This window comes from Salmo salar, chromosome ssa23, assembly GCF_905237065.1.
Source record: "Salmo salar chromosome ssa23, Ssal_v3.1, whole genome shotgun sequence".
NCBI lineage: Eukaryota > Metazoa > Chordata > Actinopteri > Salmoniformes > Salmonidae > Salmo > Salmo salar.
This window is the reverse complement of record NC_059464.1, coordinates 47086014-47230192: the sequence shown is the minus strand read 5'-3', so window position 1 is coordinate 47230192 and position 144179 is coordinate 47086014. Positions and strand designations below refer to the sequence as shown.

At 42.9% G+C, this 144179-nt stretch overlaps 4 protein-coding genes across 15 annotated transcripts in view; 2 read left to right on the top strand and 2 right to left on the bottom strand.

Annotated features, from left to right (window-relative positions):
- LOC106584800 (epidermal growth factor receptor kinase substrate 8-like protein 2) overlaps positions 1–49534 on the top strand; it is a 97595-nt gene extending 48061 nt beyond the window's left edge. For 2 of the 3 annotated variants that reach the window (XM_045706542.1, XM_045706541.1), the window contains 18 exons: positions 1899–1963; positions 10426–10587; positions 16784–16933; positions 17726–17805; positions 17906–18018; positions 19882–19958; positions 29327–29453; positions 30317–30405; positions 31726–31800; positions 33990–34138; positions 35323–35491; positions 35774–35808; positions 35999–36107; positions 40139–40270; positions 40821–40902; positions 41755–41941; positions 43708–43840; positions 47256–49534. In XM_045706542.1, coding sequence (XP_045562498.1) covers positions 1899–1963; positions 10426–10587; positions 16784–16933; positions 17726–17805; positions 17906–18018; positions 19882–19958; positions 29327–29453; positions 30317–30405; positions 31726–31800; positions 33990–34138; positions 35323–35491; positions 35774–35808; positions 35999–36107; positions 40139–40270; positions 40821–40902; positions 41755–41941; positions 43708–43840; positions 47256–47330 — 2009 coding nt within the window. In that variant the 3' untranslated portion in view covers positions 47331–49534. Of the gene's footprint in view, positions 1–1584; positions 1739–1898; positions 1964–10425; positions 10588–16783; positions 16934–17725; positions 17806–17905; positions 18019–19881; positions 19959–29326; positions 29454–30316; positions 30406–31725; positions 31801–33989; positions 34139–35322; positions 35492–35773; positions 35809–35998; positions 36108–40138; positions 40271–40820; positions 40903–41754; positions 41942–43707; positions 43841–47255 lie in introns of those variants that run through there. The other variant, XM_045706543.1, reaches the window with a different exon arrangement.
- A 275-nt stretch (positions 49535–49809) lies between these two features.
- Positions 49810–60364, bottom strand: d6fadc (delta-6 fatty acyl desaturase-like). The gene is given in 12 exon segments (NM_001171780.1): positions 49810–51254; positions 51385–51510; positions 51921–52000; positions 52235–52331; positions 53623–53720; positions 53927–54003; positions 54132–54192; positions 55458–55583; positions 55926–56027; positions 57720–57917; positions 58905–59015; positions 60119–60364. Coding segments are annotated over 12 exon segments (1374 nt in total). The 3' UTR covers positions 49810–51202.
- Positions 60365–81525: 21161 nt separating this feature from the next.
- fadsd5 (delta-5 fatty acyl desaturase) lies at positions 81526–105815 on the top strand. 5 transcript variants are annotated; one of them, NM_001123542.2, is given in 14 exon segments: positions 81743–81760; positions 82293–82395; positions 82751–83062; positions 83336–83446; positions 92472–92669; positions 94817–94918; positions 95259–95384; positions 95639–95699; positions 95828–95904; positions 103262–103359; positions 103521–103617; positions 103855–103934; positions 104345–104470; positions 104600–105725. In NM_001123542.2, coding segments are annotated over 12 exon segments (1365 nt in total). In that variant the 5' UTR covers positions 81743–81760; positions 82293–82395; positions 82751–82825; the 3' UTR covers positions 104652–105725.
- A 13079-nt stretch (positions 105816–118894) lies between these two features.
- On the bottom strand, positions 118895–136468 carry LOC106584797 (acyl-CoA Delta-6 desaturase). Of its 6 annotated transcripts, XM_045705980.1 has the most exons (15): positions 136226–136455; positions 135591–135693; positions 135322–135416; positions 134912–135232; positions 133844–133954; positions 129264–129461; positions 128959–129060; positions 128681–128806; positions 125404–125464; positions 125199–125275; positions 121851–121948; positions 121596–121692; positions 121279–121358; positions 119310–119435; positions 118895–119177 (listed from the first exon to the last, which is right to left on the bottom strand). In XM_045705980.1, the coding sequence occupies exons 4-15, from the start codon at positions 135155–135157 to the stop codon at positions 119126–119128; spliced, it is 1374 nt and encodes a 457-aa protein (XP_045561936.1). In that variant the 5' UTR covers positions 135158–135232; positions 135322–135416; positions 135591–135693; positions 136226–136455; the 3' UTR covers positions 118895–119125. The 6 variants fall into 6 exon arrangements, with proteins under 6 accessions (XP_045561936.1, XP_045561934.1, XP_045561937.1 ...); XM_045705978.1 differs by lacking the exon at positions 135322–135416 and having other exon boundaries at positions 136226–136454; XM_045705981.1 differs by lacking the exon at positions 135591–135693 and having other exon boundaries at positions 136226–136395.
- Between the last annotated feature and the right edge of the window lie 7711 nt (positions 136469–144179).

The following is a 144179-nucleotide window of genomic DNA, read 5'->3' as shown; positions in this document are numbered from 1 at the left end:
ATGATGTCGCTCTTGCTGCTGGTGAGTCTCTGATCCACCTCTACGCAGACGACACCATTCTGTATACTTCTGGCCCTTCTTTGGACACTGTGTTAACTACCCTCCAGACGAGCTTCAATGCCATACAACTCTCCTTCCATGGCCTCCAACTGCTCTTAAATACAAGTAAAACTAAATGCATGCTCTTCAACCAGAGATATGAAATGTAAACCGATCGCTGCCCGCACCTGCCTTCCCGTCCAGCATCACTACTCTGGACGGTTCTGACTTAGAATAAGTGGACAAATACCTAGGTGTCTGGTTAGACTGTAAACTCTCCTTCCAGACTCACATCAAACATTTCCAATCCAAAGTTAAATCTAGAATTTGCTTCCTATTTCGCATCAAAGCATCTTTCACTCATGCTGCCAAACATACCCTCGTAAAACTGACCATTCTACCGATCCTCGACTTCGGCGATGTCATTTACAAAATAGCCTCCAATACCCTACTCAATAAATTGGATGCCGTCTATCACAGTGCCATACGTTTTGTCACCAAAGCCCCATATACTACCCACCACTGCGACCTGTACGCTCTCGTTGGCTGGCCCTCGCTTCATACTCGTTGCCAATCCCACTGGCTCCAGGTCATCTACAAGACCCTGCTAGCTAAAGTTCCCCCTTATCTCAGCTTGCTGGTCACCATAGCAGCACCCACCTGTAGCACGCGCTCCAGCAGGTATATCTCTCTGGTCACCCCCAAAGCCAATTCCTCCTTCGGCCGCCTCTCCTTCCAGTTCTCTGCTGCCAATGACTGGAACGAACTACAAAAATCTCTAAAACTGGAAACACTTATCTCCCTCACTAGCATTAAGCACCAGCTGTCAGAGCAGCTCACAGATCACTGCACCTGTACATAGCCCATCTATAATTTAGCCCAAACAACTACCTCTTCCCCTACTGTATTTATTTATTTATTTATTTTGCTCCTTTGCACCCCATTATTTCTATTTCTACTTTGCACTTTCTTCCACTGCAAATCTACCATTCCAGTGTTTTACTTGCTATACTGTATTTACTTTGCCACCATGGCCTTTTTTGCCTTTACCTCCCTTATCTCACCTCATTTGCTCACATTGTATATAGACTTATTTTTCTACTATATTATTGACTGTATGTTTGTTTTACTCCATGTTTAACTCTGTGTTGTTGTATGTGTCGAACTGCTTTGCTTTATCTTGGCCAGGTCGCAGTTGTGAATGAGAACTTGTTCTCAACTAGCCTACCTGGTTAAATAAAGGACTTGTTCTCAACTAGCCTACCTGGTTAAATAAAGGACTTGTTCTCAACTAGCCTACCTGGTTAAATAAAGGACTTGTTCTCAACTAGCCTACCTGGTTAAATAAAGGACTTGTTCTCAACTAGCCTACCTGGTTAAATAAAGAACTTGTTCTCAACTAGCCTACCTGGTGAAATAAAATAAAAAGTGTGTGTGCCATTGCACACACCTTACATTAGTAATGGCCTTTCACCTCCTTATTGCTGGCAGTTCCACTAGATTTACCGCCTCTATTCTCTCTCTCTCTCTCTCTCTCTCTCTCTCTCTCTCTCTCTCTCTCTCTCTCTCTCTCACTCACACACACTACTCTGTTATCTTTCCTTTCCTCTCTGTCCCTCCATATCGTATCTCTGTCTTCTCTACCAGTACACCTGTAAAGTAGACCTGGGCTCAGAGCAACAGAACATGTGGTCCCGAGGTCAGTGAATAATCAGGGCAGGCTTCTTACAGTCGCTATGGATATAACCTTTCCACTGTGGATACGGTGTAACCGTGGATAGGATACGACAGCGGGTGTGTCTGGTTTGTATTTAACAGACCTACTATTCATAAACCTAAAATGTGTTTTTACTTTACAGAGCAACGGAAGAAATACTCCAACTCCAATGTCATCATGCACGAGACGTCTCAGTACCACGTGGAGGTAAAACTTTATTCCTCTCTTCTACTATGTGTCTCCATGTTTATTGACTGTAGATAATCACAATGATGTATTGTCACTGTCTGTTGGTCTTTCGCTCGTATGGGGGCTGTCCTAGAAGCTGAAATCTGCTCTGATTCCCATGTTGATTGATGATAGTATCACTAGTTTCCTTCTTTCCCTTGAATGTGGGCATTTATAAATCCACTGAAATGAACTATAGTGTGTTTTGTCTCCCTTCCCTGTAACACAAAGGTCAGTTGGCACATACATGGGTTAATATTTGATGGTGTGCCATTTAAGGGCAAAGGGTTGTAATAAAGCAATCAGGCCAGTGATTACCTCACCGACCGATCCGCAACGTTTATCTAACGTGAGTAGATTATGTGGGGTGATTCAGAGAGGGGAATTAAAGGCACAGACTTTAATTCTCACGTCAGCCCCGCGACTTGGTTTGCTTTAAAGTTGAGGGATGATGATAAGGAAATGTAATCACTCTCAAATGAATAGCTGGAGCTATGGAGTACTGACAGTCCCTGAGATCAGTGGTGGAAAAAGTACCCAGTTGTCATACTTGAATAAAAGTAAAGATACTTTCATGGAAAATTACTCAAGTGAAAGTCACCCAGTAAAATACTACTTGAGTAAAAGTCTAAAAGTATTTGGTTTTAAATATACTGAAGTATATAAATGTAACTGCAAAAATATACTTAAGTATCAATAGTAAAACTATAAATCATTTCAAATTCCTTATATTAAGCAAACCAGACGGCACCATTTTCTTGTTTTTTTTAATTTACAGATAGCCAGGGGCACACTCCAACACTGAGACATCATTTACAGATAGCCAGGGGAACACTCCAACACTCAGACATCATTTACAGATATCCAGGGGAACACTCCAACACTGAGACATCATTTACAGATAGCCAGGGGAACACTCCAACACTCAGACATCATTTACAGATAGCCAGGGGCACACTACAACACTCAGACATCATTTACAGATAGCCAGGGGCACACTCCAACACTCAGACATCATTTACAGATAGCCAGGGGAACACTACAACACTCAGACATCATTTACAGATAGCCAGGGGAACACTACAACACTCAGACATCATTTACAGATAGCCAGGGGAACACTCCAACACTCAGACATCATTTACAGATAGCCAGGGGAACACTCCAACACTCTGGCATCATTTACAGATAGCCAGGGGAACACTCCAACACTGAGACATCATTTACACGTAGCCAGGGGAACACTGAGACATCATTTACAGATAGCCAGGGGAACACTCCAACACTGAGACATCATTTACAGATAGCCAGGGGAACACTCCAACACTCAGATATCATTTACAGATAGCCAGGGGAACACTCCAACACTCAGACATCATTTACAGATAGCCAGGGGAACACTCCAACACTCAGACATCATTTACAGATAGCCAGGGGAACACTACAACACTCAGACATCATTTACAGATAGCCAGGGGAACACTACAACACTCAGACATCATTTACAGATAGCCAGGGGAACACTCCAACACTCTGGCATCATTTACAGATAGCCAGGGGAACACTCCAACACTGAGACATCATTTACACGTAGCCAGGGGAACACTGAGACATCATTTACAGATAGCCAGGGGAACACTCCAACACTCAGACATCATTTACAGATAGCCAGGGGAACACTCCAACACTCTGGCATCATTTACAGATAGCCAGGGGAACACTCCAACACTGAGACATCATTTACACGTAGCCAGGGGAACACTGAGACATCATTTACAGATAGCCAGGGGAACACTCCAACACTGAGACATCATTTACAGATAGCCAGGGGAACACTCCAACACTCAGACATCATTTACAGATAGCCAGGGGAACACTCCAACACTCTGGCATCATTTACAGATAGCCAGGGGAACACTCCAACACTGAGACATCATTTACACGTAGCCAGGGGAACACTGAGACATCATTTACAGATCGCCAGGGGAACACTACAACACTCAGACATCATTTACAGATAGCCAGGGGAACACTCCAACACTCAGACATCATTTACAGATAGCCAGGGGAACACTCCAACACTCAGACATCATTTACAGATAGCCAGGGGAACACTCAGACATCATTTACAGATAGCCAGGGGAACACTCCAACACTCAGACATCATTTACAGATAGCCAGGGGAACACTCCAACACTCCGACATCATTTACAGATAGCCAGGGGAACACTCAGACATCATTTACAGATAGCAAGGGGAACACTCCAACACTCAGACATCATTTACAGATAGCCAGGGGAACACTCAGACATCATTTACAGATAGCCAGGGGAACACTCATACATCATTTACAGATAGCCAGGGGAACACTCCAACACTCAGACATCATTTACAGGTAGCCAGGGGAACACTCCAACACTCAGACATCATTTACAGATAGCCAGGGGAACACTCCAACACTCAGACATCATTTACAGATAGCCAGGGGTACACTCCAACACTCAGACATCATTTACAGATAGCCAGGGGAACACTCCAACACTCAAACATCATTTACAGATAGCCAGGGGAACACTCAGACATCATTTACAGATATCCAGGGGAACACTCCAACACTGAGACATCATTTACACGTAGCCAGGGGAACACTGAGACATTATTTACAGATCGCCAGGGGAACACTACAACACTCAGACATCATTTACAGATAGCCAGGGGAACACTCCAACACTCAGACATCATTTACAGATAGCCAGGGGAACACTCCAACACTCAGACATCATTTACAGATAGCCAGGGGAACACTCAGACATCATTTACAGATAGCCAGGGGAACACTCCAACACTCAGACATCATTTACAGATAGCCAGGGGAACACTCCAACACTCCGACATCATTTACAGATAGCCAGGGGAACACTCAAACATCATTTACAGATAGCAAGGGGAACACTCCAACACTCAGACATCATTTACAGATAGCCAGGGGAACACTCAGACATCATTTACAGATAGCCAGGGGAACACTCATACATCATTTACAGATAGCCAGGGGAACACTCCAACACTCAGACATCATTTACAGATAGCCAGGGGAACACTCCAACACTCAGACATCATTTACAGGTAGCCAGGGGAACACTCCAACACTCAGACATCATTTACAGATAGCCAGGGGAACACTCCAACACTCAGACATCATTTACAGATAGCCAGGGGTACACTCCAACACTCAGACATCATTTACAGATAGCCAGGGGAACACTCCAACACTCAGACATTATTTACAGATAGCCAGGGGAACACTCCAACACTCAGACATCATTTACAGATAGCCAGGGGTACACTCCAACACTCAGACATCATTTACAGATAGCCAGGGGAACACTCCAACACTCAGACATTATTTACAGATAGCCAGGGGAACACTCCAACACTCTGGCATCATTTACAGATAGCCAGGGGAACACTCCAACACTCAGACATCATTTACACATATCCAGAGGAACACTCCAACACTGTGTACCAACTGGCAAGTGCTCTTCACTGACATTTTCAACCTCTCCCTGACCGAGTCTGTAATACCAACATGTTTCAAGCAGACCATCATAGTCCCTGTACCCATGGTAGCAAAGGTAACCTGCCTAAATAATTACCGCCCCGTAGCACTCAAGTCTGTAGCCATGACGTGCTTTGAAAGGCTGTCCATGACTCATATCATCCCGGAAACCCTAGACCCACTCCAATTTGCATACCGCCCCAACAGTTCCCTTTAAACTGGTAGCAAGTTGGTGTTTGAACTATGAACCATGTGTGTCCAGTCCATTCCACAGGTTGGATATAAACTTACTTAATATTATAACCTTCCTGTTATCAGACTCCAGGGAAATCACAGATAACGCACTCTCTCTACACACACCTCTCTCTACACACACCTCTCTCTACACACACCTCTCTCTACACACACCTCTCTCTACACACACCTCTCTCTCTACACACACCTCTCTCTCTACACACACCTCTCTCTACACACACCTCTCTCTCTACACACACCTCTCTCTCTACACACACAGCTGGAGCGTACTGTTAGGATAAACATACACCTCTCTCTACACACACCTCTCTCTACACACACCTCTCTCTCTACACACACAGCTGGAGCGTACTGTTAGGATAAACACACCTCTCTCTCTACACACATCTCTCTCTACACACACCTCTCTCTACACACACCTCTCTCTACACACACCTCTCTCTACACACACCTCTCTCTACACACACCTCTCTCTCTACACACACAGCTGGAGCGTACTGTTAGGATAAACACACACCTCTCTCTACACACACCTCTCTCTACACACACCTCTCTCTACACACACCTCTCTCTACACACACCTCTCTTTACACACAACTCTCTCTACACACACCTCTCTTTACACACACCTCTCTTTACACACACCTCTCTCTCTACACACACCTCTCTCTACACACAACTCTCTTTACACACACCTCTCTCTACACACACCTCTCTCTACACACATCTCTCTCTACACACACCCCTCTCTACACACACCCCTCTCTTTACACACACCTCTCTCTACACACACCTCTCTCTACACACACCTCTCTCTACACACACCTCTCTCTACACACACCTCTCTCTACACACCTCTCTTTACACACACCTCTCTCTACACACACCTCTCTTTACACACACCTCTCTCTACACACACCTCTCTCTACACACACCTCTCTCTACACACACCTCTCTTTACACACACCTCTCTCTACACACACCTCTCTTTACACACACCTCTCTCTACACACACCTCTCTTTACACACACCTCTCTCTCTACACACACAGCTGGAGCTTACTGTTAGGATAAACATACACCTCTCTCTACACACACCTCTCTCTACACACACCTCTCTCTACACACACCTCTCTCTACACACACCTCTCTCTCTACACACACCTCTCTCTCTACACACACCTCTCTCTCTACACACACCTCTCTCTTTACACACACCTCTCTCTACACACACCTCTCTTTACACACACACCTCTCTCTACACACACCTCTATCTACACACACCTCTCTCTCTCTCTCTCTCTACACACACACCTCCCTGTCTCTCTACAAACACCTCTCCCTGTCTCTCTACACACACCGCTCCCTCTCTCTACACACACCGCTCCCTCTCTCTACACACACCTCTCCCTCTCTCTACACACACCTCTCCCTGTCTCTCTACACACACCTCTCCCTGTCTCTCTACACACACCTCTCCCTGTCTCTCTACACACACCTCTCCCTGTCTCTCTACACACACCGCTCTCTCTCTCTGCACACACCGCTCTCTCTCTCTGCACACACCTCTCCCTGTCTCTCTACACACACCTCTCCCTGTCTCTCTACACACACCGCTCTCTCTCTCTCAATTCAATTCAAGGGGCTTTATTGGCATGGGAATCGTGTTTACATTGCCAAAGCAAGTGAAGTAGATAATATACTAAAGTGAAATAAACAATAAAAATGAACAGTAAACATTACACTCACAGAAGTTTCAAAAGAATAAAGACATTACAAATGTCATATTATGTATATATACAGTGTTGTAACAATGTACAAATGGTTAAAGTACACAAGGGAAAATAAATAAGCATAAATATGGGTTGTATTTACAATGGTGTTTGTTCTTCACTGGTTGCCCTTTTCTTGTGGCAACAGGTCACAAATCTTGCTGTGATGGCACACTATGGTATTTCATCCAGTAGATATGGGAGTTTATCAAAATTGGGTTTGTTTTTTGAATTCTTTGTGGGTCTGTGTAATCTGAGGGAAATATGTGCATCTCATACATTGGGCAGGAGGTTAGGAAGTGCAGCTCAGTTTCCACCTCATTTTGTGGGCAGTGTGCACATAGCCTGTCTTCTCTTGAGAGCCAAGTCTGTCTACGGCGGCCTTTCTCAATAGCAAGGCTATGCTCATTGAGTCTGTACATAGTCAAAGCTTTTCTTAATTTTGGGTGAGTCACAGAGTCTGTTTTTTGGTTGATTCTTTCCAGTGTGACAAATAGTTATCTTTTTGCTTACTCATAATTTGGTTGGGTCTGTTTTTGTTTGTGAACAGAGCCCCAGAACCGGCTCTCTCTGTGGTGGAATGTGTGGGCATTGTTTCCTTTTAGGTGATTGAAGAATTGAACAGCTCTCTTCTGGATTTCGTTATCTAGTGGGTATAGTCTTATTTCTGCTCTGCATGCATTATTTGGGGGTTTGAGTTGTATATTTTAGCAGAATTCTGCATACAGAGTCTCAATTGGGTGTTTGTCCCATTTTAAGAATTATTGGTTGGTGAGTGGACCCCCCAAACCTCACAACCATAGAGGGCAATGGATTCTTTAACTGATTTGGAGTATTTTTAGCCAAATCTTAATTGGGATGTCGAGTTTAATGTTCCTTTTGATATCGTAGAAGGCCGTTCTTGCCTTCTCTCTTAGATCATTCACAGCTTTGTGGAAGTTACCTGTTGGTTAGGTCGAGGTTGGTATAGTTTCCAGGGCAACGGTGTCTAGATGGAATTAGTATTAGTGGTTATGGAAACTGGACTTGTTTTTTTTTGGAACACTATTATTTACTGTCAGGGCCCAGGTCTCTATAGATACAGTTGAAGTCGGAAGTTTACATACACTTAGGTTGGAGTCATTAAAACTCATTTTTCAACCACTGCACAAATTTCTTGTTAACAAACTATAGTTTTGGCAAGTCGGTTAGGACATCTACTTTGTGCATGACACAAGTCATTTTTCCAACAAATGTTTACAGACAGATTATTTCACTTATAATTCACTGTATCACAATTCCAGTGGGTCAGAAGTTTACATACACTAAGTTGACTGTGCCTTTAAACAGCTTGGAAAATTCCAGAAAATTATGTTATGGCTTTAGAAGCTTCTGATAGGCTAATTGACATAATTTCAGTCAATTGGAGCTGTACCTGTGGATGTATTTCATGGCCTACCTTCAAACCCAGTGCCTCTTTGCTTGACATCATGGGAAAATCAAATCAGCAAAGACCTCAGAAAAAAAATTGTAGACCTTCACAAGTCTGGTTCATCCTTGGGAGCAATTCTCAAATGCCTGAAGGTACCACGTTCATCTGTACAAACAATAGTACGCAAGTATAAACACCATGGGACCACGCAGCCGTCATACCGCTCAGGAAGGAGACGCGTTCTGTCTCCTAGACATGAACGTACTTTGGTGCAAAAAGTGCAAATCAATCACAGAACAACAGCAAATGATCTTGTGAAGATGCTGGAGGAAACAGGTACAAAAGTATCTATATCCACAGTAAAACAAGTCCTATATCGACATAACCTGAAAGGCCTCTCAGCAAGGAAGAAGCCACTGCTCCAAAACCGCCATAAAAAAGCCAGACTACGGTTTGCAACTGCACATGCGGACAAATATCGTACTTTTTGGAGAAATGTCCTCTGGTCTGATGAAACAAAAATAGAACTGTTTGGCCATAATGACCATTGTTATGTTTGGAGGAAAAAGGGGGAGGCTTGCAAGCCGAAGAACACCATCCCAACCATGAAGCACGGGGGTGGCAGCATCATGTTGTCGGGGTGCTTTGCTGCAGGAGGAACTGGTGCACTTCACAAAATAGATGGCATCATGAGGAATGAAAATTATGTGGAAATATTGAAGGAACATCTCAAGACATCAGTCAGGAAGTTAAAGCTTGGTCGCAAATGGGTCTTCCAAATGGACAATGACCCCAAGCACACTTCCAAAGTTGTGGCAAAATGGCTTAAGGACAATAAAGTCAAGGTATTGGGGTGGCCATCACAAAGCCCTGACCTCAATCCTATAGAACATTTGAGGGCAGAACTGAGAAAGCATGTGCGAGCAAGGTGGCCTACAAACCTGACTCAGTTACACCAGCTCTGTTAGGAGGAATGGACCAAGATTCACCCAACTTATTGTGGGAAGCTCGTGGAAGGCTACCCGAAACGTTTGACCCAAGTTTTTTAATTGTTTAAGGCAATGCTACCAAATACTATTTGAGTGTAAACTTCTGACCCACTGGGAATGTGATGAAAGCTGAAATAAATAATTCTCTGCTATTATTCTGACATTTCACATTCTTAAAATAAAGTGGTGATCTGACCTAAGACAGAGAATTACTTTACTAGGATTAAATGTCAGGAATTGTGAAAAACGGAGTATAAATGTATTTGGCTAAACTTCAGACTTCAACTGTGTATATGTATATACTGAACAAAAATATAAATCAACATGCAACATTTTCAAAGATTTTACTGAGTTACAGTTCATATATGGAAATCAGTCAATTTAAATAAATTCATTAGGCCCTACTCTATGAATTTTTTGTTATCTAACCATCTCTTCCCCCCCCCCACCACACAGCACCTGTCCACCTTCATGATGGACAAGACAGAGTCCATTGCTACAGTGGATGATGCCATTAAGAAGCTGGTGCTGCTGGACTCTAAAGAGAAGATCTGGACCCAGGAGATGCTGCTGCAGGTCAGCGACAAGGCTGTACGTCTCCTGGATGTTGATACACAGGTAAGACTTACACACACACACACACACACACACACACACACACAGACACACACACACACACACACACACAGACACACACAGACACACACACACACACACACACACACACACACACACACACACACACACACACACACACACAGGTAAGACTGTGAAGCAAGCGTGAGGGATATGTACCTAATGTAGGAAAACAGTTGCTGGGCAACAACATATCCTGTAGATAAAGAAAGTTGGAAGTTCCATTCCAGCTATACAGCATAGCTGCAACTAGCAACTGGAACGAGCTGCAACAAACCCTCAACTTAGGCCTCACTCCCCCCCTATCTGAGATATCTACTGCAGACCTCATCCTCCACATACAACACCCGTTCTGCCAGTCACATTCTGTCAAAGGAACCCAAAGCACACACATCTCTGGGTCGCTTGTCTTTTCAGTTCGATGCAGCTAGCGACTGGAACGAGCTGCAGCAAACACTCAAACTGGACAGTTTTATCTCAATCTCTTCTTTCAAAGACTCAATCATGGACACTCTTACTGACAGTTGTGGCTGCTTTGTGTGATGTATTGTTATCTCTACCTTCTTGCCCTTTGTGCTGTTGTCTGCGCCCAATAATGTCTGTACCATGTTTTGTGTTTCTACCATGTTGTTGTCATGTTGTGTTGCTACCATGTTGTGTTTCTACCATGTTGTTGTCATGTTGTGTTTGCTACCATGTTGTTGTCATGTTGTGCTGCTACCATGTTGTTGTCATGTTGTGCTGCTACCATGTTGTGTTGCTACCATGTTGTTGTGTTGCTACCATGTTGTTGTCATGTTGTGTTGCTACCATGTTGTTGTCATGTTGTGCTGCTACCATGTTGTTGTCATGTTGTGTTGCTACCATGCTGTGTTGTCATGTGTTGCTGCCATGTTGTGTTGCTACCAGGTTGTTGTCATGTTGTGTTGCTACCATGTTGTTGTCATGTTGTGCTGCTACCATGTTGTTGTCATGTTGTGTTGCTACCATTGTCACATCCTGGCCAGTATAAGGGTTAATTGTTATTGTAGTTTGGTCAGGACGTGGCAGAGGGTATTTGTTTTATGTGGTTCGGGGTGGTGTTTTGGTAAAAGGGTGTTTAGTATTTCCGGGTTTTTGGGTTATGATCTATGTTTATGTAATTCTATGTTTAGTCTAGGTAGTCTGTTTCTATGTAGAGTTAATTGGGGTGGACTTCCAATTGAAGGCAGCTGTGTGGTGTTGCCTTTATTGGAAGTCCTATATTAGTTGGGTGTGTTGGTCTGTGTGTTTGTGGGAGATTGTTCTGTGTTTAGCCTTGTGCCTTGCCAGACTGTCTGTATATCGGTCGTTCACTTGTTTTGTTATTTTGGTGTTCATTTTGGGAAGTTAATAAACGTCAAGATGAGCTTACACATACCTGCTGCGTTTTGGTCCTCCATTACCGACGATAACCGTGACAGAATCTCCCACCAAACCAGGACCAAGCAGCAGAGGAAGGAGCAGTGGGATTTTGAGTTGGACTATGGTGAGAGATGGACTTGGGAGGAGATCTTGGGGGGAGAAGGCTCCTACACTTGGGAGGAGATCCAATCAGGAAAAGATCGCCTTCCATGGGGACAGGTGGTAAGAGAGAGAGAGGAAAGGCGAAAGGCTGGTATGGACCGGGAACGTTTCCGAGGAACACGACTGGCGTTGAAGCACGAGAGGCACCCCCAAGAATTTTTTTGGGGGGGCACACGGGTAGTTTGGCTAGGCATAGGAAGAGCCGGAAGCCAGCTACCCGTGGTTATATGGAGGAGCGTATGAGGTGGAGAGCGCCATGTTTCGCTGAGGAGCGCACTATCTCACCCATACGCACGCACAGTCCGGTGCGCGTTATTCCAGCCCCTCGCAGGTGCCGTGCTAGAGCGGGCATCCAGCCTGGTAGGAGGATGCCTGCGCAGCGCATCTGGTCGCCGGTACGCCTCCGAGGACCAGGCTACCCAACTCCCGCTCTACGCACGGCTACCATCAGGCCCCTGCACAGCCCAGTCTGCCCTGTACAAGCACCCCGCTCGTACAGGGCTACTAGTTCCATCCAGCCAAGACGGGTTGTGCAGGAGGTAAGATCAAGACCGACTGTGCGCCTCCATAGCCCTAGGTTTCCAGCTCCTGTCTCTCGTGCGGACCCGGAAGTACGTCAGCCCAGTCCGACTCGTCCTGTTCCCGCTCCCCGCACTAGCCTGGAGGTGCGTGTTCCCAGTCTGGTACTTCCAGCACCACGCACCAGGCTTCAAGTGCGTCATCCCAGTCCGACGTCGCCCGAACTGCCCGTCAGTCAAGAGTCGCCCGAACTGCCCGTCAGTCAAGAGTCGCCAGAACTGCCCGTCAGTCAAGAGTCGCCAGAACTGCCCGTCAGTCAAGAGTCGCCAGAACTGCCCGTCAGTCAAGAGTCGCCAGAACTGCCCGTCAGTCAAGAGTCGCCAGAACTGCCCGTCAGTCAAGAGTCGCCAGAACTGCCCGTCAGTCAAGAGTCGCCAGAACTGCCCGTCAGTCAAGAGTCGCCAGAACTGCCCGTCAGTCAAGAGTCGCCAGAACTGCCCGTCAGTCAAGAGTCGCCAGAGCCACCCACTAGTCAGGAGCTGCCAGAGTGGCCAGACTGCCCGGAGATGCCAGAGTGGCCAGGCTGCCCGGAGATGCCAGAGTGGCCAGGCTGCCCGGAGATGCCAGAGTGGCCAGGCTGCCCGGAGCTGCCAGAGTGGCCAGGCTGCCCGGAGCTGCCAGAGTGGCCAGGCTGCCCGGAGCTGCCAGAGTGGCCAGGCTGCCCGGAGCTGCCAGAGTGGCCAGGCTGCCCGGAGATGCCAGAGTGGCCAGGCTGCCCGGAGCTGCCAGAGTGGCCAGGCTGCCCCGAGCTGCCAGAGTGGCCCGACTGCCTGGAACGGCCAGAACCGGAGCCACCTCCAGATATAGGTGGGTTGGGGAGGGGGGGTGTCGCACAGTGCCGTCGTTGACGGCAGCCACCCTCCCTTCCCTCCCTTTAGTTTAGGGGGATTTTGGTTTTGTTGTTTGGGGTTGTTTTTTTGGTTTTTTTGGGGTGCTTCCGGGGTTGGCACCTTTAAGGGGGGGGGGGTACTGTCACGTCCTGGCCAGTATAAGGGTTAATTGTTATTGTAGTTTGGCCAGGACGTGGCAGAGGGTATTTGTTTTATGTGGTTCGGGGTGGTGTGTTTGTTAAAAGGGTGTTTGATTTAGTATTTCCAGGTTTTTGGGTTATGATCTATGTTTATGTAATTCTATGTTTAGTCTAGGTAGTCTGTTTCTATGTAGAGTTAATTGGGGTGGACTTCCAATTGAAGGCAGCTGTGTGGTGTTGCCTTTGATTGGAAGTCCTATATTAGTTGGGTGTGTTGGTCTGTGTGTTTGTGGGAGATTGTTCTGTGTTTAGCCTTGTGCCTTGCCAGACTGTCTGTATATCGTTCGTTCACTTGTTTTGTTATTTTGGTGTTCATTTTGGGAAGTTAATAAACGTCAAGTTGAGCTTACACATACCTGCTGCGTTTTGGTCCTCCATTAATGACGATAACCGTGACAACCATGCTGTGTTGTCATGTGTTGCTGCCTTGCTATGTTGTCATCTTAGGTCTCTCTTTATGTAGTGTTGTGTCTCTCTTGTTGTGATGTGTGTTTTGTCCTATATTTATATTGTATTTATTTATTTATTTTTAATCCAAGGCCCCCATCCCCGCAGGAGGCCTTTTTCCTTTTGGTAGGCCGTCATTGTAAATAAGAATTTGTTGCGTAGTTATATAAAAGTAAAAAAAATGTTTTTAAAAGGCAGTGGTTTTCATACCAACTATTAAAGACCTGTGCTGTTATAGTTTTTATCCTGACCTGTAGTTGGTCATATTTTCATATATGTATAGTATAATCAGTGGTGACCTGTCATTCAGGGCTAAATAGAATATAATATTGAGTTAATAAAGCCACATACAAACATGGTCTCTCTTATGTTTTCTTGAGTAAGGCAGCTCCGAAATGTAGGTGTTTCAGCCTAGTTCAGTGCTTTCTGTGGTGGTGGTGGGGCAGCCAGCGGAAAATACAGATCGTAGAGGTTGGTCATGTTCTCTAGTTACGCTGTGATTGGCTCAGTCTTCTGTCACTCATGGGGGACACTACGTCACCGCAAATTCTATAAGGAGAGCATGGCAGTTCATGCCCCTTGGGTGCTGCCCGTGATTTACATTAGAAGTGCCCATCCAAGAAGGCTCAAGGTCATTGGCCACAGATAAAATGACATCACATCATGTTTTATCTACCGTAGCTTTGATTGGGCTGATCATGTAAACGTCATACTTTGCCTGCCTACTTTGGTGCTCAAGGATACATAATGTTGTTGGAGAGGGTGTTGGAGAGGGTGTGTGGTCCAAGTCTGGGTTTAATATGGGTCTCTATTCCAAGCTTAAAAGGACAAACATTCACATGCATCACCATGGGCCAGAAAAGGTTGAGTACATTGGCCATGCTGTCAAGCCAGCATGACTTGTGCCCTGTTAAAAACAACTGGAAACTCTGAACTGGGAAATCTCAGACTTCAGTGAGTTCAAGACAACTGGGAACTCGGAGGAAAACGAGTTCTGACTGGGAAATTACGCTTTGAATGGTCATGCAACTCAGAATTCCAAGTCGGGAACTCCGGCCTCCTTCTAGAGCTTTGACTTGAAGATAATGTCCTACATAGGGCTGTAATTGTGATAATGTCCTACATAGGGCTGTAATTGCGACAATGACCTACATAGGGCTGTAATTGTGATAATGTCCTACATAGGGCTGTAATTGCGACAATGACCTACATAGGGCTGTAATTGTGATAATGTCCTACATAGGGCTGTAACTGTGATAATGTCATACATAGTGCTGTAATTTTGATAATGTCATACATAGTGCTGTAATTGTGATAATGTCCTACATAGGGCTGTAATTATGCCAGTCCAAGTCTACAGTCTTTCTCATTATTTGATGACACCAACATCTGAGGCCATATTCCTGTGTTATGTAGGCATGTCATTTCTGAGCCAACCCACAGATCTGTAGACCTTTAGACCTTTATAACTGATGACCTGACACCTTTGATATGGAATAATCTCTCTCTCCTTCTCTCCACCTCCCTCTCCTTCTCTATACCCCTCTCTCTCTCTCTCTCCTTCTCTATACCTCTCTCTCTCTCCCTCTCTTCTCTATACGTCTCTCTCCCTCTCTCTCTCGCCTTCACTATGCCTCTCTCTCTCTCTCTACCTCTCTCTATACCTCTCTCTATACCTCTCTCTATACCTCTCTCTATACCTCTCTCTCTATACCTCTCTCTCTCTCTTTCTCTATACCTCTCTCTCTCCTTCTCTATACCTCTCTCTCCTTCTCTATACCTCTCTCTCTATACCTTTCTCTATCTCTATACCTCTCTCTCTCCTTCTCTATACCTCTCTCTCTCTATACCCCTCTCTCTCTCTCCTTCTCTATACCTCTCTCTCTCCCTCCCTCCCTCCCTCCCTCCCTCCCTCCCTCCCTCCCTCCCTCCCTCCCACCCACCCACCCTCCATCCCACCCTCCTCCCCACCCTCCCTCCTCCCCCACCCTCCATCCCTCCCCCCCTCCCCTATACCTCTCTCTCTCTCTCTCTCTCTCTCCCTCCTTCTCTATACCTCTCTCTCTCTCTTTCCCTCTCTCTCCTTCTCCCTCTCCTTCTCTATACCTCTCTCCTTCTCTCCCTCTCCTTCTCTATACCTCTCTCTCTCCTTCCTTCCCTCCCTCTCTCTCTTTCCCTCTCTCCTTCTCTCTCTTTCCCTCTCTCTCCTTCCCTTCCTCTCTCTCCCTTTCCCTCTCTCTCCTTCCCTCCCTCTCTCTCCCTTTCCCTCTCTCCCTCCCTCCCACCCACCCTCCCTCCCTCCCTCCTCGCCTCCCTCCCTCCCTCCTCGCCTCCCTCCCTCCCTCCTCGCCACCCTCCCTCCCTCCTCGCCACCCTCCCTCCTCGCCACCCTCCCTCCTTGCCACCCTCCCTCCCTCCTCGCCACTCTCCCTCCCTCCCTCCTCGCCACCCTCCCTCCTCGCCACCCTCCCTCCCTCCTCGCCACTCTCCCTCCCTCCCTCCTCGCCACCCTCCCTCCCTCCCTCCTCGCCACCCTCCCTCCTCGCCACCCTCCCTCCCTCCTCGCCACCCTTATAGGAAGAGTTGGAAAACTTCCCTCTGCCTACGATCCACCACTGCCAGACAGTGTTGAATCAGACCAGGTATCCATCTGTCCTACTGCTGGTGTGTCAAGACACTGAACAGCACAGACCTGACATACACTTCTTCCAGTGTGACGAGGTGGAGGTGGGTCACCATTATCTCTATGCAGTTGTTACGGATACAGGTATCCTGTGTGTGTGTGTGTGTGTGTGTGTGTGTGTGTGTGTGTGTGTGTGTGTGTGTGTGTGTGTGTGTGTGTGTGTGTGTGTGTGTGTGTGTGTGTGTGTGTGTGTGTGTGTGTGTGCGTGCGTGCGTGCGTGCGTGCGTGCGTGCGTGCGTGCGTGCGTGCGTGCGTGCGTGCGTGCGTGCGTGCGTGCGTGCGTGCGTGCGTCGCGTGCGTGCGTCGCGTGCGTGCGTGCGTGCGTGCGTGCGTGCGCGTGCGTGCGTGCGTGCGTGCGTGCGTGCGTCGCGTGCGTGCGTGCGTGCGCGTGCGTGCGTCGCGTGCGTGCGTGCGTGCGTGCGTGCGTCGCGTGCGCGTGCGCGTCGCGTGCGTGCGTGCGTGCGTGCGTCGCGTCGCGTGCGCGTCGCGTCGCGTCGCGTCGCGTGCGTGCGTGCGTCGCGTGTTCTCTCCTTCTGCCCTAGTCACAGGTGCCAGTCATCAGTCGCCAATCAGAAGACACACCTGCTCCTTTTCCCTTACCCAATCACATCCCCTTTCCCTTGGTTTAAAACCCAGTCAGTTGTTTACCCAAACAGACATTATCCAGGCTCGCGACGCAGGAAGCACAAGTCTGTAGAAAACAGAGCTAAAGTTGGAGCTTTTTTTTTAATGTACAGATAATTAATATATCTAACAATACATCCTCCAAGTCTTCTTTCTCCAAGACAAGTTTTATTTAGATAATATTCTCTGTCTTTTGTCTCTGTCCCCTACAGTCAGAGATGGTCCATGCAGACATCGACAGTGCCCTGGGGGACAGCAAACATGGGAAGAAGATGCGACCACAGACCTTGAAGTAAAAACCCTTACCTCTTAAAGAGGCCTGACGTGGGGGGGGGGGGGCCTGATTTATAATGGGGGTGCCCAGCTCCCCTTAACTCCTCTCTTCCTCTCAGGGTCAACCAGGAGAAGATGAAGCACCACAGAGAGTCCATCATCCCCCCCTCCTCGGCCCCCAAGGGCTCGGCCCCCGCAGTCAAGGGCCGTGTGGCTGCCATGAACATGCAGGGTAAGAGTACACACACTGATACACACGCACACACACACTGATACACACACAGTGATACACACACACACACATACTGATACACACACACACACCCTCACTGTAACACACACACACATTGTCTCTGGTCCAACCCATTGGTTTCTGGGACCAATCAGATGGCTTGAATGTGTTCACATTCGGTGAAGGGTCTGGGTGTATGGTTATATCAGGGTGGTTATATCAGGGTGGTTATATCAGGGTGGTTATATCAGGGTGGTTATATCAGGGTGGTTATATCAGGATGGTTATATCAGGGTGGTTATATCAGGGTGGTTATATCAGGATGGTTATATCAGGGTGGTTATATCAGGGTGGTTATATCAGGGTGGTTATATCAGGGTGGTTATATCAGGGTGGTTATATCAGGATGGTTATATCAGGGTGGTTATATCAGGGTGGTTATATCAGGGTGGTTATATCAGGATGGTTATATCAGGATGGTTATATCAGGATGGTTATATCAGGGTGGTTATATCAGGATGGTTATATCAGGGTGGTTATATCAGGGTGGTTATATCAGGGTGGTTATATCAGGATGGTTATATCTGGATTGTTATATCAGGGTGGTTATATCAGGGTGGTTATATCAGGATGGTTATATCTGGATTGTTATATCAGGATGGTTATATCATGTTAGTCATATCAGGATGGTTATATCAGGGTGGTTATATCAGGATGGTTATATCAGGGTGGTTATATCAGGGTGGTTATATCAGGGTGGTTATATCAGGGTGGTTATATCAGGATGGTTATATCTGGATTGTTATATCAGGGTGGTTATATCAGGATGGTTATATCAGGATGGTTATATCTGGATTGTTATATCAGGATGGTTATATCAGGGTGGTTATATCAGGATTGTTATATCAGGATGGTCATATCATGTTAGTCATATCAGGATTGTTATATCTGGATTGTTATATCAGGATTGTTATATCTGGATTGTTATATCAGGATGGTTATATCATGTTAGTCATATCAGGGTGGTTATATCAGGGTGGTTATATCAGGATGGTTATATCATGTTAGTCATATCAGGATGGTTATATCAGGATGGTTATATCAGGATGGTCATATCTGGATGGTTATATCAGGGTGGTTATATCAGGATGGTCATATCATGTTAGTCATATCAGGATGGTTATATCAGGATGGTCATATCATGTTAGTCATATCAGGATGGTTATATCAGGATGGTCATATCTGGATGGTTATATCAGGGTGGTTATATCAGGGTGGTTAGATCAGGATGGTTATATCAGGGTGGTTATATCAGGATGGTCATATCTGGATGGTTATATCAGGGTGGTTATATCAGGGTGGTTATATCAGGGTGGTTATATCAGGGTGGTTATATCAGGATTGTTATATCAGGGTGGTTATATCTGGATGGTTATATCATGTTAGTCATATCAGGATGGTTATATCTGGATTGTTATATCAGGATGGTTATATCAGGGTGGTTATATCAGGGTGGTTATATCAGGGTGGTTATATCAGGGTGGTTATATCAGGGTGGTTATATCAGGGTGGTTATATCAGGATGGTTATATCAGGGTGGTTATATCAGGATGGTTATATCAGGGTGGTTATATCAGGGTGGTTATATCATGTTAGTCATATCAGGATGGTTATATCTGGATTGTTATATCAGGATGGTCATATCCTTGCGGAGAAAGACTAACGTCCGTGGGCAGCCAGGCAAACAGACACACACACACTGTAATACACACACACACTGATACACACACACACTGATACACACACACACTGATACACACACACACAAAACAACAACAACAATAACTGTTATCATTATTTCAGATGTGGAGAGGCGAGGTTCGGCCCAGCAGGACCCAGAGTCCCATGAGAAGCTGGCCCAGCGCATTGAGAAGGACGTGGTGAGTTACACTATTATTTATTCAATACTAATGTAATACTATTATTAATATTATTAATTGATTGGATTTATAAAGCTTTTTCATGATGCTCAAAGCGCTTTACAAGATGTAAAACAAGATGGTCGCCCTGTTTCTAGCTCCTAGCCAACTTTGCAGGATTTTTTTTGTTTTGTTTATTTTTGTTATTTCTTACATTATTTGCACAGAATGCTTCTTGTATTACTACCTACATCCGAAAATAATTTTTGGACATTAGATCGGATGTCAGTCACCAAAAATTCAACCAGAAATTAATCTTTCCTGACCTGGATCCTTTGTTTGGACACTCTGATGCAGACCCATTCATCCCTGGTGCTACACCAACATGTAGACACCGGAGAAGAGGGAGGAGAAGTGGGATCCTTGTCAGACTCAGGAGGCGAGCAAACCATCCACCGCTTCCGAGTTTATTACACGTTAACGTTCAGTCGCTGGACTGAGTAGGTGAGCTCAGGGCGAGGATCTCCTTCCAGGGAGACGTCAGGGGACTGTAACATACTCTGTTTCAAGGAATCATGGCTCTCACCGGATATATTGTCCCTGTCCATACAGCCAGCGGGGTTCTCCAGGAAAAACCCAAGATGGAGGAGTATGTCTCATGATTGTGGCAGGAACTCAAGTCATTTTTTTGTCTCCCGATCTGGAATACTTCACCATCAAATGCTGACCGCATTACCTCCCCAGAGAATTTTCCTCAGTTATTTTCAGTGCCATGTATATTCCTCCCAAAGCCGACACCACGACGGCTCTCAAGGAACTACACTGTAAAACGCTGGGAAAGTTAATAAAGGAAATCTGAGGAAAACGCTATCCAAATTCTAACACCATCTCCTGTGCTACACGCAAGGAGAACACGCTTGACCATTGTTACTCTCCCTTCAGGGACAGCAACAAGGCCCTGCCCCATCCTCCTGTTGGGAAATCAGACCACACCTCCATCTATAGGCAGAAACTTAAGCAAGAAGCACCCATGGTAAGGACTGAAAAACGTTGGTCTGACACATCGGAATCCATGCTTAAAGACTGTTTTGATCACGCGGACTGGTAAATGTTCGGGTTCGCCTCTGGGAATAGTATCAACATACACTGACTCGGTGACTGAGTTCATCAGGAAGTGTATAGAGGATGTTGTTCCCTACTGTGATGATTAAAACTTATCCAAACCAAAATCCGTGGAAAAGCGGCAACAACCACATTTAACCATGGCATGGTGGGAACCCGGACGTGTACAAACAGACAAGCTATGACCTCGGTAAGGCAATCAAAGATGCAAAAACGACAGTACAGGGACAAAGTGGAGTTGCAATTCAACGGCTCAGACATGACACACAGGTTGGCATTTATTGTCATGAATCTTGCCCTGGAGGTCACTAGCTACCACAGCCACAAAGTCATAAACTCTGATTTTAAACTTAACCTTAACCATACTGCTAACCCTAATGCCTAACCCTGACCTTAACCATACTGCTAACCCTAACGCCTAACCCTGACCTTAACCATACTGCTAACCCTAATGCCTAACCCTGACCTTAACCATTCTGCTAACCCTAATGCCTAACCCTGACCTTAACCATACTGCTAACCCTAATGCCTAACCCTGACCTTAACCATACTGCTAACCCTAATGCCTAACCCTGACCTTAACCACACTGCTAACCCTAATGCCTAACCCTGACCTTAACCATACTGCTAACCCTATTGCCTAACCTTAACCATACTGCTAACCCTAATGCCTAACCCTGACCTTAACCATACTGCTAACCCTAATGCCTAACCTTAACCATACTGCTAACCCTAATGCCTAACCTTAACCATACTGCTAACCCTAATGCCTAATCTTAACCATACTGCTAACCCTAATGCCTAACCTTAACCTTAGATTAGGAGCAAAAAAGCACATTTTTACGATATAGCTAATTATGACTTTGCAGCTAGCCCATCTAGTGGAAATCGCTCAGTTCTGCCTCCAGGACAAGACTCATGACAATAAACATTAACCTGCACATGAGACGCATGTGGCAGGGACTCCAGACACTCACAGTTATAAAGGGAAAGCCAGCCACGTCAGAGACAACTATGCCTCGGTCCCGGACATTGAGCCGCCGACGTGGACCCACGCAGACCAGCTGGCTGGAGTGTTTACGGATATATTAAATCTCTCCCTATCCCAGTCTGCTGTCCACACTTGCTTCAAGATGTCCACCATTGTTCCTGTAGCCAAGGTAGCAGAGGTAGCTAAGGTAACTGAACTTAATGACTATCGCCCCGTAGCACTCACTTCTGTCATCATTAAGTGCTTTGAGAGACTAGTCAAGGATCATATCACCTCCACTCTACCTGACACCCTAGACCCACTCCAATTTGCTTACCGCCCCAACATATCCACGGACGACGCAATTGCCATTGCACTGCACGCTGCCCTATCCCATCTGGACAAGAGGAATTCCTATGTAAGAATGCTGTTCATCGACTACAGCTCAGCCTTCAACACCTTAGTGCACTCCAAGCTCATCACTAAGCTAAGGGCCCTGCGTCTGAACCGCTCCCTGTGCACCTGGTTCCTGAACTTCCTGACGGGCGGTGAAGGTGAATTGGTGAATGTAGGCAACAACACCTCCGTCACACTGATCACCTCCGTCACACTGAACACCGGGGCCCCACAAGAGTGCGTGCTCAGCCCCCTCCTGTACTCCCTGTTCACCCATGACTGCGTGGCCACGCACGTCTCCAACTCAATCCAATAAATAAAAGTTTACTGACGCCACAACACTGGCAGGCCTGATTTACTCCAACGACGACAAAACAGCCTAGACTGAGGAGGTTAGAACCCTGGCTCCAAGGAAAATAACCTCTCCACTCAACGTCAACAAAACTAAGGAGTTGATCGTGGACTACAGCAGACCGTAGAGAGAGCACACCCCCATCAACGTCAACAGGGTTGCAGTAGAGGGTCCAACACTTTAATAATGTGTACTGTTTTACCCACTTCATATGTATATACTGTATTCTAGTCATGGTTCATCCTATATAACTACTGCTGTCCACTTCATATGTATCTACTGTATTCTAGTCATGGTTCATCCTATATAACTACTGCTGTCCACTTCATATGTATCTACTGTATTCTAGTCATGGTTCATCCAATATAACTACTGCTGTCCACACTTTTTCTATTCATATACTGTCTATACACACCATCCTATATAACTACTGTCTATACACACCATCCTATATAACTACTGTCTATACTGTCTATACACACCATCCTATATAACTACTGTCTATACTGTCTATACACACCATCCTATATAACTACTGTCTATACACACCATCCTATATAACTACTGTCTATACACACCATCCTATATAATTAGTGTCTATACACACCATCCTGTATAACTACTGTCTATACTGTCTATACACACCATCCTATATAACTACTGTCTATACTGTCTATACACACCATCCTATATAACTACTGTCTATACTGTCTATACACACCATCCTATATAACTACTGTCTATACTGTCTATACACACCATCCTATATAACTACTGTCTATACACACCATCCTGTATAACTACTGTCTATACACACCATCCTATTATAACTACTGTCTATACACACCATCCTATATAACTACTGTCTATACACACCATCCTATATAACTACTGTCTATACACACCATCCTATTATAACTACTGTCTATACACACCATCCTATATAACTACTGTCTATACTGTCTATACACACCATCCTATATAACTACTGTCTATACACACCATCCTATTATAACTACTGTCTATACACACCATCCTATATAACTACTGTCCATACACACCATCCTATATAACTACTGTCTATACTGTCTATACACACCATCCTATATAACTACTGTCCATACTGTCTATACACACCATCCTATATAACTACTGTCTATACACACCATCCTTTATAACTACTGTCTATACACACCATCCTATATAGCTACTGTCTATACACACCATCCTATATAGCTACTGTCTATACACACCATCCTATATAACTACTGTCTATACACACCATCCTATATAGCTACTGTCTATACACACCATCCTATATAACTACTGTCTATACACACCATCCTATATAGCTACTGTCTATACTGTCTATACACACCATCCTATATAACTACTGTCTATACACACCATCCTATATAGCTACTGTCTATACTGTCTATACACACCATCCTATATAGCTACTGTCTATACTGTCTATACACACCATCCTATATAGCTACTGTCTATACACACCATCCTTTATAACTACTGTCTATACACACCATCCTATATAGCTACTGTCTATACACACCATCCTATATAGCTACTGTCTATACACACCATCCTATATAACTACTGTCTATACACACCATCCTATATAACTACTGTCTATACACACCATCCTATATAGCTACTGTCTATACACACCATCCTATATAACTACTGTCTATACACACCATCCTATATAACTACTGTCTATACACACCATCCTATATAGCTACTGTCTATACACACCATCCTATATAACTACTGTCTATACACACCATCCTATATAACTACTGTCTATACACACCATCCTATATAACTACTGTCTATACACACCATCCTATATAGCTACTGTGTATATACACACCATCCTATATAACTACTGTCTATACACACCATCCTATATAACTACTGTCTATACACACCATCCTATATAGCTACTGTCTATACACACCATCCTATATAACTACTGTCTATACACACCATCCTATATAGCTACTGTCTATACACACCATCCTATATAGCTACTGTCTATACACACCATCCTATATAACTACTGTCTATACACACCATCCTATATAACTACTGTCTATACACACCATCCTATATAACTACTGTCTATACACACCATCCTATATAACTACTGTCTATACACACCATCCTATTATAACTACTGTCTATACACACTATCCTATATAACTACTGTCTATACACACCATCCTATATAACTACTGTCTATACACACCATCCTATATAACTACTGTCTATACACACCATCCTATATAGCTACTGTCTATACTGTCTATACACACCATCCTGTATAACTACTGTCTATACTGTCTATACACACCATCCTATATAACTACTGTCTATACTGTCTATACACACCATCCTATATAGCTACTGTCTATACTGTCTATACACACCATCCTATATAGCTACTGTCTATACTGTCTATACACACCATCCTATATAGCTACTGTCTATACACACCATCCTTTATAACTACTGTCTATACACACCATCCTATATAGCTACTGTCTATACACACCATCCTATATAGCTACTGTCTATACACACCATCCTATATAGCTACTGTCTATACACACCATCCTATATAACTACTGTCTATACACACCATCCTATATAACTACTGTCTATACACACCATCCTATATAGCTACTGTCTATACACACCATCCTATATAACTACTGTCTATACACACCATCCTATTATAACTACTGTCTATACACACCATCCTGTATAACTACTGTCTATACACACCATCCTATATAACTACTGTCTATACTGTCTATACACACCATCCTATATAACTACTGTCTATACACACCATCCTATATAACTACTGTCTATACACACCATCCTATATAACTACTGTCTATACACACCATCCTATATAACTACTGTCTATACACACCATCCTATATAACTACTGTCTATACACACCATCCTATATAGCTACTGTCTATACACACCATCCTATATAGCTACTGTCTATACACACCATCCTATATAACTACTGTCTATACACACCATCCTATATAACTACTGTCTATACACACCATCCTATATAACTACTGTCTATACACACCATCCTATATAACTACTGTCTATACTGTCTATACACACCATCCTATATAACTACTGTCTATACTGTCTATACACACCATCCTATATAACTACTGTCTATACTGTCTATACACACCATCCTAAATAACTACTGTCTATACTGTCTATACACACCATCCTATATAACTACTGTCTATACACACCATCCTATATAACTACTGTCTATACTGTCTATACACACCATCCTATATAACTACTGTCTATACTGTCTATACACACCATCCTATATAACTACTGTCTATACACACCATCCTATATAACTACTGTCTATACACACCATCCTATATAGCTACTGTCTATACACACCATCCTATATAACTACTGTCTATACTGTCTATACACACCATCCTATATAACTACTGTCTATACACACCATCCTATATAACTACTGTCTATACTGTCTATACACACCATCCTATATAACTACTGTCTATACTGTCTATACACACCATCCTATATAACTACTGTCTATACACACCATCCTATATAACTACTGTCTATACACACCATCCTATATAACTACTGTCTATACTGTCTATACACACCATCCTATATAACTACTGTCTATACTGTCTATACACACCATCCTATATAACTACTGTCTATACACACCATCCTATATAACTACTGTCTATACACACCATCCTATATAGCTACTGTCTATACACACCATCCTATATAACTACTGTCTATACTGTCTATACACACCATCCTATATAACTACTGTCTATACACACCATCCTATATAACTACTGTCTATACTGTCTATACACACCATCCTATATAACTACTGTCTATACTGTCTATACACACCATCCTATATAACTACTGTCTATACACACCATCCTATATAACTACTGTCTATACACACCATCCTATATAACTACTGTCTATACACACCATCCTATATAACTACTGTCTATACACACCATCCTATATAACTACTGTCTATACACACCATCCTATATAGCTACTGTCTATACACACCATCCTATATAACTACTGTCTATACACACCATCCTATATAACTACTGTCTATACACACCATCCTATATAACTACTGTCTATACACACCATCCTATATAACTACTGTCTATACACACCATCCTATATAGCTACTGTCTATACACACCATCCTATATAGCTACTGTCTATACACACCATCCTATATAACTACTGTCTATACTGTCTATAGACACCATCCTATATAGCTACTGTCTATACACACCATCCTATATAACTACTGTCTATACTGTCTATACACACCATCCTATATAACTACTGTCTATACTGTCTATACACACCATCCTATATAACTACTGTCTATACTGTCTATACACACCATCCTATATAACTACTGTCTATACTGTCTATACACACCATCCTATATAACTACTGTCTATACACACCATCCTATATAACTACTGTCTATACTGTCTATACACACCATCCTATATAACTACTGTCTATACTGTCTATACACACCATCCTATATAACTACTGTCTATACACACCATCCTATATAACTACTGTCTATACACACCATCCTATATAGCTACTGTCTATACACACCATCCTATATAACTACTGTCTATACTGTCTATACACACCATCCTATATAACTACTGTCTATACACACCATCCTATATAACTACTGTCTATACACACCATCCTATATAACTACTGTCTATACACACCATCCTATATAACTACTGTCTATACACACCATCCTATATAACTACTGTCTATACACACCATCCTATATAACTACTGTCTATACACACCATCCTATATAACTACTGTCTATACACACCATCCTATATAACTACTGTCTATACACACCATCCTATATAACTACTGTCTATAAACACCATCCTATATAGCTACTGTCTATACACACCATCCTATATAACTACTGTCTATACACACCATCCTATATAGCTACTGTCTATACACACCATCCTATATAACTACTGTCTATACACACCATCCTATATAACTACTGTCTATACACACCATCCTATATAACTACTGTCTATACACACCATCCTATATAACTACTGTCTATACACACCATCCTATATAACTACTGTCTATACTGTCTATACACACCATCCTATATAACTACTGTCTATACACACCATCCTATATAACTACTGTCTATACACACCATCCTTTATAACTACTGTCTATACACACCATCCTATATAACTACTGTCTATACACACCATCCTATATAACTACTGTCTATACACACCATCCTATATAACTACTGTCTATACACACCATCCTATATAACTACTGTCTATACACACCATCCTATATAACTACTGTCTATACACACCATCCTATATAGCTACTGTCTATACACACCATCCTATATAACTACTGTCTATACACACCATCCTATATAACTACTGTCTATACACACCATCCTATATAACTACTGTCTATACACACCATCCTATATAACTACTGTCTATACACACCATCCTATATAGCTACTGTCTATACACACCATCCTATATAACTACTGTCTATACACACCATCCTATATAACTACTGTCTATATACACCATCCTATATAACTACTGTCTATACACACCATCCTATATAACTACTGTCTATACACACCATCCTATATAACTACTGTCTATACACACCATCCTATATAACTACTGTCTATACACACCATCCTATATAACTACTGTCTATACTGTCTATACACACCATCCTATATAACTACTGTCTATACTGTCTATACACACCATCCTATATAACTACTGTCTATACACACCATCCTATATAACTACTGTCTATACACACCATCCTTTATAACTACTGTCTATACACACCATCCTATATAGCTACTGTCTATACACACCATCCTATATAGCTACTGTCTATACACACCATCCTATATAGCTACTGTCTATACACTCCATCCTATATAGCTACTGTCTATACACACCATCCTATATAGCTACTGTCTATACACACCATCCTATATAACTACTATACAGCATATATGTATTTATATTCTGGACTCATTCTGGTATTCTTAATTTCTTGTTCATTTTTACATTTAGATTGTGTGTATTGTTATTGTGTTGTTATTGTATTGCTAGATATTGCTGCACTGTTGGAGCTAACAACATAAGCATTTCTCTGCTCCTGCGACAACATGTAGAACACTGTGTACACCAACCAATAAACTTTGATTTGATTTGACATTTGCTATTTAGTAGCTATGCCTCTATGGGTATGGTACATCACTCGTTCCACGTTTGTCTTTCTCTCTCTCTCTCTCTCTCTCTCTCTCATCCCTCTCTCTCATCCCTCTCGTCTCTATTTCTCTCTGTGTTTCCCTGACAGCAAATCCTGAACTGTTCCCTGGATGACATAGAGTTCTTTGTGTCTCGGCTGCAGAAGGCTGCGGAGGCCTTCTCTCAGCTCAACCAGCGCAACAAGAGTAAGAAGATGAAGAAGAAAGGCCCAGCAGGTCTGTCTCCTCTTCTTCTTCTGGTCACGTGACAATTATGACACATATTGTCCACTGACACTTTCTATGTTCCCTTGTATCTTCTTAATATACACTATATGTACACAACAGTATGTGGACACCCCTTCAAATTAGTGGATTTGTCTGTTACAATGACATTGTAGATGATTCTGTGCTTCCAACTTTTTGGTCACAGTTTGGGGAAAGGTCCTTTCTGTTTCAGCATGACAATGCCACCGTGCACAAAGAGAGGTCCATACAGCCAGACCCTATGCCCTTATACCCATACATATGGTCTGTCTGTCTGTCTGTCTGTCTGTCTGTCTGTCTGTCTGTCTGTCTGTCTGTCTGTCTGTCTGTGTTTCTGTCTGTGTTTCTGTCTCTCTCTCTCTGTCTGTCTGTCTGTCTGTCTGTCTGTCTGTCTGTCTGTCTGTCTGTCTGTCTGTCTGTCTGTCTGTCTGTCTGTCTGTCTGTGTTTCTGTCTGTCTCTGTCTGTCTGTCTCTCTGTCTCTCTCTGTCTGTCTGTCTCTCTGTCTCTCTCTGTCTGTCTCTCTGTCTCTGTCTGTCTGTCTGTCTCTCTCTGTCTCTCTCTCTCTGTCTGTCTCTCTCTCAGTTCAATTCATTTCAAAGGGATTTATTGTCATGGGAAACGTATGTTTACATTGCCGTAGCAAGTGAAATAGATAATAATCAAAAATGAAATAAACAATAAAAAAAATGAACGATAAACATTACACTCACCAAAGTTCCAAAGTAATAAAGATATTTCAAATGTCATATTGTGTCTATATACAGTGTTGTAACGATGTACAAAAGGGAACATAAATGAACATCTCTCTCTTTGTCTGTGTGCTTGTTGACAGAGGGAATGCTGACCCTGAGAGCTAAGCCCCCTACTGAGACAGAGTTCATTGATAGCCTACAGAAACTTAAGCTGGCGTTCAACCTACTGGTGAGTTGATAGCCTACAGAAACTTAAGCTGGCGTTCAACCTACTGGTGAGTTGATAGCCTACAGAAACTTAAGCTGGCGTTCAACCTACTGGTGAGTTGATAGCCTACAGAAACTTAAGCTGGCGTTCAACCTACTGGTGAGTTGATAGCCTACAGAAACTTAAGCTGGCGTTCAACCTACTGGTGAGTTGATAGCCTACAGAAACTTAAGCTGGCGTTCAACCTACTGGTGAGTTGATAGCCTACAGAAACTTAAGCTGGCGTTCAACCTACTGGTGAGTTGATAGCCTACAGAAACTTAAGCTGGCGTTCAACCTACTGGTGAGTTGATAGCCTACAGAAACTTAAGCTGGCGTTCAACCTACTGGTGAGTTGATAGCCTACAGAAACTTAAGCTGGCGTTCAACCTACTGGTGAGTTGATAGCCTACAGAAACTTAAGCTGGCGTTCAACCTACTGGTGAGTTGATAGCCTACAGAAACTTAAGCTGGCGTTCAACCTACTGGTGAGTTGACTCCCCCCCATTTATTTATTCATTTATTTATTTCATCTTTATTTAACCAGGTAGGCTAGTTGAGAACAAGTTCTCATTTACAATTGTGACCTGGCCAAGATAAAGCAAAGCAGTTCGACAACATAAAACAACACAGAGTTACACATGGAGTAAAACAAACATACAGTCAATAATACAGTAGAAAAATAAGTCTATATACAATGTGAGCAAATGAGGTGAGATAAGAGAGGTAAAGGCAAAAAAGGCCATGGTGGCAAAGTAAATACAATATAGCAAGTAAGTACACCTCAGTAGTACACCTCAGTACTACACCAGGGGCACCTCAGTACTACACCAGGGGCACCTCAGTACTACACCAGGGGCACCTCAGTACTACACCAGGGGCACCTCAGTACTACACCAGGGGCACCTCAGTACTACACCAGGGGCACCTCAGTACTAAACCAGGGGCACCTCAGTACTACACCAGGGGCACCTCAGTACTACACCAGGGGCACCTCAGTACTACACCAGGGGCACCTCAGTACTACACCAGGGGCACCTCAGTACTACACCAGGGGCACCTCAGTACTACACCAGGGGCACCTCAGTACTAAACCAGGGGCACCTCAGTACTAAACCAGGGGCCCGTTCAGAAGGACACAACGTTGTGGAATGTTCAGAATGTTCAGATAGAAATATATATTGTAGAACAAACAGTAATCCCATCAGCTCTATTGATTACATCGGGAACGTTCCTAAATGGTAGCCTACAGAGCTGTGGTCAACTGTGTCTACAGTATGTGTGTCACTCTGCCCCCTGCAGGCCAAACTGAAGAAGCACATCCAGAACCCCAGCGCCTCTGAACTGGTACACTTCCTCTTCGGCCCCCTCGACCTGGTAAGAACCTGACTGACACACACACACACACACACACACACACACACACACACACACACACACACACACACACACAATCCTTCCATGGCACTAACCAGAGCAGAGCAACACACACACACACACACACACTCACACAATCCTTCCATGGCACGCACCAGACCAGAGCAACATACACACACACACACACACACACACACACACACACACACACACACACACACACACACACACACACACACACCCTCCCAACCGTTGAATGATACTAACCAGACCAGAACAACACACACACACACACACACACACACACACACACCCTCCCAACCGTTGAATGATACTAACCAGACCAGAACAACACACACACACACACACACACACACACACACACACACACACCCCCCCTCCCAACCCTTGAATGATACTAACCAGACCAGAATAGTGTGGTTTCACTCAGCTACATAATGATTAATAAGCAAAGTGTAGGACAGATTTACCTTACCTCTCTCATTCATCCAACCACGCTGTCCTGGATACGGTCCTGGATACGGTCCTGGATACGGTCCTGGATACTACCCTGGATACGGTCCTGGATACGGTCCTGGATACGGTCCTGGATACGGTCCTGGATACGGTCCTGGATACGGTCCTGGATACTACCCTGGATACGGTCCTGGATACTACCCTGGATACGGTCCTGGATACGGTCCTGGATACGGTCCTGGATACTACCCTGGATACGGTCCTGGATACTACCCTGGATACTACCCTGGATACGGTCCTGGATACGGTCCTGGATACGGTCCTGGATACGGTCCTGTATACTACCCTGGATACTACCCTGGATACGGTCCTGGATACGGTCCTGGATACTACCCTGGATACTACCCTGGATACGGTCCTGGATACGGTCCTGGATACGGTCCTGGATACGGTCCTGGATACTACCCTGGATACTACCCTGGATACTACCCTGGATACTACCCTGGATACGGTCCTGGATACGGTCCTGGATACGGTCCTAGATACGGTCCTAGATACTACCCTGGATACTACCCTGGATACGGTCCTGGATACGGTCCTGGATACTACCCTGGACACTGTCCTAGATACTACCCTGGATACTGTCTTAGATACTACCCTGGATACTGGCCTAGATACTACCCAGGATACTGTCCTAGAACTACCCTGTACACTGTCCTAGATACTACCCTGGATACTGTCATAGATACTACCCTGGATACTGGCCTAGATACTACCCAGGATACTGTCCTAGATACTACCCTGGACACTGTCCTAGATACTACCCAGGATACTGTCCTAGATACTACCCTGGATACTGTCCTACATACTACCCTGGATACTGGCCTAGATACTACCCAGGATACTGTCCTAGATACTACCCTGGACACTGTCCTAGATACTACCCTGGATACTGTCATAGATACTACCCTGGATACTGGCCTAGATACTACCCTGGATACTGTCCTACATACTACCCTGGATACTGTCCTAGATACTACCCTGGATACTGTCCTACATACTACCCTGGATACTGGCCTAGATACTACCCTGGATACTGGCCTAGATACTACCCTGGACACTGTCCTAGATACTACCCTGGATACTGTCCTAGATACTACCCTGGATACTGTCCTACATACTACCCTGGACACTGGCCTAGATACTACCCCGGATACTGGCCTAGATACTACCCTGGATACTGGCCTAGATACTACCCTGGATACTGGCCTAGATACTACCCTGGATACTACCCCGGATACTGGCCTAGATACTGTCCTGGATACTGGCCTAGATACTACCCTAGATACTACCCCGGATACTGGCCTAGATACTGGCCTAGATACTACCCTGGATACTGCCCAGGATGATACCCTGGATACTGGCCTAGATACTACCCTGGATAGTGCCCTGTGATAGATGAGACGATTGGATTGGTGTAACCACAATGGTGGTAGCTTTACCTCCTGATGGTGAAATTGTTGCAAAATTGCTTCCACCTTAGGGTTACGGGTAGTTATAGATGTACAGAGAGGATATTTGTGCATTACCTGTTCGAAGTGCTCCAGTCCTGTGGTAGTGTAGAGCTGCCCTGCTCTGTCGTCTCTCCTCACCTGTCTACCTGTCTGTAGCCTGTACAGGTACATGTGTGACCTCTAACCTTTGACTTCTAGGTGCTCCAGTCCTGTGGTAGTGTAGAGCTGCCCCGCTCCGTCGTCTCTCCTCACTTATCCAGAGATGCAGTAGACTTCCTAAGAGGTCATCTGTCGCCTAAAGAGATGACCATCTTTGAACTGCTGGGAGATGGGTGGACAAGACCTAGGTACTGGAGGGAGTGTTTGTGTGTGTGTGTGGTTGCACATGTGCTGATAGAGGTAGATATGTATAGGGGTAAGGTAACTAGACTATACGATAAACAGAGTAGCAGCAGCTTGTATGTGAGTGGTTGTGTGTAGAGTCAGTATAAATGGATGTACATATTATGTGTGAGTGAACAGATGATGGAGTGAGTGAGTGTGTGTGTGATGGAGTGACAGTGTGTGTGAGTGTGTAGGGCCCTGTGAGTGTGTATGTGAGTGTGTAGGGCCCTGTGAGTGTGTGTGAGTGTGTGTGTGTGTGTGTGAGTGTGTAGGGCCCTGTGAGTGTGTAGGGCCCTGTGAGTGTGTAGGGCCCTGTGAGTGTGTAGGGCCCTGTGAGTGTGTGTGAGTGTGTGTGTGTGTGTGTGTGTGTGTGTGAGTGTGTAGGGCCCTGTGAGTGTGTAGGGCCCTGTGTGTGTGTAGGGCCCTGTGAGTGTGTAGGGCCCTGTGAGTGTGTAGGGCCCTGTGAGTGTGCATAGACACTGCAAAAATCCGAATGAAAGGTCAGTAAGATACAAGGTTAACTCAGATAGTCCGTGTCCCTGTTGGTAAACATCAGATGTGTTCATCTGAAATCAGAATGAAAGGTCAGTAATAACCTCTACATTTATAGATAGGAGTGATTGTTATGCTATTATCCCATTGATAACACGTTATCTAAAGCCTGCTGTTTAAGCCTGCAATTTATCAGAATGTATACGTTGTTATAAGCTTGTTATGAGCCTTTATAATGTCTTATAGGGGCTTGTCATATGTCCAGTGATGTAGTGGTAAACTCTGATCGTCGGTCGGGGTGAAATAAATGTGGTAAACTGGTGTTTACCGTCCACTACAACCCTGGTTATGTCTCTGTGTTTACCCTCCACTACAACCCTGGTTATGTCTCTGTGTTTACCCTCCACTACAACCCTGGTTATGTCTCTGTGTTTACCCTTCAATACAACCCTGGTTATGTCTCTGTGTTTACCCTCCACGACAACCCTGGTTATGTCTCTGTGTTTAGCCTCCACTACAACCCTGGTTATGTCTCTGTGTTTACCCACCACTACAACCCTGGTCATGTCTCTGTGTTTAGCCACCACTACAACCCTGGTTATTTTAATTTTAACCAACTCAAAATCCCTGTTATTTCGCCACCTCTTCCTTGCAGAGCGGACTGGCCACGGGACCAGTGTGCCTCTACTTACTTCCCTAAGTTCAGGAACGGATGGGAGCCCCCAGCTGAGCTGTTCAGGACCTCCCCATGGGAGACAGAGGGATCAGGGGACCCTCCCATGTCCTTCATGTCCCACCCCATGTCCCCACACAAGTCAGAAGAGGTGAGAGGGAGGAGATTGATAAGTAGGGAAACAGCTGTAGTAATTTCTGGACTGCTGTCCGTTTCAGTCTTTATAGTAGACCTCCCACTGTCAGTTCTTCATTTGTTTGTTTACATTTCTTCAGTGACATTTCTTCTCGCTCATAAGCTCTTCTTGGTTTGCAAATGATGTTTTATGATGCATGTTTGAATACTTTGAGCTCAGGGTGTTAGGATAGTCAGACACACAGTACCAGTCCATAACATCACTTTACAATGATAATAAAAATCCTCTCTTTTTCAGTTTTTTGGAACCCAGTCTTCAAGCTCATCAAATGGGTCAGTTTATGATATTTCCAGCTAATGTGATTCTACTTTACAACATAACGCTGCTACTTTTCTCATTGTTGTTATTTCTTGACATTTTATTTTATTTAACGTTTTATTTATTTAACTTTTGTTTCTTGAGCTGCGTTGTAACCTCTACACATGTTAAGACTGACTCTGTGACATTTGTCTCCTGTCTTAGGTCCTACAATGGTCTGGCGTCCTCGTCCCGTAAATATGCTAAGATCTGCTACAACTTTGTGGCCCGCAACGCCAACGAACTGTCAGTACTGCAGGACGAGGTGGTAGAGGTACGACATCTGTATTATAATACTGTCAGTACTGCAGGACGAGGTGCTGGAGGTGCGACATCTACAGTTAAAGTCGGAAATGTACATACTCTTGGGTCATTAAAACTCGTTTCCCAACCACTCCACAAATTTCTTGTTAACAAACTATAGTTTTGGCAAGTCGGTTAGGACATCTACTTTGTGCATGACACAAGTAATTTTTACAACAATTGTTTACAGACAGATTATTTAATTTATAATTCACTGTAATTCACAATTCCATTGGGTCAGAAGTTTACATTCACTAAGTTGACGTGCTTTTAAACATCTTGGAAAATTCCAGAAAATGATGTCATGGCTTTAGAAGCTTCTGATAGGCTAATTGACATAATTTTTGTCAATTGGAGGTGTACCTGTGGATGTATTTCAAGGCCTACCTTCAAACTCAGTGCCTCTTTGCTTGACATCATGGGAAAATCAAAAGAAATCAGCCAAGACTTCAGAAAAAAAATTGGAGACCTCCGCAAGTCTAGTTCATCCTTGGGAGCAATTTCCAAATGCCTGAAGGTACCACGTTCATCTGTACAAACAATGTATGCAAGTATAAACACCATGGGACCACGCAGCCATCATACCGCTCAGGAAGGAGACACGTTCTGTCTCCTAGAGATGAACGTGCTTTGGTGCGAAAAGTGCAAATCAATCCCAGAACAACAGCAAAGGATCTTGTGAAGATGCTGGAGGAAACAGGTACAAAAGTATCTATATCCACAGTAAAACAAGTCCTATATCTACATAACCTGAACGGCAGCTCAGCAAGGAAGAAGCCTCTGCTCCAAAACCGTCATAAAAAAGCCAGACTATGGTTTGCAACTGCACATGGGAACAAAGATTGTACTTTTTGGAGAAATGTCCTCTGGTCTGATTAAACAAAAATAGAACTGTTTGGCCATAATGACCATCGTTATCTTTGGAGGAAAAAGGGGGAGGCTTGCAAGCCGAAGAACACCATCCCAACCATGAAGCACGCGGGTGGCAGCATCATGTTGTGGAGGTGCTTTGCTGCAGGAGGGACTGGTGCACTTCACAAAATAAATGGCATCATGAGGTAGGAAAATTATGTGGATGTATTGAAGCAACATCTTAAGACATCAGTCAGGAAGTTAAAGCTTGGTCGCAAATGGGTCTTCCAAATGGACAATGACCCCAAGCATACTTCCAAAGTTGTGTTAAAATGGCTTAAGGAGAACAAAGTCAAGGTATTGGAGTGGCCATCACAAAGCTCTGACCTCAATCCTATAGAAGATTTGTGGGAAGAACTGAAAAAGCGTGTGCGAGCAAGGAGGCCTACAAACCTGACTCAGTTACACCATCTCTGTCAGGAGGAATGGGCCAAAATTCACCCAACTTATTGTGGGAAGCTTGTAGAAGGCTACCCGAAACGTTTGACCCAAGTTAAACAATTTAAAGGCAATGCTAGCAAATACTAATTGAGTGTATGTAAACTTCTGACCCACTGGGTATGTGATGAAAGAAATAAAAGCTGAAATAAATCATTCTCTCTGCTGTTATTCTGACATTTCACATTCTTAAAATTAAGGTGGTGATCCTAACTGACCTAAGACAGAGAATTTTTACTAGGATTAAATGTCAGGAATTGTGACAAACTGAGTTTAAATGTATTTGGCTAAGGTAAACTTCCCACTTCAACTGTATATGTTCTGGAGGCAGGGGCTTAGACCGCTTGACCACCGGATAGGATTTGTTTTGAACTTTTTTTTTAACCAGCTTGACCCATTAAGGTCAAAACGGCATCTTAATATAACACATCAAGACCTGAAACAGTTCTTTCTTTTACATTTAACTAGTCAGTTAATAACAAATTCTTATTTGCAATGACAGCCTACCGGGGAACAGTAGGTTAACTGCCTTGTTCAGGGGCAGAACAACAGATTTTTACCTTGTCAGTTCGAGGATTCTAACCAGCAACCTTTCGGTTACTAGTCCAACGCTCTAACCACTAGGCTACCCTGCTGTCTCCAGTTACACTCCTCTTGCAGCAATATCAACTATAACTGTCAGCATGAAGCGGTGGGACGTCACAGAACGTGATGATGTTCTTCTGATGCTTTTGTCAGTGTTGGAGATTGAGTTATGACATGAGTTATTCACACAGCTTCTAAGGACATATTACCGTGTCTTAGGAAAGTATTCATTCCCCTTGTCTTATTCTACGTTTTGTTTTTGTAGCCTGAATTCAACATGGATTAAATATATATTTGTTTCTCATTCAGCTACCCACAATACCCCACAATGACAAAGTGAAAACATGTTTTTAGTAATGTTAGCAAATTTATTGAAAATCAAGTACAGCAATATATATAATTTACATAAGTATTCACACCCCTGAGTCAATACATGTTAGAATGTTACATGTGACAGCTGTGTATCTTTCTGGGTAAGTCTCTAAGAGCTTTGCACACCTGGATTGTACAATTATTGCACATTATTCTTTTAAATATTCTTCAAACTCTGTCAAGTTGGTTGTTGATCATTGCTAGACAGCTATTTTTAAGTCTTGCCATAGATGTTCAAGCCGATTTAAGTCAATGCTGTAACTCGGCCCCTCAGGAACATTCAATGAAGTCTTGGTAAACAACTCCAGTATAGATTTGGCCTCGTGTTTTAGGTTATTGTCCTGCTGAAATGTGAATCATCTTTCCAGTGTCTGGTGGAAAGCAGACTGAACCAGGTTTTCCTCTAGGAAAATACTCCCCAGTCCTTAACGATTACAAGCATACCCATAACATGATGCAGCCACCACTATGCTTAAAAATATAGAGAGTGGTACTCAGTAATGTGTTGTATTGGATTTGCCCCAAACATAACACTTTGTATTCAGGACATGAAGTTTAATTTCGTTGCCACATTTTTTGCAGTTTTGCTTTAGTGTCTTGTTTTGCAACAGGATGCATGTTTCTGAATATATTTATTCTGTACAGGCTTTGTTCTTTTCACTCTGTCATTTAGGTTAGTATTGTGGAGTAACTACAATGTTGTTGATCCATCCTCAGTTTTCTCCTGTCACAGCCATTAAACTCTGTAAGTGGTTTAAAGTCACCATTGTCTTCATGGTGAAATTCCTGAGTGGTTACATTCCTTTTATCAATTTGTAAACATTTCTAAAAACAATTCCACTTTGACATTATGGGGTATTGTGTGTAGGCCAGTGACACAAAAATCATCTACATTTAATACATTTTGAATTCAGGCTGTAAGTGGGAAATAATTTCTGAAGCCACTGTGTCTTTTAGTAGCTGTGTGAATATAAAATGACTGCAACCTTAAATGGCTGCACCGGACCAGTTGGTGACACTATAGATGGCATTGGCTTGGAACCCCTAACCCTGGCAATTTGGTTAAAACTCATGGGTACACTCTGCCTGGTATTGTGATGCAATCATTTCCATGGTAATGTAGAATGTTCATTCAAATGATGTTAACTGTTGTGGCTCATCCAATGGAATGTATTTTTTGTGATGTCAGTTGAGTTGAATTAAACAAATCACAGCACATATTGACGGGTACACTTCCTGCTTTTACTTCCTGCTTTCCTCCTATGGGTACACTTGCAATGGCCCGCCAGTCCACCCATTATTGAGTTGAGTGGGGACGCCCATTCTGTTAATTCTGTTCCTATGGCAACACAAGCGGCGCCATAGGATACTAGATCAATAACTATTGATCAAGTGGACTTTGTCTCATGCAAAATTAATGTTAGATTTAAATTATGTAAATGAACAATGTGAGCAATCGTGAAAATAATGCTGAAAATATTTCTGAAATCTTAACCTAAACCATTAGTCAAATTCATCACAGAATTGTTATACAAATTGAATACATTAAGTAATTAGTTTAAGAATAATTGCCTGCTGCATTTAAAGGTAAATAACCTAGAGCACTTGACTAAACTTCAGCTGCGTCGTCCTTGTGGTGTTGAGATATAAATATAATCGTCATTATTATTATATTATGTCATTGTGGCCTTGCAGGTGATAGAGGATGATAAACAGTGGTGGAAACTGAGGAACAGGAGTGGCCAGTCAGGATACGTCCCCTCCAACGTAGTGGAAGTGGTCACACTAGAGGAACCACATGGCATGGGTGAACCCCTCTATAGCCAGGTAACATTATACACACACACACACACACACACACACACACACACACACACACACACGTATGCACGCACACATACACGCAAACACACCACCACACACACAAACACACATGTATGCAGGCACACATAGACACACAAACGCATACCACAACATACAAATACAAACATGATGTTTTACACTCATAAATTCAGTGTGTAGACCTTTAATTCGGTACACACACACCATCATGCTTCCAACCCCTTCTCCATACTGTACAAGCACTGTACCAGCCTACCAATTATAAAGCAGTACATCCTGTAAGCTATTTTAACACACATTCTTTTGGACATTATAAAAATAAAAAAAAGGTTGGAATGTTAAACCTGTTTCCCAACATCCTTCCACATAGTGTGTTAGTCAGCATCTGGAAAGTACTGTATAAATCCAATTAATTCATTATAACATCCGTCCACATGTCTTCCTCTCTGTCTCGTGTGTGTGTGTGTGTGTGTGTGTGTGTGTGTGTGTGTGTGTGTGTGTGTGTGTGTGTGTGTGTGTGAACGTGGACCGCCAGGCTGGCCAGCCCTACAGCCCTACCTCTCCCTCCAGCTCTCTAGGTAGAGGGGAGAGCTTTGACATGAGCCGCTCCAAAGACTGTGAGTTTCTTACAGCCGCGTAGGCATGGGTGGGCCCTGCTGGTGGGCTGGGCCCACCCAATCAGATTGAGTGTTTTCAAACCTGGACATTATTTGTCTTTTTACCTAAAAATGCCAACACCATAAGATAGAATTCATAGAAAACAGTTGACTGGTTTGACATTCACTCTCACGGGATGGGTTGCCAAAAATAAGTAACTGAAAACCACACCCACAATAAGCCAGGAATACAACTGCATTGAGGCATGCTGTATGTCACTGTGATTCTATGGCTATATGTACCATGCCATTGCCTACTTCATTTGTTCACTTAGCAAACAAGATAAATGTTCTCTGCATTATGGCAAAATGTGTACATAACAAAATGTGTACATAACATTTTTTGGGGGGGCCCACTCAGATTTCTGTAGGCCTACCCACCAACTAATTTCTGTCTATGATACTGGTCTCAGGTTTAATTTCCTACTGAACAATCTAGATAACTGCTTATCTTAGCTATCTTGCTTCAATGTTTTTACAAGTTTCCTCATCTTAGCTAAGAAGACCTCAGCGCTTATAGATTAGTAGGAATGCCTCCTAAACAGTTACTTTCCCTGTCCCTCCCTCCTCCACATTGTTACCTCTGTCTCATTGTCTTTGTCTCTCTCTCTCTCTCTCTCTCTCACTCACTCACTCACTCACTCACTCACTCACTCACTCACTCTGTCTCTCTCTCTCTCTCTCTCTCTCTCTCTCTCTCTCTCTCTCTCACTGTCTCTCTCTCTCTCTCTCTCTCTCACTGTCTCTCTCTGTCTCTCTCTCTGTCTCTCTCTCTCTTTCTCAATTCCCCCCCCCCGTCCTCCCTTCCCCCAGCTCGGACACACCAGATGGATGAGGTGAATGATGAGTTGTTGAAGAGGATCACTAGTAATAAGTCCCAGCCTCCAGCCCGTAACTTCAGGGTGGAACGCCCCTCAAGCAGCAGCTCCACGCTCCTCACTTTCAATTCCAGCCCACCACAGGTCACCGCCTGGCTCAACGCCAAGGGATTCTCTAAACCGTGAGACACCACACACACACACACACACACACACACACACACACACACACACACACACACACACACACACACACACACACACATAGACACACACACAAGCACATGTCATCAGTTAGCTCATGGTGTTATCATGACCTGGTCATCAGTTAGCTCATGGTGTTATCATGACCTGGTCATCAGTTAGCTCATGGTGTTATCATGACCTGGTCATCAGTTAGCTCATGGTGTTATCATGACCTGGTCATCAGTTAACTCATGGTGTTATCGCGACCTGGTCATCAGTTAACTCATGGTGTTATCGCGACCTGGTCATCAGTTAGCTCATGGTGTTATCACGACCTGGTCATCAGTTAACTCATGGTGTTATCGCGACCTGGTCATCAGTTAGCTCATGGTGTTATCATGACCTGGTCATCAGTTAACTCATGGTGTTATCATGACCTGGTCATCAGTTAGCTCATGGTGTTATCATGACCTGGTCATCAGTTAACTCATGGTGTTATCATGACCTGGTCATCAGTTAACTCATGGTGTTATCATGACCTGGTCATCAGTTAGCTCATGGTGTTATCATGACCTGGTCATCAGTTAGCTCATGGTGTTATCATGACCTGGTCATCAGTTAGCTCATGGTGTTATCATGACCTGGTCATCAGTTAACTCATGGTGTTATCATGACCTGGTCATCAGTTAGCTCATGGTGTTATCATGACCTGGTCATCAGTTAACTCATGGTGTTATCACACCTGGTCATCAGTTAGCTCATGGTGTTATCATGACCTGGTCATCAGTTAGCTCATGGTGTTATCATGCTATATGACCTGGTCATCAGTTAACTCATGGTGTTATCATGACCTGGTCATCAGTTAACTCATGGTGTTATCGCGACCTGGTCATCAGTTAACTCATGGTGTTATCATGACCTGGTCATCAGTTAACTCATGGTGTTATCATGACCTGGTCATCAGTTAACTCATGGTGTTATCATGACCTGGTCATCAGTTAACTCATGGTGTTATCATGACCTGGTCATCAGTTAACTCATGGTGTTATCATGACCTGGTCATCAGTTAACTCATGGTGTTATCATGACCTGGTCATCAGTTAACTCATGGTGTTATCATGACCTGGTCATCAGTTAGCTCATGGTGTTATCATGACCTGGTCATCAGTTAGCTCATGGTGTTATCATGACCTGGTCATCAGTTAACTCATGGTGTTATCATGACCTGGTCATCAGTTAGCTCATGGTGTTATCATGACCTGGTCATCAGTTAACTCATGGTGTTATCGTGACCTGGTCATCAGTTAACTCATGGTGTTATCATGACCTGGTCATCAGTTAGCTCATGGTGTTATCATGACCTGGTCATCAGTTAGCTCATGGTGTTATCATGACCTGGTCATCAGTTAACTCATGGTGTTATCATGACCTGGTCATCAGTTAACTCATGGTGTTATCATGACCTGGTCATCAGTTAGCTCATGGTGTTATCATGACCTGGTCATCAGTTAACTCATGGTGTTATCATGACCTGGTCATCAGTTAGCTCATGGTGTTATCATGACCTGGTCATCAGTTAGCTCATGGTGTTATCATGACCTGGTCATCAGTGAGATACTGTACATAAGTGTACTAATAGTAATCAGGTTATACCCATGTCTGGGTTTAGAGCATTATGGGTAATGTAGTCTCTGTTTCCTACAGGACGGTGGAGTGTCTGGGTATAGAGCATTATGGTTAATGTAGTCTCTGTTCCCTACAGGACGGTGGATTGTCTGGGGATCCTGACGGGTGCTCAGCTCTTCTCTCTGAACAAGGAGGAACTGAAGGCAGTGTGTGGAGACGAGGGAGCCAGGGTCTACAGCCAGACCACCGTGCAGAAAGCCCAGCTAGAGGTCTGTTTCATATACACACACATACACACACGCACTCATATATACACATATACACACACGCACTCATATATATACACACACACACACACACATATACACTACCGTTCAAAAGTTTGGGGTCACTTAGAAATGCCCTTGTTTTTTAAAGAAAAGCTCATTTTTTGTCCATTAAAATAACATGAAATTGATCAGAAATACCGTGTAGACATTGATAATGTTGTAAATGACTATTGTAGCTGGAAACGGCAGATGATTTTTAATGGAATATCTACATAGGCGTACAGAGGCCCATTATCAGCAACCATCACTCCTGTGTTCCAATGGCACGTTGTGTTAGCTAATCCAAGTTTATCATTTTAAAAGGCTAATTGATCATTAGACAACCCTTTTGCAATTATGTTAGCACAGCTGAAAACTGTTGTCCTGATTAAAGAAGCAATAAAACTGGCCTTCTTTAGACTAGTTGAGTATCTGGAGCATCAGCATTTGTGGGTTCGATTACAGGCTCAAAATGTCCAGAAACAAAGTACTTTCTTCTGAAACTCATCAGTCTATTCTTGTTCTGAGAAATGAAGGCTATTCCACGTGAGAAATTGCCAAGAAACTGAAGATCTCGTACAACGCTATGTACTACTCCCTTCACAGAACAGCGGAAACTGGCTCTAACCAGAATAGAAAGAGGAGTGGGAGGCCCCGGTGCACAACTGAGCAAGAGGACAAGTACATTAGAGTGTCTAGTTTGAGAAACAGACACCTCACAAGTCCTCAACTGGCAGCTTCATTAAATAGTACCCGCAAAACACCAGTCTCAATGTCAACAGTGAAGAGGCGACTCCGGGATGCTGGCCTTCTAGGCAGAGTTGCAAAGAAAAAGACATATCTCAGACTGGCCAATAAAAATAAAAGATTAAGATGGGCAAAAGAACACAGACACTGGACAGAGGAAGATTGGAAAAAAAGTGTTATCGATAGACTAATCTAAGTTTGAGGTGTTCAGATAACAAAGAAGAACATTTGTGAGATGCAGAAAAGATGAAAAGATGTTGAAGGAGTGCTTGATGCCATCTGTCAAGCATGGTGGAGGCAATGTGATGGTCTGGGGGTGCTTTGGTGGTGGGAGATATGTACAGGGTGAAAGGGATCTTGAAGAAGGAAGGCTATAACTCCATTTGGCAACGCCATGCCATACCCTGTGGACAGGCTTAATTGGAGCCAATTTCCTCCTACAACAGGACAATGACCCACGCACAGCTCCAAACTATGAACTATTTAGGGAAGAAGCAGTCAGCTGGTATTCTGTCTATAATGGAGTGGCCAACACAGTCACCGGATCTCAACTCTATTGAGCTGTTGTGGGAGCGGCTTGACCGTATGGGACGTAAGAAGTGCCCTTCAAGCCAATCCAACTTGTGGGATGTGCTTCAGGAAGCATGGGGGGGGAAATCTCTTCAGATTACCTCAACAAATTGACAACTAGAATACCAAAGGTCTGCAAGGCTGTAATTGCTGCAAATGGAGGATTATTTGACGAAAAAAAGTTTGAAGGACACAATTATTATTTCAATTAAAAATTATTATATATAACCTTGTCAACGTCTTGGCTATATTTCATTTTGCAACTCATTTCATGTATGTTTTCATGGAAAATAAAGACATTTCTAAGTGACCCCAAACTTTTGAATGGTAGTGCACACATACATACACACACACACATATACACACACACGCACACACTTACGCACACACATACACACACGGAAATACGCACACACACTCCTTGTCGGGCTGTTTTAGGGCTTGAGACCCACATTTCTCTTTTTATAGTTAAGTGGATAGACACAGTAAATGTAACAAAAATACACATAAACTGAACAAAAATATAAACACAACATGTAAAGTGTTGGTCCCATGTTTCATGAGCTGAAATAAAAGATCCCAGAAATGTTCCATACGCACAGAAATATTATTTCACTCAAATTTTGTGCACAAATTTGTTTACATCCCTGTTAGTGAGCATTTCTCCTTTGTCAAGATAATCCATCCACCTGACAGGTTTTGCATATCAAGAAGCTGACTAAACAGCATGATCGTTACATAGGTGCACCTTGTGCTGGGGACAATAAAAGGCCACTCTAAAATATGCCGTTTTGTCACACAACACAATGCCACTGACGTCTCAAGTTTTGAGGGTGGGTGCAGTTGGCCTGCTGAATGCAGGAATGTCCACCAGAGCTGTTACCAGAGAATGTAATGTTCATTTCTCTACCATAAGCCGCCTCCAATGACGTTTTAGAGAATTTGGCAGTACGTCCAACCGGCCTCACAACTGCAGGTCATGTTAAACCACGCCAGCCTAGGACCTCCACATCAGGCTTCTCTACCTGCGGGATGGTCTGAGACCCGCCACTGGACAGCTGATGAAACTGTGGGTTTGCACAACTGAAGAATTTCTGCACAAACTATCAGAAACTGTCTCAGGGAAGCTCATCTGTGTGCTCATCGCCCTCACCAGGTTCTTGACCTGACTGCAGTTCAGCATCGTAACCGACTTCAGTGGGCAAATGCTCACCTTCGATGGCCATTGGCACGCTGAAGAAGTGTGCTCTTCACAGATGAATCCCTGTTTCATGTGTACCAGACAGATGGCAGACAGCATGTATGTCGTCGTGTAGACGAGCGGTTTGCTGATGTCAACATTGTGAACAGAGTACCCCATGGTGGGGTTATGGTATGGGCAGGCATAAGGTACGGACAACAAACACAATTGCATTTTATCGATGGTAATTTGAATGCATAGAGATACCGTGACGAGATCCTGAGGCCCATTGTCGTGCCATTCATCCACTGCCAACACCACATGTTTCAGCATGATAATGCACGGCCCCATGTCACAAGGATCTGTACACAATTCCTGAAAGCTGAATATGTCACAGTTCTTCCATGGCCTGCATACTCACCATACAGGTCACCCATTGAGCATGTTTGGGATGCTCTGGATCGACGTGTACGACAGTGTGTTCCAGTTCCCGCCAATATCCAGCAACTTTGCACAGCCATTGAAGAGGAGTGGGACAACGTTCCACAGGCCACAATCAACAGCCTGATCAACTATGTGAAGGAGATGTGTTGCACTGCATGAGTCAAATGGTGGTCACACCAGATACTGACTGGTTTTCTGATTAACGCCGCTATCTTTTAAAAAAAGTTATCTGTTATCAACAGATGCATATTTGTATTCCCAGTCATGTGAAATCCATAGATTAGGGCCTAATTAATTTATCTCAAAAGACTGATTTCCTTATATGAGCTGTAACTCAGTAAAATCTTTAAAAATGTTGCATGTTGTGTTTCTATTTTTGTTCAGTGTTTGTTGGGACGTGTGAAACTAACTAAAGCCTGTAATACTGTTCTCCAGAAGAGCAGTGGGGATTCAGAGCTCCAAGAGATCATGAGACGACGACAAGAGAAGATCGATGCCGGCAAGGACTGATCTGGGCATGCTCACTGACTTTCAACCAATCACAGGCCAGCCTGGCTGACTGTCAACCAATCACAGCCCAGCATGGCTGGTTACCATAACAACCCTCTCCAGTACTAACCAACCATAAGCCTTCCCCTCCCGAAGCGCCTACCCTTTCACAAACCAACAGTTTTTTTTTGTCTGACAATTGACATTTAATATTGGCATGTACTATAAATGTTGTTATATACATTTTTTTTTAATTGTATATTTATTTTTATTGTTTGTGAATGTGTATGTTTACTTCTTTCTTCAATGATGTTCTCTGGTAATTATGACTGTTGCCCTGTCTGACACTAACCACGTTTCCATCCAACCATTTCATGCGGATGAATTACCTGACGCATGAAAGAAGTTACGACTGGGCTAGATGGAAACATTAAATACTGGTACAATTGTAGAAATGCCGACAGACAATTTGTTTGTTCGACACGGTGGGATCTATTTTGTGTCGGAAAAATTAATAATGCAAGAAATGGTAGTGGAAATGCCTTTATGCTTAAATATTGATATAATAACCATCATATTGAAGTCAACTTGGAGTCAGGCGATGACATGTTGTGTGGTCCTCCCACTACGACTCAGGAAACCATGCAGTTTATTAGGCTTCAGATTAAATAAATTATGAGCTTCACAGGGTGGTGAATGTGCACGGTGATGAGCTTGATGCGCCTTTCCAATACATATCGAGGGTCTTATTCCAGTGACAGGTTGATAGATACTTGGTTGCCGTTTAACAAAATGAAAAGATAATATATAATAATCTCATAATGTAGGTATCCTACTCGTACTGCATTTGCAAGCTGTTGGCTAGAGACCAGAGTGGGCACATTCGCTATATAACACATCGGTTCTTTTTGTGACAAAACCATCAAGAGTTGAAAATGCGATGGAAACCCATTTAACTTCTATTGGGAATTTAACAGCAAAAGTACTTTTTATGTGCACTACGCCACAGTCTTTTATCCGCAAAAATTAAGTTTGATGGAAACACATCTCTGGTGGGGAAAATACTAATATTGTTTTATGCAGATGTTAGAATATTTACATGAAAATCTGTCGCTAATTGGATGAAAAACCTGGCTACTCTCTCTTAACTTTGTATCGTGGTGAGGGACCATATTAAAACCTGGCTACTCTCTCGTAACTTTGTATCGTGGTGAGGGACCATATTAAAACCTGGCTACTCTCTCTTAACTTTGTATCGTGGTGAGGGACCATATTAAAACCTGGCTACTCTCTCTTAACTTTGTATCGTGGTGAGGGACCATATTAAAACCTGGCTACTCTCTCGTAACTTTGTATCGTGGTGAGGGACCATATTAAAACCTGGCTACTCTCTCTTAACTTTGTATCGTGGTGAGGGACCATATTAAAACCTGGCTACTCTCTCTTAACTTTGTATCGTGGTGAGGGACCATATTAAAACCTGGCTACTCTCTCTTAACTTTGTATCGTGGTGAGGGAACATATTAAAACCTGGCTACTCTCTCTTAACTTTGTATCGTGGTGAGGGACCATATTAATTTTGAGTGAGTATGTGTTTTATGGCTTGTATTTCTCCCATGTTTTATCTCGAGGGATTTATGGAAGACTTTTTTTTTTGTAAAATCAAATGCATAAAGGTCCTCAATGTATATTGTCAAATCAGATGTTAATGTAACGGATTATTCTAACCCACAGTAGTAGTACAATGTTATACCTTATGATACGTAGCGCTGTATGTACGCTTTGACCATTCATTTATTCTCATATCCAGTCACACTTAATTGCAGCTGTTCAACTAAATACACTTCTGTAATTCAGCTTACATATTCTATATTACTAAATACACTTCTGTAATTCATCTTAAATATTCTATATTACTAAATACACTTCTGTAATTCAGTTTACATATTCTATATTACTGAATACACTTCTGTAATTCAGCTTACATATTGTATATTACTAAATACACTTCTGTAATTCAGCTTACATATTCTATATTACTAAATACACTTCTGTAATTCAGCTTACATATTCTATATTACTAAATACACTTCTGTAATTCAGCTTACATATTCACGGTCTATATGAAGTATGCTTTACATGTACAATATTAATCCAATCATATTTCTGTTCTGTGTACATGTTTGTTCCTCCGATAATAAACCCAAGGTCGAAATTCAAACTGATCAAGCTTTGTGGACAATGCTCTTTTTTTTTTTAAGTCGGTAATCACACACACAGAGTAATCTGAAGTAGTGGAGAGTAGATAACTGGTTTTTAAATGTTTAACCCAGTGTCTTTTTTTAAAGGATATGATTCATGTAGTTGTGTAAATACAGCTAATTGGTGGTATAGAATTGGGAGAGAAAGTCTTCATTTTAAAAACGTAGTTTTTGTTAAATTTGTTCTATACTACTGTTGTGGAAAATATGATACAAAAGATTAGGCAGACACTAATTGAATTGTATAATAGTGAATCTTTAATAGATATGAGCAGCTGCAAGTTAGGTCTCTCTCTGGTTGCAGTCAGGAAAGGAGCTCTAAGAGTAAATGGCTATATGTCCCTTATATAATGGGAGGTGATCATACAATCAAATTGTTTACACAACAGTTATTTTATACAAAGCAACAGTTCCATCACAGTCCCAACACAGAACAGAGCATTAAGCCTTGAGAAGATCCATCAGCACACCCCAATTCTGCCACCGCACGATTACTACAATGTTTGTTGTTGTAATAAATATAAGACATAGCCAAAGAATAATTCGAAAGTAGATTATCATTAAGTATCAACCTGTTTCTTTTGTCTGGGGAAAAAGAAAAACAAGACAAAGAGTTTTATTCTAGTCTGATTTTTACAGAAGAGAAATCCATTAGCTTCTGCCTTCAAAAACAGGTCCATGGACAGAGTGAGCACAATGGAGGGGGGGGTAGATTACTGCCAAAATGTTGTAACCGCAGCAACCTATCTCCATAGAGCTCCCCTTAGTGTATAGCTGTAAACTAACCACCATACTTTACAGAGCAATAGCTCAGCCACATAATCTAGGATCGTTTTCAATAGGGCATATTGTAGCAAAACGTTTTGCAACGGACAACAGAAAAATCAATATTCCTATTGGACAATTTCAGGTTCTACCTCCTTGTTTCAAAACGTTTTCTCTCAACTGAACACGACCCTGAACTCAGTGAAGGCAACTCACATTCACAGAACAGTGAGTGTCCTGTCGTTGATTGACATGATAGTCTTGTACTCAAATAATACTAAAAAAAAGGTATTTAAAAAAAAATGACAATGCAAATTTTACAGTGTATAAGACATGTTTGAAAACTCGGTTAACACTATACTATGGTAGAAAATACCGCACAGCAATGTAACCCACACAGTGATATCACCACACAGACAGGCCACTCAGATATAATACAGAATATTTGTATTCTCATTAACAGCTACTCTTCCTGGGGTCCAAACAAGGTTAAAACAGTGACATCTGAACAACATCAGCAAATAACACAATACATTATTACATTATTACTCTACTATGTAGTATTATATGTAGTAGTAGTATACTATATAGTACCTGTACATTAAAGTACTCTGTCTGGTAGGCAGTTTTAAGATGGGGGTGGGGGGGGGGGGGGTTCACCACAGACATCAAGTTTGACATGCAGACCTGTGCACTGTGATTGAGTTTTTTTAAAAAGATGATTTACGCTTGAGCTAACATCCACGCTGTTTGCAGCGATCATTATCAACACAAACGTCTAGGAAATGTCCATTTTTCAATCTATCTCTGTTCGCAGGTTGTTTATCTGCGATGGATTTAAAATCCCGTCCAGAGTCAGGAAGGGATTTATTTATGGAGATATGCATCCAGCCACAGATCCCCTGACTTCTTCAGTGACCTGGAGAAGAACAGAGGTGGATAACAAACCAGGTAAATCACAGGAAACTGAGAGCAGCAGGTATCACCTTATGATGTACAATCTATTCCCAGAGGATAGCACTTAAAAATATTCATTTAAAACACTTTACCTGACAACATCAATGATGCCTTTCTTCAAAGTCTTGACCTGATAGGGAACTCCATGTTTCTCACACAAAGTACGAACCAGAGGAGCCACCAGGTGGTAGTTATGACGGGGCATGGTAGGAAACAGACTGGGAGAGAGAGGGGGAGACAGAGAAAGAGAGGCAGAGAGAGAGTGGGGGGGCAGGGGGACGGTGACAGAGGGAGAGAGAGATTAGAGAAAGAGGCAGAGAGAGAGAGAGAGAGAGAGGGGTGGGGGAGGAGGAAGGAGAGAGAGGGAGGGAGAGACAGAGAGCAGACGCTATCAGAGTTTTTCAGAGAAACCTCAGTTTCTGAGTAGGATTGTATCGATATTATATCTAAACACTATTACGAGGTAGAGTAATTAGCACAAACAACTGTTAAGTTATATTTAAGATCAAATGAACTGAATACTGCTTAAACTATAATTTTAGTATGTCAGTGACCTGATAAATGACCATATAAATACAGTATATACTGTTGACAGACAACAGTAAGGTGGGATATTTGTTCCACTTACTGGTGTTCAATCTGAAAGTTGAGGTGTCCACTGAACCAGTCGTTGAAGGTTGACTGTTCAATGTTGCAAGTAGCGCTCAACTAAGACCACAGAAAGAGACACGTTATAGCTCCCTCTGCTGGAGAACTACAGATGGCACAGCCCCAGAAAACACTCCTGGGCCTCTATTCAGGACTGCTGTTCTCAGAGCAGTTTAGCCTTTTAAGATGATAATGAATAGGAATGTAAGGACAGGGGGACCTGATCCTAGATCAGCTCTCCTACTCCAAGACACTGTGTATATGGACCCAGTTGTCTCGTAATGATGACGTTACCTGCATGGTGAGCCAGTCCTGGTGTCTCTCATGATCCATCTCCATAGGAAGGTGATTCATCTGGGTCACCCATACAAACCAGTGGCTTTCCAAAAACCTATATACAGTACAATATTCACAATACAATTATTCAGCCACAATATTACGTTACATTATTACATCAAGCACATCATTGTGTTGTTTTATAATACTTAAGATCAGGGCTCTCCAACCCTGTTCTTGGAGAGATACCCTCCTGTAGGTTTTAACTCCAACCCTGTTCCTGGAGAGATACCCTACTATAGGTTTTAACTCCAACCCTGTTCCTGGAGAGATACCCTCCTGTAGGTTTTAACTCCAACCCTGTTCCTTGAGAGATACCCTCCGGTAGGTTTTAAGTCCAACCCTGTTCCTTGAGAGATACCCTCCTCTAGGTTTTAACTCCAACCCCAGGTTAATCTCAACTAGCTAATTATTAGAATCAGGTGTGCTAGTTTAGGGTTGGAGTGAAAACAGGACAGTATCTCTCCAACACCTCTCATCACCCTGAGAACATCATCCCCACAGTGAAGCATGGTGGTGGCAGCATCATGCTGTGGGGATGTTTTTCATCTACGGGGACTTTGAAACTGGTCAGAATTGAAGGAATGATGGATGGTGCTAAATACAGGGAAAGTCTTGGGGGAAATCTGCTTCAGTCTTCCAGAAATTTGAGACTGGGACATAGGTTCACCTTCCAGCAGGACAATGACCCTAAGCATACTGCTAAAGCAACACTCGAGTGGTTTAAGGGGAAACATTTACATGTCTTGGAATTGCCTAGTCAAAGCCCATACCTCAATCCAATTGAGAATCTGTGGAATGACTGAAAGATTGCTGTACATCAGCGGAACCCAACCAACTTGAAGGAGCTGGAGCAGTTTTACCTTGAAGAATGTGCAAAAATTCCAGTGACTAGATGTGCCAAGCTTATAGAGACATACCCCAAGAGACTTGCAGCTGTAATTGCTGCAAAATGTGTCTCTACAAAGTATTGGATTTGGGGGGGTGAATAGTTATGTATGCTGAAGTTTAAAAATTTTCTGTCTAATTTCTTGTTTGTTTCACAATATAAAATATTTTGCATCTTCAAAGTGGTAGGCATGTTGTGTAGATCAAATGAAACAAAATCCCCCAAAAATTGATTTTAATTCCAGTTTGTAAGGCAACAAAATATGAAAAATGCCAAGGGGGTGAATACTTTCGCAAGCCACTGTACAGGATGGTTGCTCTCCAGGAACAGGGTTGGAGAGCCCCGCTGTAGATAATTTGAATACAATTAATGAATCAGCGAATGAGTGAGTGAGTTAGCGAACCAGTGAATGAATGAATGAATTCATCTTTGAGCTCCCTCTCAGTTCATACTTTACCTGACGAAGCTGATCAATGCTACTGAGCCAAAGAAACCAAAGAAGGGATAGTAACAGCAGAAGAAGCGAAGGTAGAAACTCATCGACCACGCCAGATCCTTTACAGGAGACAAAGATTGGTATTATGGTCAGACATGATCACATCTGGGGTTCCTACCAAAGCAACATTTATCACATCTGGTGAACAAGGATTTAGTGCCCCCAGGTGTTAGCACAGTCATATCATTACTCTCTCATGGAAGCCTTATGTTCCAGATGGGAATGAAGAGGATTAAGTCTACATTTATTTGGTATGAAATCTCACCACCCAGTCCTGTCGTAAAAACATGGTCCGCAATATCTGGATGTGGAAATACACTGGAATAAGTAGTGGAGGTCCAACTGAGAGACAGAAGGAAAATATTGGTGTTACATACATACATCAGTTGTCTATATTTTACTTGTATGTGTTCAATTGAAGTTGATGTGATTTATATACAGAAATCCATGAAACGTGTTCAGAAACTTACTGAGGAAGAAGTACTGGTGTTGGTGATGGTAGGGCATGTACTTCAACTTCTTTATACCATACTGCAACAGACAGAGACAAGGAGTCAGATGGATCTTACTTCAGAGTACTACTTAAGTAGTTTTGGGGCTATCTGCACTTTACTTTACTATTTATATTTTTGACAACTTTTATTTTACTTCACTACATTCCTGATGAAAATAATATACTTTTTACTCCATACATTTTCCATGACACCCAAAAATACTAGTTACATTTTGAATGCTTAGCAGGAGAGGAAAATGGTCCAATTCACACTCTTGTCATGAGAACACATGGTTGTCCCTACTGCCTCTGATCTAGCTGACTCACTAAACACACATGCTGTCGTAGGGTTTAGACCAAGACGCAGCGGGAAAATGTATACTCATCTTCTTTTATTAATGGACAAAGAAGGAAAACCAAAAACGTCTACAAAAACACAACGACAAAGAACATGCCGGTCAGGCACAAAGCTATACACAGCAACAATCTCCCACAAAATCCCATGACAAAACACACTCCTATATATAGGACCTTCAATCAGAGGCAACGATAGACAGCTGCCTCCAATTGAAGGCCCCAATCCCCATTACCAAAACATAGAAATTCAAACACCTAGACAGAACATAGAAAAACTAACATAGAACAATAACCAAAACCCTGGACTAATAAATCAAATACCCCTCTAACTAAATACATAGCCCAAACCATATAAACCAAATACCCCCTCTACATGAACACATACACAAACACACCCTGAACCACATAAAACAAATACCCTCTGCCACGTCCTGACCAAACTACAAGAACAAATAAGTCCTTTACTGGTCAGGACGTGACACATGCATCGTTTGTAAATGATGTCTGAGTATGCCCCTGGCTATCCATACATTTTCAAAACAAGAAAATGGTACCATCTGGTTTATTTTATATAAGGAATTTGAAATTATTTTTACTTTTACTTTTGTTTCTTAAGTATATTTTAGCAGTTACATTTACTTTTGATACTTAAGTATATTTTTAACCAAATACTTGTAGACTTTTACTCAAGTAGTATTTTACTGGGTGACTTTCACTTTTACTTGAGTAATTTTCTATTAAGGTATCTTTACTTTTACTCAAGTATGACAATTGGGTACTTTTTCCACCACTGGTAATTTCATGAATATTACATTCATTTAATGAACTACTACATGAATATTTAGATTATTATTCAAATATGACATGGAGTCAGATGGGTCATAAAGCACTAAGGTTGTGGGTCCAGTTGGGGCAGGGTTCACAAATATAATATATTGATAACTACCTCTACAGGCTGTGTGTCTCCCAGGACGAAGACATGCAGTGAGTTGATATCAGGATCTTTACGAAACACGTTGGGTTTAGCGTGGTGCTGGAAGTGACGATGGTTCCACCAGTTAGCAGATGCACCCTGGAAACACACAGCTAATGTTACTTATTAATGGTACACACAATTACACTTACTGTAACTTACAACTGTTGGACACTACACGAAATAAGGCTAATGTATAGCAGTCAACTTGGAAATGTAACACTGGTGAATGTGGGAAAGTGAAAGGGAAAAGTTTCCTGAACAAAGATTTAACATAGTCCTGGAGTAAAATGTAATTTCAAAGGAGATCATCCATTGAGAATGGTTTTCAGTCCAGGACTGGGTTTAAACTGTGTCCGGGTTAACTTATCCAAAGAGTAGCAGAAGATCAGCCTAAAGAAACAGTAATGTCAAATGTCCAACCATTGTCCAGTAGCCTACCTTTAGGTGTCCAATGACAAACTTTTGCAGTACGTGATTCCAACTGGATTTCTTGAAGACTGACAGGTGGCCGAAGTCATGCTGCAGCCAGCTAGCTTGGGCCTGAGAGGGAAAAAGAAAGGCAGATTTTGAATGGTGTCTGACCTTAACCTTAATCCTAACCTCATCCCCTAACCTTAACCCTAACCTAATCCCCTAACCTTAACCTAATCCTCTAACCTTAACCCTAACCTTAACCCTAACCTAATCCCCTACCCTTAACCCTAACCTAATCCTCTAACCTAATCCCCTAACCTTAATCCTAACCTCATCCCCTAACCTTAACCCTAACCTAATCCCCTAACCTTAACCTAATCCTCTAACCTTAACCCTAACCTTAACCCTAACCTTAACCCTAACCTAATCCCCTAACCTTAACCTAATCCTCTAACCTTAACCCTAACCTTAACCCTAACCTAATCCCCTAACCTTAACCCTAACCTAATCCTCTAACCTAATCCCCTAACCTTAACCCTAACCTAATCCCCTAACCTTAGCCCTAACCTAATCCTCTAACCTTAACCCTAACCCGCTAACCTTAACCCTAACCTAATCCCCTAACCTTAACCCTAACCTTAACCCTAACCCTAACCTAATCCCCTAACCTTAGCCCTAACCTTAACCTTAACCTGATCCCCTAACCTTAACCCTAACCTAATCCTCTAACCTTAACCCTAACCTAATCCCCTAACCTTAACCCTAACCCCCTAACCTTAACCCTAACCCCCTAACCTTAACCCTAACCTTAACCCTAACCTGATCCCCTAACCTTAACCCTAACCTAATCCCCTAACCTTAACCCTAACCTTAACCCTAACCTAATCCCCTAACCTTAGCCCTAACCTAATCCTCTAACCTTAGCCCTAACCTAATCCCCTAACCTTAACCCTAACCTAATCCCCTAACTTTAAACCTAACCTAATCCCCTAACCTTAACCCTAACCTTAACTCTAACCTAATCCCCTAACCTTCACTTTAACCCTAACCTTAATGTCACGGATTTCCCCGGTACTGCTGCTCATTCCGTTCACCAGCTCCGGAGGTCTACTTCACCGGCCTTCTAGGCTTCACTGAACTGGATCATTACCACCAACCCCGGACTGTCTTGCCTCATTACTCACACCTGGTTCCCATTCCCCCTGATTAGTATGTGTATATATGTGCCCTCTGTTCTCCATTGTCCTTGTCGGTTATTGTTCCCATGTCCGTTGGTCTTGTGAGTACCTGTGCTCTGTTGTTTCGGCTTTCGTGCAGCGTGTATTGTTGTGCACTCGTTATTACGGGTCTCGTCCCGTGTATTGTTATTACGGGTCTCGTCCCGTCTCTTGTTATTACGGGTCTCGTCCCGTGTATTGTTATTACGGGTCTAATCCCGTGTATTGTTATTACGGGTCTCGTCCCGTGTATTGTTATTACGGGTCTAATCCCGTGTATTGTTATTACGGGTCTCGTCCCGTCTCTCGTTATTACGGGCCTCGTCCCGTGTATTTATTAGAGGTTTAACCTCGCTCTTTTGTTTGGGTTGCATCTCTGTGATTTTGTATACGTGTTTGTTTTGGGCTTGGTCCCTGTGCCTTTCATGGCATGTTGTATATTTTGGGTGGAGTATTAAAACCCCCTATTACGTATTCCTGCGCCTGTCTCCAATCATTTATACAACGTGACACTTAACCCTAACCTTCGATCCCTATGCCTAACCTTTGAATCCGCCTGTCAAATATCTTCTTGTACTCCCTAATAATACTGTAATGGTACCTGAGACGTGGCCAGCATGAGGGAACAGAGCAGTGTGAGGCTCCAGCTGGTCCCCCAGACCCAGAGCAGGCCCAAAGCCAGGGCCTCTAGTAGCAGGATGTGGCCCAAGTAGAGGCTGAAGAACAGGAGGCGGGCACGGAGGAGACCCTCCCTCTCCACACGGTCGCGCAAGGCCTGGAAGTCCTGCACCAGAGCTGCCTGTATGGGTTAGAGGTGATCAATAATCAATTAAGACGTATGAAGTAAGGGGTCTTTCTCAATTAAACTGGCCTTGATTTGAGGACGTGAGAAATTAGGATGAGAGGAATTACAGAAAGACCAACTGTGATAGAGCAAAGTAGATGAACCAGGAGGAAGGTGGATGATGGTAGAGAGATGAGAATTGAGGGAGTGGAGGGGAGGAAGAGGACAGGAGAGGGATAAGGACAGTGTAAATTGAGAAGAGAAACCTGTAGAGAAGAAGAAGAAGAGGAAGAAGAAGGGTAAGGAAATAGAAGTAACAGAAAGCTGAAGAGTACCAGGATAAGATGTAAGACTCCTGAATAGATAAACAGACAGCGGGCAGCGGGGCATCTGGGCACATAGACAGGCTGGTATAATGTGCCCTAGTTATAGGGGCATCTGGGCACATAGACAGTCTGGTATAATGTGCCCTAGTTATAGGGGCATCTGGGCACATAGACAGGCTGGTATAATGTGCCCTAGTTATAGGGGCATCTGGGCACATAGACAGGCTGGTATAATGTGCCCTAGTTATAGGGGCATCTGGGCACATAGACAGGCTGGTATAATGTGCCCTAGTTATAGGGGCATCTGGGCACATAGACAGGCTGGTATAATGTGCCCTAGTTATAGTAGTTGACTGAAGATTACACACTACTTCTCTAGGAGGTAAATCTTGTCTTGAAATATCTCCTTCCACATCATACCTGCTCTTACCACACTCTGACACATTATAGAAAGTAACATTCTGCACAGCATTCTGTCTGAGAAGCATGGAGAAAGACAGAGAAAGACAGGCCTCACATTGGTCCCTGGGTCCCTACCTAAACCTACAGTATGTTAGAGTGGGCGTGGGGCTATGTCAGAGGGAGAGACGCTCTAGGCTTCACATTCTATGTTTCATTATGTAGCCTACAACGATGTATGTTATGTAGAGGGAGAGAGAAAGATGGGCCTCCTCACATTTTTCCCCTGGTCCTGGCTGGGCTCTGTCGGTGCCAGCTCTCCAATCAGCAACGGCTTCAGAAACTTCCTGACAAAATTAGGATCAGGATGGAATGCGGAAAATGCGTCCTAGAAATTAGAGACATAGATTCATCTATGTTGTTTAAGAGAAATACATACAAATGTCCTCTCAGTAAAAAAAAGTGAGTGTTCAAAACATTAAGAACTCTTTCCATGATATAGACTGACCAGGTGAATCCAGGTGAAAGCTATGATCTCTTATTGATGTCACCTGATGAAGGGGAGGAGACAGGATAAAGAAGTATTTTTTTTTGCCTTGAGACATGGATTGTGTATGTGTGCCTTTCAGAGGGTGAATGGGCAAGACAAAATATTTAAATGCTTTTGAACGTGGTATGGTAGTAGTTTCCCGTGTGTATCAAGAATGGTCCACCACCCAAAGGACATCCAGCCATCTGGACACAACTGTGGGAAAGCATTGAAGTCAAAATGGGCCAGCATCCCTGTGGAACACTTTCGACACCTTGTAGAGTCCATTCCCAGGACGAATTGAGGCTGTTCTGGGGGCAAAAGGGGGTGCAACTCAATATTAGGAAGGTGTTCCTAATGATTTGTACACTCAGTGTATGTCTCTAAGTAAAAATGTATGATGATTCATTCATGGTTAAGAGATTATCGTGATATTAGGATCCAGCAACGATCCACTAACAACTAGTGTAATATGTCATACAGTCATAATGTACGATCCACAAACAACTAGTGTAATATGTAATACAGTCATAATGTACGATCCACTAACAACTAGTGTAATATGTCATACAGTCATAATGTACGATCCACTAACAACTAGTGTAATATGTCATACAGTCATAATGTACGATCCACTAACAACTAGTGTAATATGTCATACAGTCATAATGTACGATCCACTAACAACTAGTTAATTCAACAGTATAATGTACGATCCACTAACAACTAGTGTAATATGTCATACAGTCATAATGTACGATCCACTAACAACTAGTGTAATATGTCATACAGTCATAATGTACGATCCACTAACAACTAGTGTAATATGTCATACAGTCATAATGTACGATCCACTAACAACTAGTGTAATATGTCATACCTACAACATTATAACATTTTCAAACAGTCTTGGAAAAGCTTGAGAACATTTCACCAACAACTTCCATAGTTAGGCTACTGACCGTGGCATCTTCTCCAGCAAAGTGACTGATGACCCTGATGCCACCCGGGTGTCTCTTCGCCCACTGGGTAATATTATAGACCTTCCTGTCGATGACCAACCACTGGTCGCCTCTGTGGCAGTGCCTCTGGACCTCTTCCCAGGTGTAGACTGCACTGCCACCTCGCCCTCCTCGCCCTCCACCGGGCCCAACCACGCCACCCTTGGCCGGCTCGCTTGACTCCGTCTGCTGGCCTCCGCCCCCCATCCTCGGTTCTCTCTGCTCCACTCACACCGTCGCTGTGTCAGCTACGCTCTGTCCAGTCTGTCCAACTGAAGCACACTGAGGACCAGTCAAATGCAACGTACAGAGAGGAAGTCAGGGAATGGAATCAGAATCAGATGATGCTGTCTGAGCCAAGTCACACCTACATGGTGAAATGGTGTGACTCTTCTGCAGGTTGATGTTTATTGGGATGAGTCTTGTCCTGGAGGCAGAACTGAGAGATTTCAACTTGATGGACCAGAAGTCCAAATTTGCTATATCGTAAAAATTCATGAAAACAAACAGACTTAATTTGTGACCCGTTTCAGGAAGCTCGGCGTATGTCAAACGTCACTACTTCACAGGAGAGTCATTTGAAGATCTTTTAAAAAAAAATTACAAATCCATGTATTCAGGTAAGAGTTTAGCTACATTTTCAGATATTATAAGTTTTATATTTGGTCAAAAAGTCATTTTCATTGCAAGTTAAAGCGTACTGTTAGCTCGCTAGCGAACGTTAGCCCGCTGGCTTGCTAGCTAACGTTACGTGTCGTAATATTATTTGAATCAGAAACTCCTTTGCATTGCTAGTTATAGCCTAATATTAGCTAGCTAACTAACATTGAACCTAGTTGGTTAGCTTTAGCTACCTGCAGATTCATACTACAGCTATGACAATATTTGTATTGGTGGTAGTATGAGTTGGGATTATTCCGGTTCATTGTTTAGCTAGCTACATGTCTAAACAAGCCTCAGATGATTACATGACCCATCAAGTTCACCAGGTGTGTCTGGGGGGTGATTACAGCCATCTATTGTATTTCATGAACATGTGTACATGTCTAGACAATAGTGACCCATCCACTTAGCTAGATGTGTCTGGGGTTATAGTTTTTCCTTCTCATGACCCATCAATTTAGACAAGTGTGTCTGTGTAAGCATCATCTAATATTTATAAAATATTTTTATCTGGACACTTTCTGGTTTTGATATTGCTACTATAAAAATATGCAAGTAACCATTTCCCTGTACCATTTACACCTGTATCCTATATATATATATATATATATATCCTGTATCCTATATATATATATATCCTATATCCTGTATCCTATGTATGTGACAAATCAACGTAGATTTTATTTGATATAGTGTGTGTTAACCAGAGACGGTAATGTGAAGAACAACATGACCTGCACCAAAGTCAGATTAGGATACAGGCCAAGGACTAGATAAAAGTGTATTTTTACCTGGAGTTTCTTCCTTATTGTAGGCTACTACTTTCCCCACTTTTAGTCTTGAAATCTTTGGTTGTTTACCACACTACTCACTCTGTTTAGCACATGGCCTCAGGTGTGAATCCTTAAAGAGATGGGTGGGGCTAAGGCTTAAGAGGGTGTGAATGGTGCTGAATGGGGGTAGACAAAGAAGAGCTCTCCAGTAGGTGTACCAAAACATTCAAGGACCATTTTCTCAAAAGTGGGGTTTACAAGTTCATCAACTTTCAAAGCAAAATTACTTTCCCATTGTTCCTCAACTGCAGTGTATGATATACAATTTTCTATCTCTGAGTCTCTACCTTTATCCAATGTAAAAAACACAATGTAAAAATGTTGTTACATCTTTTATTTATTTATGTAACCTTTATTTAACTAGGCAAGTCTGCTAAGAACAAATTCATATTTACAATGATGGCCTACCAAAAGGAAAAAGGCCTCCTGCGGGGACAGGGGCTGGGATTAAAGATACAAATATATAAAATAAAAATATAAGACAAAACACATATCACGACAAGAGAGACAACACAACACTACATAAAGAGAGACCTAAGACAACAATCCAGGTGGTGGGTCACATTTAGGGTTAGGCATTAACGTTATCAGTGTGGTTAAGGTTAGGTTTAAAATCTGATTGTATGACTGTGGCTGTGCCAGCTTGTGACCTTTCTGCCTCCAGAACAACATTCATGATGAAAAACGCTAACCTGCGATTCTTCTGCCAGAGGGAAGGGAGATGTTTTCCAGACAGCGTTGTACAACAAAATATGTTGTTCAATTGATTTGCTGAAAATATCGAATGAAGAATACCTGTAGAGGCGCAAGAATGTTAGCCAGTCTGGGTTCTGTAATTCTGTGGAGTTTCTATTCTAACAACATCGAAACCATTAAATATGTTGTTGAAAATATCTAATAACGAATACCTGTAGCATTCTGTATGGAGTTCCTATTCTAATCTAATGTTGAGCATCGATGCAATTTACCACGATGTTTATTTGTAACATTATATTAGAATAGAGACAAAGAGCATTGAAATGTTCTCATCAATAAATAATAAAGAATACGGAGATGCGCCATTGTTTAGGCATGGACTCCTCTTCCGTTCCGCATATGTTCCCCGAGTTTTATATGACACACAGTGCAAACCTTTATGAGTGTTTCATTTGAATGTCTCTATAATGACACGCATGATCAAATCTAATAGTCCGTTGTCGTGTCAGCCGTTACAGAAATCCCCAGGCTACATGACATAACATTAAATCAGGCTATAGTGTTATCAACAATATAACGCAATTATACAATGATGATGTGTATATAGAATGAATAGAATAGCTGCACTCACCAACATTTCCAGATGTGCAATCTTCTCTCTTTTCCTAGCTCCTCTTATTCATAAAAATACATTCAGTTCTTTCTGATCATATATCCAATCAAATCATCAGTAGGCTACTAATATGGAGAATACAAAATATTCAAAATGCAACTATAGAATTTACACATCGTATAATGAAAACGTGGGGCAAGTAACGAGTTGTGTCGAGTTAAAAATAAAAATAAACATTAACACACCTCGAATGTATGTATTAAGCAATGGCAATGATTATGAAAGCGCTTAACACAATCGAGTTATATGGGGCTTCTATTCGTCGTCATTAGTGTTTCCATGTTGTGATGTTCCTCTTCTTTTCGAGAGATGAGCTTTGCGTTACGGAGAGAGAGAGAGAGAGAGAGACAGAGAGAGAGCGAGAGAAAGAGAGAGAGACAGAGAAAGAGAGAGAGAGAGAGAGAGAGAGAGAGAGAGAGAGAGAGAGAGAGAGAGAGAGAGAGAGAGAGAGAGAGAGAGAGCACCGTCACACAGGTAGGAGGAGCAGCTTTCTGTCTATAATAAGCTCCGCCTCTACACCTCAAACCACAAGTAACCAATCAGGGAACAGTAGTTGGCTCTGTCCCAAAACCGTAAATTCCCTTCAACACAAAATATTTTGGCGGCATTATCAGGGTCGTCACTAGTTACCACAGCAACAAAGTAATAAACCCCGCCTATTTCAACAGTTTATCTTCTTAAATCTGATTTTTAACCTAAACACACCCTAACCTTATTCCTAACTCTAAACATAAATTAAGACCAAAAATCTAATTTTGGTTTTCATACATTTTTATGATGTAGCCCATATTTACTTTGTGGCTGTGTTAGGCTAACTAGTGACACCTATTATAAACAGGTGAGAGGGTTCATAATCATTCCGTTTTGAAGGGAATCATTTTTTTATATATATATATTTTTTTTTAATAAATAAAACATTTAGATTTTAATGGCGTAGTCGCTACATTGTTTTGGTGAAAATGACTGCAATAAAATCAAATCAAATTGTATTGCTCACATACATATGTTTAGCAGATGTTATTGCGGGTGTAGCGAAATGCTAGCCACAATAACTGTTTTAGCTATCACTCTGATATTGGCTAAACTACTCCTACCATTGAACAGTAGACTATCAATGTGACATCCAGATTGTTAATACCAATATTGTTATTTTTTATTATTTATTTTTTACCTTTTATTTAACTAGGCAATTCAGGTAAGAACAAATTCTTATTTACAATGACGGTCTACCCCAGCCCAACCCGGACGATCTCTGCCATGTTTTTGGTTAAAGGTGATGATATAGTCACTACCCGCGCTGTTCCCTGTCAACTGTCGGACATCTTGTTTCTCCAGCTCTTACTGTCCCTCAGTGGAAGCAACTGATTTCGGCATTCACACCTATGTGAAGTTAGCCATAATCAGGATTAGCAACAAAAGTGGAGTTTGCGGTTTGCCTTCAAAATAAAAGTCCCCCATTTGAAAGTGATGCAAACGGATTAAAATTGTGGAAACATGCCATATTTGGACTAGATAATGCTAAACAAGGTCGTAATGTTGTTATATAAATGAAACAAAAGACAATAATGAGTTAATTTGACACAAACATTTTTAAAAACTGTTGAAATCACACTGTGGATGTATCTCATCATAATATTCCATGATGACAAAGCCCATTTTTTATTTTTAGTCATTTAGCAGACGCTCTTATCCAGAGCTACTTACACTAGTGAATGCATACATTTCGCACATTTTTTTGTATTATTTTTTTTGGACTGGCCCCCCGTGGGAATCAAACCCACAACCCTGACATTGCACACACCATGCTCTACCAACTGAGCCACAGGGAAGACAAATCAGGTTCTCCAAATTTTTGAAGAGGCGACTCAGGGATGCTGGCCTTCTAGGCAGAGTTCCTCTGTCCAGTGTCTGTGTTCTTTTGCATATCTTAATCTTTTCTTTTTATTGGCCAGTCTGAGATATGGCTTTTTCTTTGCAACTCTGCCTAGAAGGCCAGCATCCTGGAGTCGCCTCTTCACTGTTGACGTTGAGACTGGTGTTTTACGGGTACTATTTAATGAAGCTGCCAGTTGAGAACTTGTGAGGTGTCTGTTTCTCAAACTAGACACTCCAATGTACTTGTCCTCTTGCTCAGTTGTGCACCGGGGACTCCCACTCCTCTTTCTATTCTGGTTAGAGCCAGTTTGTGCTGTTCTGTGAAGGGAGTAGTACACAGCGTTGTACGACATCTAGAGTTTCTTGGCAATTTCTCGCATGGAATAGCCTTCATTTCTCAGAACAAGAATAGACTGATGAGTTTCAGAAGAAAGTACTTTGTTTCTGGACATTTTGAGCCTGTAATCAAACCCATAAATGCAGATGCTTCAGATACTCAACTAGTCTAAAGAAGGCCAGTTGTATTGCTTCTTTAATCAGAACAACAGTTGTCAGCTGTGCTAACATAATTGCAAAAGGGTTTTCTAATGATCAATTAGCCTTTTAAAATGATAAACTTGGATTAGCTAACACAACGTGCCATTGGAACACAGGAGTGATGGTTGTTGATAATGGGCCTCTGTACACCTATGTAGATATTCCATAAAAAATCTGCCATTTCCAGCTACAATAGTCATTTCCAACATTAACAATGTCTACACTGTATTTCTAATCAATTTGATGTTATTTTAATGGACAATTTTTTTTGTGCTTTTCTTTAAAAACAAGGACATTTCTAAGTGACCCCAAACTGTTGAATGGTAGTGTAAGTATTCAGACCCTTCGCTATGAGACTCGAAATCGAGCTCAGGTGCGTCCTGTTTCCATTTATACTCCTTGAGGTGTTTCTACAACTTGATTGGAGTCCACCTGTTGTAAGTTCAATAGATTGGACATGTTTTGGAAAGGCACCCGTCACTACTGAAAATCCATAAATCCATAAATCAATAATTAAACCTCTAAGTTTTGTTTTTCATTTCAGGTAAGTTGCCTTTTTTGAATTGTCCTTCTTTTGCCAAATAGTGGCATTTGGTTGGGGCTGCTCACTGATTGGCTGTAGTGACTTTGAAATGTGTTTATAATTCCAGTTACACTACATGATTGAAGGATCGGACCCTTTTTTACAATGTTCGCCTAAAATGACATACCCAAATCTAACTGCCTGTAGCTCAGGACCTGAAGCAAGGATATGCATGTTCTTGATACCATTTGAAAGGAAAGACTTTGAAGTTTGTGTACATGTGCAATTAATGTAGGAGAATATAACACATTAGATCTGGTAAAAGATAATACAAAGAAACATAACATGCGTTTGAAAGGCCACATTGTATTTTTTCAGTTTAGGCGCAATTTAGATGTTGGCCACTAGATGCCAGCAGTGTGTGTGCAAAGTTTTAGACTGATTCAATGAACATTCTGTTCAAGGTGTTTTATGAAGTCTGCCCAAATGTGCCTAATTGGTCAAAATATACATTTTCAAGTGCATAACTGTGCACTCTCCTCAAACAATATCATGGTATGTTTTCACTGTAATAGCTACTGTAAATCGGACACTGCATTTAGGTTAACAATAATTGAAGCTTTCTGCCCATATAAGACATGTCTATGTCCTGGGACATTTTCTTGTTACTTACAACCTCATGCTAATCACATTAGCGCATGTTAGCTCAACCGTCCCATGGGGGGGACACCGATCCCATAGAGATTTAAAAAAATTATATAATGAAAGTTAGCCTATTTGACTGAAGCTTGAACTTTAAATGAACTGTCTTCATATTTCTTGTGAAATGATTCATACTGGAGAGATGCATTTTGATAATTAAATAGTAATTGTTTTCCCTGTGTTACAGTGGCTCTGTACATTGAGGCTTAGACAAATGACAACAGAGGGTAACACAAATGTATAAATGTTTTCAATAAACAACTCAAAGACAATTCTTAATTCGTGCCCAAAATAGTGGTGGGTAGGGGCACAAGAAAAGTGTTCTTTTAAACAGTGGCCTTTTGGAAAGTTTGCTGAAACATCATCTTATTGTAGTCAAGTTCCTCCTGTTTCAGTTCGCAACATGATTTCAAATCTGCTTGCTAAACGTGCTGCTGAAATGCAAGTGGTTTATGGATTTTCAATTATATTTATTAATTATTAATAAATAATTTTTGATTAATTTATTATTATTATTATTATTACCAAATGGAATGATTTGGGCCCTACCAGACAGTTACAATAACAAACGGAGGGCACTTCTCGAATGCGTACTCCGTTTGTACATATTTTGAAGCATGCATCGATGCAATCTTCAATGGAAAGTATGCAAAGAAATATGACGCAACAATGTAAATATTACTAACATTTCCTTTAAATCAATGGCGGACATTATTTAAGCAGAGAAAATACACTCCGACTTCGGAATGACGTGCTGCCCTGTTATACTATCTGATTAGCTACATTACTACGATTCACATAGAGCTAGCTGATAGTTATGAAGTAAAACATTTGCTTTGTGTATCTTGATTCATCTCTATTGGCCTGGCCCAGAAGAAGGAAGGGCCAGTCCATACTAAGTCAATAGGGCTAACTGGCTAGCTTGCTAACCATGAAGAATTGTTAACTAGCTACCAACGAAGAATGGACATCTACCTTGCGTAACATTAGTTTTAGGTAATTTTTGCCTGTTTAGCTAGCTAGCTGGCTAGCTTACGATTACGACTCAAATCGAATCAAATCAAATCAAATCAACGTTTATTTGTCACGTGCGCCGAATACAACCTTACAGTGAAATGCTTACTTACAGGCTCTAACCAATAGTAAAAAAAAAAGGTATGTGTGTGTGTGTGTGTGTGCGTGTGTGCGTGTGTGCGTGCGTGCGTGTGTGCGTGCGTGTGTGTGTGTAGGTAAGTAAAGAAATAAAACAACAGTAAAAAGACAGGCTATATACAGTAGCGAGGCTATAAAAGTAGCGAGGCTACATACAGACACCAGTTAGTCAGGCTGATTGAGGTAGTATGTACATGTAGATATGGTTAAAGTGACTATGCATATATGATGAACAGAGAGTAGCAGTAGTGTTAAAAGAGGGGTTGGCGGGTGGTGGGACACAATGCAGATAGCCCGGTTAGCCAATGTGCGGGAGCACTGGTCAGTCGGGCCAATTGAGGTAGTATGTACATGAACCTATAGTTAAAGTGACTATGCATATAAGATAAACAGAGAGTAGCAGGGGGAGGCAGGGGGAGGGCACACAATGCAAATAGTCTGGGTAGCCATTTGATTACCTGTTCAGGAGTCTTATGGCTTGGGGATAAAAACTGTTGATTCATATATATCTAGCTGATAATTATGAAGTAAAACGTTTGGTCTCTATTGTTGCCATTGTCCTGGCTGGAGGAAGGGTCAGTGAATGGGGAGGTGCAGCGTGAGGTAATACAGCAGTAATGTTTTATGTGTTCTCCACACTCTCGTCCTCACAAGAATGTACTCAAATGAACGTCCTCGGAGAATAGACTTGGAGCATGAGAGTGTGGAGCACAGTAGTATGCATATTGTGGTCCCGTGTGGCTCAGTTGGTAGAGCATGGCGTTTGCAACGCCAGGGTTGTCGGTTCAATTCCCACGGTGGACCAGTACGGGGGAAAGAAATATGTATGAAATGTATGCATTCACTACTGTAAGTCACTCTGGATAAGAGCGTCTGCTAAATGACTAAAATGTAAATGTAGAAATATTGAGAAACACCCCCTGTCTTGTGGAAGACTATGCACTGACAGAAGAAACAAAGCATTTGCTATTCAAATATGTCATTTTAAACAACCAGATTCAAATCCATCTGGGCCTTTTCACATGCTCTCTAATACAGAAGTAAACAAAATACGTTGTTTTGCTGTAGATATTATGAGGTTACACAGATCTAGAATCAGTTCATATCCACAAAAGGCTTATTTTAGCTACACATATCTGACTTCAGGACAGTTCATAGAAGTTTATAATCCAGATTGATCCAAGGCCTTTTTGTATTTTAGGTCAGGGAGTTGTGAAGGAGAGAGCAGAGAGGGGGGGAAGGGAACCTGATCACTGATTGGCTGTAGCTACAATTGTCCCCTCCCAAAAATCTATCAATATTCCAACAGACATGTCACATTTTCAAAAGATTCTAAAATCTATTCAGTAATATGCCAAAGCTACACATACCCTGACCTGTGGAAGACTATGTCCTGACAAAACAAATAAAAAGAAGCATTTGGCATTAAAATATATTTTTTTAAATGACTAAATTGGTTGTAAAATACAAAAGACTTGAATTGAAATGGAATATTATGATGTCAAGTTAAACACAATTATATGCATTTAATCTGGATAATAGTGATAAAACGTTAATTATTTGGACAATTTTTTTTTTTATATACATATTGTATATACCGTATATGTGTATACATACATTGAGAGATAAATAGGTGATGAACTCAGCAAGGTTTGGTTGGTTAGCTGTTAACAGTGATCAAGTTATTCTGTTTTGGATTCATCAGTCAGTTGCCATTATTGTGTAAATGTTGTTAACAACGCTCCAATCCACGCCTCTTCCCTCCCTCCATATGCTCAAATGGCAAATTCTAGCCAATCACAAAAATTCCTGAACCAGACGCTGTGGTCCAATTGGAAAAATCGCTAAGTTTTCTGCCAGCCAATTAGAAACTCTCACTGCAGTACACATGTGTGTCCTTTAAGGGGAGCCAAAGAGCACAGAGAAACAAACACCTGTCATAACGTTCATTCTATCTTAGTGATGTTCACTGAGAAACTTTTATCAGATTTATATATAGGTCAGGCCTAGGCTGTCATTGAAAGGAAAACACTTGGTCCTCACTTCCAAAAATGAACAGAGACGGACAGACAAGGGGCTAGGCCAGGGTTAGAGTAGGCTGTCATGGTAGGGTGCAAAGAAAGACAATGTCACCTTTCTGTCTAGGATATCAGCGTGCATCTGCATGTCCTCCTAACCCACCAGATGTTTCTCTTCTTAAACACTGGCTAATCATCCATCTGACACATACACACAAACATGGAAATAGGGGAACACTCCTAATAGTGTGTTTGTGTGTGTGTGTGTGTGTGTGTGTGTGTGTGTGTGTGTGTGTGTGTGTGTGTGTGTGTGTGTGCGTGCGTGCGTGCGTGCGTGCGTGCGTGCGTGCGTGCATGTGAAAGAGATGGCTGGAGGAGTGGTGGCCTACATGTAAATAACATTTGCTTGATTGATTGTTACTGTATAAGTAGAAGTGAGGTCCTCTTACACATCAGGTATGAAGTAGCAGTGCCAACACTGCCAAGTGGCTGGAATGTTCTCCACTGAGTCAACTGTCATCTCCAGCCCAAACACCTCCAGGGTCTCCAGATTCAGAGACAGTTTGGAAAAACAGAAACTGTAAACATAGATTTAGAAAGTCCAACTCTCAGAATCTCCCCTTATCCCACACTTCCTCCTCTACCCTGCGTTATATTGGCGAAATGATGCAATCGCTGAAGAATAAACGGTACGAGCTCCGTTCGAGACTGTCCTATCGACGGGACATTAAGAACTTTAACATCCTATGCTTCTCAGAGTCATGGTTGAACAAGGACATGGATAATACACAGTACATCTAGCTGGTTTTTCTTTGCATTGGCAGGACAGAACGGCAGAGTCTGGTGAGACCGGGGTGGAGGGTGGTTTGTGTCTCTTTATTAACGACAGCTGGTGCACAACCTGTAATATTAAGGAAGACAGGAGGTTCTGCTCGGCTCAGTTAGAGTATCTCATGATAAGCTATAGACCTTACTGTTTACCAAGAGAGTTTTCATCTAGATTTGTTTGCTGTAAATTTACCACCACAAGCAGATGCTGGCACTAAGACTGCATTCAACGAGCTGTATACGACCATAAGCAAACAAGACAATGTTCATCCAGACCTTCCAGACGACTGTTTGATCATGCTCTCCGTAGTCAATGTGATTAGACCTTTAAACATTACCAGGATGTGTACTCAGAGCATGCACTGACCAACTGGCAAGTGGCTTAACTGACATTTTCAAACTCTCTCTGACAGAGTCTGTAATGCCTACATGTTTAAAGCAAACCCCCATAGTCCCCTGTGCCTAAGAACACTAAGGTAACCTGTCTAAATGACTACCACGCCGTAGCACTCACATCTGTAGCCATGAACTGCTTTGAAATGCTTGTCATGGCTCACATCAACACCATCAACACCATCATCCCAGAAACCCTAGACCCACGCCAATTTGCATACCTCCCCAACAGATCCTGAGATGACGCCATCTCTATTGCACTCCACACTGCCCTTTCACACATAAACAAAAGAAACACCTACATGAGAATGCTGTTCATTGACTACAGCTCAGCGTTCAACACCATAGTGCCATCCAAGTTCATCACTAAGCTAAGGACCCTGGGACTGAACACCTCCCTCCACAACTGGATCCTGGACTTCCTGACGGACCGCCCCCCAGGTGGTGAGGTTAGGCAACAACACATTCGCCACACTGACCCTCAACACGGGGGTCCTTCAGGGGTGCGTGGTCAGACCCCTCCTGTACTCCCTGTTCACCCATGACAATCTGGCCGCGCATAACTTCAACGGCATCATTAACTTTGCCAACAACACAACGGTGGTAGGCCTGATCACCAACGACGGTGAGACAGCCTATTGGGAGGAGGTCAGAGATCTGGCAGGGTGGTCAAATTGTCAAATTGATCAGAAATACAGTGCAGACATTGTTAATGTTGTAAATGACTATTGTAGCTGGAAACGGCAGATGAATCATCCATCTGACACACACACACAAACATGGAAATAGGGGAACACTCCTAATAGTGTGTGTGTGTGTGTGTGTGTGTGTGTGTGTGTGTGTGTGTGTGTGTGTGTGTGTGTGTGTGTGTGTGTGTGTGTGTGTGTGTCAGATGGATGATTCATCTGCCGTTTCCAGCTACAATAGTCATTTACAACATTAACAATGTCTGCACTGTATTTCTGATCAATTTGACATTATTTTAATGGACAAAAAATGTTGCTTATCTTTCATAAAGAAGGACATTTCTAAGTGACCCCAAACTTTTGAACGGTAGTGTATGTAAATGTGATATTCATAAAAAACACACGGTAATATGTAGTCACAATAGCATTGAACTCGAATTGAGACTAATAAACCAGCACAGCACATCACAGCACAATGCCTCTGACCTAAATAGCTGTAGCATCTCCCTCCCTCACATCAGGTGTTTGGGTTAAAGTTCAAGATAAGATGTGCCCTTGGCAACAGGATATCAGGGGCCTGCTCAGAGAAAGCATTCGTAAGTAGAGTGAGGACATACTGCTCCATATGATATGGTAGTCTGGTCATCTAATGATGTTAGTCATTAGAGCAAAGTTTTATTGAAGTGTATGAAATGGTATTCTTATCTTGTATGTGACTGGTGGTGCTGCAGGGAATGAAAATGGAAAAAAACATCTCCATCAGAAAACCGGAGGAAACTCCATATCAAGGGAGTTTCGTCCAAAGGCAGCGCACAATACCTTAGCTAACCCTTTACGGTCTGTAGACTTTAATACATTACACTATACCTTAGCTAACCCTTTACGGTCTGTAGACTTTAATACATTACACTATACCTTAGCTAACCCTTTACGGTCTGTAGACTTTAATACATTACACTATACCTTAGCTAACCCTTTACGGTCTGTAGACTTTAATACATTACACTATACCTTAGCTAACCCTTTACGGTCTGTAGACTTTAATACATTACACTATACCTTAGCTAACCCTTTACGGTCTGTAGACTTTAATACATTACACTATACCTTAGCTAACCCTTTACGGTCTGTAGACTTTAATACATTACACTATACCTTAGCTAACCCTTTACGGTCTGTAGACTTTAATACATTACACTATACCTTAGCTAACCCTTTACGGTCTGTAGACTTTAATACATTACACTATACCTTAGCTAACCCTTTACGGTCTGTAGACTTTAATACATTACACTATACCTTAGCTAACCCTTTACGGTCTGTAGACTTTAATACATTACACTATACCTTAGCTAACCCTTTACGGTCTGTAGACTTTAATACATTACACTATACCTTAGCTAACCCTTTACGGTCTGTAGACTTTAATACATTACACTATACCTTAGCTAACCCTTTACGGTCTGTAGTCTTTAATACATTACACTATACCTTAGCTAACCCTTTACGGTCTGTAGACTTTAATACATTACACTATACCTTAGCTAACCCTTTACGGTCTGTAGACTTTAATACATTACACTATACCTTAGCTAACCCTTTACGGTCTGTAGACTTTAACACGTTACACTATACCTCAGTTAACTCTTTATGGTCTGTAGACTTTAATACATTACACTATACCTCAGTTAACTCTTTATGGTCTGTAGACTTTAACACATTACACTATACCTCAGTTAACTCTTTATGGTCTGTAGACTGTAACACAGATTGTTCTGAAATCGATTCTGTTGTTACAAATGGATAAGATTAGCATTCCTGCAACATAATTTTGTTGAAATATAATTTAATCTCTGAGAAATTAACCTAATTGATTGCCCAAAAAATGTGCCATTTTAATTTATAGGATTCATATAATATTGAATTAATATAGTACCTAACATCCAATTTGGCCCAAACTTTTTCTAACAATGATTTAGACATGAGGAATCCAAATAAATGATCGAAAGCCACACATGGAACCCGCCACAAATGTTTGGTTTAGTTCATTTCTATTCAGTAGGAAGGGCGAAGGACGTAAGTGAAGCCCATCTGATCTTAATGATGACTCTGTTCAATTTATCGAAAGGAGTGGAGTGATGGAGCTCTAAAAAAGTACACATATGTGGCTAGAAACTCCAACACGGTTGGAAACTCCCATCACATTTGGAAACTCCCATCACATTTGGAAACTCCCATCACATTTGGAAACTCCCATCACATTTGGAAACTCCAACACGGTTGGAAACTCCCATCACATTTGGAAACTCCAACACGGTTGGAAACTCCCATCACATTTGGAAACTCCAACATGGCTGGAAACTCCATCACATTTGGAAACTCCAACATGGCTGGAAACTCCATCACATTTGGAAACTCCCATCACATTTGGAAACTCCAACATGGCTGGAAACTCCATCACATTTGGAAACTCCCATCACATTTGGAAACTCCAACATGGCTGGAAACTCCCATCACATTTGGAAACTCCAACATGGCTGGAAACTCCATCACATTTGGAAACTCCCATCACATTTGGAAACTCCAACATGGCTGGAAACTCCATCACATTTGGAAACTCCCATCACATTTGGAAACTCCAACACGGCTGGAAACTCCATCACATTTGGAAACTCCAACACGGCTGGAAACTCCATCACATTTGGAAACTCCAACACGGCTGGAAACTCCATCACATTTGGAAACTCCAACATGGCTGGAAACTCCATCACATTTGGAAACTCCAACACGGCTGGAAACTCCATCACATTTGGAAACTCCAACATGGCTGGAAACTCCATCACATTTGGAAACTCCAACATGGCTGGAAACTCCAACACGGTTGGAAACTCCAACATGGCTGGAAACTCCATCACATTTTCTGAGGTGAAGGATTCAGTTGAAGCCTTAGCGGGGAGGAAACTCCATATGAGGCCATTTATGAGCTGAGTGGCACAGTTGGGGCAGCAGGTAGCCTAGTGGTTAGAGCATTGGACATGATCGACTCCCCGAGCTGACAATGTAAAAACCTGTCGTTCTGCCCCTGAACAAGGCAGTTAACCCACTGTTCCTAGGCTGTCATTGAAAATAAGAATTTGTTTTTAACTGACTTGCCTAGTTAAATAAAGGTAAAATAAAAGTTGCAAGGGTCAAAGCTGTGGTTAGCCGGAGGAATTGTTGCATTTCTATTGTCATTTTTGTTACACTTGCTACATTCAGTAGCATCTATGAATCACATTACTATTATTATGAACAGTATTGACGTCAAACGGGAGAACCAAGGACACGGGTAGTTCCTAATGTTGTGAGATTCTCACCAGTGTAAACAGAACAACTGGTTTTGAGAGATTAGGATCCTGACCTGCAATTGTAGACGTTATTAAGAGCAACAAAATGGAGGACCAGCCGTTATTGTTCTGATAGATTTGTATTTGTATTAATTATGGATCTCAATTAGCTCTTGCCAAGGCAGCAGCTACTTGTCCTAGGGTCCAGCAAAAATTACGGCACCAATATACATTATAATTCAAATTTTAAACATTAAAATACATTTTACAACAGATTTCACAACACATGAAGTGTGTGTCCTCCGGCCACTACTCTACTACACACTATCCAGGTGTATGTGTGTGTATTGTGTGTATGTTATGTGTGTTTGTACCTGTGTGTGTGACACTTCACAGTCCTCGCTGTTTCATAAGTTGTATTTGTGTCTGTTATTTTTATCTGATTTTACTGCTTGCAACAATTACTTGATGTGGAATAGAGTTCCATGTAGTCATGGCTCTATGTAGTACTGTGTGCCTCCCATAGTCTGTTTTGGACTTTGGGACTGTGGAGTGACCACTGATCGCATGTCTTGTGGGGTATGCATGGGTGTCCGAGCTGTGTGCCAGTAGTTTAGACAGACAGCTCGGTGCATTCAACATGTCAATACTCCTTACAAAAACAAGTAGTGATGAAGTCAGTCTCTCCTCCACTTTGAGCCATGAGAGATTGACATGCATATCATTAATATTAGCTCTACATCTAAATTAAGGGCCAGCCATGCTGCCCATTTCTGGGCCAATTGTAATTGTCCCTCTTTGTGGCCAGTGGCGGTTCTAGACCATTTCATACTGGGGGGGCCAAGCTGGGGCCAGTTGTACTGTTAGAGGGGCCAGTTACATTAGACGTTATTGTTGTTATATCGTTTCATTCACTGCATTAGCAGGCAAAATACCATGTTCATAATCATCATCGTTGCCACTGTCTAATAACGGATGTAAAAAAAGAACGATAGCAAAAATGTGTTATGTAAAAATTATTTCATACTGCACATTTAGGGAGGCCACAAGGGGTCCAAAATTGTTGTCACAGGGGCACTGGCCCCCCAGAACCGCTAGTGTTTGTGGCACCTGACCACACGACTGGGCAGTATTCCAAGTGCAACAAAACTAGGGCCTGTAGGACCTGCCTTGGTGATAGTGTTGTTAAGAAGGCAGAGCAACGCTTTAATATAGACAGACTTCTCCCCATCTTAGCTACTGTTGTATCAATATGTTTTGACCATGACAGGTTACAATGCAGTGTTACTCCAAGCAGTTTAGGCTCCTCAACTTGCTCAATTTCCACATTATTCATTACAAGATTTAGTTGAGGTTTAGGGCTTAGTGAATGATTTGCTTTTAGTTTTTGAAATATGTCAGACTAACTTATTTCTTACCACCCGTTCTGAAACTAGCTGCATCTCTTTGTGAAGTATTGCAATGATTTCAATCACTGTAGTAGCTGATGTGTATAGTGTTGAGTCATCCTCATAAATAGACACAGGCTTTACTCAGAGCCAGTGGCAGGTCATTAGTAAAGTTTGAAAAAAGTAAAGGGCCTAGACAGCTGCCCTGGGGAATTCCTGATTCTACCTGAATTATGTTGGAGAGGCAACTATTAAAAAACACCCTCTGTGTTCTGTTAGACAGGTAACTCTCAATTCACAATATAGCAGGAGGTGTAAAGCCATAACACATACGTTTTTGTGTTGGTAACAGGCATATTGGTTGGCTATTTGAGCCAGTAAAGGGGGCTTTACTATTCTTGGATAGCGGGATGACTTTTGCTTCCCTCCAGGCCTGAGGGCACACACTTTCTAGTAGGCTTAGATTGACTAGCAGTGGCAATATTGTCCGCTATCATCCTCAGTAATTTTCCATCCGTTGTCAGACCCAGGTGGCTTGTCAATGTTGATAGACAACAATACTTTTTTCACCTCTTCCACTCTCACTTCATGGAATTCAAAATTACAATGCTTGTCTTTCATAATTTTGTCAGTTATAATTGAATGGGCAGGTTCAGCGTGTGTTGCTGGCATGTCATGCCTAAATTTGCTAATCTTGCCAATGAAAAAATCATTAAAGTAGTTGGCAATATCAGTGAATTTTGTGATATCTATCTGATTCAATGAATGATGGTGTTGAGTTTGCCTTTTTGCCCAAAATTTCATTTAAAACGTTTTACTATCATTCTTCATATCATTTATATTTGTTTCGTCTTCTTTTTGTTCTGTTTAGTCACATGATTTCTCAATTTGCAGTAGGTTTGGTAATCGGTTAGACAACCAGACTTATTTGACATCCCTTTTGCCTCATCCCTCTCAAACGTAACATTTTGTTACGAGGTGTATGAGGTATGAGGTGACTACCTCAAGCTCTAAACATTCAGAGTTAGTAATCACACCTGTGGGGAGAGGGGCATTCTTCCTACCAAACCACATGACCTTTGTTTTTGTAGGTGTTCAGAACAAGGTTAAGGGTAGAGAAAGCTTGTTGGACACTAAGAAAACTTTGTTGTAGAGCGTTTAACACAAACTCCAGGGAGGGGCCAGCTGAGTATAAGACTGTATCATCTGTATATAAATGGATGAGAGAGCTTCCTACTGCCTGAGCTATGTTGATGTAAATTGAGAAGAGTGTGGGGTCTAGGATCGAGCCTTGGGATCGAGCCAAAGACCCCTCAGAGGCACCAATACTCCTTAGCTGGCCCACAAGAATGGAATGGTCTACCGTATCAAAAGCTTTGGCCAAGTCAATAAAAATAGCAGCACAACATTACTTAGAATCAAGGGCAATAGTGACATCATTGAGGACCTTCAAAGTTGCAGTGACACATCCATAACTTGAGCAGAAACCAGATTGCATACCAGAGAGAATACTATAGACATCAAGAAAGCCAGTCAGTTGATTATTGAGAAGTTTTTCCAACACTTTTGATAAACAGGGCAACATAGAAACAGGTCTATAACAGTTAGGATCAGCTTGATCTCCCCCTTTCAATAAAGGACAGACCGTGGCTACTTTCCAAGCAATGGGAACCTTCCTAGAGAGGAGAGACTGGTTAAAAATGGTCAGAGATATGCTTGGCGATGATGGGAGCAGCAACCTTAAAGAAGAAAAGGTCTATTAGTAACTGGAGTAAGTCATTTCATAAATCTATCAAGTGTAGAGTCTTGTTGCTCCTCATTAGAAACCACAGACCAGCAAATATTATTTATATCTCCAACATAGGAATCATTACAAAACATATTGTAGGACCTCTTATACACAATATTAGGTCCAGCCTTGGGAACTTTGGTTTTCCTAGATATGGCTTCTATATTATGATCAATACATCTGATGGATTTGGATACTGCTTTACAGCAGATTTCTACAGCATTAGTAAAGATGTGATCAATACATGTTTATGATTTAATTCCTGTGCTGTTAGTAAATACCCTGGTAGGTTGACTGATAACCTGAACCAGGTTGCAGGCTCTGGTTACAGTTTGAAGCTTTTTCTTGAGTGGGCAGCATGACAAAAGCCAGTCAATATTTAGGTCAGTCAGAAAATATACCCCTCTGTTGATATCATGTACATTATCAAGCATTTCAAACATATTATCCAAATACTGACTGTTAGTACTTGGTGGTCTATAGCAGCTTCCCACCAGAAAGGGCTTTAGGTGAGGCAGATGAACCTGTAGCCATATTACTTCAACAGTATTTAGGATCTGCAATTGTAACAGTAAGCAACTGAATGTAGCCATTATTATGAGTACATTTTGCATGGATTGCTAAGGCATAAGAATATGAAAGTATGTATTCTTATTTAAAATTTACCCTGAACAAAAATATAAACGCAACACGCAACAATTTCAAACATTTTACTGAGTTACAGTTCATAGAAAGAAATCAGTAAATTGAAATAAATTAATTAGGTCCTAATCTATGAATTTCACATGACTGGGAATACAGATATGCCGCTGTTGGTCATAGATACCTTAAAAAAAAGGTAGGGGTGTGGATCAGAAAACCAGTCAGTATCTGGTGTGACCCCCATTTGCTTCATGCAGCGTGACACATCTCCTTTGCATAGAGTTTATCAGGGTGTTGATTGTGGCCTGTGGAATGTTGTCCCAGTCCTCTTCAACGGCTGTGTGAAGTTTCGGGATATTGGCGGGAATTGAAACACGCTGTCGTACATGTCAATCCGGAGCATCCCAAACATGCTCAGTATGAGACATGTCTGGTGAGTATACAGGCCATGGAAGTACTGGGACATTTTCAGCTTCCAGGAATTGTGTACAGATCCTTGTGACATGGGGCCGTGTATTATCATGCTGAAACATGAGGTGATGGTGGTGAATGAATAGCACGACTAAGGGCCTCAGGATCTTGTCACGGTATCTCTATGCATTCAAACTGACATTGATAAAAATGCAATTCTGTTCGACGTCTGAAAGCTTATGCCTGCCCAAACCATAACCCCACCGCTACCATGGGGCACTCTGTCCACGACTTTGACATCAGAAAACCACTCGCCCACATAATGCTATCTTCCCGGTACAGTTGAAACTGGGATTAATCATTGAAGAGCACATTTCTCCAGCATGCCAGTGGCCATCAAATGTGAACTTTTTGCCCACCGAAGTCAGTTACGATGACGAACTGCAGACAGGTCAAGAACCTGGTGAGGATGACGAGTACGCAGATGAGCTTCCCTGTGACGGTTTCTTACAGTTTGTGCAGAAATTGTTTGGTTGTGCAAACCCACAGTTTTCATCACCTGTCTGGGTGGCTGGTCTCAGACGATCTCACATGTGAAGAAGCTGGATGTGGAGGTCCTGGGCTGGTGTGGTTACACGTGGTCTGCGGTTGTGAGACCAGTTTGAAATACTGCCAAATTCTCTAAAACAACGTTGGAGGCGGCGTATGGTAGAGAAATCAACATTAAATTCTCTGGTAACAGCTCTGGTGGACATTCTTGCAGTCAGCATGCCAATTGCACGCTCCCTCAAAACTTGAGACAACTGTGGCATTGTGTTGTGACAAAACTGCACATTTTAGAGTGGCCTTTTATTGTCCCCAGCACAAGGTGCACCTGTGTAATGATCATGCTGTTTAATCAGCTTATTGATATGCCACATTTGTCAGGTGGATGGATTATCTTAGCAAAGGAGAAATGCTCACTAACAAGGATGTAAACAAATTTGTGCACAACATTTGAGAGAAATAAGCCTTTTTGTGTGTATGGAAAATGTCAAGAATTTTTTTATTTCTGCACATGAAACATGGGACCAATGATTTACATGTTGCATTTATATTTTTGTTCAGTCTACCACAGTATAAGTCACAATACCCACAAAACCTAACGGTCAAACAGGGAAATGGTTCCAATAATTTTTCCACCATTCATTGTTTCAGTGTTCCTAAAATCCCCTATGGGAAAAATGAATGGTGGAAAACGATGGAAAACATTTCACAGTTTGACCAAGGTTTTATGGGTATTATGACACCTCCACTCTGTTGATCTACTGTCTTTTTTAATATCTAATTTATACAGTTCCGTACCTGTCTATTACTGTTATGTATTATATCATTTTATGTAGTTCTGTCCTTCAGCTGTAATTGTCTATTAATGTTATGTATTATATAATTTGATGTAGTTCTGTCCTTCAGCTGTAATTGCCTATTATTGTATTATGTTATGTTTTATGTATAAGACGTGCCTTTGGCAACAGGATATCAGGGGCCTGCTCAGAGAAAGCATTCGTAAGTAGAGTGAGGACATACTGCTCCATCTGATATGGTAGTCTGGTCATCTTAATGATGTTAGTCATTAGAGCAAAGTTTTATTGAAGTGTATGAAATGGTATTCTTATTTTGTATGTGACTGGTGGATGCTACTGGGGTGTGTGTGGTGCGGGGAAATGAAAATGGAGAACGCAAATCAAGAACTCCATAAAGAGAACAGGAGGAAAAATCCATACCAAGGGGACTTTACTCATTTTATTAATGTCCAAAGGCCGCGCACCATACCTTAGCTAACCCTTATGGGCTGTAGACTGTAACTCGTTACACTAATACCGTAGTTAAATTAACCCTTTATGACTGTAAAAGGGTAGCACGGCAAATGTTTGGTTTAGTTCATTTCTATGCACTAGATAATGATGACTCGGGTTACATTTATTGAACGGAGTGGATTGATGGATCTCTAAAAAAAAAACACGTATGTAACTAAAGTGAAGAATTAAGTGTTAAACTTCAACTGGAGAAAACATAAACGGTGCTGTCCTATCTTCTTCTTGTGTCAGCGTGAGGGCGTCCAAGAGCGTCCTGATTGGATGGAATAGGCAAGCCTTTGGCAGTCCTGAAGGCCAATCAGATTGATAGGGACGGACTTTTTTTTTACAATTCGGAAAGGCTGTTGTGAACCAATTACAGACATGCCAGCGGTCTAGTGAAACAACCCCATTGGACGAGAGACTCGAATGATCGGCATGGAATTGTTTAGGGAAATTGTGGGTGGGTGAATGACCGGGTGAAGAAAAGTTAGTTATGTAACGAAATATACAGTTAGGAGCCTACTGATGATTTGATTGGATAGATGATGAGACTGGTGATCAGAAAGAAGTAAATGTATTTTTATGAATAAGAGACGGAGCGAGGAGAGGATTGCACATCTGGATATGTTGGTGAGTGCAGCTTTTCTATTCATTCTATATACACATCATCATTGTATAATTGCGTTATATTGTTGATAACAGTATAGCCTGATTTAATGTTATGTCATGTAGCCTGGGGATTTCTGTAAGGGTTGACACGACAACGGACTATTAGATTTTATCATGCGTGTCATTATAGAGACATTCAAATGAAACACTCATAAAGGTTTGCACTGTGTGTCATATAAAACTCGGGGAACATATGCGGAACGGAAGAGGAGTCCATGCCTAAACAATGGCGCATCTCCGTATTCTTTATTATTTATTGATGAGAACATTTCAATGCTCTTTGTCTCTATTCTAATATAATGTTACAAATAAACATCGTGGTAAATTGCATCGATGCTCAACATTAGATTAGAATAGGAACTCCATACAGAATGCTACAGGTATTCGTTATTAGATATTTTCAACAACATATTTAATGGTTTCGATGTTGTTAGAATAGAAACTCCACAGAATTACAGAACCCAGACTGGCTAACATTCTTGCGCCTCTACAGGTATTCTTCATTCGATATTTTCAGCAAATTAATTGAACAACATATTTTGTTGTACAACGCTGTCTGGAAAACATCTCCCTTCCCTCAGTCAAAAGAATCGCAGGTTAGCGTTTTTCATCATGAATGTTGTTCTGGAGGCAGAATGGTCACTAGTTTGCACAGTCACAGTCATACAATTAGATTTTAAACCCAACCCTAATCTTAAATTAAGACCAAAAATCAAATTTTGTTTTCATGAATTTATTAAATATAGGTGATTTTCACTTACTTTGAAGCTGGCCCATGAGCGGAAATTGTTCAGTTCTGCCTCCAGGACAAGACTCATCCCAGTAAACATCAAGCTGCAGAAGAGTCACACCATTTCACCATGTAGGTGTGACTTGGCTCAGACAGCATCATCTGATTCTGATTCCATTCCCTGACTTCCTCTCTGTACGTTGCATTTGACTGGTCCTCAGTGTGCTTCAGTTGGACAGACTGGACAGAGCGTAGCTGACACAGCGACGGTGTGAGTGGAGCAGAGAGAACCGAGGATGGGGGGCGGAGGCCAGCAGACGGAGTCAAGCGAGCCGGCCAAGGGTGACGGGCTTGAGCCCGATGGAGGGCAAGGTGGCAGTGCAGTCTACACCTGGGAAGAGGTCCAGAGGCACTCCCACAGAAGCGACCAGTGGTTGGTCATCGACAGGAAGGTCTATAATATTACCCAGTGGGCAAAGAGACACCCGGGTGGCATCAGGGTCATCAGTCACTTTGCTGGAGAAGATGCCACGGTCAGTAGTGGAAGTTGTTGGTGAAATGTTCTCAAGCTTTTCCAGGAAGACTTTTTGAAAATGTTCTAATGTTGTAGGTATGACATATTACACTAGTTGTTAGTGGATTGTACATTACTGGATCCTAATTTCATGATAATCTCTTAACTAATCTCACAGTTAATTAGTATTTATTTGTACTTTTTTAAAAATATTTGTTAAATTAACTGAGAGACAAATAAAGGACATTTGTATGTATTTCTAGATTAATTAATCTATATCTCTGATTTGTAGGAAGCATTTTCCGCATTCCATCTTGATGCTAATTTTGTCAGGAAGTTTCTGAAGCCGTTGCTGATTGGAGAGCTGGCACCGACAGAGCCCAGCCAGGACCATGGGAAAAATGTGAGGAGGCCCATCTTTCTCTCTCCCTCTACATAACATACATCGTTGTAGGCTACATAATGAAACATAGAATGTGAAGCCTAGAGCGTCTCTCCCTCTGACATAGCCCCACGCCCACTCTAACATACTGTAGGTTTAGGTAGGGACCCAGGGACCAATGTGAGGCCTGTCTTTCTCTGGCTGATAGGGAATTCCATGCTTCTCAGACAGAATGCTGTGCAGAATGTTACTTTCTATAATGTGTCAGAGTGTGGTAAGAGCAGGTATGATGTGGATGGAGATATTTCAAGACAAGATTGACCTCCTAGAGAAGTAGTGTGTAATCTTCAGTCATCTACTATAACTAGGGCACATTATACCAGCCTGTCTATGTGCCCAGATGCCCCTATAACTAGGGCACATTATACCAGCCTGTCTATGTGCCCAGATGCCCCTATAACTAGGGCACATTATACCAGCCTGTCTATGTGCCCAGATGCTCCTATAACTAGGGCACATTATACCAGCCTGTCTATGTGCCCAGATGCCCCTATAACTAGGGCACATTATACCAGCCTGTCTATGTGCCCAGATGCCCCTATAACTAGGGCACATTATACCAGCCTGTCTATGTGCCCAGACGCCCCTATAACTAGGGCACATTATACCAGCCTGTCTATGTGCCCAGATGCCCCTATAACTAGGGCACATTATACCAGCCTGTCTATGTGCCCAGATGCCCCTATAACTAGGGCACATTATACCAGCCTGTCTATGTGCCCAGATGCCCCTGTAACTAGGGCACATTATACCAGCCTGTCTATGTGCCCAGATGCCCCTATAACTAGGGCACATTATACCAGCCTGTCTATGTGCCCAGATGCCCCTATAACTAGGGCACATTATACCAGCCTGTCTATGTGCCCAGATGCTCCTATAACTAGGGCACATTATACCAGCCTGTCTATGTGCCCAGATGCCCCTATAACTAGGGCACATTATACCAGCCTGTCTATGTGCCCAGATGCCCCTATAACTAGGGCACATTATACCAGCCTGTCTATGTGCCCAGATGCCCCGCTGCCCGCTGTCTGTTTATCTATTCAGGAGTCTTACATCTTATCCTGGTACTCTTCAGCTTTCTGTTACTTCTATTTCCTTACCCTTCTTCTTCCTCTTCTTCTTCTTCTTCTTGAGCTGGTCTGCTCCACACAACTGTTTCAACTCCTGCTGAGCACCTGTACAGTGCCAAAATCCTGGAAGATTGTCAACCATTGTACCAGTGCCTAAGAAGTCAGGGGCCAAATCACCAAATGACTTTCGACCTGTGGCCCTCACGCCCCTTTTGGCCAAATACATGGAAAGGGTTGTCAGTAAGCACCTTACCCTGTCCATATCAGATCAACTGGACCTGTTACAGTTTGCCTATAAGGCACAGAGAGGGATTGAGGATTCTACCCTGACCTGGGTGAACATGGTGGCTTCAACATGCTAAATCATATCATCACAGAGGAGGACTGAGGATGCTACCCTGACCTTGGTGAACATGGTGGCTATTCCCCTTCAACATGCTAAATCATATCTTCACAGAGGAGGACTGAGGATGCTACCCTGACCTGGGTGAACATGGTGGCTAGTCACCTTCAACATGCTAAATCATATCATCACAGAGGTGGACTGAGGATGCTACCCTGACCTTCGTGAACATGGTGGCTTCAACATGCTAAATCATATCATCACAGAGGAGGACTGAGGATGCTACCCTGACCTTGGTGAACATGGTGGCTATTCCCCTTCAACATGCTAAATCATATCATCACAGAGGAGGACTGAGGATGCTACCCTGACCTTGGTGAACATGGTGGCTTCAACATGCTAAATCATATCATCACAGAGGAGGACTGAGGATGCTACCCTGACCTTGGTGAACATGGTGGCTTCAACATGCTAAATCATATCATCACAGAGGAGGACTGAGGATGCTACCCTGACCTTGGTGAACATGGTGGCTAGTCACCTTCAACATGCTAAATCATATCATCACAGAGGAGGACTGAGGATGCTACCCTGACCTTGGTGAGCATGGTGGCTAGTCACCTTCAACATGCTAAATCATATCATCACAGAGGAGGACTGAGGATGCTACCTTGGTGAACATGGTGGCTATTCCCCTTCAACATGCTAAATCATATCATCACAGAGGAGGACTGAGGATGCTACCCTGACCTTGGTGAACATGGTGGCTATTCCCCTTCAACATGCTAAATCATATCATCACAGAGGAGGACTGAGGAGCCTACCCTGACCTGGGTGAACATGGTGGCTAGTCCCCTTCAACATGCTAAATCATATCATCACAGAGGAGGACTGAGGATGCTACCCTGACCTTGGTGAACATGGTGGCTATTCCCCTTCAACATGCTAAATCATATCATCACAGAGGAGGACTGAGGATGCTACCCTGACCTTGGTGAACATGGTGGATAGTCACCTTCAATATGCAAAATAATATCCCGTTTCATTTATTGATTTTAGTTCAGCTTTTAATACACACTGCTGAAACGACTACTGGACCTGAACGTCAACGGAAGCCTGGCAGGTTGGATCAAGGACTTTTTTAACTGACAGCCCACGGAGGTTCCACATGAATGGGGCCCTCTCTGATGAACTGACCCTGAACACAGGGGCACCCCAGGGGTGTGTCCTCTATCTGATGAACTGACCCTGAACACAGGGGCACCCCAGGGGTGTGTCCTCTCTCTGATGAACTGACCCTGAACACAGGGGCACCCCAGGGGGGTGTCCTCTATCTGATGAACTGACCCTGAACACAGGGGTGTCCTCTCTCTGATGAACTGACCCTGAACACAGGGGCACCCCAGGGGTGTGTCCTCTCTCTGATGAACTGACCCTGAACACAGGGGCACCCCAGGGGTGTGTCCTCTCTCTGATGAACTGACCCTGAACACAGGGGCACCCCAGGGGTGTGTCCTCTCTCTGATGAACTGACCCTGAACACAGGGGCACCCCAGGGGTGTGTCCTCTCTCTGATGAACTGACCCTGAACACAGGGGCACCCCAGGGGTGTGTCCTCTCTCTGATGAACTGACCCTGAACACAGGGGCACCCCAGGGGTGTGTCCTCTCTCTGATGAACTGACCCTGAACACAGGGGCACCCCAGGGGTGTGTCCTCTCTCTGATGAACTGACCCTGAACACAGGGGCACCCCAGGGGTGTGTCCTCTCTCTGATGAACTGACCCTGAACACAGGGGCACCCCAGGGGTGTGTCCTCTATCTGATGAACTGACCCTGAACACAGGGGCACCCCAGGGGTGTGTCCTCTATCTGATGAACTGACCCTGAACACAGGGGCACCCCAGGGGTGTGTCCTCTATCTGATGAACTGACCCTGAACACAGGGGCACCCCAGGGGGGTGTCCTCTCTCTGATGAACTGACCCTGAACACAGGGGCACCCCAGGGGGGTGTCCTCTCTCTGATGAACTGACCCTGAACACAGGGGCACCCCAGGGGGGTGTCCTCTATCTGATGAACTGACCCTGAACACAGGGACACCCCAGGGGGGTGTCCTCTATCTGATGAACTGACCCTGAACACAGGGGCACCCCAGGGGTGTGTCCTCTCTCTGATGAACTGACCCTGAACACAGGGGCACCCCAGGGGTGTGTCCTCTCTCTGATGAACTGACCCTGAACACAGGGGCACCCCAGGGGGTGTCCTCTCTCTGATGAACTGACCCTGAACACAGGGGCACCCCAGGGGGTGTCCTCTATCTGATGAACTGACCCTGAACACAGGGACACCCCAGGGGGGTGTCCTCTATCTGATGAACTGACCCTGAACACAGGGGCACCCCAGGGGTGTGTCCTCTCTCTGATGAACTGACCCTGAACACAGGGGCACCCCAGGGGTGTGTCCTCTCTCTGATGAACTGACCCTGAACACAGGGGCACCCCAGGGGTGTGTCCTCTCTCTGATGAACTGACCCTGAACACAGGGGCACCCCAGGGGTGTGTCCTCTATCTGATGAACTGACCCTGAACACAGGGGCACCCCAGGGGTGTGTCCTCTCTCTGATGAACTGACCCTGAACACAGGGGCACCCCAGGGGGGTGTCCTCTATCTGATGAACTGAACCTGAACACAGGGGCACCCCAGGGGGGTGTCCTCTATCTGATGAACTGACCCTGAACACAGGGGCACCCCAGGGGGGTGTCCTCTCTCTGATGAACTGACCCTGAACACAGGGGCACCCCAGGGGGGTGTCCTCTATCTGATGAACTGACCCTGAACACAGGGGCACCCCAGGGGGTGTCCTCTATCTGATGAACTGACCCTGAACACAGGGGCACCCCAGGGGGGTGTCCTCTATCTGATGAACTGACCCTGAACACAGGGGCACCCCAGGGGGGTGTCCTCTCTCTGATGAACTGACCCTGAACACAGGGGCACCCCAGGGGTGTGTCCTCTCTCTGATGAACTGACCCTGAACACAGGGGCACCCCAGGGGTGTGTCCTCTCTCTGATGAACTGACCCTGAACACAGGGGCACCCCAGGGGGGTGTCCTCTATCTGATGAACTGACCCTGAACACAGGGGCACCCCAGGGGGGTGTCCTCTATCTGATGAACTGACCCTGAACACAGGGGCACCCCAGGGGGGTGTCCTCTCTCTGATGAACTGACCCTGAACACAGGGGCACCCCAGGGGTGTGTCCTCTCTCTGATGAACTGACCCTGAACACAGGGACACCCCAGGGGTGTGTCCTCTATCTGATGAACTGACCCTGAACACAGGGGCACCCCAGGGGGTGTCCTCTCTCTGATGAACTGACCCTGAACACAGGGGCACCCCAGGGGTGTGTCCTCTCTCTGATGAACTGACCCTGAACACAGGGGCACCCCAGGGGTGTGTCCTCTCTCTGATGAACTGACCCTGAACACAGGGGCACCCCAGGGGTGTGTCCTCTCTCTGATGAACTGACCCTGAACACAGGGGCACCCCAGGGGTGTGTCCTCTCTCTGATGAACTGACCCTGAACACAGGGGCACCCCAGGGGTGTGTCCTCTCTCTGATGAACTGACCCTGAACACAGGGGCACCCCAGGGGTGTGTCCTCTCTCTGATGAACTGACCCTGAACACAGGGGCACCCCAGGGGTGTGTCCTCTCTCTGATGAACTGACCCTGAACACAGGGGCACCCCAGGGGTGTGTCCTCTCTCTGATGAACTGACCCTGAACACAGGGGCACCCCAGGGGTGTGTCCTCTCTCTGATGAACTGACCCTGAACACAGGGGCACCCCAGGGGTGTGTCCTCTCTCTGATGAACTGACCCTGAACACAGGGGCACCCCAGGGGTGTGTCCTCTCTCTGATGAACTGACCCTGAACACAGGGGCACCCCAGGGGTGTGTCCTCTATCTGATGAACTGACCCTGAACACAGGGGCACCCCAGGGGGTGTCCTCTATCTGATGAACTGACCCTGAACACAGGGACACCCCAGGGGTGTGTCCTCTCTCTGATGAACTGACCCTGAACACAGGGGCACCCCAGGGGTGTGTCCTCTCTCTGATGAACTGACCCTGAACACAGGGGCACCCCAGGGGTGTGTCCTCTCTCTGATGAACTGACCCTGAACACAGGGGCACCCCAGGGGTGTGTCCTCTCTCTGATGAACTGACCCTGAACACAGGGGCACCCCAGGGGTGTGTCCTCTCTCTGATGAACTGACCCTGAACACAGGGGCACCCCAGGGGTGTGTCCTCTCTCTGATGAACTGACCCTGAACACAGGGGCACCCCAGGGGTGTGTCCTCTCTCTGATGAACTGACCCTGAACACAGGGGCACCCCAGGGGTGTGTCCTCTCTCTGATGAACTGACCCTGAACACAGGGGCACCCCAGGGGTGTGTCCTCTCTCTGATGAACTGACCCTGAACACAGGGGCACCCCAGGGGTGTGTCCTCTCTCTGATGAACTGACCCTGAACACAGGGGCACCCCAGGGGTGTGTCCTCTCTCTGATGAACTGACCCTGAACACAGGGGCACCCCAGGGGGGTGTCCTCTCTCTGATGAACTGACCCTGAACACAGGGGCACCCCAGGGGGTGTCCTCTCTCTGATGAACTGACCCTGAACACAGGGGCACCCCAGGGGTGTGTCCTCTCTCTGATGAACTGACCCTGAACACAGGGGCACCCCAGGGGTGTGTCCTCTCTCTGATGAACTGACCCTGAACACAGGGGCACCCCAGGGGGGTGTCCTCTCTCTGATGAACTGACCCTGAACACAGGGGCACCCCAGGGGGGTGTCCTCTATCTGATGAACTGACCCTGAACACAGGGGCACCCCAGGGGTGTGTCCTCTATCTGATGAACTGACCCTGAACACAGGGGCACCCCAGGGGGGTGTCTTTTCACCATTGTTGTTGTTGTTCTCTATCTACACTAATGAGATGAAGATCCGAGGAAACAATGTGAGCTTTTTTTTATGTACGCGGATGACATGGCTCTGGTAGGAATCTTTTTTTTTTTAAAGATGCTTCGTCAGATGGGGACAGCTATTTTAAAACAAACCAACCACCTTCAAGAATGATGTCCGGCAAACTCCCTCCACATCAATGTGGAAAAGACAAAAGAGCTGATCATCAATGGCAACAACTTACCAATGTCCCAACCACTGTCTCTGAACGACCAACCAGTGGAGGTGGTTGAGTGTTTTAAACACCTAGGGACACACATTGACGACAAGCTGAGTTTTTTTACAGAGAAAGCAGACTGTATTTTTTTTAAAGAAAGCCAACGCCTGTTTTTAATCAGGAAATTAAAGGAGTTTGGAGTCAACCAGGATTTTCTGGAGAGGGTGTACAGCAGTTTGGTGGAGAGCATCCTCACGTTCAATATGACAGTCTGGTAATCTGAGCTGGTGGAGAGCATCCTCACGTGGTCGTTGTGAGTGAATGTATTAATGTCCTCTATGTTGTTAGTGTATGCAACATGATGGACTGACTGGTTTAGATGTGTATGATGTAAGAATGTACAGTTGAAGTCAGAAGTTTACATACACTTAGGTTGGAGTCATTAAAACTCGTTTTTCAACCACTCCACAAATTTCTTGTTAACAAACTATAGTTTTGGCAAGTCGGTTAGGACATCTACTTTGTGCATGACACAAGTAATTTTTCCAACAATTGTTTACAGACAGATTATTTCACAATAATTCACTGGACCACAATTCCAGTGGGTCAGAAGTTTACATACACTAAGTTGACTGTGCCTTTAAACAGCTTGGAAAATTCTTCAAAATGATGTCATGGCTTTAGAAGCTTCTGATAGGCTAATTGATATCATTCGAGTCAATTAGAGGTATACCTGTGGATGTATTTCAAGGCCTACCTTCAAACTCAGTGCCTCTTTCCTTGACATCATGGGAAAATCAAAAGAAATCAGCCAAGACCTCAGAAAGAAATTGTAGACCTCCACAAGTCTGGTTCATCCTTGGGAGCAATTTCCAAACGCCTGAAGGTACCACGTTCATCTGTACGAACAATAGTACGCAATTATAAACACCATGGGACCACACAGCCATCATACCGCTCAGGAAGGAGACTCGTTCTGTCTCCTAGAGATGAACGTACTTTGGTGCAAAAAGTGCAAATCAATCCCAGAACAACAGCAAAGGACCCTGTGAAGATGCTGGAGGAAACAGGAACAAAAGTATCTATATCCACAGTAAAACGAGTCCTATATCGACTTAACCTGAATGGCCGCTCAGCAAGGAAGAAGCCACTGCTCCAAAACCGCCATAAAAAAGCCAGACTATGGTTTACAACTGCACATGGGGACAAAGATCATAATTTTTGGGGAAATGGCCCCTGGTCTGATGAAACAAAAATATTACTATTTGGCCATAATGACCATCAGTATGTTTGGAGGAAAAAGGGGGAGGCTTGCAAGCCAAAGAATACCATCCCATCCGTGAAGCACGGGAGTGGCAGCATCATGTTGTGGGGGTGCTTTGCTGCAGGAGGGACTGGTGCACTTCACAAAATAGATGGATCATGAGGTAGGAAAATTACGTGGATATATTGAAGCAACATCTCAAGACATCAGTCAGGAAGTTAAAGCTAAGTCGCAAATGGGTCTTCCAAAGGGACAATGACCCCAAGCATACTTACAAAGTTGTGGCAAAATGGCTTAAGGACAACAAAGTCAAGGTATTGGAGTGGCCATCACAAAGCCCTGACCTCAATCCTATAGAAAATATGTGGGCAGAACTGAAAAACTGTGTGCGAGCAAGGAGGCCTACAAACCTGACTCAGTTACACCAGCTCTGTCAGGAGGAATGGGCCAAAATTCACCCAACTTATTTTGGGATGGTTTTGGAAGGCTACCTGAAATGTTTGACCCAAGTTAAAGAATTTAAAGACAATGCTACCAAATACTAATTGAGTGTATGTAAACTTCTGACCCACTGAGAATGTGATGAAAGAAATAAAAGCTGAAATAAATCATTCTCTCTACTATTATTCTGATATTTCACATTCTTAAAAAAAGTGGTGATCCTAACTGACCTAAGACACAGCATTTGTACTAGAATTAAATGTCAGGAATTGTGAAAACTGAGTTTAAATGTAGTTGGCTAAGGTGTATGTAAACTTCCCACTTCAACTGTATGTGTATGTGATTATTTTAATGAAGGTGATGCCAAAGAAAAATGTCCATCCTGGATGAATAATGAAGTTTTATTCTATTCTTCTTGTTCTCTACAGGTTTCTCTTCTCAATTTACACTGTCCTTATCCCTCTCCTGTCCTCTTCCTCTCCTCCTCTCCACTCCCTCAATTCTCATCTCTCTACCATCAGCCGCTTTCCTCCTGGTTCATCTACTTTGCTCTATCACAGTTGGTCTTTCTGCAATTCCTTGCATCCTATCATCTCGCCTCCTCAAATCAAGGACAGTTTAATTGAGAAAGACTTACTTCATACGTCTTAATTGATTATTGATCACCTCTAACCCATACAGGCAGCTCTGGTGCAGGACTTCCAGGCCTTGCGTGACCATGTGGAGAGGGAGGGTCTCCTCCGTGCCCGCCTCCTGTTCTTCAGCCTCTACCTGGGCCACATCCTGCTACTAGAGGCCCTGGCTTTGGGCCTGCTCTGGGTCTGGGGGACCAGCTGGAGCCTCACACTGCTCTGTTCCCTCATGCTGGCCACGTCTCAGGTACCATTACCATATTATTAGGGAGTACAAGAAGATAGTTGACAGGCAGATTCAAAGGTTAGGCATAGGGATCTAAGGTTAGGGTTAAGGTTAGGTTCAGGAATGAGGTTATAATCAGAGGAATAGGTTAAGATTAAGATTAGGGTAACGGTTTAAGTTAGGGTTAGGTTTAGGATAAAGGTTCGAATTAGAGGATTAGGTTAGGGTTAGGATTAAGGTTAGGGTTAAGTTTAGGATTAAGGTTAGAATTAGATGAATAGGTTAAGATTAAGGGTAAGGGTTTAGGTTGAATTTTTACATGTCATTTTTATTTACCTTTATTTAATTAGGCAGGTCAGTTAAGAACAAATTATTATTTACAATGACGGTCTACCAACAGGCAAAAGATCTCCTGCGGGGACCGGGGCTGGGATTTAAAAAAATAAATAATAATAATTTAAAAAAAATATAGGACAAAACACACATCACGACAAGGGAGACAACACTGCATAAAGAGAGACCTAAGACAACAACATAGCATGGCAGCAACACATGACAACACAGCATGGTAGCAACACAACATGGCAGGAGCACAATATGGTAGTACCACAAAATATGGTGCAAACATTATTGGGCACAGACAACAGCACAAAGGGCAAGAAGGTAGAGACAACAATACATCACGCGAAGCAGACACAACTGTCAGTAAGAGTGTCCATGATTTAGTCTTTGAATGAAGAGATTGAGATAAAACTGTCCAGTTTGAGTGTTTTTTTGCAGCTCGTTCCAGTCGCTAACTGAAAAGACAAGCGACCCATAAATGTGTGTGCTTTGGGGACCTTTAACAGAATGTGACTGGCAGAACGGGTGTTGTTTGTGGAGGATGAGTGCTGCAGTAGGTATCTCAGATAGGGGGGAGTGAGGTCTAAGAGGGTTTTATAAATAAGGATCAACCAGTAGGTCTTGCGACGGGTATACAGAGATGACCAGTTTACAGAGGAGTATAGAGTGCAGTGATGTGTCCTATAAGGAGCATTGGTTGAAAATCTGATGGCTGAATGGTAAAGAACATTTAGCCACTCGAGAGCACCCTTACCTGCCCATCTATAAATTATGTCTCCGTAATCTAGCATGGGTAGGATGGTCATCTGAATCAGGGTTAGTAAGTACTTGTATGAGCTGACTACCTCAAGCTCAAAACCCTCAGAGGTAGTAATCATACCTGTAGGGAGAGGGGCATTCTTCTTACCAAACCACATGACAGAGAAAGCCTGTTGGACACTAATAAAGCTTTGTTGTATTGCATTTAACACAAAATCCGGGGAGGGGCCAGCTCAGTATTAGACTGTATCATCTGCATATAAATGGATAAGATAGCTTCCTACTGCCTGAGCTATGTTATTGATGTAAATTGAGAAGAGAATGGGGCCTAGGATTGAGCCTTGGGGTACTCCCTTGGTGACAGGCAGTGGCTGAGACAGCAGATGTTCTGACATTATACACTGCACTCTTTGAGAGAGGTAGTTAGCAAACTAGGCCAAAGACCCATCAGAGACACTAATACTCCTTAGCCGGCCCACAAGAATGGAATGGTCTACCGTATCAAAAGCTTTGGCCATGTCAATAAAAATAGCAGCACAACATTGCTTAGAATCAAGGGCAATAGTGACATCATTGAGGACCTTCAAGGTTGCAGTGACACATCCATAACTTGAGCAGAAACCAGATTGCATACCAGAGAGAATACTATAGACATCAAGAAAGCCAGTCAGTTGATTATTGAGAAGTTTTTCCAACACTTTTGATAAACAGGGCAAAATAGAAATAGGCCTATCAGCTTGATCAGCTTGATCTCCCCCTTTCAATAAAGGACGGACCATGGCTGCTTTCCAAGCAATGGGAACCTTCCCAGAGAGGAGAGACTGGTTAAAAATGGTCAGAGATATGCTTGGCGATGATAGGGGCAGCAACCTTAAAGAAGAAAGGGTCTAAACCATCTGACTCAATTTTTTGGGGGGGTCAAGTTTCAGGAACTCCCTTAGCAACTCGGACTCAGTGACCGCCTGCAGGGAGAAACTTTGTAGCGGAGGAAGAGGGAGAAGAGAGATAAGGTTACCAAACCACCTTTCAGACACCATTCAAAATCTGCCTTTCTTTTTCCCTCTCAGTCCCAGGCTGGCTGGCTGCAGCATGACTTCGGCCACCTGTCAGTCTGCAAGAAATCCAGCTGGAACCACAAACTGCACAAGTTTGTCATTGGACACCTAAAGGTAGGCTACTGGACAATGGTTGGACATTTGACATTACTGTTTCTATAGGCTGATCTTCTGCTAATCTTTGGATAAGTTAACCGGACACAGTTTAAACCCAGTCCTGGACTGAAAACCATTCTCAATGGATGATCTCCTTTGAAATTACATTTTACTCCAGGACTATGTTAAATCTTTGTTCAGGAAACTGTCCCTTTCACTTTCCCACATTCACCAGTGTTACATTTCTAAGTTGACTGCTATACATTAGCCTTATTTCGTGTAGTGTCCAACAGTTGTAAGTTACAGTAAGTGTAATTGTGTGTACCATTAATAAGTAACATTAGCTGTGTGTTTCCAGGGTGCCTCTGCTAACTGGTGGAACCATCGTCACTTCCAGCACCACGCTAAACCCAACGTGTTTCGTAAAGATCCTGATATCAACTCACTGCATGTCTTCGTCCTGGGAGACACACAGCCTGTAGAGGTAGTTATCAATATATTATATTTGTGAACCCTGCCCCAACTGGACCCACAACCGTAGTGCTTTATGACCCATCTGACTCCATGTCATATTTGAATAATAATCTAAATATCCATGTAATAGTTCATTAGATTAATGTAATATTCATGAAATAACCATGTAATGATATCCATGTAACAGTTTGGCTCAGTAGTGTTAAAACGGTATTAGTGTTTCTGTGTAAGATCCATCTGACTCCTTGTCTCTGTCTATTGCAGTATGGTATAAAGAAGTTGAAGTACATGCCCTACCATCACCAACACCAGTACTTCTTCCTCAGTAAGTTTCTGAACACGTTTCATGGATTTCTGTATATAAATCACATCAACTTCAATTGAACACATACAAGTAAAAGACAGACCACTGATGTATGTATGTAATACCAATATTTTCCTTCTGTCTCTCAGTTGGACCTCCACTAATCGTTCCAGTGTTTTTCAACATCCAGATATTCCGGACCATGTTTTCACAACGGGACTGGGTGGTGAGATATCATACCAATTAAATGTAAACTTAATCCTCTTCATTCATATCTGGAACATAAGGCTTCCACGAGAGAGTAATGATATATATTTTTTATTTATTTCACCTTTATTTAACCAGGTAGGCCAGTTGAGAACAAGTTCTCATTTACAACTGCGACCTGCCCAAGATAAAGCAAAGCAGTGTGACACAAACAACAACACAGAGTTACACATGGAATAAACAAACATACAGTCAATAATACAGTAGAAAAATTCTATATACAGTGTGTGCAAATGAGGTAGGATAAGGGAGGTAAGGCAATAAATAGGCCATAGTGGTGAAATAATTACAATATTGCAATTAAACACTGGAGTGATAGATGTGCAGAAGATGAATGTGCAAGTAGAGATACTGCGGTGCAAAGGAGCAAAATAAATAAAATAAATAACAGTATGGGGGATGAGGTAGTTGGTTGGGCTATTTACAGATGGGCTATGTATAGGTGCAGTGATCTGTGAGCTGCTCTGATAGCTGGTGCTTAAAGCTAGTGAGGGAGATATGAGTCTCCAGCTTCAGCGATTTTTGCAGTTTTTTCCAGTCATTGGCAGCAGAGAACTGGAAGGAAAGGAAGCCAAAGGAGGAATTGGCTTTGGGGGTGACTAGTGAGATATACCTGCTGGAGCGTGTGCTATGGGTGGGTGCTGCTATGGTGACCAGTGAGCTGAGATAAGGCGGGACTTTACCTAGCAAAGACTTATCGATGACCTGGAGCCAGTGGGTTTGGCGACAAATATGAAGCGAGGGCCAGCCAACGAGAGCATACAGGTCGCAGTGGTGGGTAGTATATGGGGCTTTGGTGACAAAACGGATGGCACTGTGATAGACTGCATCCAATTTGCTGAGTAGAGTGTTGGAGGCTATTTTGTAAATGACATCGCCGAAGTCAAGGATCGGTAGAATCGTAAGTTTTACGAGGGTATGTTTGGCAGCATGAGTGAAGGATACTTTGTTGTGAAATAAGAAGCCGATTCTAGATATAATTTTGGATAGGAGATGCTTAATGTGAGTCTGGAAGGAGAGTTTACAGTCTAACCAGACACCTAAGTATTTGTAGTTGTCTACATGTTCTAAGTCAGAACCATCCAGTGTAGTGATGCTGAACGGGCAGGCAGGTGTGGGAAGTGAACGGTTGAAGAGCATGCATTTACTTGCATTTAAGAGCAGTTGGAGGCAACGGAAGGAGAGTTGTATGGCATTGAAGCTCGTCTGGAGGTCAGTTAATACAGTGTCCAAAGAAGGGCCAGAAGTTGTAACGATCGTCGTCGGGTGATGAGGAAGCGGACCAAAACGCAGCTGGGAGCGAACACATGTTTATTCTTTACACTGAAATAAACACGTACACAAAACCAAGACAAGGCCGATACGTTAACTGCTCAAACACAAAGAGGCAACACCCCACAAACAGCGTGGGGGAAAAAGGAACTTAAATGTGATCCCAATCAGAGACAACTAGCGACAGCTGTCTCTGATTGGGAATCGACAGAACCCAACATAGAAATAACCCACATAGAGCTAACACAAGGCTATAACGCAAACATAGAAAACAAACCAAGGAAAAATACCCAACATGACACACCTTGACCAAAATACCCGAGTTCACCTGGTCAGGGCGTGACAGTACCCCCCCCAACGGTGCGTACTCCCGGCGCACCAAACTTAAGTCTATTAGGGGGGGACCCGGGTGGGCGCCTCACCCTCGGTGGAGGCTCTGGCCCCGGGCGTGTTCTTTCCCCCGCCTCCACCTTAGCCCTACCCCTCTGGCCCGGACTGGACCACTGTGGAGCGGCATGCTCAGGCTCCGGAGCGGAGCCGTCGACCGGAACAGGATTGGGCACCGGTGGACCGGACACGGGCCGTGCCGGACTGGGAACATGCACAACTGGCTTGGTGCGGGGAGCAGGAACGGGCCGGGCCGGACTGGGGACACGCACCACTGACTTGGTGCTGGGAGCAGGGACGGGCCGGACAGGACTGTGGACACGCACCGTGGGCTTGGTGCGGGGAACAGGAACGGGCCGGACAGGACTGTGGACATGCACCGTGGGCTTGGTGCGGGGAGCAGGGACGGGCCGGACAGGACTGTGGACACGCACCGTGGGCTTGGTGCGGGGAACAGGAACGGGCCGGACAGGACTGTGGACATGCACCGTGGGCTTGGTGCGGGGAACAGGAACGGGCCGGACAGGACTGGGGACACGCACCGTGGGCTTGGTGCGGGGAACAGGAACGGGCCGGACAGGACTGTGGACACGCACCATGGGCTTGGTGCGGGGAACAGGGATGGGCCGGACAGGACTGGGGACACGCACCACTGACCTGGTGCGGGGAGCAGGGACGGGCCGGGCAGGACTGTGGACACGCACCGTGGGCTTGGTGCGGGGAACAGGAATGGGCCGGACAGGACTGTGGACATGCACCGTGGGCTTGGTGCGGGGAGCAGGGACGGGCCAGACAGGACTGTGAACACGCACTGGTGAACTGAAGCGTGGAGCCGGTTTAGCCACTCGTCCTGGCTGGATGCCCATCCTAGCACGGCATGTGCTGGGCATGTCCACCGGACGCACCGGGCTGTGCGGGCGCACTGGCGACACAGCGCGCAACTCCGCATCCCATGGCTCCTCCCTCAGATCTTCCCTCAGCAGGTCCTCAATCAACCGCCTCATCTCCGTCTCCTCCTCCGCCGTCATACCCCACGAGAGCAGTGGTCTGGGCTCTTCCTCTGCCCTTCCGGACCACCCCATTAGCCCCCCCCAAAAAAATTATTGGGGGTGTCTTCCGGGCCTCCTCGACCGCCGCCTGCGACTCCGTCCACCGGCTGGCATTACCTCCTCGACCTGGGAATCCTTTCGCCAGGGTCCTTTCCCCGACATGATCTCCTCCCAGGTCCAGAACTCCTTCCCCTCGCGAGCCCATCTCTCGCGCTCCTTATCCTCCCGCTGCTTGGTCCAGGTTTGGTGGGGTGTTCTGTAACGATCATCGTCGGGTGATGAGGAAGCGGACCAAAACGCAGCTGGGTGCGAACACATGTTTATTCTTTACACTGAAATAAACACGTACACAAAACCAAGACAAGGCCGATACGTTAACTGCTCAAACACAAAGAGGCAACACCCCACAAACAGCGTGGGGGAAAAAGGAACTTAAATGTGATCCCAATCAGAGACAACTAGCGACAGCTGTCTCTGATTGGGAATCGATAGAACCCAACATAGAAATAACCCAGATAGAGCTAACACAAGGCTATAACACAAACATAGAAAACAAACCAAGGAAAAATACCCAACATGACACACCTTGACCAAAATACCCGAGTTCACCTGGTCAGGGCGTGACAGAAGTATACAGAATGGTGTCGTCTGTGTTGAGGTGGATCAGAGAATCACCAGCAGCAAGAGCGACATCATTGATTTATACAGAGAAAATAGTCAGCCCGAGAATTGAACCCTGTGGCACCCCCATAGAGACTGCCAGAGGTACGGACAACAGGCCCTCTGTTTTGACACACTGAACTCTGTCTGAGAAGTAGTTGGTGAACAAGGCGAGGCAGTCGTTTGAGAAACCAAGGCTGTTGAGTCTGCCGATAAGAATGTGGTGATTGACAGAGTCGAAAGCCTTGGCCAGGTCGATGAATACGGCTGCACAGAACTGTCTCTTATCGATGGCGGTTATGATATCGTTTAAGACCTTGAGTATGGCTGAAGTGCACCCATGACCAGCTCTGAAACCAGATTGCATAGCGGAGAAGGTACGGTGGGATTCGAAATGTTCTGTGATCTGTTTGTTAACCTGTTGGAACCCCTAGCCAACAGCCAATGGCATCGCACGGCGCGAAATACAAAACCAACTAAAATACCACAATTAAATTTTCTCAAACAATCAACTATTTTACACCATTTTAAAGATAAGACTCTCGTTAATCTAACCACATTGTCCGATTTCCAAAAGTCTTTACAGCGAAAGCAAAACATTAGATTATGTCAGGAGAGTACATAGCCAAAAATAGTCACACAGCCATTTTCAAAGCAAGCATATATGTCACAAAAACCAAAACCACAGCTAAATGCAGCACTAACCTTTGATGATCTTCATCAGATGACACTCCTAGGACATTATGTTATACAATACATGCATGTTTTGTTCAATCAAGTTCATATTTATATCAAAAACCAGCTTTTTACATTAGCATGTGATGTTCAGAACTAGCATACCCACCGAAAACTTCCGGGGAATTTACTAAATTACTCATGATAAACGTTGACAAAATACATACCAATTATTTTAAGAATTATACATTTACATTTGAGTAATTTAGCAGACGCTCTTATCCAGAGCGACTTACAGTAGTGAATGCATACATTTCATACAATTTCATACATTTCATATATTTTTTTTCTGTGCTGGATAGATTATAGATACAGAACTCCTTTATGCAATCGCTATGTCCGATTTTAAAATAGCTTTTCGGCGAAAGCACATTTTGCAATATTCTGAGTACATAGCTCGGCCATCAAGGCTAGCTATTCAGACCCGCCAACATCGGGGCAGCCTAAACTCAGAATTACTATTAGAAAAATTGGATTACCTTTGCTGTTCTTCGTCAGAATGCACTCCCAGGACTTCTACTTCAACAACAAATGTTGTTTTGTTTCCAAATAATCCATAGTTATATCCAAATACCTCCGTTTTGTTCGTGCGTTCAGGTCACTATCCGAAGGGTAACGCGCGAGCGCATTTCGTGACAAAAAAATTCAAAATATTCCATTACCGTACTTGGAAGCATGTCAAACGCTGTTTAAAATCAATTTTTATGCTATTTTTCTTGTAAAATAGCGATAATATTCCAACCGGGCAACGTTGTATTCATTCAAAGAGAGAAAGAAAAAAATGGCGAGTTCTCGTGACTGCGCATCTCCAGTTTCACTGTCCCCAGGCAGACCACTTACAAACTCTGCTCCTATACTTTGCCCAGAGACATCAGACACCCCATTCCACTTTCTGGCGGCTTTGGAGAGCCAGTGGAAGCCTTAGAAAGTGTCACGTAACAGCACAGATGCTGTAATTTCAATAGAGATGCAACAGAAGGACAACAAATTGTCAGACAGGGCACTTCCTGCATGGAATCTTCTCAGGTTTTTGCCTGCCATATGAGTTATGTTATACTCACAGATACCATTCAAACAGTTTTAGAAACTTTAGAGTGTTTTCTATCCAAATCTACTCATTATATGCATATTCTAGTTTCTGGGCAGGAGTAGTAACCAGATAAAGTCGGGTACGTTTTTTATCCGGCCGTGAAAATACTGCCCCCTATCCCAAAGAAGTTAACTTGGCTTTCGTAGACCTTAGAAAGGCAGGGCAGGATAGATATGATTATGCTGACACCTGGGGGCACTAAATCCTTGTTCATTGCTCACTAAAGCTAGCGAGCATAATATTGCACCACCAACAACACACTGACTGTACCATCAGACATGACTAAATCAAATCAAATTTTATCAAATACACATGGTTAGCAGATGTTAATGTGAGTGTAGCGAAATGCTTGTGCTTCTAGTTCCGACCGTGCAGTAATATCAGACGTTTCTTGTAGTTGGCCACCAGGTTTGCACACATCTCAGGAGGGATTTTGTCCCACTCCTCTTTGCAGATCTTCTCCAAGTCATTAAGGTTTCGAGGCTGATGTTTGGCAACTCGAACCTTCAGCTCCCTCCACAGATTTTCTATCGGATTAAGGTCTGGAGACTGGCTAGGCCATTCCAGGACCTTAATGTGCTTCTTCTTGAGCCAATCCTTTGTTGCCTTGGCCGTGTGTTTTGGGTCATTGTCATGCTGGAATACGCATCCACGACCCATTTTCAATGCCCTGGCTGAGGGAAGGAGGTTCTCACCTAAGATTTGACGGTACATGGCCCCGTCCATCGTCCCTTTGATGCAGTGAAGTTGTCCTGTCCCCTTAGCAGAAAAACACCCCCAAAGCATAATGTTTCCACCTCCATGTTTGACGGTGGGGATGGTGTTCTTGGGGTCATAGGCAGCATTCCTCCTCCTCCAAACACGGCGAGTTGAGTTGATGCCAAAGAGCTCCATTTTGGTCTCATCTGACCACAGCACTTTCACCCAATTGTCCTCTGAATCATTCAGATGTTCATTGGCAAACTTCAGACGGGCATGTATATGTGCTTTCTTGAGCAGGGGGACCTTGCGGGTGCTGCAGGATTTCTGTCCTTCACGGCATAGTGTGTTACCAATTGTTTTTGTTGGTGACTATGGTCCCAGCTGCCTTGAGATCATTGACAAGATCCTCCCGTGTAGTTCTGAGCTGATTCCTCACCGTTCTCATGATCATTGCAATTCCACGAGGTGAGATCTTGCATGGAGCCCCAGGCTGAGGGAGATTGACAGTTCTTTTGTGTTTCTTCCATTTGCGAATAATCGCACCAACTGTTGTCACCTTCTCACCAAGCTGCTTGGCGATGGTCTTGTAGTCTTGTTGCCCATTCCAGCCTTGTGTAGGTCTACAATCTTGTCCCATACATCCTTGGAGAGCTCTTTGGTCTTGGCCATGGTGGAGAGTTTGGAATCTGATTGATTGCTTCTGTGGACAGGTGTCTTTTATACAGGTAACAAACTGAGATTAGGAGCACTCCCTTTAAGAGTGTGTTCCTAATCTCAGCTCGTTACCTGTATAAAAGACACCTGGGAGCCAGAAATCTTTAAATCTTTCAATTTATAACATTTTTGACATGCGTTTTTCTGGATTATTTTGTTATTATTCTGTCTCTCACTGTTCAAATAAACCTACCATTAAAATTATAGACTGATCATTTCTTTGTCAGTGGGCAAACGTACAAAATCAGCCGGGGATCAAAAAAAAAAATTCCCTCACTGTATGTAAACATTATATAAAGTGGCATTGTTTAAAGTGACTAGTGATACATTTATTACATCAATTTTTAATTATTAAAGTGGTCAGAGATTTGAGTCCGTATGTTGGCAGCAGCCACTCAATGTTAGTGTACCATCAGAAATGACCAACTTCCTAATCAACATAATTGTTGCTTTGGTAGGAACCCCAGGTGTGATAATTGTTGCTTTGGTAGGAACCCCAGGGTAGGAACCCCAGGTGTGATAATTGTTGCTTTGGTAGGAACCCCAGGTGTGATGATTGTTGCTTTGGTAGGAACCCCAGATGTGATAATTGTTGCTTTGGTAGGAACCCCAGGTGTGATAATTGTTGCTTTGGTAGGAACCCCAGATGTGATAATTGTTGCTTTGATAATGTCTGGCCGTAATATCAATCTTTGTCTCCTGTGAAGGATCTGGCGTGGTCGATGAGTTTCTACCTTCGCTTCTTCTGCTGTTACTATCCCTTCTTTGGTTTCTTTGGCTCAGTAGCATTGATCAGCTTCGTCAGGTAAAGTATGAACTGAGAGGGAGCTCAAAGATTAACTCATTCATTCACTGTATTCAAACTATCTACAGTATTAGAAAACAGCACAATGCTGTGCTTAATGTAATAATGTAACATAATATTGTGGCTGAATAATTGTATTGTGAATGTTGTACTGTATATAGGTTTTTGGAAAGCCACTGGTTTGTATGGGTGACCCAGATGAATCACCTTCCTATGGAGATGGATCATGAGAGACACCAGGACTGGCTCACCATGCAGGTAACATGTCATCATTATGAGACAACTGGGTCCATATACACAGTGTCTTGGAGTAGGAGAGCTGATCTAGGATCAGGTTCCCCCTGTCCTTACATTCCTATTCATTATCATCTTAAAAGGCTAAACTGATCTGAGAACAGCAGTCCTGAATACAGGCCCAGGAGTGTTTTCTGGGGCTGTGCCATCCGTAGTTCTCCAGCAGAGGGAGCTATAACGTGTCTCTTTCTGTGGTCTTAGTTGAGCGCTACTTGCAACATTGAACAGTCAACCTTCAACGACTGGTTCAGTGGACACCTCAACTTTCAGATTGAACACCAGTAAGTGGAACAAATATCCCACCTTACTGTTGTCTGTCAACAGGATATACTGTATTTATATGGTCATTTATCAGGTCACTGACATACTAAAGTTATAGTTTAAGCAGTATTCAGCTTCATTTGATCTTAAATATAACTTAACAGTTGTTTGTGCTAATTACTCTACCTCGTAATAGTGTTTAGATATAATATCGATACAATCCTACTCAGAAACTGAGGTTTCTCTGAAAAACTCTGATAACGTCTGCTCTCTCTGTCTCTCCCTCCCTCTCTCTCCTTCCTCCTCCCCCACCCCCCTCTCTCTCTCTCTCTGCCTCTTTCTCTAATCTCTCTCTCCCTCTGTCACCTTCCCCCTGCCCCCCACTCTCTCTCTCTGCCTCTCTTTCTCTGTCTCCCCCTCTGTCTCCCAGTCTGTTTCCTACCATGCCCCGTCATAACTACCACCTGGTGGCTCCTCTGGTGCGTACTTTGTGTGAGAAACATGGAGTTCCCTATCAGGTCAAGACTTTGCAGAAAGGCATGACTGATGTTGTCAGGTAAAGTGTTTTAAATGAATATTTGAAGTGCTATCCTCTGGGAATAGATTGTACATCATAAGGTGATACCTGCTGCTCTCAGTTTCCTGTGATTTACCTGGTTTGTTATCCACCTCTGTTCCTCTCCAGGTCACTGAAGAAGTCAGGGGATCTGTGGCTGGATGCATATCTCCATAAATAAATCCCTTCCTGACTCTGGATGGGATTTTAAATCCATCGCAGATTAACAACCTGCGAACAGAGAAGACATTTCCTAGATGTTTTTGATGATAATGATCGCTGCAAACATTATTGTGATATAATTGTTTTAATCCTTGGCAGCAGTGAATGGGGATCCATAGCATAAATAGAGGGTTTATATAGTAGGGCGAGGCGTTTAAAAAAAACTAAAAACTGTTTTTATTGACCTATATTTCCAGCATTATCCACTGGGTTTGATGCAGGCAGAAAATCCTAGGAAATGTTCTGTAATTGATACAAGTCTCAGTCATTCCAGTCTGGTTGTCCGTTCGTTTTTGGTGGAGGGATCGCAGCATTCGAATCTTAATTTCACAAAGCCTATAATTTAGCAGGGAATACTATTTGTAGATGAGTGATTTTACACCTCGTTTTTCTCAAGCTGATCGCCTCCAACAGACAATTCCTGATCACAGGAAGTTATATAAATGGGGAAATTAGGACACGTAAAGGAGAAAGACTATGAATCCAAGCAGAAAATAGAAGTGTACAATAAAAATCTCTATCGCTTGAAATTCCCCGCCGGGATGCTCATTGCAGACTACAATATATTCTGCAAAACCTGCAATTTAGCGTTACATTTTCAATGGAGAGACAGGATAGACAGCCATCTGAAATAATTATGCCCTCTCAGAAGAATGCTTCGACCTTGAAACGTTGTGGAGGACATAGTGAAACAGTCTCGTCCGTACATAACAAGACAACATCAATCAACAACAATATTTCACAACGTAATCGTTGTCTGTTAATAACATATGGGTATGATAGGCATTTTTCTATCAGAAAATGTAGAGGGTGAAATATAGACTATTTTCAGAATACTAATGGCTCGCCTATTTTCATTCACTATAGAAATAACCCAATTTATCCATCTCTGTTTTTAACGTCTTCACCCAGCTCTCATACACAATGTGTGTCAGTGGATTTGTCCGTTACTATGCTTTCCGTTGTGTTTTTACCGGACTGCGGCTCCGTTCTTTACGTGTGTTAATGAATAAACGCAATTTGGGATTGTCAACTTTTTAGAGAGGGATGTTGGAGCTTGCAAAAGCCATATCCTCATAATTTATTCTATAGCAAATTAAAAATGCCTTACTTTGTTCTTTAATGTGTTACATTTTCTTAGATCAAAATACATATTATTCCCATTGTAATGTTAATACCTGGCAATGAATAAGTAAAATATTATTTCGATAATGTCCTTATAATACGCTAATACTGCTGATGAGAATAATTGTTGGCAACTATTTCATTTGAAGTCCATCCACATGGTTGGGAATTGATTTTGGACTAATTGGATAATTATGTTAGATGATCATGGTGTGAGAAGGTTCTATATCGGACACTTAAGGTCGGTTTATCGAAATGCGGGGAAGGAAAACAACAACCGAAACGCCTGGCCCTAATCATTGGTGGCTAGATAGACTATTCCTCCCCAAACGGAAAAATATATTGATATATATTTTAACAACATGTATTTACGTATACGTAAATTACAGATATCTAAACATATGTTTAAGCCTTATATTACATATATTTCAATATATCGACATATTACAAAATTGGCCTTTTTCATATGACTACAAATATGTTTCTATCTTTAAATACATGGAAATACATTTTGATAGCATGCTGTGGTAGCTAGTAAAATAATTTCCCAAATATATTTCATAAATATATGTTGCCATATTTTAATGAATGGAAATGTTTGCTTTTTACCTTAATACTGTAGCTAGGCTACATTAAAATCCAGTGCATAAAACTACCAAGTTCAGCCTTATACTTTCACAAGTTTGACAACAGAATAATGAATGACAACTTAAAAGTTCATAAAATATAAGTTTAACATGTAAATATATTTGTAATATATATGTAAAATACACACTTCTCTACCCTGATGATGTTTGAGTCCAATGGAGGCTGGTGGGAGGAGCTATAGGAGGATGGGCTCATTGTAATGGCTGGAATGGAATCAATGGAACGGAGTCAAACATATGGTTTCCATGTCTTTGATACCGTTCCAATCATTCCATTCCAACCATTACAATGATCCTGTCCTCCTATAGCTCCACCACTGGTTGAGGCTCTATTGACCTCTATTGTACCCAGCATTAGGTTTCTAAAGTGGTGTTTTGTGTATACACATGTTTTAGTGGAAAATAAATTCTGCAGCCATTGAGGTATAGCCTACCTGCCACTTATGAAACATAGTAAAAATAAACAAGATGTTTATTTCGAAAAGCACTTGAACGTAGAACATATTCGTAAATATATTATCTGTCCATCCTTGGTGTCCTGAGCTGTCCATCACAATTTGAAATGGTCCCGAGCCCCATCCCCAGCTTCAACTGACAGAATAGCCTTACAATTTAGAATTTTATTCAGAAGGAAAAGATAAATCATGCCAAAAAGCTTTCTCTTGGATTATTTTATTTGACTAAACATTCATAAAATGTTATTAAAATATGTTTTTAACCTGTTTGGTGACAGAGGAAAAGATTTCTTCAACTGCAAGCAAAAGTTTTCATTAAGCTTGCTAAAACAACTAGCTAGCTAGCTAGCTCCTTCTTTAGCTTGCCACAAATGTGCAGTGTGACTAACCAAGGTAAGAATTGTTATGAAAATTAAAGTTGAGTAGAGTTCAGTTAATGTCAAGTATGTATTAAATATCATTTAATTGCCAAAGCTATTGTTAAAAATTAAAAAAATTAATTACAAATGTATCTTAACTAGCCAAGCAATGTGTTGCTTGCTAGCTTTAGAGAGGGGTTGGGTGTCTCTTGGAACAGAATCTTGCCTTACACGAGATTTTGATATGGCAAATCTCCTTTAAAGGGGAACTGCACCCACTGATTTAGCCAAATGTTTTGGCTTGCTCCTAAAGAAATGCAGGCGACCATGACAAGCCAAACCTGAGTTGGTTTGGGGGTGTGGTTTAATGTGGGTGTGTCTTGGGTGTATCCTTGCTACCACCAAGACACACCCATCTGTCAGAATCTTGCCAGCAGTTGTTTTCCCTCCACTCCCTCCTCCACTCAATCACAACACACAAACCTCCTGCAGGTTGAGTTCAATAACTACATTCAGATAGAATGTATGGTGAGATGCCAGAGGAAGTTTTGAATAGGTCAGTAGCCTACAGAGTAATATGAGGAGAATGAAATTGTTGAATTTATATACAGTACCAGTCAGCAGTTTGGACACACCTACTCATTCCAGGGTTTTTTCTTTATTTTGACTATTTTCTACATTGTAGAATAATAGTGAAAACCTTAAAACTATGAAATAACACACATGGAATCATGTAGCAACCAAAAAAAGTGTTAAACAAATCAAAATATATTTTATATTTGAGATTCTTCAAAGTAGCCACCCTTTGCCTTGACAGCTTTGTACACTCTTGGCATTAAAGATACTGTGACTATCTGCATACTGTGCCTATCTGCATTTTGTCTGGTGGTAATGGTTTTACCATGGTAACATGTCAGAGTGGTCATACGTTCCTGTGTGGTGGTAATGGGGTTACCATGGTAACATGTCAGAGTGGTCATACCTTCCTGTGTGGTGGTAATGGGGTTACCATGGTAACATATCAGAGTGGTCATACCTTCCTGTGTGGTGGTAATGGGGTTACCATGGTAACATGTCGGAGTGGTGATAATGAGGTTACCATGGTAACATGTCGGAGTGGTGATAATGGGGTTACCATGGTAACATGTCGGAGTGGTCATACCTTCCTGTGTGGTGGTAATGGGGTTACCATGTGTCGTGTCTTTAGCTATGCCGGATTAAGTGATATGACATGCTATTCTATAAAATAATTTCTCTGTAACTAATATTACCTGATTAAGCTAATCGGGTAGATAATTAACTAGAAAGTCGGGGCACCACGAAAGAATGTTTATAGAGCTGTTATCTTCCGAATAAGCTCTTAAAGACCTAGTAATCCTTTACCTCAATTGCAGTCAATATTTAATCGTCACCTTATTTAGTCTCATCTGAAAGATGTACATTTTTGGTTATCTTCACGAACCCTGGCTAACAACTTGAATCAGCAATACAAAACTTGGTTTAATTATTTATTTACTAAATACCTAAATAATCACACAGAATGGATCATACATTGATTACAAATTATGTCATAAAGAAAACATCCCTGGGGGATGGAACAGATACGACGGCTGGTTACACAAAGAGAGGGGGTTGGGTTTGAGTGAAAGAGCGGGAAGACTGAGGAACAAAAGGAGAAGCTATGCTATCGTAAATACAGTATCTCATGCATTCTAAATAACCACCCATTTGAAAAAGGAGCATGCAATAAATATTTACTCTGAGCTGCGCTTCGGTAGATTGGTCGTCGATAGAAGGCAGGTTTGTCCAGCATGGATCTAGTAGAATGGATACTTGGTAGTACCGTCATCGTGTGGTAGAACAAATACTCTGTCCGTCATCTCCTAGCCCACATTTACAGTCGCAGCGCTAACGCGACGGCTAGGTGGTATCACTTCTTTAGTGAATAAGAGTTCAAAGTTCATACCAATTTGCCATACTTTAAGCTCATGCTATATTTTGGCTGGTATAGTCGAAATTCATCCTTCTGGTCATCACCTTCACATTGAAATTCAATGCTAATTTCGTTAGATTCTTGCTGAGGTTGGCTTAGTTCTGTAGGTGGTCTTTGTCCTTTCAAGTCCACACGTCCTTGGAACAGCTTATTATCTGAGCCCTTTTAACGTAGGACTGTCGCCTTAACGTCCTCAGAACAGAAAGTTGAATTTTCGTCAACGGGTTTATATAGTGGTGAAAGAAGGGCGTGTTTCATCGTTTACAACCAATGTCTGTTCACATGGGCAGGGCCTCTGAGTGAGCAGAGTGGTGTTCTTCTGACAAACCGTTCTCTCATTAAGAAGCTAAAAATTACATTTAATCTTTTCACAAATAGTTTCATATTTAAACATTTAAATTGCACAACAATTCCATGTGAATCTGATAACTAGAATGTGTAGATTTTCCAAGATACAGTTTATGTCATCAGTAATCATGTCTCAGACGCCAACTGATCTGACATCATATTCATTACGTAGCAACACATATTTTCAACTGGTTGGATTACCGAAATATGGTTCCGTTTCCCATCTTTTGATGTCACCAGACTCTCTCTCAATGTCAACCAAGGGATTTTCAATAGTCACATCGGTAGAGTAGAGAGAGGAAAAAGGGGAAAGGTATTTATGGGGGTCATAAACTTCCCCCACTCAGGCCAACCTCATGACACATGGTAACATGTCGGAGTGGTCATACCTTCCTGTGTGGTGGTAATGGTGTTACCATGGTAACATGTCAGAGTGGTCATACCTTCCTGTGTGGTGGTAATGGGGTTACCATGGTAACATGTCAGAGTGGTCATACCTTCCTGTCTGGTGGTAATGGGGTTACCATGGTAACATGTCAGAGTGGTCATACCTTCCTGTGTGGTGGTAATGGGGTTACCATGGTAACATGTCAGAGTGGTCATACCTTCCTGTGTGGTGGTAATGGGGTTACCATGGTAACATGTCGGAGTGGTCATACCTTCCTGTCTGGTGGTAATGGGGTTACCATGGTAACATGTCGGAGTGGTCATACCTTCCTGTCTGGTGGTAATGGGGTTACTATGGTAACATGTCAGAGTGGTTATACCTTCCTGTGTGGTGTCCATTATACAACAGGAGTTCCCTGATCCTGGTGCAGAATACACAGTGTTTCTCCCTCCGCATATTGACTGATACCATTTAATTCAATCAATAAAAAAAGACAATAAAAGTGAAAGTTGTGCTTAGTAAAATGTTAATTCTGAGTACCAGGTCTCTCTCCATTCAGAGGTGTCACTATCAGCTCTGTCTGTCGATCAGGACTCCATCACATCATCTTGCAAGTCTCCATATGCTGGCTCCATAGATGCATCTGTGAACACACAGTCATTGTTTTATGATTAGCTTCTATGATTAACTGGGCTGTAAATGGATCAGTGAGGACACTTGAATCAGGCTGGTGACATTTTACCTGTCCCAATTCACCTTCATAACCCAGCCTGGTGGAACCAATCTGTCCCAATTCACCTTCATAACCCAGCCTGGTGGAACCAACCTGTCCCAATTCACCTTCATAACCCAGCCTGGTGGAACCAACCTGTCCCAATTCACCTTCATAACCCAGCCTGGTGGAACCAACCTGTCCCAATTCACCTTCATAACCCAGCCTGGTGGAACCAACCTGTCCCAATTCACCTTCATAACCCAGCCTGGTGGAACCAACCTGTCCCAATTCACCTTCATAACCCAGCCTGGTGGAACCAACCTGTCCCAATTCACCTTCATAACCCAGCCTGGTGGAACCAACCTGTCCCAATTCACCTTCATAACCCAGCCTGGTGGAACCAACCTGTCCCAATTCACCTTCATAACCTAGCCTGGTGGAACCAACCTGGTCACAGTATTCAGCTTCATAACCTAGCCTGGTGAAACCAACCTGTCCCAATTCACCTTCATATCCCAGCCTGGTGGAATCAACCTGTCCCAATTCACCTTCATAACCCAGCCTGGTGGAACCAACCTGTCCCAATTCACCTTCTTAACCTAGCCTTGTGGAACCAACCTGTCCCAATTCACCTTCATAACCCAGCCTGGTGGAACCAACCTGTCCCAATTCACCTTCATAACCCAGCCTGGTGGAACCAACCTGTCCCAATTCACCTTCATAACCCAGCCTGGTGGAACCAATCTGTCCCAATTCACCTTCATAACCCAGCCTGGTGGATCCAACCTGTCCCAATTCACCTTCATAACCTAGCCTGGTGGAACCAACCTGGTCACAGTATTCAGCTTCATAACCTAGCCTGGTGAAACCAACCTGTCCCAATTCACCTTCATATCCCAGCCTGGTGGAATCAACCTGTCCCAATTCACCTTCATAACCCAGCCTGGTGGAACCAACCTGTCCCAATTCACCTTCTTAACCTAGCCTTGTGGAACCAACCTGTCCCAATTCACCTTCATAACCCAGCCTGGTGGAACCAACCTGTCCCAATTCACCTTCATAACCCAGCCTGGTGGATCCAACCTGTCCCAATTCACCTTCATAACCTAGCCTGGTGGAACCAACCTGTCCCAATTCACCTTCATAACCCAGCCTGGTGGAACCAACCTGTCCCAATTCACCTTCATAACCCAGCCTGGTGGAACCAACCTGGTCACAGTATTCATCATCTTGTATTATTATTTAACCTTTATTTAACTAGGCAAGTCAGTTAAGAACAAATTCTTACTCACAATGACAGCCTACCCCGGCTAAACCCTAACCTGGACGACGCTAGGCCAATTGTGGATCTCCCAATCACGGCCGGTTGTGATACAGCCTGGAATCAAACCAGGGTCTGTAGTGACGCCTCTATCACCAAGATGCAGTGCCTTAGACCGCTGCGCAACTCGGGAACCCCAAGTGCATTTTTACTAATGCACTTCACAACCAAAATCACTCTACTAGTGGTATCTGCTTGGCTGGGTAACTAGTTTAACTTACCGGGTATTTTTTTGTACAACTTTTCACACATCACACATTACTGTTGTTGATGAAGCCATCTGTGTCACCAGGGCAGCAAATAGGATCAAGCTAATTCTAAGCCGTCACTAGTTACCACAGCCACAAAGTCATACAGGCTGCCTATTTCTACAATTTATCTTCTTACAATGTGATTTCAATCTAACCTTAGCCTTAACCACCATTTTTGGCCACTTTAGATACTGTCGGCAGCATGCTATAGGCTACAACTGCGGGATGCAACTGACTTCGGGAATTCACACCTATGTGAAGTTAGCACAATAAGAGTCAGTCACAATAGTGGAATTTGCAGTTTGCCTTCAAAATAAAAGTTCCCCATTGAACGTGATGCAAACGGATACAAATAATGGGAACAGGCCATATTGAATTTTACACAAAGATAAAAACAACTGTTGAAATCCCACTGTTGATGTATTAGACTTCAGTATTGGATTGGGGGCATACTTAAATGCTCTGTACAGTATTACCTATGGGTCTTGGGTCGATGAAACGGGGTATCAGCCTACTCCGGGACATCCACAGACTACAATTCTGAAGAGTGGCACCGCTTTGTGCAGGGGGGGGGGGCATTGTCTTGCTGAAACAGGAAAAGACCTTCCCCAAACTGTTGCCACAAAGTTGGAGGCACAGAATCATCTAGAATGTCATTGTATGCTGTAGCATTAAGATTTCCCTTCACTGGAACTAAGGGGCCTAGCACATTATTACTCCTCCACCAAACTTTACAGCCTGAACCATAAAAATCACCCCAAGAGCATTACTCCTTTCCATTTCTCACTTTGCATTGCGGGAGGTAGCGTTTTCCTGGCATCCGCCAAACCTAGATCCGTTCGTCGGACTGCCACATGGTGAAGCTTGATGAATCACTGCAGAGAACACGTTTCCACTGCTCCAGAGTCCAATGGCAGCGAGATTTACACCGCTCCAGCCGATGCTTGGCATTGCGCATGGTGATCTTAGGCTTGTGTGCGGCTGCTCGGCCATGGAAGCCCGTTTAATCAAGATCCCGACTAACAGTTATTGTGCTGACGTTGCTTCCAGAGGCAGTTTGGAACTCGGTAGTGAGTGTTGCAACAAAGGACAGACGATTTTTACGCGCTTCACAACTCGGCAGTCCCGTTCTGTGAGCTTCTGTGGCCTACAACTTCCCGGCTGAGCTGTTGTTGCTTCTAGACCTTTCCGCTTCAAAATAACAGCACTTACAGTTGACCCGGGCAGCTCTTGCAGGGCAGAAATTTGACGAACTGAGTTGTTGTAAAGGTGGAATTCTATGACGGTGCCACGTTGAAAGCCACTGTTTGCAAATCATTTGACAAATAAAAATGTGAAATGATTAAAATATGTTCATGAACATTAACTCCTTATTTCTTCTTCATCTTGTGGGGAATTGTTTCACTGATCCTCTGTCTCAGCATTATCCACAGGGTAACTGCCAACTTGTCTCAGCATTATCCACAGGGTAACTGTCAACATGTCTCAGCATTATCCACAGGGTAACTGCCAACATGTCTCAGCATTATCCACGTGGTAACTGTAAACCTGTCTCAGCATTATCCACAGGGTAACTGGCAACCTGTCTCAGCATTATCCACAGGGTAACTGCCAACCTGTCTCAGCATTATCCACATGGTAACTGTCAACCTATCTCAGCATTATCCATAGGGTAACTGCCAACCTGTCTTAGCATTATCCACAGGGTAGCTGTCAACCTGTCTCAACATCATCCACAGGGTAACTGTCAACCTGTCTCAGCATTATCCACAGGGTAACTGTCAACCTGTCTCAGCATTATCCACAGGGTAACTGTCAACCTGTCTCAGCATTATCCACAGGGTAACTGTCAACTTGTGAGTCTGAAAATGGACACTGGAGGTGAAGGAATCGACGTCGTAAGTATCAATTGGAATGTACAAAGACATCATTTCCAAATACAGATGTTAAGTGTACAGAGGTAATTATATACATTATATTGTTTCAGATGCGACCTTCCGATGACTCCCATGTAACAACAATTCAACAATGGACCAAGTTATTTGAGCAAACAATGAAGAATATTGAAAGCACTCTTTTAGTTATCAGTCATTAGTCATTCATTCAGATTTTTCAAAGTATACCACAGCAGGCTATTGTGATTTAGTCCTGACCTTTGTAGTGTTATGCATTGATTTTTTTTTAATGTAGCCTAGCTACAGTATTAAGGTAAAAAGAAAACATTTCCATTCATTAAAATACATGGCAACATATATTTATGAAATATATTTGGGCATTTATTTTACTAGCTACCACAGCATGCTATCAAAATGTATTTCCATATATTTAAATATATAAACATATATGTAGAAATATATCAAAAAGGCCAATTTTGTAATATGTCCAGATATTTAAATATATGTAATATAAGGCTTAAACACATATTTATTTAAATATACATAAATACATAAATGTTGTTAAAACAGGGTGGCACCAATGATTAGGGCCAGGCGTTTTGGTTGTTCTTCGGTTGTTGTTTTTCTACCCCGCATTTCCATCATCAAGTGTCCGATATAGAACCTTCTCACACCATGATCATCTAACATAATTGTCCAATTAGTCCAAAATCAATTCCCAACCATGTGGATTGACTCCAGATGAGATTAAATAAAATTATTTGCATCAACAACATACACTTTAGCCTAATGCAGCAAATTATTAGCCTATAGACAAACCAGCATAAATATTTTAGATACTAATTGTCTGTTATCAAAATTATAAAGGAATAATAGGCATGTTATCTAAGAAAATATAGCCGTACAAACTAGCCATTTTCATTAAACACAGGTACAAACGTCAATGATGAGGATATATATGGCTTTTGCAAGCGCCAACATCCCTCTCGAAAAAGTTGACAATCCCAAATTGCGTTTATTCATTAACACACGTAAAGAACGGAGCCGCAGTCCGGTAAAAACACAACGGAAAGCATAGTAACGGACAAATCCACTGACACACATTGTGTATGAGAGCTGGGTGAAGACGTTAAAAACAGATGGATAAATTGGGTTATTTCTATAGTGAATGAAAATAGGCGAGCCATTAGTATTCTGAAAATAGTCTATATTTCACCCTCTACATTTTCTGATAGAAAAATGCCTATCATACCCATATGTTATTAACAGACAACGATTACGTTGTGAAATATTGTTGTTGATTGATGTTGTCTTGTTATGTACGGACGAGACTGTTTCACTATGTCCTCCACAACGTTTCAAGGTCGAAGCATTCTTCTGAGAGGGCATAATTATTTCAGATGGCTGTCTATCCTGTCTTTCCATTGAAAATGTAACGCTAAATTGCAAGTTTTGCAGAATATATTGTAGTCTGCAATGAGCATCCCGGCGGGGAATTTCAAGCGATAGAGATTTTTATTGTACACTTCTATTTTCTGCTTGGATTCATAGTCTTTCTCCTTTACGTGTCCTAATTTCCCCATTTATATAACTTCCTGTGATCAGGAATTGTCTGTTGGAGGCGATCAGCTTGAGAAAAACGAGGTGTAAAATCACTCATCTACAAACAGCATTCCCTGCTAAATAATAGGCTTTGTGAAATTAAGATTCGTAAGCTGCGCCTCCCCTGGTTTAACCTGTTTAGGATAGGGGGCAGTATTTTCACGGCCGGATAAAAAACGTACCCGATTTAATCTGGTTATTACTCCTGCCCAGAAACTAGTATATGCATATAATTGTTTGATTTGGATAGAAAACACCCTAAAGTTTCTAAAACTGTTTGAATGGTGTCTGTGAGTATAACGGAACTCATATGGCAGGCCAAAACCTGAGAAGATTGCATACAGGAAGTGCCCTCTCTGACCATTTCTTGGCCTTCTATAGCCTCTTTATGGAAAATAGAGGATCTCTGCTGTAACGTGACATTTTCTAAGGCTCCCATAGGCTCTCAGAAGGCGCCAGAACGGGGAATGATGCAGTCCCTGGCTGAAAAACAGTAGCGCATTTGGATAGTGGTCGATCTGAGAACAATGAAACGAGTGCGCGCGTGCATGTGAAGAGTCCATTTTACATTTTCAGTCTTTGAACGAAAACGACGTCTCCCGGTCGGAATATTATCGCTATTTTACGAGAAAAATCTCATAAAAATTTATTTTAAACAGCGTTTGACATGCTTCGAAGTACGGTAATGGCATATTTTGACATTTTTTGTCACGATATGCGCCGGCGCGTCACCCTTCGGATAGTGTCTTGAACGCAAGAACAAAACGCCGCTATTTGGATATAACTATGGATTATTTGGAACCAAAACAACATTGGGTGTAAACTAGAAGTCCTGGGAGTGCATTCTGACGAAGAACAGCAAAGGTAACCCAATTTTTCTTATAGTAAATCTGAGTTTGGTGAGTGCCAAACTTGGTGGGTGTCAAAATAGCTAGCCATGATGGCCGGGCTATCTACTCAGAATATTGCAAAATGTGCTTTCACCGAAAAGCTATTTTAAAATCTGACACCGCGATTGCATAAATGAGTTCTGTATCTATTATTCTTAAAATAATTGTTATGTTTTTTGTGAACATTTATCGTGAGTAATTTAGTAAATTCACCGGAAGTTTCGGTGGGTATGCTAGTTCTGAACGTCACATGCTAATGTCAAAAGCTGTTTTTTGATATAAATATGAACTTGATTGAACAAAACATGCATGTATTGTATAACATAATGTCCTAGGAGTGTCATCTGATGAAGATCATCAAAGGTTAGTGCTGCATTTAGCTGTGGTTTTGGTTTTTGTGACATTATATGTTAGCTTGAAAAATGGGTGTGTGATTATTTCTGGCTGGGTACTCTCCTGACATAATCTAATGTTTTGTTTTTGTTGTAAAGCCTTTTTGAAATCGGACAATGTGGTTAGATAAAGGAGAGTCTTGTATTTAAAATGGTGTAAAATAGTCATATGTTTGAAAAATTGAAGTTTTTGGATTTCTGAGGTGTTTGTAATTCGCGCCATGCCCTATCATTGGATATTGGAGAGGTGGAACATCTAGATGTATTAACCTGTAGGGCTAGGGGGCAGTATTTTCACGGCCGGATGAAAAACGTTCCCAATTTAAACAGGTTACTACTCTGGCCCAGAAACTAGAATATGCATATTATTAGTAGATTTGGATAGAAAACACTCTGAAGTTTCTGAAACTGTTTGAATGGTGTCTGTGAGTATAACAGAACTCATATGGCAGGCAAAAACCTGAGAGAATTCCAAGCAGGAAGTGGAAAGTCTGAGAATTGTAGTTCTTCTTTTAATTCTCTATCGAAGCTACAGTGTCTGTGGGGGACGTTGCACTTCCTAAGGCTTCCATTGGCTGTCTAAAGCCTTCAGATAGTGGTTTCAGCAATTTCCTGTCACTGGGCAGAGTATAGGAGCTCAGTTACTGAGTGGTCTGCCTGGCAACAAAGGGATTGGATATGCGCAGTCACGCGAGCACGCCGTTCCTTCTTTTTCTTCTTGAATGAATATGCTATTGTCTGGTTGGAATATTATCGCAATTTTACGTCAAAAATGCCATAAAGATTGATTTTAAACAGCGTTTGACATGCTTCTAAGTACGGTAATGGAACATTTTGACTTTTCGTCTCTCGTTCCGCGCTCGCGCGTTATGCCTTTGGATAAGTGATCTGTTCGCACAAACAAAACGGAGGTATTTGTAAATAAATATGGATTATTTCGAACAAAAACAACATTTCTTGTGGAAGTAGCAGTCCTGGGAGTGCATTCTGACGAAGATCAGCAAAGGTAAGAGAATATTTGTAATACTAATTCTGAGTTTAGGTTGCTCCAAACTTGGCGTGTGTCCGATTAGCTCGCCGTGATGGCTGAGCTATGTACTCAGAATATTGAAAAATGTGCTTTCTCCGTAAAGCTATTTTAAAATCTGACACAGCGGTTGCATCCAGGGGTAGTCTATCTATAATTCTTTAAATAATTGTTATATATTTTGTCAACGTTTATGACGAGTATTTTTGTAAATTGATGTGCAATTTCACAGGGCATTTTGGTGGGAATACATTTTCTGAACATCACGCGCCAATGTAAAATGCTGATTTTGGATATAAATATGAACTTTATCGAACAAAACATACATGTATTGTGTAACATAATGTCCTAGGAGTGTCATCTGATGAAGATCGTCAAAGGTTAGTGCTTCATTTAGCTGTGTTTTGGGTTTTATTGACACATGTCCTTGCTTGGAAAATGGCTGTGTGATTATTTTTGTCTATGTACTCTACTAACATAATCTAATGTTTTGCTTTCGCTGTAAAGCCTTTTTGAAATCGGACAATGTGGTTAGATTAACGAGAAGTTTATCTTTAAAATGGTGTAAAATAGTTGTATGTTTGAGAAAGTTGAATTATGACATTTGGTTGTTTTTGAATTTTCCGCCCTGATATTTCACTGGCTGTGTCCCGCAGGTGGGACGCTAGAAGTTAAGCGATCCCTCCACCAAAAACGAACGGACAACCAGACTGGAATGACTGAGACTTGTGTCAATTACAGAGCATTTCCTAGGATTTTCTGCCTGCATCAAACCCAGTGGATAATGCTTGAAATATAGGTCAATAAAAACAGTTTTTATTTTTTTTTAAACGCCTGGCCCTACTATATAAACCCTCTATTTATGCTATGGATCCCCATTCACTGCTGCCAAGGATTAAAACAATTATATCACAATAATGTTTGCAGCGATTATTATCATCAAAAACATCTAGGAAATGTCTTCTCTGTTCGCAGGTTGTTAATCTGCGATGGATTTAAAATCCCGTCCAGAGTCAGGAAGGGATTTATTTATGGAGATATGCATCCAGCCACAGATCCCCTGACTTCTTCAGTGACCTGGAGAAGAACAAAGGTGGATAACAAACCAGGTAAATCACAGGAAACTGAGAGCAGCAGGTATCACCTTATGATGTACAATCTATTCCCAGAGGATAGCACTTCAAATATTCATTTAAACACGTGTTTTACCTGACAACATCAGTGAGGCCTTGCTGCATGGTCTTGACCTGATAGGGAACTCCATGTTTCTCACACAAAGCACGAACCAGAGGAGCCACCAGGTGGTAGTTATGACGGGGCATGGTAGGAAACAGACTGGGAGAGAGAGGGGGAGACAGAGAAAGAGAGGCAGAGAGAGAGAGAGAGTGGGGGGGGGGGGGGGGGGGGCCAGAGGAGAGAGAGATTAGAGAAAGAGGCAGAGAGAGAGATAGGGATGGGGGAGGAGTAAGAAGAGAGAGGGAGGGAGAGACAGAGAGAGCAGACACAATCAGAATTTTTCAGAGAAACCTCCATTTCGGAGTAGGATTGTATCAATACTGTATCTAAACACTATTACGAGGTAGAGTAATTAGCACAAACAACTGTTAACCTCTCGGGGCTAGGGGGCAGTATTTTCACGGCCGGATGAAAAACGTACCCAATTTAAACAGGGTACTACTCTGGCCCAGAAAATAGAATATGCATATTATTAGTCGATTTGGATAGAATACACTCTGAAGTTTCTAAAACTGTTTAAATGGTATCTGTGAGTATAACAGAACTCATATGGCAGGCAAAAACCTGAGAGAAATTGAATCAGGAAGTGGGAGAAATTAGAAATGTAGTTTTTCTTTTGAATCCCTTGAAAAACTACAGTGGCATAGGATTTACATTGCACCTCCTAAGGCTTCCATTGGCTTACAACAATCTTTAGGAACTGGTTTCATCCGTCACCTGTTACCGGGCAGAAAATTGTGGCTCAGTCAATCACTGGCCAGTCTGAGGACAGGTGTCTTGTGACGCGCATGCACGTGACTTCGCTGTTCGTTATTTTTCTTCTGGGATGAATAACTATTGCCCGGTTGTAAAATTATCAGAATTTCACGTAAAAAAATACCATAAAGGATTGATTGTAAACATCGTTTGACGTGTTTCTACAAACGGTACTTTTGAACATTTCGTCTATGGATTTGCATCCACGCCACATGGCATTGTAAAGTGTTCTGGATGGGTCAACAAAACGGACGTATTTGGACATAAATGATGGACTTTGCAGAACAAATGAACATTTCTTGTGGAAGTGGGACCCCTTCCGTGTGCATTCCGCCGAAGACCAGCAAAGGTAAGAAAATATTTCGAACATATTTTTAGAGATTTGTCGACGCCGTGGTTGTAGGCTAACTGTATAGCTTAGCATTGAAGGCTAAGTTCTGTACTCAGAATATTGAACAATGTGCTTTTTCCGTAAAGTTATTTTGAAATCTGACAAAGTGGTTGCATAAAGGAGTAGATTGTCTCTAATTCTTTAAATAATTGTTATAAATTTTGTCAACGTTTATGAGTTCTTCTGTAAATTAAGGTGCCTATTCACCGGGAGTTATGGGTAGAAAACATTTTCTGAACGTCACGCGCCAATGTAGAAATTAGGTTTTGGATATAAATATGAACTTGATCGAACAAAAAATGCATGTATTGTCTAACATGATGTCCTAGGAGTGTCATCTGATGAAGATTGTCAAAGGTTAGTGCTTAATTTTAGCTGTATATCTGGTTTTGTGACGGCTATCCGTGCTTGGAAAATAGCTTTTTTATTTTTTATTTGCTAAGGTGCTATCCTAAAATAATCTAATGTTTTGCTTTCACCGTAAAGCCTTTTTGAAATCGGACAATGTGATTGGATTAACGAGTAGAGTATCTTTAAAATCCCGTATAATACTTCAATTTTATTTATTTTTTTGTTGAATTTCACGCCGTGCTGTCTCACTGGTTGTTGTCCAACCAATCCCAAGGATTTTATCTCGAAGGGGTCCTCAAGAGGTTAAGTTATATTTAAGATCAAATGAAGCTGAATACTGCTTAAACTATAACTTTAGTATGTCAGTGACCTGATAAATGACCATATAAATACAGTATATACTGTTGACAGACAACAGTAAGGTGGGATATTTGTTCCACTTACTGGTGTTCAATCTGAAAGTTGAGGTGTCCACTGAACCAGTCGTTGAAGGTTGACTGTTCAATGTTGCAAGTAGCGCTCAACTAAGACCACAGAAAGAGACACGTTATAGCTCCCTCTGCTGGAGAACTACAGATGGCACAGCCCCAGAAAACACTCCTGGGCCTGTATTCAGGACTGCTGTTACAGGATCAGTTTAGCCTTTTAAGATGATAATGAATAGGAATGTAAGGACAGGGGGAACCTGATCCTAGATCAGCCCTCCTACTCCAAGACACTGTGTATATGGACCCAGTTGTCTAGTAATGATGACATGTTACCTGCATGGTGAGCCAGTCCTGGTGTCTCTCATGATCCATCTCCATAGGAAGGTGATTCATCTGGGTCACCCATACAAACCAGTGGCTTTCCAAAAACCTATATATACACACAGTACAATATAATTATTCCGCCACAATATTATGTTACATTATTACAACAAGCACAGCATTGTGCTGTTTTCTAATACTGTAGATAGTTTGAATACAGTGAATGAATGAGTTAATCTTTGAGCTCCCTCTCAGTTCATACTTTACCTGACGAAGCTGATCAATGCTACTGAGCCAAAGAAACCAAAGAAGGGATAGTAACAGCAGAAGAAGCGAAGGTAGAAACTCATCGACCACGCCAGATCCTTCACAGGAGACAAAGATTGGTATTATGGTCAGACATTATCATACCTGGGGTTCCTACCAAAGCAACAATCATCACACCTGGGGTTCCTACCGAAGCAACATTTATCACATCTGGGGTTCCTACCAAAGCAACAATTATCACATCTGGGGTTCCTACCAAAGCAACAATTATCACACCTGGGGTTCCTACCAAAGCAACAATCATCACATCTGGGGTTCCTACCCTGGGGTTCCTACCAAAGCAACAATCATCACACCTGGGGTTCCTAGAAAAGCAACAATCAACACACCTGGGGTTCCCACCCAGTGGCAACATGTCATTCATGTTTTGAGCCCCACATTTATTAGAAATTATAGATGAAACGTATCGATGCTCATCGGACATAAACATTACAGAACAAGTTGGAAATTGCGTTTGGAAGGAATTTTCTCATTTTACCAGTTGTAAGCTGGGGATGATTAGGTGGCAAAAGATGGTATGAGGGCCAGATTGGGAATTTAGCCAGGACACCAGGGTTAACACCCCTACTCTTACAATAAGTGCAATAGGATCTTTAATGACCTCAGAGAGTCAGGACACCCGTTTAACATCCCATCCAAAAGACAGCACCCTACACAGGGCAGTGTCCCCAATCACTGCCCTGGGGAATTGGGATATTGTTTTTTTAGACCAGAGGAAAGAGTGCCTCCTACAGGCCCTCCAACACCACTTCCAGCAGCATCTGATCTCCCATCCAGGGACTGACCAGGACCAACCCTGCTTAGCTTCAGAAACAAGCAAGCAGTGGGATGCAGGGTGGTATGCTGCTGGCACAATCAGTGACAGTGTCTAACTACAAGCATTGTGAAGCAATCACTAGCCTGCTATTCAGTGGAGTGGCTGTGTGGTCACACATCTGGGATTAAGGGGCTCTTTTCCAATTTTAAAACGATAAACATTCAACATTGGCCACGCTGTCAATGAAGCGTGATTTTTTGCCGCACTCAAAAACAACTGTTACCTCAGAACTGCGAAAACTTGACTTCAAGACAACTGTGAAGATGGGAATAAACGAGCTCCGACTGGGAAAATACGTTTTGAACGGTCATCCAACTCGGGAATTGTAAATCCGGCCTCTTTCTAGAGCTACGACCTGAAGATCAGTGACGTCATCATGATTCAACCTTGTTTTGAAATGCACCATAAATCCAGAAAAGCATGATTTGTGCCGCGCTCTAAACAACTGTTAACTCAGAACTGCGAAAACTTGACTTCAGTGAGTTCAAGACAACTGGGAAGTCACGAATGAATGACTGGGAAAATACGTTTTGAACGGCCATCCAACTCAGAATTGTATATCTGGCCTCTTTCTAGAGCTACGAACTGAAGATCAATGATGTCATCATGATTTAAGCTGGTTTTTTATCTGAGTTCCCACTTGTCTTGAAAGCACCATAAATCCAGAGAATGACAGACTTTGATGACAACATTTTCCCACGACGGACTTCGGCGCCACTTTGAGCACAGCACAACAAGGTGATGTATTGTATGCTGCTGCATAAATATAATATGCCGGGGAGATATGTATACTGTAGTTAAGAAAGTAATACTAAGTGTATATTCTGTAGTAAGATATTAGTAGCCCATGTGCCTCACTCTAATAATTTGGTCCCTTTCTCCCTCATAACTTACTGTTCTGACTTGGTGGTGCACATGTAGCCTACAACCTGTTTTATAGAAATGTAATCATTGAATATTGTAAGAGCTTTCCTTGTCTGCTTATATCCCCCCTTTATTTATCCTATGGTTCTGACTTGGTGTACAGGGAGAACACTTGAAGAACGGCCCGTGTTCTGAATTCTGTCTCGGTACATTTCAAAAGCGCTAAACAAATAGTTATATTGGCTACGTCCGTCCTAGCCTGCTCATTAATGTCTTAATCTAAATGACAGATTCCCTCTTATCCGCTTGTCGTCCCCTTATGCCATAGCTTGTACATCTCAAATTGTCATTAGAAACCACAGTTGTTTAACCAAGTCAGCCATATCAGCTATGTTTTTTTAAAGACAGTAAATGAGGCTGAATGAACTGTTTCGCTGCCAGACAAGGCTCCGCTGCCAGGTGGAGCAGTGGTAAGATGATGGGACTCTGCTGTTGGCACAGCTATATGTAGGTCTTAACAGTTTGTGTGCACTGTTTGTCACCATTACAGTATAATTAATGTATTGTTTAGTGGTGTGTTGTGGCTTTGCTGGCATGCATCCCATTTTTTTATTTTTGCATGCTAAAATCACCCCTGTTTCTAGCAAAGCAACAATTATCACGGTGATTAGGAAGTTAGTTCACCCGATGTCACAGAAAGGCCAAAAAGATCATCAAGGACAACAACCACCCGAGCCACTGCCTGTTCACCCCACTATCATCCAGAAGGCGAGGTCAGGTCAGTAAAGGTGCATCAAAGCGGCAACCGAGAGACTGAAAAACAGCTTCTATCTCAAGGCCATCAGACTGTTAAACAGCCGTCACTAACATTGAGTGGCTGCTGCCAACATACTGACTCAACTCTAGGCACTTTAATAATGGAAAAATGTATGTAATAAATGTATCACTAGCCACTTTAAACAATGACACTTTATATAATGTTTACATACCCTACATTACTCATCAAATATGTATATACTGTACTCTATACCATCTACTGCATCTTGCCCATGCCGTTCGGCCATCGCCCATCCATATATTTATATGTACATATTCTTATTCATTCCTTTACACTTGTGTGTATTAGGTAGTTGTTGTGAAATTGTTAGATTACTTGTTAGATATTACTGCACTGTCGGAACTAGAAGCACAAGCATTTCGGTACACTCACATTAACAGCTGCTAACCATGTGTATGTGATAAAATTTGATTTGATTTAGTCATTTCTGATGGTACAGTCAGTGTGTTGTTGGTGGTGCAATATTATGCTCGCTAGCTTTAGTGAGCGATGAACAAGGATTTAGTGCCCCCAGGTGTTAGCATAATCATATCTATCCTGCCCTGCCTTTCTAAGGTCTACGAAAGCCAAGTTAACAAACAGATAACCGACCATTTCGAATCCCACCGTACCTTCTCCGCTATGCAATCTGGTTTCCGAGCTGGTCATAGGTGCACCTCAGCCACGCTCAAGGTCCTAAACATCATATCATTACTCTCTCATGGAAGCCTTATGTTCCAGATGGGAATGATGAGGATTAAGTCTACATTTATTTGGTATGAAATCTCACCACCCAGTCCTGTCGTAAAAACATGGTCCGCAATATCTGGATGTGGAAATACACTGGAATAAGTAGTGGAGGTCCAACTGAGAGACAGAAGGAAAATATTGGTGTTACATACATACATCAGTTGTCTATATTTTACTTGTATGTGTTCAATTGAAGTTGATGTGATTTATATACAGAAATCCATGAAACTTGTTCAGAAACTTACTGAGGAAGAAGTACTGGTGTTGGTGATGGTAGGGCATGTACTTCAACTTCTTTATACCATACTGCAATAGACAGAGACAAGGAGTCAGATGGATCTTACACAGAAACACTAATACCGTTTTAACACTACTGAGCCAAACTGTTACATGGATATCATTACATGGTTATTTCATGAATATTACATTCATTTAATGAACTATTAACCCTTGTGTTGTCTTTAGTGTAAAAAATGACCCGCCACTATGTTTAACAGCAGAGAAAACCCCCTAAATGATATTTTTTCAACTTGAAATTTGATTACTTTTCCTAGTGTCCCCAACATTAGAAAAAGTGAAACATCGCCTTTGTTCATATTTCCATGAAAGCTGTACACCACCAGGGTACAAAGATTGTCTTAGGGTCATTTTTGACCCGGCAGTTATAAAATAATTTACACACCACAAAAAAAAGATAAATGATAAATTGAGATTGTGTGTGCTACTGATTGAACTCAGACAAAACTAAAACTTCCTTGTACATGTGCAGCATCTCCCCTCCATGACCCCACACATGACTCAAGTTCATAGACTAAATAAACACTATTTCAGACAAAATAAACAACATTTCAGACATAATAAACATGTCTTGAAAGCATTGTTTACTAATGGGGAATGCAGTCAGAGGCTATAAAGGTGGTGCAGATGACAGCCCCCCCAGTTCTCTCTTTGCTGAAGCCATGACTGCACGTTTCAGTGCCCAACAGGTCGTAGATCTGATTTTTTCAGATGTCCAGGAGGAACAAGAGAACGATGATTTAGAAGAGGAGGTGGTATCTGAAGAAGAAGACGGGGAAGAAGATGAAGAAGAAATCCCCCAAGCTGAAAGAGAAACATTTTTGTCAAAGAACAGCAAAATAACATGGTCCTTGTCACCATATGACAACCAGGGCAGGATGGCAGCACAACATATCATAAGGATGACCCCAGGGCCCACAAGGCATGCAGTTGCCCATGCCCAGGACATCGCCTCAACATTCTACATGTTCATCACACCAGCCACCTAAAAAATCATCCTGGAGATGACAAATTTGGAGGGTTTCCGTAAATATGGAGACAACTGGAAAAGGATGGATGAGAGTGACCTGCGTGCCTACATAGGGCTGCTAATCTTAGCGGGTGTGTATAGGTCCCAAGGCGAGGCTACATGTAGTCTCTGGGATGCAGAGAGTGGAAGGGTGATTTTTCGTGCCACGATGCCACTGAAAGTCTTTCACACTTTCTCAAGAATGCTACGATTTGATAACCGTGAGTCAAGACCTGCAAGACATGTGAGAGACAAACTGGCGGCTATAAGAGAGGTCTGAGAGAAGTGGGTGGAGCGTCTGCCGTACCTCTACAACCCTGGGCCTGAAGTAACAGTGGATGAGCAACTGGTTCCATTCAGAGGTACATTTTTATTTTCATATCTGTAATATAAGTGATTTTCACTGTTCATTTTATTATGTATTGCTGTAATATCTTTGATTTATGTCATTGTTTTCTGTGACACTGATATTAATTACTGGTAGGAATCTCTTTTGTCAAAAGGTCACTGTTCTTTCCGGCAACATATGCCCAGCAGGCCTGCAAAGTATGAAATCATACTTGGAAGATACAAGTCTGCACAGGGAAGCCGACCAGTGGAGGCCCGGAGAAGAACCAGGGGATGTGGGTTGTGCTTGATGTGATATATGGACTGAGGAGGCACAATTTCTTCACCTCTTCTGAACTCAGCCAGCAAGATCCTAAAGAGGAAGATCACCATGGTTGGCACAGTTAGAAAGAACAAGCCTGAGCTCCCCTCTGCACTCCTCGCAACAAGGGGGAGAAAGGCCTTCTCATCAATGTTTGCCTTCACCCCCCCACCACTCTGGTTTCTTACCTATTGTGGTCCTCCTGAGCACACTGCACAAAATGGCTGAGATCAGTGATCATAAGGACAGGAAGCCAACCATCATCCTGGACTACAACCACAACAAAGGAGGCGTGGACAACCTGGACAAGGTGATTAGAATTTACAGCTGCAGGAGGATGACTGCCCGCTGGCCCCTGGTCATCTTCCACAACATCATTGATGTGTCCTCATACAATGCCTTCGTGATATGGAACAAGATCAACCCTATCTGGATGCCTGATAAGCGGAACAAGAGGAGGGTGTTCCTGGAGCAGCTGGGAAAGACACTTGTAACCCCACACATTCAAAGAAGGGAGTGCCTCCCCTGCACAGCAGCATCTGCAGCGCTTGTGAAAGCTGTTCAGGGGGCAGATTCTTGTCCTGATCCACCTGAGGCAGCAGCTGGGGCAGGCAAGAGAGGAGATTCCAATTCTGCCCCCCAAAGAAGGACTGTAAAACAAATACTATGTTCTGCACATGTGAGAAATACATCTGCAAAGTCCATGCACACACACTTGCATACTGTCCTACATGTGCTGATTAGAGTTGATTGATTTATGTTCTTCACGTTTTTGTTTTGTATTTATTATCTTATTTTATTCTTATTTATTGTTGTTGTTTATACACATTGTGGGTGGGGGCAATGGTTAAACAAATGGGAGAAAACTAGTATTTTATAGTTGAATTCCTCATTGTAATATAAGTATATATCACTATGTTGCCAAAAACTTTCAAAACTGTTATTGTTTCCTTTCAATAAAATGCATTCAAAACTACTTTCTGCACATTTCTGCTATTTTCTTAGGCTTTACAAGTGCTAAAAAGTTTATGTTTACACCTCTTGCTATTTGTTTTACCTTTAGCAATAATAATAATAATAATAATAATAAACCTCTACTTTAGTAAAGAAAACAATTATGACAAGTGTGTTCTAATAAAAATGAGTGGTGTCCACTGATTAAATGCAGTCTTTCTGCATTGTGAAGAGGGAAAACCCAGATATTCACAAAGTTTGTGATGAATGACAGGTTTAAAATTTAAAATTCAATTAAGATGTTTTATTTTAGGGGTTTAGTTAAGGCGGGTCATTTTTTACCCCTAGGACAAGGGGAGCAGATAGCATGTTAAGACTACACAAGGGTTAAAAGGATATTTGAATTTTACATTAGTATTATTACATGGTTATTTCATGAATATTACATTAATTTAATGAACTATTACATGGATATTATTACATGGATATTTGAATATTACATGAATATTTAGATTATTATTCAAATATGACATGGAGTCAGATGGGTCATAAAGCACTAAGGTTGTGGGTCCAGTTGGGGCAGGGTTCACAAATATAATAGATTGATAACTACCTCTACAGGCTGCTTGTCTCCCAGGACGAAGACATGCAGTGAGTTGACATCAGGATCTTTACTAAACACGTTGGGTTTAGCGTGGTGCTGGAAGTGACGATGGTTCCACCAGTTAGCAGAGGCACCCTGGAAACATTCAAAGGAGATCATCCATTGAGAATGGTTTTCAGTCCAGGACTGGGTTTAAACTGTGTCCGGTTAACTTATCCAAAGAGTAGCAGAAGATCAGCCTAAAGAAACAGTAATGTCAAATGTCCAACCATTGTCCAGTAGCCTACCTTTAGGTGTCCAATGACAAACTTTTGTAGTACGTGATTCCAGCTGGATTTCTTGAAGACTGACAGGTGGCCGAAGTCATGCTGCAGCCAGCCAGCCTGGGACTGAGAGGGAAAAAGAAAGGCAGATTTTGAACGGTGTCTGAAAGGTGGTTTGGTAACCCTATCGCTAACCCAAAACCCTTACTCTAACCTAACCTCACCACCCCTAACCTTAACCTTAACCCTAACCTTCGATCCCTATGCCTAACCTTTGAATCCGCCTGTCAACTATCTTCTTGTACTCCCTAATAATACTGTAATGGTACCTGAGACGTGGCCAGCATGAGGGAACAGAGCAGTGTGAGGCTCCAGCTGGTCCCCCAGACCCAGAGCAGGCCCAAAGCCAGGGCCTCTAGTAGCAGGATGTGGCCCAAGTAGAGGCTGAAGAACAGGAGGCGGGCACGGAGGAGACCCTCACTCTCCACATGGTCACGCAAGGCCTGGAAGTCCTGCACCAGAGCTGCCTGTATGGGTTAGAGGTGATCAATAATCAATTAAGACGTATGAAGTAAGGGGTCTTTCTCAATTAAACTGGCCTTGATTTGAGGATGCGAGAAATTAGGATGAGAGGAATTACAGAAAGACCAACTGTGATAGAGCAAAGTAGATGAACCAGGAGGAAGGTGGATGATGGTAGAGAGATGAGAATTGAGGGAGTGGAGGGGAGGAAGAGGACAGGAGAGGGATAAGGACAGTGTAAATTGAGAAGAGAAACCTGTAGAGAAGAAGAAGAAGAGGAAGAAGAAGGGTAAGGAAATAGAAGTAACAGAAAGCTGAAGAGTACCAGGATAAGATGTAAGACTCCTGAATAGATAAACAGACAGCGGGCAGCGGGGCATCTGGGCACATAGACAGGCTGGTATAATGTGCCCTAGTTATAGGGGCGTCTGGGCACATAGACAGGCTGGTATAATGTGCCCTAGTTATAGGGGCATCTGGGCACATAGACAGGCTGGTATAATGTGCCCTAGTTATAGGGGCATCTGGGCACATAGACAGGCTGGTATAATGTGCCCTAGTTATAGGGGCGTCTGGGCACATAGACAGGCTGGTATAATGTGCCCTAGTTATAGGGGCGTCTGGGCACATAGACAGGCTGGTATAATGTGCCCTAGTTATAGGGGCGTCTGGGCACATAGACAGGCTGGTATAATGTGCCCTAGTTATAGGGGCATCTGGGCACATAGACAGGCTGGTATAATGTGCCCTAGTTATAGGGGCGTCTGGGCACATAGACAGGCTGGTATAATGTGCCCTAGTTATAGGGGCATCTGGGCACATAGACAGGCTGGTATAATGTGCCCTAGTTATAGGGGCATCTGGGCACACAGACAGACTGGTGTAATGTGCCCTAGTTATGGTAGATGACTGAAGACCAAATAAAAGAAACATTTATTTGTCACATCCGCCGAATACAACAAGTTTTAAGAAAAATACCTAAAAAAAAGTAAGAAATAAGAATAACAAATAATTAAACAGCAGCAGTAAATAACAATAGCGAGGCCATATACAGGTTGTACCGGTACAGAGTCAATGTGCGGGGAAACCGGTTAGTCGGGGTAATTGAGGTAATATGTACATGTAGGTAGAGTTATTAAAGTGACTATGCATAGATAATAACAGAGAGTAGCAGCAGCATAGAAGGGGGGGCAAAGCAAATAGTCTGGGTTGCCATTTGATTAGATGTTCAGGAGTCTTATGGCTTGGGGGGTAGAAGCTGTTTAGAAGCCTCTTGGACCTAGACTTGGCGCTCCTATACCGCTTGCCGTGCGGTAGCATAGAGAACAGTCTATGACTGGGGTGGCTGTAGTCTGACAATTTTTATGGCCTTCCTCTGACAGCGCCTAGTATAGAGGTCCTGGATGGCAGAAAGATTGGCCCCGGTGATATACTGGGCCGTACGCACCACCCTCTGAAGTGCCTTGCGGTCGGAGGACGAGCAGTTGCCATACCAGGCAGTGATGCAACCAGTCAGGATGCTCTCGATGGTGCAGCTGTAGAACCATTTGAGGATCTGTGGACCAATGCCAAATCTTTTCAGTCTCTTGAGGGGGAATAGGTTTTTATCGTGCCCTCTTCACAACTGTATTGGTGTGCTTGGACAATGTTACATTGTTGGTGATGTGAACGCCAAGGAACTTGAAGCTCTCAACCTGCTCAACTATAGCCCAGTCAATGAGAATGGGGCGTGCTCGGGGCCTCCTTTTCCTGTAGTCCACAATCATCTCCTTTGTCTTGATCACGTTGAGGGAAAGGTTGTTGTCCTAGCACCACACGGTCCGGTCTCTGACCTCCTCCCTATAGACTGTCTCGTTGTTGTCGGTGATCAGGCCTACCACAGTTGTGTCATCGGCAAACTTAACGATGGGGTTGGAGTCAGGCCTGGCCGTGCAATCATGAGTTAACAGGGAGTACAGGAGAGGACTGAGCACGCACCCCTGAGGGGCCCTCGTGTTGAGGATCAGCGTGGTGGATGTGTTGGTACCTACCCTTACCAGCTTGGGGCGGCCCGTCAGGAAGTCCAGGATCCAGTTGTAGAGGGAGGTGTTTAGTCCCAGGGTCCTTAGCTTAGTGATGAGCTTTGAAGGCACTATGGTGTTGAACGCTGAGCTGTAGTCAATGAATAGCATTCTCACATAGTTCCTTTTGTTTAGGTGTGAAAGGGCAGTGTGGAGTGCAATAGAGATTGCATCATCTGTGGATCTGTTGGGGTGGTATGCAAATTGGAGTGGGTCTAGGGTTTCTGGGATAATGGTGATGATGTGAGCCATGACCAGGCTTTCAAAGCATTTCATGGCTTCAGACATGTGTGCTACGGGTCGTTAGTCATTTAGGCAGGTTACCTTCGTGTTCTTGGGCACAGGGACTATGGTGGTCTGCTTGAAACATGTTGGTATTGTAGACTCGAACGGGGATAGGTTGAAAATGTCAGTGAAGACACTTGCCAGTTGGTCAGCGCATGCTCGGAGTACACGTCCTGGTAATCCGTCTGGCCCTGCGGCCTTGTGAATGTTGACCTGTTTAAAGGTCTTACTCACATCGCCTGCGGAGAGCATGATCAAACAGTCATCTGGAACAGCTGATGCTCTCATGCATGTTTCAGTGTTACTTGCCTCGAAGCTAACATAGAAGTGATATAACTCGTCTGGTAGGCTTGTGTCACTGGGCAGCTCTCGGCTGTGCTTCCCTTCATAGTCTGTAATAGTTTGCAAGCCCTGACACATCCGACAAGCGTTGGAGCCAGTGTAGTATGATTTAATCTTAGTCCTGTATTGATGCTTTGCCTGTTTGATGGTTTGTCGGAGGGCATAGCAGGGATTTCTTATAAGCTTCCGGGTTAGTGTCCCGCTCCTTGAAAGAGGCATCTCTATCCTTTAGCTCAGAGCGGATGCTGCCTTTAATCCATGGCTTCTGGTTGGGGTATGTATGTACAGTCACTGTGGGGACGACGTTGTCAATGCACTTATTGCTAAAGCCAGTGACTGATGTGGTGTACTCCTCAATGCCATTGGAGGAATCATGGAACATATTCCTGTCTGTGATAGCAAAACTGTCCTGTAGCTTAGCATCTGCTTCATCTGACCACTTTTTTATTGATCTAGTCACTGGTGCTTCCTGCTTTCATTTTTGCTTGTAAGCAGGAATCAGGAGGATAGAGTTGTGGTCGGATTTACCAAATGGAGGGCGAGGAAGAGCTTTGTACACGTCTCTGTGTGTGGAGTAAAGGTGATCTACAGTTTTTTCCCCTCTGGTTACACATTTAACATGCTGATAGAAATGAGGTAAAACTGATTTAAGTTTCCCTGCATTAAAGTCCCCGGCCACTAGGAGCGCCTCCTCTGGATGAATATTTTCCTGTTTGCTTATGGCGGTATTGAGTGCAGTCCAGCAGCGGTCTGTGGTGGGATGTAGACATCTACGAAAAATACAGATGAAAACTCTCTATGTAGATAGTGTAGTCTACAGCTTATCATGAGATACTCTACCTCAGGCGAGCAAAACCTTGAGAATTCCTTAGATATTGTTCACCAGCTGTTGTTCACAAATATACATAGACCGTCACCCCTTGTCTTACCAGAAGCTGCTGTTCTATCCTGCAGTTACAGTGTATGCCAGCTGTATGTTATTCATGTCGTCGTTCAGCCACGACTTGAAACATAAGATATTACAGTTTTTAATGTCCTGTTGGTAGAGTATATGTGCTTTTATTATCCAGCGATTGTACATTGGCCAATAGTACGGATGGAAAAGGCAGATTAGCCACTCGTCGCCTGATCCTCACAAGGCATCCCGTTCTCCTTCCGCAAAATCTCAGTCTCTTTCTTCTGCGAATGAGGGCCTGTTCGGGTGTTTGGAGTAAATCCCTCTCGTCCGACTCATTCAAGGAAAATTCTTTGTCCAATTCAAGGTGAGTAATCGATGTTCTGATGTCCAGAAGCTCTTTTCGGTCATAAGAGATGGTAGCAGCAACATTATGTACCAAATAAGTTACAAACAATGCGAAAAAACTAACAAAATAGCACGGTTGGTTAAGAGCCATTAAAACTCCATCTTTAACATTACTATAACATTACAAAATATTTCCATCCACACCACACTGTGACACATTATAGAAAGTAACATTCTGCACAGCATTCTGTCTGAGAAGCATGGAATTCCCTATCAGCCAGAGAAAGACAGGCCTCACATTGGTACCCGGGTCCCTACCTAAACCTACAGTATGTTAGAGTGGGCGTGGGGCTATGTCAGAGGGAGAGACGCTCTAGGCTTCACATTCTATGTTTCATTATGTAGCCTACAACGATGTATGTTATGTAGAGGGAGAGAGAAAGATGGGCCTCCTCACATTTTTCCCCTGGTCCTGGCTGGGCTCTGTCGGTGCCAGCTCTCCAATCAGCAACGGCTTCAGAAACTTCCTGACAAAATTAGGATCAGGATGGAATGCGGAAAATGCGTCCTAGAAATTAGAGACATAGATTTATCTATGTTGTTTAAGAGAAATACATACAAATGTCATTTATTTGTCTCTCAGTAAAAAAAAATATTATTAATATTCACTTTGTGATTAAATAAAGATGCATCATGCAGAAATTGCTCTGCCATTTCCTGGTTGTTATAATTCTAATAGTTCACCTAATTTCAGTTTATGTGACAAAACAAGCAAGTAGAGAATCATTGAATGATCCAAACCGCTGGGAAATAACTTTAAAACAAATATTTGCATATCTCAGCAAACAAACAACAAAACCAAAAGTAAAAGATGCAAAAAAAACTAAACTTAAGAACAGGAAGCATAGAAGTAGAACAGATAGAACTGCTTCTTAGACTTTCAATGAGAATAACAGACCAAACATTTGCATATTGCAGCTTTCAGAGATTATCATGATCCAGTAATGTACGATCCACTAACAACTAGTGTAATATGTCATACAGTCATAATGTACGATCCAATAACAACTAGTGTAATATGTCATACAGTCATAATGTACGATCCACTAACAACTAGTGTAATATGTCATACAGTCATCATGTATGATCCACTAACAACTAGTGTAATATGTCATACAGTCATCATGTATGATCCACTAACAACTAGTGTAATATGTCATACAGTCATAATGTAGGATCCACTAACAACTAGTGTAATATGTCATACAGTCATAATGTAGGATCCACTAACAACTAGTGTAATATGTCATACAGTCATAATGTACGATCCACTAACAACTAGTGTAATATGTCATACAGTCATCATGTATGATCCACTAACAACTAGTGTAATATGTCATACAGTCATAATGTAGGATCCACTAACAACTAGTGTAATATGTCATACCTACAACATTATAACATTTTCAGTCTTGGAAAAGCTTGAGAACATTTCACCAACAACTTCCATAGTTAGGCTACTGACCGTGGCATCTTCTCCAGCAAAGTGACTGATGACCCTGATGCCACCCGGGTGTCTCTTTGCCCACTGGGTAATATTATAGACCTTCCTGTCGATGACCAACCACTGGTCGCCTCTGTGGCAGTGCCTCTGGACCTCTTCCCAGGTGTAGACTGCACTGCCACCTCGCCCTCCTCGCCCTCCACCGGGCCCAACCACGCCACCCTTGGCCGGCTCGCTTGACTCCGTCTGCTGGCCTCCGCCCCCCATCCTCGGTTCTCTCTGCTCCACTCACACCGTCGCTGTGTCAGCTACGCTCTGTCCAGTCTGTCCAACTGAAGCACACTGAGGACCAGTCAAATGCAACGTACAGAGAGGAAGTCAGGGAATGGAATCAGAATCAGATGATGCTGTCTGAGCCAAGTCACACCTACATGGTGAAATGGTGTGACTCTTCTGCAGCTTGATGTTTACTGGGATGAGTCTTGTCCTGGAGGCAGATCTGATAGATTTCCACCAAATAAGCCAGCTGCAAAGTCAAAATTGGCTACATTAAAAAATTAATGAAAACAAAAAGCTTTTTTGGTCTTAATTTAAGATCAGGGTTGGGTTTAAAATCTGATTTGATGACTGTGACTGTGCAAACTAGTGACCATTCTGCAGAGCTGCCTCCAGAACAACATTCATGACAAAAAACGCTAACCTGCGATTCTTTTGACTGAGGGAAGGGAGATGTTTTCCAGACAGCGTTGTACAACAAAATATGTTGTTCAATTAATTTGCTGAAAATATCGAGTGACGAATACCTGTAGAGGCGCAAGAATGTTAGCCAGTCTGGGTTCTGTAATTCTGTGGAGTTTCTATTCTAACAACATCGAAACCATTAAATATGTTGTTGAAAATATCTAATAACGAATACCTGTAGCATTCTGTATGGAGTTCCTATTCTAATCTAATGTTGAGCATCGATGCAATTTACCACGATGTTTATTTGTAACATTATATTAGAATAGAGACAAAGAGCATTGAAATGTTCTCATCAATAAATAATACAGAATACGGAGATGCGCCATTGTTTAGGCATGGACTCCTCTTCCGTTCCGCATATGTTCCCCGAGTTTTATATGACACACAGTGCAAACCTTTATGAGTGTTTCATTTTAATGTCTCTATAATGACACGCATGATAAAATCTAATAGTCCGTTGTCGTGTCAGCCGTTACAGAAATCCCCAGGCTACATGACATAACATTAAATCAGGCTATAGTGTTATCAACAATATAACGCAATTATACAATGATGATGTGTATATAGAATGAATAGAAAAGCTGCACTCACCAACATATCCAGATGTGCAATCCTCTCCTCGCTCCGTCTCTTATTCATAAAAATACATTTACTTCTTTCTGATCACCAGTCTCATCATCTATCCAATCAAATCATCAGTAGGCTCCTAACTGTATATTTCGTTCCTATAGCTCACTCAGTCATTCACCCACTCGTTCACTATACAATTCAAAGCCGATCATTCGAGTGTCTCTAGTCCAATAGCGTTGTTTCACTAGCCTGCTGCCGTATCTGCAATTGGTTCACAACAGCCTTTCCCGAATTATATAAAAAATAAATGCCGGCCCTATCAATCTGATTGGCCTTCAGGTCTGTCAATCACTTTCCTATGTCAATCACTTACCAATTCCAACCAATCAGGACGTCCTTGGACGCAATCAGGGCCCCGCCCTTGACATAGTGAGTGTTTACATGCTGTCTCAAGAAGAAGAAAGGACAGCCTCTCCCCTTGATGCTTTCCTGTGGCTCAGTTGGTAGAGCATGGTGTTTGCAACGCCAGGGTTTTGGGTTCGATTCCCACGGGGGACCAGTACGGAAAAAAATGATGAAATGTATGCGTTCACTACTGTAAATCGCTCTGGATTAGAGCCTCTGCTAAATGACTAAAATGTAAATGTGTGTAGGGTTTTATTAGGATCCCCAATAGCTACAGGCAAAGCTGCAGCTGCTCTTCATAAGCTCTACCCAAAACATAAACATAACATAATATATAACATGAATAGACAGATACAGAACTACATTAATTAAAATAAATAAAATAACATTAAATTACAATACACAAAACAAAAATATAAAACGCAACATGTAAAGTGTTTTGTGAGTTGAAACAAAACGATCCCAGAAATGTTCCATGTGCACAATGAGCTTATTTCTCTCAAATTTTGTGCACAAATTTGTTTACATCCCTGTTAGTGAGCCTTTCTCCTTCGTCAAGATAATCCAGCCACCTGACAGGTGTGGCATATCAAGAAGCTGATTAAACGGTGTCGAAGATGGCCTCCCGAGTGGTGCAAAGGTCTAAGGCACTACATCACGTGCGCTTGAGGTGTCACCAAAACCCCGGGTTCAATCCCAGGCTGTGTCACAGCCAGCTGTGACCGGGAGACCCATGAGGCGGTGCACAATTGGCCCAGCGTCGTCTGGGTTAGGGGAGGGTTTTGCCAGCCGGGATTTCTTTGTCCCATTGTGCTCTAGCGACTCCTTGTGGTGGGCCAGGCGCCTGCAAGCTGACCTTGGTCGCCAGCTGTACAGTGTTTCCTCTGACATGCACTGTCAACTGTGTGACCTTATATAGACAGGTGTTTGCCTTTCCAAATAATGTCCAATCAATTGAATTTACCACAGGTGGACTCCAATCAAGTTGTAGAAACATCTCAAGGATGATCAATGGAAACAGCATGCACTTGAACTCAATTTTGAAGTCTCATAGCAAAGGGTCTGAATACTTATATAAATAAGGTATTTCAGTTTTTTTTATTTTAAATGCATTTGCTCTAATGTCTAAAAACCTGTCTTTGTCATTATGGAGCATTGTGTGTAGATAGATGAGGGGAAATCCGTGGCTGTAGTGATGCCTCAAGCACTTCAGCGCTGTGCCTTAGACCGGTGCGCCACTCGGGAGGACGCAGATAGATATCCACGATATGGCAGAGGGTGTCAAAAGCCATAACACATACGTTTTTCCCGCTAACAGATTATGGTCAATAATATCAAAGGCTGCACTGAAATCTATCATTTCAAAGGCTGCACTGAAATCTATCATTTCAAAGGCTGCACTGAAATCTATCATTTCAAAGGCTGCACTGAAATCTATCATTTCAAAGGCTGCACTGAAATCTATCATTTAAAACGCTGCACTGAAATCTATCATTTCAAAGGCTGCACTGAAATCTATAATATCAAAGGCTGCACTGAAATCTATCATTTCAAAGGCTGCACTGAAATCTAACAGTACAGCTCCCACAATCTTCTTATGATCAATTTATTACAGCCCTTCATCAGTTATTCGCCTACTGTTCCCCGGGCGCCGAAGATGTGGATGTCGATTTAAGGCAGCCCCCCTGCACCTGTCTGATTCAGAGGGGTTGGGTTAAATGTGGAAGACACATTTCAGTTGAATACATTCAATTGAACAACTGACTAGGTATCCCCCTTTCCCTTTCCCTTGTGTCAGTGCAGTACAAGAATGCCCTTCTCTATAGGCATGCTGAAAGTCTGTTGTTAATTTCTTCATAGAGAAATAACATTGCATATCTGTGGTCAAACACAATTATTTCCAAAGAGTTTTTTAAGAGCCGGCAGTAGACTTATTGGTCCGCTGTTTGAACCAGAAAATAACGCTTTACCATTCGAGGGTAAAGGAATCATGACTTTAGCTTCCCTCCAGGCCTGAGGGAAAACGTTTATCTTCAAGCTCAGATTGAAGATAACGGCAACATATTCTGCTACTATACCTCAGTAGCTTTCCATCTAAGTTATCAATACCAGGTGGTCTCTCATTACTGATGGCCTGCAACGCCCAAAAAATTCACCTATTCCATGCTAACCTTATTACATTTATTTTCTTTCAAAGTTAGGTATTTTATGCTTGAATATGATGGCTCACAGTTTGTTGTTGGAAAGGGAAATGTATTCAACTGAAACGTGTCTTCTACATTTAACCCAACCCCTCTGTTAGGTTGTGTCAATCAAATCTGATATCAGAACAGAATTTAACACTAAGTCACTGAATATATTCTCAGCTTTTTTATTCAATCTAATTAGTCAAGCGATAAATGGTAAATGCAATCTTCGTGTACACGGGTTCCCTGTAACATCACAGGACAAACAGAGAACTAACTGTTCAAATACAAAGTTCTTCTTTAATACTCTGACAGAGATAGTTCCCGCTCAGAGCAGGCCTGTCAGAGTAGAGGCTGAGCGTGGTTTAGACTTGCTCAGCCTATCGCAGGCGCACAGGCTGGTCCCAGCCTCTTGGCGCATCACTGTTGCCAGGTGTAGTTGTCTTCCAGCTTATCTTAGTGTTTTTCACCCAAAAGTCAGCAACCCCAAGGACAGTGCCTGTTTTTATGCTACAGTTATTCTCCACTCTACCAGTCCCTCACGAACACCTGTCCTTGAGCGGCTTCACAACCAGGCAGTGTGTGTGTGTGTGTGTGTGTGTGTGTGTGTGTGTGTGTGTGTGTGTGTGTGTGTGTGTGTGTGTGTGTGTCACGAGTCTAACTCAGCCTACAACCCTGCTGCACAGCAACCCTCCAGTTAGTCACGTCTATTATATGTTGCTCATTCTATGTTAATACAATACAAACCTGTTATGTTTAACATTAATGTATTCATATGCTATGCAACACATCTAGTTTAATAAAATATAACCCAACGCCTCTGAATCAGAGAGGTGCGGGGGTCTGCCATGATCAACATCCCCGTCTTCGGTGGTTAGCATTTCATGTCTGAGTTTGCCCACTTTGCCGATGAAGTAGTTGTTTAAATAATTGGCCACATCAAAGGGTTTGGTGACGAATGAGTCATCTGATTCAATAAATGACGGTGTTGAATTAGTCTTTCTGCCCATAAATTCATTTGAAGTTCTCCAAAGTTTTTTTCCGTCATATTTTATATAATTTATCTTAGTTTCATAATACAGTGTTTCTTCTTTTTTGTTCTGTTAAGTCACATCATTTCTCAATTTACGGTAGGTTTTCCAGTCAGATGAGCAGCCAGACTTATTAGCCACTTCTTTTGCTTCCTCTCTCTCAACCACACACTTTTTCAGTTCCTCATCAATCTACGGCACCTTAGCAGATCTAACAGTCCGTTTCTTAATAAGTACATGTTTATCAATAACTGGAAGGAGAAATTTCATAAATACTTGTTGAGCTTTCGTGTTTGTAGAGCTTTTTGTCCCGAACCCATAACAGTGTTTTAGGTGCCAAACTTATGGTAATGTTGCAGCAGTGTGTAGGAAGGAGGGAGATTCCTAGATGTGAGAAGTGTGCAGGAGGGCATGAGACAAAGGAATGTGTAGTATTGGTGGAAGAAGTTGCGTGTGATTACTGTAGGGGTACCCAGATCAGAAGTGTCCTGTGAGGGAAAGGCAGGTTTAGGTTGCCAGGATCAGAGTAGTACAGGTGTCATATGCTGAGGCGGTGAAGAGAGTATTAGAGGAAGATGTGCTCAGGGCGAGGGATTCTAAGAGGCTCCCTGTGACTAGGCCGATGCCAATAGAGAGTGATAGGAATAACGTGCTTCAGTAAGGTTGACTTCTTAGCATGGGGCTCCCGAGTGGCGCAGCGGTTTAAGGAACTGCATCTCCGTGCTAGAGGTGTCACTACAGACACCCTGGTTCGATTTCCAGGCTGTATCACAACAGGCCGTGATTGGGAGTCCCATAGGGCGGCGCGCAGCGTCGTCCGGGTTAGGGTTTGACCGGGGTATCAAAACATGCTAGACAAGGTTGGATCTTTTTGTGTCGGTAAAATTTATTGTGCGAGAAATGACGGTGGAAACGCTTTTATGTGCAACTCTTTCTATAATAACCATCATATTGAAGTAAACTTGGAGTCATGCAATGCCATGTTGTGTGGTCCTCCCACTATGACTCGGCGGTAAACCATGCAGTTTGAGGCTACAGATGAAATAAATGATGGTGAACTTCACAGGATGGTGGAAGGAGTTTGATGCTCCTTCCCAATAAATATCGAAGGTCTTATTCTGGTGACATGATCATCAATGCTTGGCTGCCGTTTGACAAATAAAAATAATCTCGCTCTTTTGTCCATAATAATCTCATCACGTTGGCCAGTGGTACTCAACTCTCACCCTACGAGGTCCGAAAGCCTGCTGCTTTTCTGTTCTACCTGATAATTCATTGCACACACCTGGTGTCCCAAGTCTAAATACTTCCCTGATTAGAAGGGAATAATGAAAACAAGTAGTGGCACTGGCTTCAAGGTCCAGAGTTGAGTTTGAGGGATATAGGCTATACCCTCACTGTTTCTGCGAGCTATTGGCTAGTGCCAGTACCAGAGTGGGCACACTCGCTATATCAACGCAACCCATTCATTCAACCATGAACAAGAGCTTGCTTCAGCTCACCCACTACCGATATTAACCAGCAGGTGGAATCAAAACCACATTGAAAATGCACAAATTCATATTACAGTTAATTTGACCGAACACTGTCCTCCTTATTCTCCTTTGACCCACAGCTCAAGGCGTGATGTGAAAAAATGTACATCAAGCATGCGTCCCAAATGGCACCCTGTTCCCTATGTAATGTACTACTTTTAACTAGGGCCTATAGCCAAATGGCACCCTATTCCCTATGTAGTGCATTACTTTTAACCAGGGCCTATAGCCAAATGGCACCCTATGTAGTGCACTACTTTTAATCAGACAGTGCAGTTAGATTAACAAGAATTTAAGCTTTTAACCGATATAAGACACTTGTATGTACCTAAATGTTTAATATCCATAATTTTTATGATTATTTATTTGAATTGCGCACCCTCCGCTAGCGGGACGCCGTATTAATTTAAAACAGAAATACCTTATTTACATAAGTATTCAGACCCTTCGCTTGGTTTCATCTGTGTAATGAAAATAAAATGTATCTCCTTGCCTATGTAACAGTCATATTCGGGAAACTAAAAGAACTTAATGCAAGCATTCAGGAGAAATACCAAAAAATTATTCAGATGAGTGAACAAATCAATTATTTTCATATGGTTGGGGTCACAATAATTTTCAGATATCAAAACGGGATCATGGGCCATCAAGAGCTGCTATGTAACCTAATATATCTGACACCATCTCACAGTCAGAGAGACTAATACAGCTGACACCATCTCACAGCCAGAGAGACTAATATAGCTGACACCGTCTCACAGTCAGAGACTAATAGAGCTGACACCGTCTCACAGCCAGAGAGACTAATATAGCTGACACCGTCTCACAGTCAGAGAGACTAATATAGCTGACACCATCTCACAGACAGAGACTAATATAGCTGACACCATCTCACAGCCAGAGAGACTAATATAGCTGACACCGTCTCACAGCCAGAGAGACTAATATAGCTGACACCATCTCACAGTCAGAGAGACTAATATAGCTGACACCATCTCACAGTCAGAGACTAATAGAGCTGACACCGTCTCACAGCCAGAGAGACTAATATAGCTGACACCGTCTCACAGTCAGAGACTAATATAGCTGACACCGTCTCACAGTCAGAGACTAATATAGCTGACACCGTCTCACAGTCAGAGAGACTAATATAGCTGACACCATCTCACAGTCAGAGACTAATATAGCTGACACCATCTCACAATCAGAGAGACTAATATAGCTGACACCATCTCACAGTCAGAGAGACTAATATAGCTGACACCATCTCACAGTCAGAGAGACTAATATAGCTGACACCGTCTCACAGTCAGAGAGACTAATATAGCTGACACCGTCTCACAGTCAGAGACTAATATATCTGACACCATCTCACAGTCAGAGAGACTAATATAGCTGACACCCTCTCACAGTCAGAGAGACTAATATAGCTGACACCATCTCACAGTCAGAGAGACTAATATAGCTGACACCATCTCACAGTTAGAGAGACTAATATAGCTGACACCGTCTCACAGTCAGAGAGACTAATATAGCTGACACCATCTCACAGCCAGAGAGACTAATATAGCTGACACCATCTCAGAGTCAAAGAGACTAATATAGCTGACACCATCTCAGTCAGAGACTAATATAGCTGACACGATCTCACAGTCAGAGACTAATAGAGCTGACACCGTCTCACAGCCAGAGAGACTAATATAGCTGACACCGTCTCACAGTCAGAGACTAATATAGCTGACACCGTCTCACAGTCAGAGACTAATATAGCTGACACCATCTCACAGTCAGAGAGACTAATATAGCTGACACCCTCTCACAGTCAGAGAGACTAATATAGCTGACACCCTCTCACAGTCAGAGAGACTAATATAGCTGACACCATCTCACAGTCAGAGAGACTAATATAGCTGACACCCTCTCACAGTCAGAGAGACTAATATAGCTGACACCATCTCACAGTCAGAGAGACTAATATAGCTGACACCATCTCACAGTCAGAGAGACTAATATAGCTGACACCATCTCACAGTCAGAGAGACTAATATAGCTGACACCATCTCACAGTCAGAGAGACTAATATAGCTGACACCGTCTCACAGTCAGAGAGACTAATATAGCTGACACCGTCTCACAGTCAGAGACTAATATATCTGACACCATCTCACAGTCAGAGAGACTAATATAGCTGACACCATCTCACAGTCAGAGAGACTAATATAGCTGACACCCTCTCACAGTCAGAGAGACTAATATAGCTGACACCATCTCACAGTCAGAGAGACTAATTTAGCTGACACCATCTCACAGTCAGAGAGACTAATATAGCTGACACCCTCTCACAGTCAGAGAGACTAATATAGCTGACACCATCTCACAGTCAGAGAGACTAATATAGCTGACACCATCTCACAGTCAGAGAGACTAATATAGCTGACACCGTCTCACAGTCAGAGAGACTAATATAGCTGACACCATCTCACAGCCAGAGAGACTAATATAGCTCACACCATCTCAGAGTCAAAGAGACTAATATAGCTGACACCATCTCAGTCAGAGACTAATATAGCTGACACCATCTCACAGTCAGAGAGACTAATATAGCTGACACCATCTCACAGTCAGAGAGACTAATATAGCTGACACCGTCTCACAGTCAGAGAGACTAATATAGCTGACACCGTCTCACAGTCAGAGACTAATATATCTGACACCATCTCACAGTCAGAGAGACTAATATAGCTGACACCCTCTCACAGTCAGAGAGGCTAATATAGCTGACACCGTCTCACAGTCAGAGAGACTAATATAGCTGACA

What these genes read in the sequence shown, in the direction of transcription:
- fadsd5 (XM_014170387.2), top strand. Translation starts at nt 82,826, where the DNA reads ATGGGGGGCGGAGGCCAGCAGACGGAGTCAAGCGAGCCGGCCAAGGGT. An exon ending in GAGACACACAGCCTGTAGAG is followed by an intron (nt 95,385 to 95,638) that starts GTAGTTATCAAT and finishes TGTCTATTGCAG; the next exon opens with TATGGTATAAAGAAGTTGAA. An exon ending in ACACCAGTACTTCTTCCTCA is followed by an intron (nt 95,700 to 95,827) that starts GTAAGTTTCTGA and finishes TCTGTCTCTCAG; the next exon opens with TTGGACCTCCACTAATCGTT.
- LOC106584797 (XM_045705979.1), bottom strand. Translation starts at nt 135,157, where the DNA reads ATGGGGGGCGGAGGCCAGCAGACGGAGTCAAGCGAGCCGGCCAAGGGT. An exon ending in GAGACAAGCAGCCTGTAGAG is followed by an intron (nt 125,465 to 128,680) that starts GTAGTTATCAAT and finishes TGTCTATTGCAG; the next exon opens with TATGGTATAAAGAAGTTGAA. An exon ending in GCATTGATCAGCTTCGTCAG is followed by an intron (nt 121,693 to 121,850) that starts GTAAAGTATGAA and finishes GTGTATATATAG; the next exon opens with GTTTTTGGAAAGCCACTGGT.